Genomic DNA, 144,179 nt, shown 5'->3' with positions numbered 1-144,179 from the left:
CCAATCACACAGCGGTCGAAACCCAAACACACCGTTTAAATTTGCAGAGCAAGAGTGATGAGCAGAATGCTGTGCCAGACATCAGGAGTGTCACAGGAGATTTACTTTATATGACGACCAACGTATTTAACACAGGCACTGCCATCAGTATATTGTTCTGTCATTTGTAAGATCCATGTTTAGATTGCCAGTTTGTCTGGCAAACATGCTTTTGAATGGCATGCTTCTGAAATGGCAATTGCTTGAAAGAGCACTTTGAATCTTAATGTCATAAACTGCAAGACTGGGAATCCCACTGACATGAAAAAAATGACTAGCTTTCAAACAAACAAGAGACAGAACAAAGGTTTGGTTTTCTCATCTCTTTTAGTGAGCATCCAGAGCTTTACTCTCTCGGGAGAGTGACTCACAGCTTCTGCACGTATCAGTTCATCCAAGGATTCAAACCGTAGTGGTTCCAATTACAAACCTTTTTATGCTACCTTTAAAGTACAGCTGCCCTTTAAGTTGGTCAGGAGCTAAGTGACTATTCCTGTAGAAATCCCTGGTGAGATTCTCAAAGACAGTGTCAATCAAGACTTGATAAAGTAGACCAAAATAAAAGAGTAGCCTTAATCATCATGCTGAAACAAGAATCCAAACTCAAACCCGCCACAGAACCCTGGGACCATAACATCATTATTTTAATCATCATGATCATAAAAAGTTATGTTTATGCACAGTTCTTTCAACAAAGGCAGTGAGAAGTGAGCGCTGTTGGTTTAGTTGGTGAATGACCGTGGCACGTGCTTCATTTGTATGCACGAGCAATAGGGGGAGTGGTGCAGCCAAACTAATTGCGTAAAGCTGTTAATTCCAGTTTAGGGAGAAAAAAAAACTATTCGAGACGAATGTTGCACCAGTATGATTGGCTCTGTTTAAATTAGTTGCAGTCCTGTAAGGCTGAACTTGTGAAGTTGGAGGAGGAGGAGCATTTAAGCACATGCATCAGGGCTGTAATTATGTTTCTACAAGCCACCGGCACACCACATATTGCCTTGGGAAGTAGATGTGAGAAACTGATAAACACGGTCCCTCCCCAGTCACTTGTTCACTGTATAAATTTGCATATGGAGCTTCTCCTACTCATTGTAACAGCTGAGTGTTTAGCCTCGCAGTTTCATCTTTGAAACTGCAGAAATTCACAAATGTAGCAGCAAATCATTCATTTGCCCTTAGGTTTGAAAACATATTTATATATTCTATGAATAATAAAAAATATTCAATGAATCACTTCAACATGTAATTAAAGTTTGAAAGGAAAGCATACCTCTTTCTTTTTACTTTGTTTTTTGTTGGTGGTTCAGCATTAGGCAAATATAAAAACATCTCCAGGAAAAAATAAATAAATAAAATTGGATCAAAATTGATTTTCAAGATTCTTGTTGTGCGGTGAAATAAATGTTTCTGTAAATTTTAGCAGGTTGAATCTTCCATTCCAAAAATGAGAATTTTTTCTTTTTCCTTTTTGAGTTGCTCTTGTTTCTGTCTTATTTTCACAGGCCAGTGGTAATAGATCCTCCAATGTTTCTATTGTATTCTAAATACATTTGGAGTACAACACAATCTATAATTAGAGAATGCTTTGAGATTTGTAAAAGCTTTTAATGGGCGTGTGAGAGGTGGAACCTAGACTCCCTTTGCTTGAAGCTGGGGCATTAAGTGAGAGCCTTTAGTGCAGACTGGTGGTGTGACTGACTGTCTTGATTTTCCAAAAGCAGACTAAGTTGGATATTGTAGACCCCTGCCGACAGATTAGGCCATAGAAATTGATGTCTTTTATTGTGTCAATGTGGCTCTTAGTGTTAAGGGTTATGCTTAATCTTTAGGAGAAGACCCTGTTTTTGATTCCAGTCAGAAGCTCACAGCAGACCTAACCACCTGTGAAAACTTAATCTTGGGTCTGGGAGCTTAAAGCAGATGAAAATAGGACCGATATCCCCTCTGAGGTACCTTTTTATTTGTTCCTTAACTATACTCATGCCCTACTCCGACTCAGATTTCCAGGATCGACTGCTGTTTTGCCTACATGAATCCCAGACGACATGACTGTGGCTACTGCAGACATGCTGTTAAATGTATACCGTCTTAATTTCTTTTATTTTGGGAGAGGTTCTTAATTCATTGTTTGCTTTTAGTAATTATGCACAGCATTGTATGTCATGGATATGACGCACTATAGGAACTAACTGGCTGCCTTGGAGTGACTTAACCTTGTTTTTTCAGGCAGTGGGAATAAAACTACAATATTTGGTTACACTACACTGTTGTCTGGCACCAGTATAACATAAAGTTTCAGTTTTACGGACTGTGTCTATGGCTCTTGTCCAGGCTCTGCTGACTGTTAAATTTAGTAAAGTAAAAACAAAACTACAAAGACAACAATACAGGACATGACCCTCGGTCTCCAGTTAACCTAGTAAAACTTATTAATTTGCATTTAAGACACTCTTTACTTAAGTCTAATTACCAATTCATCTAAGAATTGCTGATGGCTTTAACAAGTCATTCACTCAGGCTGAGCCTCCTACAGCCCCTGCTTGGCCCCTGCTTGGTGAAAATAACTTCTGGGGCAGAGAGCAAGATAAATAAAAGCTAATTTCCATCACTGGGTGTAATTTCTGCTTCACTCCTCCTGACAGCTGGACGAGAATTGAGAAGCAGAGGCCCATAAATCAATTCACTAGGGTGTTTGCCCCAAGACAATGCTTTCACAGCACACAGTAGTAACAATGCTAAATTGGTTGGATAAGGACAAAGGCATGAGGAAAATTCAATAGTTTTCATGTAGCCTGGAGTCTGGAGCAAAGAAAATGACAGAAGCTCTCACAGAATAAAATATTTTAGAGTCAATATTCAAGAAGGGAGTAAGCTTCCACATCCAGATGAAGACATTTTGGAAGTTTAACTACATTACAGCAGCACCAGTGCTTCATCTCCAAGAGAATCAGGTGCTGTTTTTAAAGCAGCTCATTCATCAGTCATCTGTGATTGCACTGACCCAGTACAGAGAGGCGCTTCATTCACCAAACATGGGAAAATCATCAAAACTTGCAATCATGACACACATTTGTTGTTATGAGACACAGATCACAAAAGGGACAACAGCAAGATACAACTAGGACTAACTACAATGAAATATTTTTACATTCCTTATAGCTGTAGGTGACTCTTGTCATGTCCTTCTCCCAAAAACAGAAAGAACATGCTGAGCTATCCACTGCAATAAAACAACCAAATATCCCTTCAGGAGCCTGTGGATGGTGTTTTTTCTTCAGGCTGTGATTACACTAAATAAGCATATAGATGTAAAACAGGATACAAATTTAATGCACTGGAAGCAAGAAAAATGTGTTCCAAGGCATCCCTAGTCAAGAAAAGTATACTTTTCTTATCTTTGTATCTAAGGCCTCAGGGCAACAGACTACAAATCCCATGTGAGTCCCATGCTGGAAAGGTTAGGTAGCCTTTGCCTCCAGGGCCAAGCATGCAGGCAAAGGTACAAAAAAAGCTGCTGACCTGAAGCAGTGGAGCACATATCTCAGATGTTTAGTGCAGTTTTCCCTGGACAGATAAACTGTGTTAGTATGTAACATTACCTTCTCCCAGATGTTCCTGGGTTAATGCTAAATTTACCTGAAAAAGGTCAACTTTAAAAAAAAAAAAGATTTATAGACACAAGGGGAAAATTAGCAATTTGTGAGTCTTTTCTTATGTTTCTACACATCTCATATGTTTGATTTGTCACCTTCCTGTCTACTGAAGAGTTTGTAGTATAAACAGAAAAATCCAATTAACCAGCTCGTGCGATAAAGTTTCATCCACAGGAAGTGAATAATCTTGTACTGTGGTTACCTTCTGTAACTACGTGCTATGTTTCTTCATCTTCTTTTCCCACAGCAGCCAGCAGATACAAACACAACCACAAGCACATCTGTCAGAGAGCAATAAAACAGACAGCAATTCCAGCAGCCTCATTGATACAAACAAAGACGCAAGCTGCAACTGAAGAGAACCAATACATCAACTCACTATGAGCCTATCACACAAGGATACGAGCCAGCTTGCCGTCTTAAGGAGATATGATTATTCCTCCACAAGCTGTAGCTGACAGCAGAACATTTGAAGAAATGAGACCTGACAAATTGGATGCCTTTAGATTTCATGTGTAGCAGGCCCTGACCTGGTAAACGATATCTAGTCAAATCCGTATTTTCCCCATTTAAATCTTCATGAGTCATTTTAAATTAAAAAACCAAATTTCTTCACATTCTGAAAGTTTTTTCCCCATTTTTTTTTACAACACAGAGCCTCTGGGATTTTTAAGAGCTTTTCCAAACTGTTTGAAAATAAAAATCAAGGATCTTTAATGTTTACATTTTTTTTTTTTTTTAAATTTTGACCCTGGTAGTTTCTGGTTTTTGTGAAAAAACGTGTTCTGTGTGCATAAATATTAGCTCCCCTGATAGTAATAGTGTCATGTACATCTCCTTAGAAATTGCAGCCTACTTTTCTTTTGGGAATGTCTCAGGCTCCTCAGGCCTTATGCCCTGTCCTTATCTTCAACGTCATGCTGTTGTAACTTAATTGCCCCTTGGGGATAAATAAAGTCTTTCTGATTCTGATTCTGAGATGTGATGGTCTTCTAATATGGACCTTGGTCTTTAGTTCAGCCCACAGATTTTCAGAGGATTCAATTCAGGGCTTTGTGCGTGGCAGTCAGTAATGTTCACTTTGGACCTTTGGAGGTAGTTCTTCATAGGAGCAACATATTTTGGCATCATTGTTGTTTTGGAAGACAACATAGTCACCTAGACCCAGTTTTGCTGCTCACTGCTTGAAGTTTTCTTTCAAAATCTTCACGTCTTTTCTTCATGATTCTTTCCATCTTGACGAGATTTCCAGTTCCAGACTTACTGAAGTCCCCACAGCATAATACTCCCACCACCACCGTTACTGTGGGGGATGCTGTTCTTTGGTTTGTTAAAGTTAAAGAACATCATTGTTGTTTGTGCTATGGCTCAATAAAAATGTCAGCTTTTCAGGGGGCTGATAATATTGGTAATTATTGGAAATATTGGAAAATGGAACAAAACTACTTTGGTTAGAAATGCTATACTGAAAATCACCTGCTCTGTTAAAAACAAAAGCATTTGGGGAGATTGACAAAAACTGTTATTTTTGTTAGCAGTGGTCTATGCATTTTATTGTAATTTCTGGCCATTTGATTAAGAAATTCTATTTTATGTTTGATTAAATATCTCACTGCTTTTAAAAATATATAATCCTAACATCAGGGAGTTACCAGAAGTATTATTTTGGGTTTTGGTTCTGTTAGTTTAGATTTACTAAGTCTGAAACTGTTGGCCATTGAATGGTTGGTCCAAGTTCTTCCTCACCCGTTTCATTTTTATTTATTTTTATTTTTTTGTTAGGGCTCCCATCTCCCTTCTTTATGTTGTTCTTTAGTAGTAATTATATTTCTACTATTAAAAGTTTGTTTAACTGCAACAGCATTGTGGCATCTTATGTTATGTTTCTTTGAGTCGGGGATTTAGGATGAGTAATATATTTGGGGGAGCTGGGAGCGGGATTTGAACACAGGACCTCTCACACAGGACCTCTCACACTATGGGATAGAATGCCAGAGAGCAGAAATTGATGTGAATTAAAAAACTGGCCACATTCATTTGCTGTGATTCCATCAAATGCATAATGCAAAATAATAGCTAATGTGTTGGGCATTAGTTTTAGTTAACATCATAATTAAATATTTTAAAGAAAAAAAATGTTTTTTGTTGGCTAGGAGACATTGTTCTTCACCTTTTGTGGCATTTCAATGATAGTTTTGTGTCTTTATTGTGCATCTTCCAGCACACTGTCTCCATTGCCTCCATCAGCATCGATATTATTCCTCAGTTGTTTTTGTTGTTGTTGTTTTTTTAATTATTATGTTCAGAGCTCAAACAGAACAGGTAGTCTTGCTTTCAGCTTAGTTTGCAAATATTAGTTTAGGGTAGTAGTGAGCAATTCTGCAAATTTTGGTTTCAATCCTGTACTAAGTAAATAGTGTTGTTGATACCTTTAACCTTTAAAGGCAGTTTATGCAATGTGTCATGATTTATGACATGAATCATCATCATTGTTATGTAAACTGGTTAATGGACTGGATCTTACGAAGCACTTTTCTACTCCGAACAGTCAAAGCACTTTTTTCAACATATCTGATTCACAAGCATACAAGCACTTTTTTCTATGTTAAAATGCTTTTTAACATTCACAGGCATCACACTCCTATGGATGCATCGGAGAGAAACTTGGGGTTATTATCTTGGCCGAGGATATTTGGCATACAGACTGGAGCAGCCAGGGACAGAACCACCAACCTTCTGATTAGTGGCTGATCTGCTCTACCTCCGGAGCTACAACCTGAACACATTTTAATGAGCACTACATCACTGTTATTTATACTTTCCACAATAATTAGTTAATACAGGAAAAAAACAACAACTCCACACATTACAGCTGACATTTTGAAACAGTTTTTTGGAGACTTTTAATGTAAATCTTTCTGTCTCTAAAGCATGTTGCATCAACTTCTGTACTTTAAATATGCTATAATGTCTATAATGCAGAACTGAAATATAAAAGATTGAGAAGCCAGGTGTCTAATGCAGCCACACTTTGTGAGTACCAGTAATAAACATGCCAGTGTGCCTTGCAGCTGTAAATTAAGGCTCGAAACACTCAGCTCTTCTTACTCCAGTATTGCCCTTCCCCCGGGCTTTGTGATGGCTGTTGACAGGCACTGTGACTACTGATGTGCGGTAACTCCCGGTTCAAATCCACTTCTGAGCATTATTTGGAGGACAGCAGTGTTTGACTAGTCTTCCAGAAAAACTTATGCCCTTTGAAAGCCCATGAGTTCATGCATTACTTTGGGAAAGTTTGAGGCAGGCTGATCAGATTCATCCTTTTTTAAGGGAGAACCCAGGAGAGCTAATTTTGATTTATCTGTTTTCACACCTCATTACATTTTTATACTTCTGTGCCCTGAGGCAGAGATGCCTCCTTTCCTTCTTTTGTATCATAGTTTGATGGGAAGACCAAACTGTCCAAAAGAATAGAGAAAAAAACCAAAACGTCCAGCTTATCTTTGAGGCGATGACAAGTGGGGATTCAGGAAACAGTGAAGGCACAAAGAAGAGTTTCTAAAATGTCTTGGTGAGTGAAGACCACCTAACTCAGCAGCTTTCCAGCTCCAGCTTTCCTGGAGCCATACACTCACATTACCCATGAAGCTCAGGGCTCAAGCTGACAGCAGCATGTACCATGCCAGGCACAGTTAGTGTTGAATTTAAGGTGGAATAGAAATGTCGGAATTTTGATTTGTTGTCTGTCTCCCTCACCAGAGACACTAACTCTAATTAAGAAAAAAAAAAACCCTAAAATAAAGCTGATGTATGAGTATATTTGCAATTACAAAAAATTCATGAGAAAAATCTCTGAGATGTAAAATGAAATTCTGGCCTCAGTTTGAGACCCCCATTAAGTTTTCCGCTGGCACCAGAGTATTGATCCAAAGTCCAGTGTCCCAGCGCCATCATTGCATCTTTATATTAGACTATTAAAACTTGCGAAGCATTAAATTAAATACAGAAACATGTGATTGCCCAAATATTCATCATTTGCTATGAAAGCTTAATTAAAAGGAGAGAAGTTAAAATCATATTTTTAAAAATCTTTTTTCTTTATTTGGTCATTTAGCATTGATATAACTAGGAGAAAAACATGCCTGTATTTGCTAAATGTAGATCCTCCTAAATAGCCATTATAACGGCTTTATTCATGATTATTTTACACCACTGGTGGGTAAAAATATACACTGTATATAACTATTTGAGATGAATGATGGTCCAGATCTTCAAAGTTCAAGAAACAATTTTATTGATGAGCAAACAAGACGCCACGGCTAGGGAGCCATGCTTTAATGACACCATAAGAACTATGAATAGAAACAAAAACAGAAAGCTGCCATGCTTGAAGATCCTGACTATAACGGCTCAGCTTAACTTACCTTTTACTAATTTAAGTAAAGTTTACATTAATATTAACATTTAGCTTTCAACACAGCACTACAGTTTAACTGTTAACTGCTAATTATGTCACAATGCATTTTAGGTCATGCTAGGTGAGTAATGCAAAGGTAATAAAACAAGTAGTGTAATAACTGTACTTTATCCTGTGAGTAATTATGTACTGCACAAATTAATGTTATGCAATACTTTGAGTAACTCCATCATTAATGGAGGAAATATGGCTGTTTGGATTTATAAACAGTAGAGACACACAACTTCCTGTACAGTGCTGAAGCATGGCATTAGAACAATCTGCAGATTTCAGATAATGGCTTACCACTTAATACAGGAGCACAACACGGCAGCTGTGAAGTTTTACAAACTGACTTTAAAGAACCTAGATGTAAAACAAAGTGCAACTTGAAGAGTAAGGGGGGATAGAAATGCAGTGCAGGGCGTCAGTGCACAAAACTGTGACGCTTCCCTGTTTGTGCTTCAGTGCTCGCAGCTCTGGTGCTGAATGTTAGTGAAGCCAGGATGCTGTCAGAACCTCCCTCGCTGTTCTCATGAGAGGTTTACTCTTCAGTTAACAGTGCTTTCTGCAGCCCAGCAAGAGAGATGCTCAGTGATGGACTGGAATTTTTTCAATGGCATACTCGTTAATATTGTGTGTGGAAATCTGATATTTTCACATCACAGGTAATGAAAAAAAAATATATAATAAAATGAGACTCTTACTTGTCTGGGCTGTGTTACAGAATTATTAGGGGACTGCTGATATTAACTTGCGCCATAATGTGCAGTTACTGTAATGGACACTAAAATTTCTCAAGAAAAAAAACAAAACAGTTTAACAGTAATTACAACCTCAAGTCTTTTTGAATACAGTGGGATGCAAACGTTTGGGCAACCTTGTTAATAGTCATTATTTTCCTGTATAAATCGTTGGTTGTTACAATAAAAAATGTCAGTTAAATATATCATATAGAAGACACACACAGTGATATTTGAGAAGTGAATGAAGTTTATTGGATTTACAGAAAGTGTGCAATAATTGTTTAAACAAAATCAGGCAGGTGCATAAATTTGGGCACCACAAAAAAATAAATGAAAAATAAAAAATAAATGAAATATATAATATCAATATTTCGTCTAAATTCTCTAGTCTGAAGAAAAGAAACAGAAATGGTTGTCCTTCTGGGAGGTTCATCTCTTCGTAGAGCAATCCTGAAGCTCTGACAGAATGATCATCGAGTTTTTGGTCACCACCCTGACTAAGGCCCCCCCTAATGCAATTGCTGAGATTGTCTGGGCGCCCAGATGTCGGAACAGTCCTGGTGGTTCCAAACTTTAGGGCACTGTGCCCATTGGGACCTTAAATTTTCTGTATCCTTCCCCAGAGCTGTGCCTTCATACAATCCTGTGTTACGACCCGGCTCAAGGCCGCAACATAAAAGAAGATGAATACCAGATCGTGGGATGAGAAAAGGCTTTATCTTAAAATGGACAACCAGGTTGGCTAAAAATGGCTGGTGCCACCAAGGCAAACACAACAAAAGAGATGGACAAAATGGTGAACGGAGAACTAAACTATACTGGGAAAACTAAACTACTAACCCTGAACAGAAAACACAAACCTGAACACGAATAACAGCGAGCAGAAACAGATGACGGATGGGCAGCAGGGAAAACACACGGATGAGACATGGTGGATACACAGACGGACCAGCCACTCTACAAAGACAGAGGACGCGACTTAAATACACACAGGGAAACACAGGGAGATTACACACAGGTGGGGAACACAGCTGGGAATAATCAACAAGACGAGACAGAGGTAAAACTGAACACACTCACATGAGAAGCAGACCTTCACAATAAAACAGGAAACAAGAACACTACACCAAGACGCAGACCTGACAATGAGAGAAAGAATGACACATGGACCCTGAACTAAACTAAACGTGAGATACAACCGAGAACAAAATCCTTAAACATGACATAAAACAAAACACTGACAACATTAAATCATAACACCTGTCGTTGAACAAGTGAAACAGTGAATACTTTCCAGATGCACTTTATTTGTAGAGTCAATTTTACAACAGCTTAGGCAGATGCAAATCTTTTTTGATACAGCTTCACTGGCCAATTCATCAATTACAGGTTGATAGTCCTGGGTTGGAAGAACCCATGTGAAATGCATCTTCATAGAATCAATTCAAAAAGGTGAAACAACAAAAACGCTCCTGAGAGATTTTGGTTCACATTGAAACAATAGCATCAAACCGTTGCTGCAGATTTTTTGGTTGCACATCCATGAGAATCCATTGGATTGAGATCTGGTGACTATGAAGGCCATTAGACTACACTGAACTCATTTTTATGTTCATGACTCATCCCTATGTGACCCATCTCTTTAAGGGATGGAAATGGATGACTTGACAATCAAGATTCAAAGTCATAAAGAGTCGTTGCAATACTGCTGCCCTTTTTGTCAGCACGCAGCAGTCTGGGCATTCTTCTCTAACCTCTGACATCAACAATGCATTTCCACAAAGAGAATTAAGCTCAATGTGTATTTTGTGCAGAAAATCACAGTAGGTCACCAGTTTCTGAAACACTCACACCTGCCTGTCTTGTACAAACAACCATGCCTTTCTTCCCCATTTTGATGCTCTGTTAGTTCATGACCATGTCTACATGCCAAAATGGGTTGCTGCAATGTGATTGGTTCATTATGTGTTAACAAACAGTTGAACAAACCCAATGAAGTTGCCAGTGAGTGAAAGAAAGATACACTGACTCTGGTCCGGTCTGAAATGCAGTGTCATTTTTACCGCGCATGCTCTTTTCCTGACTGTCACATCCAAATATTCAATTAACTGGAGTTGTCATCCATGACCAGTAATGTCAGCTGATAGAGCAAATCTGTCGCACATAAATTAGTCTTCGAGATACCTCCGTGCTCCCTACATCAAACATGGCACAACTAATTGGTAGTTTGAAAGTGAAAACACAAAGTTGAATGTCATTCCAAAGAAAGTTAAAGTGCCTTAATGGAATACAAAACAGAAGCCCCAAGAGAGCCAGCTCGACCTGAATGCCTTCGTAGTAGCACATTTTTATTTTTTATTTTTTTATTAACCTTTATCACATCAACAGATGATGAACATGAACTTCTTGGGTGACCTTTCAGGGTTATCTGTTAGGAAGTGGCGGGGGAAGAGAGAACACCGGCAAGCTTTGAGAATGCTGATGAGGAGGTCAAGAGTTGGAAGCGAGAAAGTTTGAAACTTTTCAGCCATCTGGGCCTCAGGTGTGGATAATAGCATGATGCTAATCATCACAGCTTTGGCGGTATGTGACTGAAGTTAATGAGCCTCTGTGCTCCTTTTGCTGTGCACATCAAAGGAGGGTAAGACTGAGGCTTTGCTGTCCTTCATGTATCACTGACTCACACACCTGAGTAATAATCTTGCCAATCAAACTCCGAGCTGGACCACAGAGCACCTGCACACAGCTTTTAAATATTCACTATTCACGAGTCTTTGAGGCCTGAACAGTTTCTTTGTCCCTCTGATGACAAACATGTCAGACGTAGCTCACTGCATTAATGTTCAGGTAACTGACTAATTTAGGGCACACATATGCTTTTCCATACAGCGTTTTTTGATATAGTTTCTCTTTTCCTTTTTTTTTTTTTGAGCAACAGCCTTGAGATTTTAGGCTCTTGTAACAAAATTCTAGTGACATTTTGAAATTAAAAGAGAATCTTTCAGTGAATAGCTACCATCAGGGTGCCCTTCGACAAAGAATTTAATTGTTAATTGAATGCTATTTTTGAAATGATCTTTCTCTCTATGCGTGAAATGAATGGGGGATTAAGCACTGGTTGAATGGATTTCACATGAAAAAAAAAGTTATGTAGTCTACTGTGTCCAAAGAAAGTTCTCAATTAAAAAAAAAAAAAAAATACAAAAACAAGATGATGAAAGGACATTTAATTTATGAAAAGACAGACTGCTTCATTATTGAAGTCAAGATGTTACACGTTATGCTATGAACCATCTTACATGCTCTTTAGGTCTGACCACATGAGCTTAACTGATGCAGTCAGCTGGCATGTTTTCTTCCTGTTACTTTCCTGGCTCCTCCACCTGTTCACTCTGTCTTGTTGTATGTCTCCCTTTAAATCAGATCTTGTGTACATATTCATTTTTAAAGAAAATGTCGTTCCCTTTACCATGTGACATTAATGAAACTGGACAAAAAGAATCTAAAGAAACATCAGTGATTTTATGACAAGGACAAAATAAATCTCCAAAATCTTCTCCCTTTAGGTAGGACATCATCAAAAGTCCTCAGTATTTAAATATGTTTTTATTTTATGCTGAGAGAACCCACTAGAAGTAGTAGTAGCAGTAGTAGTTGCTTGTTATTAGGGTAGCTGGCATAATTATTATTCCTCAACATTTAGAACAGAACATGTTTAATACTGCAGGCAGTATGAGAAACCTTTATGACGCAGTAAATTACTCCAAATAATCATTTTCAAAGAATCAAGGAATTTTTGTGTATAACTATATAATGATGACAAAAGTATTTTTATTTAATTTTTAACCAGCATCTAGGCTGGTTTCATAAGGTAAAAACAAAAATTGGCAAATGAAATTGCCTAGACATTAAAAGATTGCTAGGTGGGCACAGACACACAAAATGTCTTAATTTGAAGGAAAAATTTAAATATGAAAATATCTGACTATATCTGACTGAAGTTTGTCCAGTTATCCTATAGCAAAATCCTGTTTGACACAGTCAAATACACATCTGCAACTAAAAAACAAAACAAAAACATAACAAAAAACCCAGCTGTGAACTGTGACCTCACTGAATAGTTCCTTCAATTAAATAAATTCTCTCCAGTCTTAGCATATATGACTCATCACTCACAAAGTCAATGACTTTCTCCCATTTCTGCCATTTCATCGGCAAGCGGCGACTTTCATTAAAGACGACAAAATATTACACAGCGCCACTGGGGACCCTTCTGCCCAAATGACAACATGCATTTTCAGAGTCTTGCTACATTCATTTCCCATTTTCCCTTCAATCATATCTTCGTGCCTGTGTATAGAGTGAGCATGCTCTATAGGGAATTGATTTAATTATGCATGCAAGCAAATTGATACTCTGAGCTAAAGGTGGTCCTTATCATTAATTTTCCTCCTCTTCATTATCCTGTTATAATTCAAATAAATAATTGAAAATTCAATATCGTCAGTGTAATCAAAAGATGTCTCTAAGTGAAGAGTCAGCTCTTCATTTTTAGGTATTATCGGAAAAGAATGAGACTTAGATCTGAACTTTCCCTCTTATCTGCATCATTACTAATTCTTATAAATTGCCACTGCTGTTCCAAATGATACAAGGATGGTGAGCCGAGTGAATCTTGATCAAAAGAAACCCTACTAATATTTAAGGGTTTTCAGCCTCATAAGTACGCATTCATTTTTCGGATTTTGGCCCACTGCAGTGAGTGGACAGATGCGTTTATCTAAAACAAACTGCCGTAACATACCGTACAAGTGCAAGGTTTGGACCCAAATGCAGAAGCCTGGAGGCAGACTTGGCATTTGTTAGAGTGGAAGAACAGAGTCCACAACAAAACTACAAAATGTGAAAAAGATGAATTTCATTCATGAGACTAAAGAAAGATTGGATATTACAGAGGACCACAAATGGGGAAACCAACAAAAGACAACCATAACAGGCTCTGTGACAAAGGATGAGGGGAAGACAGGACAATTTATAAACACATGGCTGATCAGGGAAGTGAAAACATCTGGGAAATGAGACACAGGTGTAAACAATCAATAACATCGCAGGGTGACAGTAAAACTCAAGACAGACTCACAGTATACTTGGAATGAGGAAATTGAGACAAGAACCAAAACATCAGTCAACAAACGAGTCCAAACTCCAGACCAAATTAGTGATGCGTTGTTCATGAACAAGCTAGCTCTAAGTGCCAATTCGTTGTAGCAAACAGCTATTTTCTGCCCTGCTGGAAAACCATGTAAGCCAGGGTGGGACTTCATTTTCATAAGCACACCATGTAGCCAGTGAGATGCAAAGACAGACTAGGAACATACCATGATGTGCAAGAAGGAAGGGGGGGCAGACACTGTAGCTAGTGTAGTGGTGCAGGCCAGGTAAACAGATCGGTTCTCCCTAGTAATAAATACAATGAAATAAGGCTTTTAAGAAAACCCTAGAAAATTGCTTCCCAACACACAAACCATTCACAATTGCTAAATTATTCACAAGTAATATATCCAAACAAAGTTTTACAAAAAAAAATTTAAATAAATAAATAAAACATTAAAAAAAAATTTTGCAGGTTCCTGTCTGCTTTATCTGTGATTTAACAACAACCAACAAACAAGGTAACTTACCTAAACTACAGTGACAAACCAAAAGCACTTAAGGCAGCACTCCTACAACCTAAATGTGTCTAATTAGACAAACCTTCAGGATCCATGGTATGGTGGAAGGTGTAATCTAGGCTTGAGGCTTGGCTAGAGAGGCTCTTCACAGGTACAAGAAAGAACCTTTCAGTCTGTAAAGCAAACCAGGACATAAAAGGTGGGAGTCAAGGATTTCAGTCCACACCTACAAGTGTGCTTCGTTAATGACTCACAAAAAAAGAATACCACTGCAGCAAATGTAAAACAAGGTACAGACCTCTAATTAAAAATAGAGAGCAGCAACAAGGTGCTAAAATAAAATCACAGCCATCATAGCTAACAGCTTAGCTGCTTCTTTAGGTAGGTGAGATAGTGAGCTGGGGCACCCTGATTGGACCGTGTGGCTGGCGTGGCAACTCAGTAAGGCACAGCGTGAAGGGAAAGCAGAACTGGAACACGGTACATGCCTACAGGAAGAAAAATTAAACAGGAGCAGAAATACTGAGGGATACAACACAGTTTAATACAATATAAAGCAGTTAAAGTGCAATGTATCTGGCAAGACAATGCTACGTTCTTTCATAACCTTTATGAACTGTTGTTTTCATTTGTATTATCCCCTACCTCTCAGTGCTGCTGCCACACGAACCCACCTGTCCATCTTGATTTCATCTTGCAGTACTCTTATCAGTGACCTTGAGGAAAACATACTTGCGACCATGCAGCCTTTTGTATGAGCAAAATCTTCACTGTAATGCAAAAACAATGTCACACACTTAAGGTGGTAAAAGCACAGTAAACAGCATTAAAATCTATCATAGGCTATACAAAGGCTGTTGAAAGGGGCCGATCAATAATAGAGGGCCAGTGGGCGTTGGTCAGTGAGGGACTCACAAGCTGCACTGCACCAATCCATCATTTTTAATTTTCTAATCTTTTCCACACCTACTGCATATTGACATAGTGGATAATACAGGGTCATGAGGTGCTTGGATTTTATAATACAGTGTATAGATTTTTTTTGTTGACAGACAGCAACATACATGTCCTTTCAACCACTTCAGTGACTTTGTGAATAATTTATTCGCCATCTCTTGGGTGGTAGCTCAAGTGTATGTAGGTCAACATGTCTGACGGCATTGTGAAACCCCTCTTCTGCTTCCCCATGGTAATTCTGTGCAGTTTGATAGCACTGGATATTAACCAGCTTCCTTTCAGCTCTACAATTGTGGCTTTGATGCCAAGTCCAGTCTGTGTTTTGATCTCAGATCACAAAAGCCAGCAAAAATCTGGTCTGGCAGTAATTTTCAGTTCAGATGGCAGATCAGGGGTGGAAAAAATCCAGATCAAGTAAAAACCAACAATGATCACAAACTGGAAGGTAGTCATCTCCAAGGAAACTCCCCCCAGTCTGTGACTGTTGTAGTGTAAGACAGAAAAATGCTTTAATTATAATTTCCTTGCTCTTGTAATTTAAAAAAAGAAGATGATTATTGTGGTTTTTTTTTTTAACTTTTCTCGCATAATGTGTTTTTTTTTTTATATTTAAAAAGAATAATACAGGGTTATCCTAATTATCCTAACCTGTTCTGCAGCCGCAGCCGGCTGTTCTGCCCTTATAATATCATTCAAAACACATAGAGAATGGTGTGTAACAGATTTATAATGCCACTAATCAATTTGTAATGTAAAGTTACAAAAATACAAAATTAATATGGTGTACTATCAGTGTCAGCTATGATATTAGGACGTCTTTTTAAAATGTTTTTAAATGAATGAAGTGCAAGGGGTTATGAACTGTTGATGGGTGGGCAGTTGTTATACAAAGTAATTAACTCTCCTACTTGAGATCTGGTTTCAAGTCAGAGAGTCCAGCCTGTGGCTTAGGCAACAAAGGCACAAGAGAATTCAAATCACAAATCTGGATATTAAAAATATGCCCTTTCACTCATACATATCATTAATACACACAGTGGTATGAAAAAGCGTTTGCCCCCTTCCTGATTTCCAAATGTTTTGTATGTTTTTCACCCTTCAATGTTTCAGATCATCAAACGCATGTAAATATTGGATATAGATAACACAAGTGAACGCAACATGCAATTTCTAAATGAAAGTGTTATTTAATAAGGGGAAGTAAAACCCAAAGCTACATGGCCCTGAGTGAAAAACTGGACCCGGAAGACCTGCTGTGGTAAATGGAACCATGGATTCTGCTGTCTACCAAAACATCCTGAAGGAGAACGTCCGGCCATCTGTTCATGACCTCAAGCTGAAGCATACTTGGGTCTGTAGCAGGCCAATGATCCAAAACGCACCAGCAAGTCCACCTCTGAATGGCTTAAGAAAAAACAAAATGAATACTTGAGAGTGAATTACAACAAGTCTGCAAAGTTGAGTGGGCCAAAATTTCTCCACAACAAACACGTTTTAAGACCAGAGGTGATAGATCTTTTAGAGCGGTGGCCCCCAGGTTGTAGAATGCTCTCCCTCCATCATTACGTTGCCTTGATTGTATTTATTCTTTTAAAAAGCAGCTTAAGACTCATTTATTTAGATTGGCTTTTAATTAGATTTGTGCTGTTTGTTTATTAATGTATTTTATGTATTTCTGTTTTATATTACTGTGAAGCACTTTGTGGTTTTTATCCTGTGAAAAGTGTTATATAAATAACTGGATTTGATTTGATTTAAAAGACTCTTTGCCAGTTATCACAAATATCTGTTTGCAATTGTTGCTGCCAAGGGTGGCCCAACCAGTTATTAGGTTTAGGAAGGTTAGGGCCCATAGAGGTTTGGATTTTTTAATCCCCTTAATAATAAATGTGGCCACCCTCCCTGAGCCTATGGTTCATTTGTAGATTTTTTCCTGTTAAAAAGGACTTTCTTTCTCCCCACTCTTGAATCATGAACTTTAATGTAGTATATCTTATAATTTAACAAACTAACTTTAAATTTGCTTAAGGTTAGTATTTCTATATTTGAATTCAAACTAGATGCTTGCTGTTGCTGCTTGTTGTGTTGAGCAGATTGCAAACATTGCTGTAGGTAACACAAAAATAACCAAAAGTCAAATATTCAAAATCTTGGAGTTATATTTGATTCTTCTCTGGGCCTTGACTCACATGTAAAGTCTTTGTCTCGTCCCTGTTTCTTTCATTTAAGGAACATCTCTAAACTCCAACATATGGTTTCCTCAGCTGAATTAGAAAAAATTGTTCATGCATTTGTGTCATCACGTTTAGATTATTGTAATGCCCTGTTTACCAGCTTGGGCAAATCATCTCTTTCTCGCCACCAAGCGATACAAAATGCAGGCTACTAACACGTTCTAGTAAGCGTGCTCACATTGCTCCCATTTTATACTTTACATTGGCTCCCAATAGATTTTAGAATTCATTTTAAAATTCTTGTTTTAACATATAGAGCACTAAATGGCCAGGCCCCAGATTATTTATCCAAGCTTCTTATAAAATACACTGCTGCTTGTTGTCTTCGCTCACAGGCTCAGAGTTTGTTGGTTGTTCCCAAACACGACTGAAGACGAAAGAGGAGAGAGCCTTTCAGTCTTTGGCACCACGGCTGTGGAGCAGTCTACCACCACAACTACGTTTGGTTGACTCTGGAATCCTTTAAAAAGCAGTTAAAAATCTTTTTTGTTTAAACAAGCCTTCTTTTAATCAACGTTTTTGAATTGTTTTGAATTTGCATTGTTTATATAGTCTATTTTATTTTACTTAACATTTTCTTTATTTTAACATTTGTGTATAGCGCTTTGTGACTGCCTGTCTAATAAATAAACCTTACTTACTTACTTCCAAAGTTCAACAATGGTGAGGTTATAAGAGCCGACTTTGTTCTGCAAGATTCATATCTAAGAACCAATGCCCTTGTGTAGCTGCATCGTGAGGGGATCTGGTGTAAAAATTAAAAACTGCCAAACTCTGCCAAACATGCAGAGCTACCTGCTGTCATGACTTCCTGTGACAAAGGAGCGTCCACAAGTAGCTTTTATATCAGTAACAATTTAACTTAAACTGACATGTAACACAGACTCGTCGTCACTTGGATGAACATGTGAGTTTTCTCCCTCTTAGAGAATAAAAATTCTCCACTCTTCATCTGCAAGTTAAAAGCGAAAATATTTGTCAGATGTCACACATCATCAGGGTTCTGTGAGAGAAAATTAATACGATTTTCCCAATATACCATCGCAGTGTTGTCACAGCTGGACTTGGAGTGGTTCAGTGCCCTCACTGGGGCTCCTTGGTGATAAATCTTGTTATTCCTGAATTAATGGCTAACTATAGCACACCACAGGATGACAGTTTGTCATTAGTTTCTGAAATATCAAGCAAAACTGCTTTGCTAAATGAGCTGCTGCTCTAATTTTATTCCCTAACATATGTCTTCCCTTTTTACTATAACAGGACAGTGAAGAAAGTGGTTTGAGTTATTTAGATGATTCTACTATGTAAGTGTTTCCTGGAGGTGACTGGGACTCTGTGTAGTGCCAGGGGACGAGTACATGTGTGCCTTCCACATCAATGTTTCAGGGTCTGTTCACTCCACTGGTCCCCACAGAAACGAGAGCACTGCTCTTTTTGCTGTAGGCCACCAACAAACACAGCGTATGGATCCAAAGCAGGGGTGAAACAAGGCCTGTGTTTTCTGCTGAACTGTTTACACACAGAAACATTTATTTAATCAAACATGACCTCTCACAGTTCAGCAGCTAGAGTAAGACTTTTATTAAACAGATCCTCATGAGCCTTATTAAAAAACTAATTAAAAAATACAAACTATCACCTGTTAATTCAACTCATCAACGGATTATTTTTTTAGAGATTGTAAAATATTGATATTTTTGCCAACCACTATTTCTAGTATCAACAATCAAATTTCACCACAATATTTAGAACAACATTAATAAAAAGTCCTTAAGATTGTCTTGAAAATGGAAATATAAATCCTCCATTGCGAAGATCAGTAGCTCCCATTGTCATTAACAGCTACAGGAATATTTTTATCAGTACAATTTTCTGTACATTTTACATTGTAACTCTCCCTTCTTGAGTCTGATAGGATACAGTAATATGAATAAGAGAGAGGATTTTGCAACCCTTCCTGCATTTAATTACACATAATTGTTAAACACTTGGTTATAATCAAGATCACTATGAATGAACTGAATATTTATAAGGCCTAAGAATAGGTCATGTGAAGATAATGGTGTTAAGCAAGTACCAAATGAAATTTAAATGACTGGTCTAATTAAATATCTAAGAGGGCACATGATTCTTTGAAAAGTGCCACACTTTTCTTTATTTCCAATTGAAGCTGCAAAGTCTGCTGGACCTGGATGAGTTTGGAAAATTCTTTGCAAATAATCACCAGATTTTATTCAGTGATGTGACTCTTTGTAAAACACAACTGCATATCTTCATTCATGTTTTACAGCATTGTTTTGAATCATAAATTGTAATTTTTGCATGAATATCTATTGCAGGAAGAGATAAATTATCCTAGGACAAATCCCCTGGGACCCCTCAGCAGATCTTGTTTACAAAAACACTGAGAATCAATCAAAAGCAAGTCCTGACATGATAAATGGAAGCCCTTACCAACACAAAGTGAATTAAACAGCCTCACAGCGAGGGAGGGGGAAACTGGGTGTCAGGCTACAATCAGAGGCAGAGGCCCCTTGAGGTTAATCTGATCTCTCAAAGAAATCCAATTAAAAGACCACAACTAAAGAGTCATACATTACTGGGCATCTTTTATTTTACATAGCTTCTGTACAAGAGAGACAAATCACCATGACACCTGGGGAAATAAAGCCTGGTTGCTGTGGCTATTATAAAAGTCAGCATTTCCTTTTGTTCAGGGGAAATGTGGAGTCTGTCTGATATGAAGACTCTTTGTTTCTCTGCTCTGATTGTTTTCCTGGGGTCACTTTGCCATCTTTCTTTGAGGTGACAGAAGGGAAATGTTAAGACCGCAGTAGTAGCCACAATTAAAGTAAACAACAGGAGAAGCTTTGCACCAAGAACATTTCTGCTTTTACTGGCTCATGTTGTGAAAAGAGGAAATTAAACCTTGAAACCATGCTATGCTGCAGCCAGCCACAAATTATTCAGCATCCATCATGCCCATCGAAACACACAGTCTAAAACGGCCTAGTCGGTGTTTTTCTCCTTTTCACTATTTATCCTTTCTTAGATCTGTATAGGTATTAATGTGATCGTAAAATGTGTACCTTTCCTCTAATGTTTTTTTAAAAAAGGATTAAAATAAGTATCTCCCTGGTCACTAATAAATACAAGCAGTATGAGAGCTATGTCTCAAAAACTCTATTGACTGTACATGTTATTTGATCTTTATTATAAATTAGGGCTGGGCGATATGGCCTAAAATCCATATCACGGTATAATTTGAAGCATGTGCGGTAACGATATATATTGCAATATATTCTTTTCTTCTGTATAACGTATTTTACACACTATAAGGCACACTTAAAATCCTTTAATTTTCTCAAAAATTGACAGTGTGCCTTATGTATGAATTCTGGTTGTGCTTACTGATCTCGAACCGATTTTATGTAGTACACAGGGGCGGATGTAGAGAAATTTTCTTAGGGTGGCATGAGGGTGGCAAAGAAATCAAATGGGGTGGCAAAATCAAAGCCTTTTTTCCCCCCAAACACATATGCAGGTTGTTACATATGGTTAAAATGATTCAAATGCAGTAAGTACACAAGTTTTTCATATAAATATAGTCTATAACTTAATTATTGTCTGTAGCCCACATAATTACACACTACATAAAACATGTGAGTTTTGATCTTATGTACTGTATAGCCTGTATGATAAAAAAATATGTAGCCCAATAAGTATAAAATCCAGAAAGCTACACAACATGGGGCGGTTCATTTACAAACACAAGTCTAACTTAAGTTTCACTGTTTTTTGTTAGAAAACAATCACATTGTTACATGTTAAATTACACAAAATGTCAGAAATCTGCACTGTCATGAACAAAAATGTAAACCTAATTTTTCATGACTTGTTGGATTAACCCACTGAGGTCTGAAATACAACCGACTATTTTTGATTCCTTTTGAGTTTACGTTTGTATTTCACCCTCAAATTGTTTCATTTTATTTTTTCCCCCTTGCCTTGTTTGGTATCATTCTTTTCAGCTCTACTGAGTTTAGTTGTTTTTTCACTGACATACTGCATTAGTATTACTGATCTGAAATCACACAAAGAACTTAAACTCCTAGTAGTATTTTTTAGTATACTAATAGTATTTTACTGTAAAAAAAAAACCACAGACATGTTGAGTAAATTTTTATAACTTGAAATGCAAATATAAATTGTACATTTTGTAAACATATACAACTATTTATCTAAAAATGCAGCCAATACACCTGCTGTTTTTTTTTTCATTTTGTACAACCATTTAAAAATATTACTAAAACTAAAGTGAGAGAACAATCAGGTTTCGCAATAAGATGCCCCACAAATGGTGTGTGCCAGTAAAAAAACATGTTTTTCCACCAAAAGACAGATGAGAACAGCACAGGGATAAACCTGCAGGCCTGACAACAGGTGTATCACTCCGCTGGTTTTCTACTTAGTGACAGTGTTTACATTGCAAATGTGCCTTTGTGACATAAATTAGTGCCCTCACTAACACACAAAACAAAACGACTACACAACAGAACAGTTACACAAGACATCACAACACACTAAGTATACACTCCACACTAAACGTCACAAATCTCCCACATCTAAACTCTCTCTCTCTCTCTCTCTCTCTCACTCGCTCGCTGTCTCGCTGTCTTTACCGTCACTCCCAAAACTTTCCCCTCTTCCTAAACAACTAAATCCCACTTGTTGACTTTTTTTAAATTGGTCGACATGGTACATTTTTCCACCGATAGGAAAGAGGTGGCTTTTTTTCCTTTCTTTACTGTTTTCGCGCCTTCCTTAGAAAACGTTAAAAACACACATACACAAAAACGTGAAGACAGTATTTAGAAAAAAGCGTGGCTTATATATATTATCATAACTCTGGATTTACTGGCCTGTAATTAAAATTTAAAAACTTTGAAGTCCGAACTTTCAATGTGGCCTGAAATAGAGACTCAGCGTGGCTGCAGCTTGTTGCTACGTCAGCTTACATCAGTCATGTGATTTGGAGGTGCAGCGTGTTCGTAGACCACGGAGGGTTAATAACACTCACCTTCCTTCCATTTACAGAGTGTAACATCCAACCACCTGTGTAAAATCCGAAATTCCCATGGTGTTGTTCAAAATGTGCTCTGGCACAATCACAAACATCACTTGCTACTGAAACAGGAAAAAAGCCGGTCCTGCTATGGGCTGAACCATTTGGTAATGGTGGTGGTGGTGGGGGGGGGGGGACGACACTATGCAATATATTCAGTTTTAGCATTTATATTCACTGTTGACTGTAACTACGCTCAAACTGTTAATGCTATCTTATTTTAATAAACAACACTGTCATATGCAAAACTAGGGTGGCACTTGGGGTGGCAAGGGATTATTTTAGGGTGGCACTTGCCACCCCATGCCACCCTTCTAGATCCGCCCCTGGTGGTACACAGTGCGCAGAAATCTGTCAAAAAATGTTTTAGTACAACTTTGGTAAGCTATGAAGCCGTCGGGAGCATTACGGCTACCGTAGTCAGGAGCCTTGCGGAGTAATCTGGGTCCAAAACTCCGTCATCTTCAGGCCCCAAAGTCAAACGAACACTGCAGCATCACTGAGAGTTAAAAACTGTCTAAATTCTTTCATCTTTAATAAAATGATCAGTGTTGCTGCTTTACTAGGTGTAACAATTAAGTTTAACATCCAGACATCCATGAAAAAAGAATTTATTAAATTCAACGGAGTTAGAAGTCAGCTCGCTAGTTTCTACCTTAACATGATATAGCATGTTCTGACTGAGAGATTTCTGAAAAAATTTAAACGTACAGCTCTGCTATCACTTCCAACATAAATGAAGACTAAACAGCAGTGACTTTTGTAGGGTTACTGAAGTTATATTGCTGCTATATAATGATGTCCTACATGATCGCTAGCAAAACAGCTACGTTAGCATAACATTAGCACAGTGAAGCTGAAGGATGAACGCTAACTTTTTTTCCAGTCAATAAAAGTTAACATGAGGGTTTCTGGTGGTTAGGGACAAATGCAATTGCATGGTAGGATGCTATAAACGGACCAAACTTCAGTCAGGAGAACAACTGAGATAATCCATCCATGACACGAGGTTAGTCATTAATATACTGCAACAACATGGGAATAGAGCAGCTGCGAGAGAATTCAGCATTAATGAATCAATGGTAGGGAAGTGGAGGAAGCGCAGTTTTTGGCTTTCCCCATATTCCAAAAGTGCTTCGACTCTTTGCTATAACTGTCGCCCAGCATAATTTGCAGATGATGATGTTTGCAGCCGCTGCAATGCTTTCGACCAAAACAGGCGCAGCTTGATGACGCCATCAACATGCGCTATTGCGATAGAGCGGTATAGTCAAAATCTCTACCGTTGGCCAAATTTATATCGTTTCTACCGTATACTGTTTCTACCGCCCACCCCTATTATAAATCCAGTATTTCTTTAAAACAAAATCATGTGCAAGTCTTCACCATAGAAATATCATGTTAGTTCAGTCCTTTAAAAGTTTAAGTATCCACTGCAGATATCGAGTACAAACTACTTTTTCTTCTGCTCCAAATGTTAACATTAGCAGAGAAAGCCTTGCTCAGTAACACAGGCCTGTGGTGCTGTTATCTGATTTACCTTAAATAAAAAGAACATGAGGTCATAATCACAGATGAATCCTAAATCCTGTCTTAATCCACCGCAGCAGCAACGAATAAGAAAGCTGAGTGAATTAGCTCCTGTAGTTACCCATCTAGCTGATCGCTCCTGAGCACCCACAGTTGATGGTACACCTACATGTGCTGCCATTTTCTACAGATCAGAGAGAAGTGATGCAAGGAAATTCTAAATAATGCAAGAAAACATAAAACCTGAAGTGAGGGAAGCTCCTAAAACCTGTGAAGAAAGGCAAAACTTATTCAAAATGATTGTAGAAGTAGATGAAATTCCCAATTTGACCCTTTGGTGCTCTAAAAATCTGACCATTTCTTGTTGAAATATTGCAGGTATTAAAAGAACTAGCCATTCACATTATTGGATAGGGAATGGTTAAAAACACTATTTATTACCTGGAGTTGAAGTATGTGATGAGTCATGACTTCTGTGGGCTAGTTGATGCTCCCAAATGATTGTGGGGACCGAAGTGTTCGAGTGACCCATGCTCTTCTTTTTTCCAATTATAATGACATGCAAGTAGATCATGTTTGTTCTTAGTCCTACGTCATACTATAGACATGGAGGTTCACTAAATAATTTGGTACTGTGCTCACCTGGTGTCCTTCAAGGTCTCAGTTTCTATTTTTAGTTCCAATTAAAGCTGCGAGAATCTCTACTGTTGAATTCTCCGCAGAGAAAATTGCATGTGTTTTAGGTGCACTCAAGCAATCTCATGCTGTGCCTGGCTTAATGAGCAGTCTTATCTGGAGCTTCTAATATTACTGGATGCAAGTCGAATGTGTTTAATGAAAAGGCATGTCGCTTTTCTAACTTATTTTGATTGAAGAAAATCATTCTTCAATTGGATTTATTTGTTCCCAGCAATCATAAACATTAGTATGACTTTAGATGCTATGTGTTGTAGATTTGTTAACAGACTATTTTAGACTCACATTGTCACCATTTTATCAGCTCTGTGATTTCTAGGTCAGAAAATCCACCTATCCCTAATATCAACACAACCATCTTGTCTACATTTTTCAGTTTATTCTTGCTGAAGCTGAACATCCATATGGAATCAGAGATAAGGAACGTGCCACAATAAAAAACAAAAATATGGGTGATCTATTTTCATCTCTAAATGGGAAATTTTAAGTGATTGCAAGATGACTGTCCTAGTTTATAATCCGACATCTGATTTTAAAGACTTCAAAAGAGGAGCCCATGAGAAAAATCAGGTCAGAAATCTTACAGGCATCGGCATGGAAGATTACCTAGACAGGGAACTGGACCTGGGAACCAACAACACTCAGATTTCTGATCCAGTCGATGTATGATGTTCTGCCAAACCCTTCTAACTTGCATTGTTGGGTTCTTGCACCTAGCACACCCAGTGTGCCAGGCAGGATGTTTCCTTGAGCATGTTTTGAGCTGCTACCTCAAAGCCTTGGTAAAGTAAATAGATGTATGGCGCCACAATCAGTATTTGAAGGCAGTAGCTGACGCCATCTGCACCTGGATCCAACAGGCCTAAACTAGCCGTCAGCAAGGTGAAATATTGTCTTCACTGAGGCAGCGTTTCTTTAAACAAAGGTAACTTCCAGTCACAGAGCATTAAAATGAAATGTTGTATTTCAGTGTTAAATTTTGGATTAACAGTATAAAGCAGAGCTCTGCTGCTTTAAGTAATTGGGAATCTGCATTTTAAGCACATAAATCTCCTAAAACACACTGCACTGACAGGGATCTCAAATTAAACGACCTGCTCTTTAAGTCACTGGCTTCAGATTGAAGATCATAAGCTGCCCACTGGTTCCTCTTATACAAAAGCCAGCATTTCAATTTCAAAGCTGCCCATTTGTTCAAAGCAACACAGCATCTCTTCTGCATAAATCTCAGCCCATCTCTTGACAGTGGAACAAATGAACGACTTAAATTAAATTTGAGTCAATTAGGCCGTCTGCTATATGTAATTGGTTTTCTGGATGGATCACAGTGCCAGCTGAGGCTTGGATAAGAGGAGATGTGGGTGGATTCAAATATGCAACAAGGGGGAACTTGGACTGAGAAGTTCCAGATGGTTCAACAAATAAAATACTAATAAGATATTACAGTTTTTGACTGGGGACCTGTGCAATCTTTACCTCATAGTCTGATTTCCTCTTTTTGTTTTCTCCACCTTTACCACATTGCCAACCCACTGATAGCCATATAGAGGGTGATTTACCTTACAGCGCTCTCTGCCACAGCTACTTCAGAGTGAGAATTCAGACATCAGGCTCAGAGCATTACCCTCTGTTATCAAATTTCCATAGACGACTGGCAGTTCAATTTTGCAGCTCAGCAGAGCTTATTCCAAAAGAGCACTTTCTGGGAAGTAAGGCTTCAGATTGAGCTCAGCTAAATGTACTGTTATAGTTCATGCATCACGTTTGAAAGTAAGTAAGAGTACACTGAGGAAGCTAGACCAAGACTCTGATGTTGCGAGATACAAGGAGGCCTTTTTATGACCATAACATGTAATGTACTGTGTGGGATCAATAACCAAGAAATAATTTTGGTGACAAAGTGTGTCACATATTTTTTAACAGACACCAAGAGAACAATGCATGAAATCTTTTTAAGTTTAAAAGGGAAAATTTATGATCTCCCTTGTCCCCTAGAAACAGCATAAAAATGTAAATGGAGAAGGCAAGTGAAGATGCCTAAAATGAAGTTAATGCAATCAATGAATGAAATCCGCACAGATGAGTTTTCCTAATGTGTTTAAAAAAGCAGCGTCAGTCAGTCTCTAAAGACTGTTGATGTCTCTGAGGCAATGGGCCATAATTTCCATGCTCAATCAGTGTAACATACTTCCAGTTTTAATTAGAAACAGCAGTCCTCCCAGTCTGCTCATCAGAAACCATCTCCAGATCACATAAACCGAACTCTTTCAGTTCCGACTTTTAGCTGTAATAACGGAGTAAAATGTGAAGGACGTGAGACACACATGACAAAACCGGTTACATGTATTAGTGTCTAAAGACATCTTAACCTTAGAAAAATAAAAACAGGTTGGAAAAAGTTGACAACTCACCTGCTTACATTTTTTCATCGGGGTGGAAAAATAATCAAATGGTAAATGGCCTGTATTTGTATAACGCTTTACTTAGTCCCTAAGGACCCCAAAGCGCTTTAGACATTCAGTCATCCACCCATTCACACACTGGTGATGGCAAGCTACATTGTAGCCACAGCCGCCCTGGGGCGCACTGACAGAGGCGAGGCTGCCGGACACTGGCGCCACCGGGCCCTCTGACCACCACCAGTAGGCAACGAGTGAAGTGTCTTGCCCAAGGACACAATGATCGAGACTGTCCGAGCCGGGGCTCGAACCGGCAACCTTCCGATTACAGGACGAACTGCCAACTCTTCAGCCACGATCGTCAAGGTAAAAAAAAAAAAAATTCTCAAGCATTTCTAATGCCTTTTGACTTTTGCTGCCATGATGCCAGGTCTCTCTTGGAAATGAGATTTTTACCTGGATAAATAAAGGATTAATAATTTAAAAAATAAATAACTTGATGTGTGCTTTTGTACAGATCATTGAGGAAGTCTGTACTCTGGGTTTAGTGAGAAAAGTCTAGGAATCAATTTGGATGTTACTGAGCATATGCACATGTTCACTTATAGATCCACAAAAATCATCATGGAGGTGGCCAAAATGCAAAAAAACAAAAACAAGAGAGGCTTCATAATAGTACTTCTCAAACCAATGATTGACGTCATGCTGGCTGCAGTATGTCCATCTTTTATATTCAGCCAAGTCAAGGTCAAAGCCTGCAGGACTGTCATCACAGTGTCTCTATTGTAGAAAGAAAGGGCAGGGCGAAACACTCACACACTCTAGACAACTGACGGAAAGAATTACAGGTTAAGAAAGAAGAGAATAATCTTACCTGGATACATGAAGGGCAGTGACACTAATAAAAAACTATGTCAGGTAGTACCACATTTATTTAGCTCTAAAAACAGAATAACAGAAAAGTTTGAGAATCCTGAGCCACATCAGCTGAATCTATAGCACAGCTGCTATCCCAGTGTGAATGCTGGTTGATTTATTTTATTTTTCTTTTAGGAGACAGAAGAAGCAGCACTTCCGACTGACAGATTCCCGGAAGGAGACATTACTGAAGCGCTGTGGTATTTATAGAAGGAGGAAAACATCCTGTTTACCTCCTTCAAATCCTGATTGGGGGGTTCATGCAGTATTCATATTCCCAGTCTCCATCTTCTGTTTTTAGATGGAGGAAGTTTTATATATAATGCAGGTCAACTCGCATAAGGTTTCGAGGAACAGTGACAAAGACTGCGCATCATCGCATGTCAGCTATGTAGCGCTTCATACTCGGAGGAGAAATGCTCGTTAATTGAGGTCAGCAGTGCTCTTTAACTGAACTTTTTAAATCCTTTTCTGCCCATTTGTCTGCTCCTTTTAACACAGTGAAATGGAAGATTGTTCCCTGGGAGTCCTCTGCTTAAATTAAACGCCTTATAATACGCCCAACCTCTTGTCACCAAGGTGGATAAAAAAACGCAGCTCCCTTGTCTGTTGCTGATATGTGTGGGGAAGGTCTCTGAGCTACTTTTTCATTAAATGGACCTATTATAGCTTCACCTGAGCTTTGCCGGCTGCTGCAATCTTATGTCAGTGGACTTGTCAATCACAGGGTCCCCAGGATGCTGCTGATACCTATCTGAGTCCAGTGGATACAGGGCTGAAAATGGAGAGTGAGGTGTTTTCACAGACTTGAATCAGATTTACTTCCCAAGAGTTAATTTGCATATACATAATCACCATATGCTAATCAGAGGAGTCAGCAGGCTTATCTGTTTGGAGCAGTGTGTCCATTTTGGATTTAGTTGAATGAGAAAACACACAAACCTTTTTCAGAGTGATTGCCTGTTTCTGTGTTTTGGTTTTGCTCTGTAGAAATATGACCACACTGAACGCACACTGTTGGTCTTACTGTATGTTTCACTGTAAAGCTACACAAGCACACACATGTGTACTGTTGTTGTTCGCTAGAATAAACTTAAACTTACAGGAGATAGAGCTTCTTTGAAAGTAAGGTGTCAGTGTATGGAACGGGTTAACCAACTTGCTGTTAATCAAATGATTGTGGACTTGAAATTATGCAATGAGCCAGAGAATTAAGAACAGTGAACATTCTGCTGGTATTTTGGTTGCTGCCAAAAGCATCGACTACAGGATCTCTGAGCTGATGGCCTTTGGGATATCATACAAGGACTTCAGCTGCTGATCCTTTAAGCTTGTAAGTTGCAATTTAGGATAGCTCTTCATGTATTCCCAGCATGATTTGTTCCAAGATGCTTATTACAACTGACTGTACCTGTACAGATTATGTAATTATGCAATAAAAACCTATTCATTTCATCTGTCAGATGCGTTTTGGCATCTGATTCAGAAAACGATTCCCTCCAGCATCCCCGTACATATATATCATGCCATCCTTTCTGATAATTGATAAATACAATGTCACACAGAATAGCAGGTGTCTTGCAGTCATGTCAGTAAGAGCACATAAAATATGCACTGATATTGTCAGTGTCACATGTTGCCTCACCTTGTTATTAAAAAGCTTCTTCTCTGCTAAATATAACCAAACTTAGATCTTTTCAGAAGAAACCTGAAGTAGTTCTGTTGCTGTAAACTAACCAAACAATAACTTAAAGCAAAACCTCACAAACTAAAGTCTAAAAACACTCTTCTGACATTACAAGGCACAAGTCTCTTGGTAAACAGTCCAGGAAATGACCTGTCCATTCACAATAGCCAGTAGAGATTTTCAGCAAACATGCACATACTGTATGTATAACGCTCCTTCCATTCAGTGAAGACCTGAGGATCCATCTTGAAGAGTTATTATTCTCACATGTATGATCGGCAAGAGCTGTAACAACTGTTGATGACTTTTTAATGATAAATGAAAAATGACAACAAATCCACTTTAATGTTGGAGCTGTGATTTATGTCCACAGAGATTGGAGAGTCACACTCCATGAAATCATTTCAGCTGAATCAAACTGAATTCAGTTCAACTTAATTCAATTTTATTTTTAAAGCGCCAAATCACCACAGCAGGTGCCTTAAGATACTTTAATTGTAAAGACCCTACAATAATACTGAGAAAACCCCAGAAACCGGGCACCGCCTGTCAGCATGCACTTGGCGACAGTGTGAAGGAAAAACTCCCTTTTACCAGAAGAAACATCCGACAGAACCAGATTCAGGGAGGGGCGGCCATCAGCCGTGACCAGCTGGTGGTGAGGGGAGGGAGAATTTGGTTTAGCATCTATACGGTAAATAAATTATGTAAAGAACTAAATGCAGAATGGCTGAGTATTTTTCATTTGCTTCATTCAGTATTGTGGGATTATGAAAAAAGCTATCAAACCTGGATTGTTAGATCATGAATTAACTGTGGTTAACCACAAAAAGCATCAAGTCATGCTAGCTTTAGTTGGACATTTACTTTTTCACATATAGACAAGTAGGTTTGGATAGCCTCAGGTTATCACTCAGGTTATCTGTCTATTATTGTCATTTAGATTTATTGTTAATAGAGTTTTATATTATATCACAACAGTGCGACAGCAGTTCTGTCCATGTTCCCATTAAGCTTTTTATAAAAGAGAAAAAAACACTGATTCCAGTTTCAGTGTGAATGGTTTAAAGCCAGGAGTCAGTGCCCAGTAGAGAGCAGTTAATTGACATCGACTGTTGCATGTCTATAGGACACCAATAGAGCCGTGGCTCTCCTGCTGCCTAAGTGCTGCTCAGAGAGCACAAAGGCTGCTTGGTTTGAAAAAGCTGCCTCAGTGCATGAATGCTAATGGAATTGATTTATACCTCCATTTCCTGCAGGGAGACCTGTGGACTTTTATTGCAGAGGGGGAACCAAGACCCTTCTGTGTGCTCAAAAGTGTGAGGAGGTTGAAATCGTAGGAGGCAACTACAATCATGATTTAAACAGAGTCCAGAGCTGTTATGAAAATCCACTGGGGAAATGACTGTGAGAATATAGTGGCACACACAGAGACAGATGTTGGTGGTTTAGGGTGTGTTTTAATTTATTTTTAAAACTTTTTAAAACTTATGCAAAATGAAAGAGAAAATCTGTCCCGTCTTTTCTTTAACAGTGATCTCAGTTAGCGTAGTAGTAATTTCGCAGCCTCGACTCTGGTGAAAATAGAAGAATATATGGGCTTATGTACAAACACAACTGACATAAGCCTTGTTTCTCTGAGTTAAGCTTGAGGAAATGCTTTGAATACATCTTTGGTTCATTTGGTGTGGTGAATGACTCCAGGTAACTTTAGAAAAGACATTTAGTCAATTTTTTTATTCAAAAATATGAAGGTTGTATTTAGTTGTTAATCTTAATATATTGCTGTTAATGCCATTTTAAATACTAATAATAACAACCTGTCAAGTGATGGGAGTATCTATGCGTGAAGAGCCGGCAGAGCATAAATTGCTCAGCATCTGTTGGAACAGACAGTAAGAAAGATTTTTCCCCATGTGCACTGGAAACCACATGTGGTTTCTGAAGTGCAACAGAATGCATCCAAATTGCCTGATTTACCAGACAAGTGAAAATACTATTATTTATGGATACATTAACGTGTTTGTTATTCTTGAAAAAAAGGCCGTGCATTTCTGAAAACGCACAGCAGCACTGCAGAGAAGAATGAAGAATGTCAGCATACCTTTATCAAGTGGAACTTGCTGATGCATGAGTGGGAGGTACATAAATGACAAGCCTTGAACAGTAAATGCTAAAATGTGATGCTTGCAACCTTGTGGGCAAGCAACATTAGTAATCCAAAATAGTGAGATAAGCAATAAACTCAGAAATGTCAAAACACATTAATTGAATAATTTGGTTTTACTTTCAGCCTCCTTTCTGTTCCCAAATTAAAACCAGTGCAAAGTCGGGCGCCATCCCTAATCCCTCCTCGGCATTCCTCCACTATCTTTTCAGTGGATTTGTTTGATGTTAAAGGTCTGCCGTTACCCGTAAACCCATTATCACAGACGCACTTATGGCAACCAGTTTGCTATGAGAGATATGCCATTTGCATCTCTTTGATGTCTATGTACTCACTGTGACACGATCACAAGTCAGGTCTGCCTCCAATCACGATTTGAACGACAAACTGCATTCTGTTTACAGCCCTTTTCGCTTTTATTGAATAGATGTTGAAATTCCTTCTGAGAAAAAAAAAAGTAAAAAATGCACAACAGTCATGTTGAGATGAAAAACAGGTTTGACTGACACAAACAGTAACATGTGAAATACATTAAAGGTCTTTGCACATACTTCCTCAACGAATGCCATGCAATGGGATATGATCCATGACTGCAGGCCACGTCTCAGAGTCACAAAGCGGGGATGATCCCGCCTCCCAGAAACACACTACATGACTCTACCACTCCTTCCATATATTGTTTTCTTTTTTTCTCTTGTACACACAGGTAGCCAAAGACTTGCTGCTGTACTGTTTGAATGCAGAAACACAAGACGATGAAAAATCATATGAAATCACTTTATTCTCAGTGTGCGGTGATTCCATTTTTGCAGGAAAGTTACAGACCGAAATATTAGTCTAAAATGGCATGCAGTGAGGCTAACAGGTGGAGCTTTGAAACACAGAGAGGACACGGAACGATTATATCAACAACCTTGCCTACATCGCACACCATAAGCATGCATACATGTTGGTCAACAAATAGGGAGCTACAGAGAAAGAGAGAGAGAGAGAGAGAGAGAGAGAGAGAGGAGGAGGAGGAGGAGGAGGAGGAGGGTGAGAAGATTTTGCAGTACAAAAGAATACACTAAATGAACATGTTTTTTTTTTTTCTCTCAAAATATCAACCACCAGAGGACAGGACCGGCTACAGACAAGAAAGAAAAACATACTGCACCAGACTAAATATCTTCTCAACAAGTACAGAAAAGAGAGAGACAGATGCAAGAAGAGAGAAACGTCAGACAGTTACATTCAAGTCACATCAAAAGAATTTTTTTTTCCCTTTTTTGTGCCATGTTTTTCAGGCAGCTTTTTAAATTCTATCAATGGCTGTATGAGCGGCACAAATGACTGACTGGGTGTCTGACACAGTCTACTGGACAACAGGATATTGATTACGCATGACTTGGGCAGTTTGTTTAGGCAGTGATCAAAAAGCCATTTGGAGCGCAATCAACCGACATTTACAAGATGATGATGATGATGATGATGAATGAGTCCATGATGATGTCAGTGGATGAGAAGCAAAGCTTGATCTGATTTCAGAGCACACTCACTCATAGCCTGAAGGAATGCACGCGCTAACGACGTTTGCTAAGGTGTTGTCGTCCTTTGCAGGGGCAGTAATTGTAGCTTTCTAGATTATTATCTGGGCCAAAAAAAGAGATATTTCACTCATAAAGAAAGACCGTAGCTATAGACTTGCTAATCCGCTAGCAATGAAAATATAAAATTCTTTAGCCGAGAACCCAATGAGACTCTAAGTGAAGGCTAATTATGTTTAACGTCTATGAAAAACATTACTAGAATACCTGAGAATTTTAAAATAAATCAGATATGCAGGAACTAAATGGGAATGACACCCCTTGACTAGGTCTAATACTACCAGCACTATTCTTTGGTTTGACTGAATAACTGCTGTGATGATGGATTTGAGTGCATGAAACATCTACTGGCTTCTAGCTAGCTGCTAACACACTGTAGGAACAGAGGCTGGCAAAGGCAGTTTACAGGTACAATAAAATCACAGGAAGTTCAATAAATGTGCTCTACAGATGATCTTACCACACTGTGCCATTTGATTTTGTTTTAACATATTCAGGGTATATATGTATATATTCACCATGATTACAGAGCTCACAAAACACAGAGAGAAGCTAAATTTCCCTTTCTCTACGCCACAGAAATACACAAGATCAGAATTAGTGTCATTTCATGGTTAGCTAGCTTAATAAAAACAGTCATAATGTGGCAAAACAGCTGGTTTTGAAAACCCTAATTTAACACCTACCTATGGCTACTGTGCACAAGTGGATCACAAAAGTATTTTCCAACAAAATTTGTCACAAAATTTAACTGATCACTGCAAAAAGCACATTTATGATTTCCCCTAGACTTCATGCGGGACTTTTCCTAAATGGCAGCTAATATAACCTCTCCGCAGCAACATTTTAGTGCCATTAATCAGATTCAGTCTAGATAAATTTTGCGGTTACAGCATCAAATTTAAGTTATTCATTGTGATGTACTTGTAGGCTGAAAAGGCATTTACTGAGGTGTAGTGTAAATCTAAGTTTGCGTGTTACCAGCTCGAGTCTGGTGGAATGTCTGAAATATCTGGAATGTTTAACAAGACACTGGGAATGATGGAGAAATTTAAAGAAAAGGCATGAGGAGAATAAGTTTATTCCGTCCTCATTTTTTTTTTAAATTTGTGCCATTACAGTTACCTGCAAGGCAGAGTAAACTGTAAACTACAAAGAGCAGGTAAATGTTATTTTTTCAAGATGCCAAGGATGACTTTGATTTGTTAATGTCTGCTTGTAAAAACCTGCAGTTTGTAACTTTGAACACAAACCCTGGATGCCGTATGTCACGTGGATGAACACTTCTCACAACATTAAACGAATCATCCCACTTTCTCTCTTCCTTGTTTTAAGTAAATACCTCTGACCAATGAAGGCTTAAGTCTCGCTACAGTAAGTAGCCACCTTCGCGTCTTTAACATCGACTAACATTAAGGATTAACTTCAAACACACAACAATGAAGATTGTCTGTTATTGCTGATTTGGGACTCGACTCCCATCAGTTAAACCAACGGACACGAGACAACTTCATTTTGAACAATATATTGCACTATTGTCACTGTCTGTTCACATATAGTGTATTCACAACATAGTTGTGTTTGGGAAGTGTCTTTTTAAAAAGTAAAATGATGAAAGTGTTTGCACGATTCAAAATTAACGAGCCTGGCTGAGCGTTTACATTTCCTATTACAAAAAGCTGAGTGCACAACACCACAGAAGGAAAAGAACTTTGTTTTTTTAAGCCTCAAACATGTATAGCCAGCGACTTTATAGAATTTAAGGATTTCATCTTACTCTTTTTAAGACAAACTTTATGGAGAACATTTATAATTTCCTCCATGGAAGAACATTTTAGACACAAAGTCAATTATCGCTTACTGTACACGGTGGTGGATGAGACGTTAACTAAATAAAAATGGAAAACCAGTTATTGCCTCAAATTTTCAGTGTATTTTGCTTCATCATAACAAAGGAAATGGTATCCATATATGTACTTCACAACTTTACTGCATGCTTAAAAAAGTAAACAAAACAAAGCAAAAAAAAAAAAGAAGTTTCATTTCAACTGAATTCCTTCACTTTTGAGTTTACAGGTGTATTGGCTTTGCCAGTGTTTGTACTACACGTTTACATTAAAACAGTGAGAACATATGGGACAGTTTGTGGGACTGATCCTAACCAAGGAGAACCAATAAAAATGCAAGTATATATACACTGTATGTATCAAATATTAGCAAGAACATAACAGGACGATTCAATTAAATTTGATATGATTTGGATCATTTCTTACAAGTTAAAAATATGGCTTATACTCTTAGTTATCTTGTTATACGTCATATTTCACTCATATATAGTACTCTTTTTATATAACCGAGGCTATTTACAAACAAAAAGGGTGGATGATGGGTGATATCTGGTCGTATTCTAAGTGCTGGGCATTTTGAAAACATGGCATCAGTTTGCCTTAAGTAAAGACATTCGATCTGTGTAGGCGTTGCATACTTTTTAAAACACGATAATAATCACAGGTTATCAAGAAAGATCTCTGTCAGAGATATTAAAAAGTATGAATCACCGTGAGATCAGAAAGTTTAACTTAAGGGCAAAATCACAGCATGTTGTGTAATTCCAGGACACTTAGAAGTTGAGTTGACTGGGTGGGAGGGAGGTGAAGAAAGGTGTGGCTGCAGCTGGAGGTGGGGCAGGGTGGTACAGCATTGATTAGATGGACGTTGTAAGAAGTTAACCATTTTTCAGCCAGAACGCTGTTACTTTTTATTGAACATATCCATGAGTGGTGCAGGGATGAATTTCATGACCGTATCCACGATGCTCTCTTCTTCCTCCTCATCGCCGCAGCCAGCAGGAACTGCTTTTTTCGGGCGGGTGAGGCTGCCCTCGGAGGCCTGCTCCATAGCAGCTGCTGCCTCGGCTTCCTTCTCCTCCTTCTTCTTGATGCCATACTGCACGGTAAAAGGGAAAACGGGTAAAAACAAAAAATAGTTAGCTGATATCACTCAGCATCTGATATTAGTATGGAGGGTTCAAAAGACACCTTGTATGTATCGCTGCTATGACAGCAAGATCTGACAGCAAAGCTGTATCTGATGCCAAGGGATTAGAATATGCAGTTTTATTAAATTTGTATTAAATATTCACCAACCAACCTGCATAGTTAAGGCCAAAATTCTTCACCAAATTTTCTTGTTACATTTCATTAAGCAGTATATTTGCCTCTTTTTAAACTCAACCCTTTATAAAGTCTATTCATTCTGATAATTAGTGTCTGTCCAAAAACTTATTATATTTGTAGACACAGGGCCTTAAGCTAGTTAATTGTTGTTTTTTTTTTGTTGTTTTTTTTGCTTTAATGCTGGTGACAAGGCTTGCAGAGAAAACTAGGATTCACTTTAAAATATCAATTTCTTTTAAATATAGGAACACATAGACATGACTATTTCAAGCAATTCCAGGAAGTTGCAACTGGTTAATTGGAAAGCAATAAGTATTCTTACAAAGTAACAGATTTCTTAATTTGCATGGTTTAGCTTGAGGCTACACGCAAATTAGGCTAAACACAATGTATACAGCAACCTTTAGGTCCTGTTGCAACTGATTTCTGCAATTAGATGCAGAAAGAAGTTCAGGTTCTTGTTTTATTTTTGGTTATGTTTCTGTGGGTGTATATGGAGGCTTGAACTGCTGCTAGCTCTAATTTAACCTTCCTGGATATTTTATGTACCAATTACAGAGGCAGAGGCACTTGGCAGGTGTCCTGGACAAGGTTTGCTTTTAAAAAGCCCATTTTTAAGACTACTACTAAATCAAGAGTATGTTTGGAGAACAACAAGCTTGTTAAAACATTAAAGACATCAGCTGGGAAATGCATTCCACTAGTAAGTCCACTGACACAGCCATACTGTAATGTCTGTGAAGAACTGCATGGAAGATAGTATGGAAGTGATTTTGTATTTTATGAGTGATATGCCCATAACTAACCAAACACTGTGACAATATGACATGAAACATGAAACAAACAAGTCCAGACAGGCTGAAATAATTCATCGTTATTTCAACACGTTAGTTCAAGCACCACAATTGAACCTGAAGCTTTTATGAATTCAGAATAGATGGATAGATTGAATTTGTTGCCATACGGAAACTAGGATCCTGACCTCAATTTCTGCATTAAACCTGAGAATCTGTGTCCAGTTTGGTGTATTTTGTGCATTTGTGGTCATAGATTGAGAAAAATCAATACAGGAGGACTGCAAGGAAAAGGTTGCAGTGCACGGGGAGGTCAGCGGGCCGAGTGATAGCTGATCTTGAGGCAGGGAAGGGGAAAATGAGCTGCACTGCTCCATGACCTCTTGACTGCTTTGCCAGGCACACACTAATGTGATTCTGTGGCAATAAATATCTTAAAGGAGGAGTCGCAGTGTCCATTTCCACTGCAGAGTGGAACACAGGGCATATGTGGGTATGTCTGTGGAGTGAAGCTGTATGACTGTTTGAGGGAACAACAGCTGAAAAAAAAAACTGTTGCTTTAAATATTTTTTGGTTTTTGCCTTCATGACTAAACCACTCTTTTGTCAAGATCTTATGTTTTTTCTCTTTGAGGTTTGAGCCTCAAAGACTTGATCACAGTTTAAAAAATGAAAAGACAAACTTGGAAATAAATATGTATCAAAGAGCTGAATCAACAGAGTTGGACACACTGACAAAGCACTTGTTATTTCTGGTTTCTCATTATTTTACTTGAAGCAGTTATTCTGGAGCCAGTCATGGCAGAGATTATATCTAACATGATCTGGTCTCTGTCCTTAGAATGTCTTTGTCTAAAAATACTGGCTACCTACAACAGGTTCCAGGGCTTTATTACATTTTGACAATTTTAGGCCTAAATCAGGCATCATAGGGAAAGAGTGGGAGTAGACCCTGGACAGGTCAACAGTCTATCACAGCACTAACGCAGCGACAGACTATAAGTCACATTTATGGCTGATTTGGATTAGCCAACAATGATTTTAGACATTATTTTTCAATTATACCGCATACTAAATTGTGTTTTATTACAATATATTATTTTAGGCTAGACTGGCTCAGATCAGGCCAACAGAAGAATCCTTCAGAACTGTTGAATTGTAGGTTTTTATTTCCTCCTCGGTTCAGTTAAATCCACTGATTTTCAGAAACAGCATCAAATACTGATGTTTTGTCACATCTCAGCCTTAACCATCAAATGGTGAGGAACGACATCGATGCTAAAGGACAATGTTTGTGTATCTTTAGGTGGGTCTAACTCACAGCTCATCAGGTGTATTTGCTTGTAAACATACATACACTGGGTAATATGCAATGCTAATGTTAAGTTAACATCTTTTCCAAAACCTAACCAAATGCTTTTGGTGTCTTAAACTAAGAGGTGTCTGAAAAAGAAAACCCAAGTGAAAATAAAGCAAAACAAAAACATGAAACTTCCATATAGGACACAAACTGCAGTCCCTAGCAAACATTTGACTCACTCAGCCCCTCCAGGCTGCAAACGGACTGTTAGAGGTTGAGTGGTTGGTGGATGTTGTTGCCATTTTAAAGAATAACGTAATCTCTCAGCAGTGATGCTTTCCTGTCCTTAGTAGTACACATGAGCATAGATATCTCTTACGGTGTCGACTGCTTTGCTGACAACATTTTATATAATAATTCATAAACTGTCACAAATCTTTCAATACAAAAAGTATATTAACAACACTCCAGCTGCTGCAGCTGGAAAATGTGGGAATCCTCATATACATACCTTCAACAATGACTATTTTAAAGATGTGACTATGAAGAAAAGTTTAACTTGAGCAAGATCCAGAAACAAAATATTTTTTGATTGGGATGAGGGGTGTATCTTACTTCAGTACCTAAGAAATATTTCTTCTGAATTTCCGACAGAAATAAAACAAACATTGGTGTAATTGGTTGATGTAGCTCTCTTCTATAACTCCCTCTGTTTCCACTCGGTCTCGCTCTCTTTTTTAGACTTGTTCCACAGTAACAAAGACTTGCATCAGTTGAAACGAACAGCCATGCTTAGTCAGCCCCTCTCCCCTTGCTATAATCAAACGCTTCCCAAAGATATGCTGTCATATTGTTCTTTTTTGCCTCTTTGCTACCATTGTTTCAAAAAAAAAAAAAGAGAGAGAGAGCGAGAAGGAAAAGTGCTGGGGCTCAGCAGAGTTTAGAGTTGATCCCCAAACTCCAAACATAGTTTTATAAGAGCTACACATGGAAAAGTTTCAGTCTCTCTCAGGGCATTCAAGTCAAATATCTAATGCATTATTAGCAGTGTCAAGGGTAACCCTTCCCGGCAAGCTGCAGACACTTTGATCATCTTATATCTTATTACAGCTTAATCAAATATTAATTTAGACATTATCAAAGCCAGAATTATCTTGGTGACATAAAAAGGGCCACTAAGTCAAGAATTTCCATTGAACTTTGAAAATGAACTCCAGAAGGGAATATGTTTAAGGACCTATATCCAGTAATTTAAAAAAAAAATAAGAGTGCAGAGTTTTAAATCAAAACAGAAGGACTAATATATAGTCCAGTTTTTTAAACCTCCATTCTCCATTAGCTAATTCATTTGAAAGTGCAATTTGCAGTATAAAGCTTGATTTATAGTACTTGTTGAATCCTTATAGAGCCATGCCAGAGAGGCTGATGCTGTTGATTATATTTGTGCAATGGTCTTGCTGCACTGTTTTGTGACCATGAGTGAAGCTGAGCTGTTTATGACGGGCCTGAAGCTAATCGGTCTCGAACAACAGTCACCAAAATGCAAGAGATGGTTTTTTTTTTAGAGCCAATTGAATTTATTGCAGTCAGTGTATAAAAGATGGATGTAACCACCATGACTTCACCCTCTGGTTTTGACCCTGCAGTTTGAAGCCTCAGTATGTTTATCACTATGTTTTTTTCTTTGTATTTTGAGTCAGATGTTGCAGTTTTTGGATCAGAAAGGGTAACTGTTGAGTTATTAGCCAATACCACCTAGACTGGTTTGCAGCCTGGATTCATGGCCCTGTGTGGGCTGAACACAGACACATATATCACTGACGAATTTAGTTAACAAACTAGTAAAACCAAAACTGAAGCACCAACTTCTGGACAGTCTGTACCTCACCACAAAAACAAATATTTCTCAAATAATTTCATTACAAAAGCTCAAGCAGCATAAAATGAGCAGAAAGGCCCAGATCAGTGACTCCAACTGTCATCAAACACTTGCAAAAAGTGCAAGTTTTTGAGGAAGCCTGAGGAAATGCAGTTTTTGGGATGTTGAGGTTGCTGCTTGGTTTATAGACATGTTAGCAGAACTATACGAGAAGCAGAAGCAGCATCTCTCTACGACTAAAGCCAATCCCACTTTGTTTTACAGAAGTTATATTTGTTTATTTACACCGTTTCTATTCTCTCCTTGTCCAATTTAGGGTCAAGGGGAGGCTGGAGCCTATTCTGTCTAGGGCAAGAGGCGGGGTATGCCCTAGACAGGCCAGTCTGTCACAGGGCTAATACAGACAAACGGGCAAGCGTTCACACTCACATTCACAGCCAACGCCAATTTAGAATCACCAATTAACCTAACCCTACTACTTGCATCTGTTTGGACTGGGGGAGAAAGCTGGGGGAGTACCCGGAGAAATGACACAAGCAATCTCCACACAGAAAGGCCCCGGACAGGTGGCGAAGCCGAACTCACAACCTCACGACCTCACGACCTTCTTGCTGTGAGGCTGTAACCATGTTGCCCAAGTTTACATTGCATATTTCTACCAAACAGACCTGTTTGTAAGCATGTATAACAGCTGAACAGCGGTTTGTTTAGTCTGTGGACTGAACAGTTTAAGAACAATGAGAGCTCTTCGACCATGATTAACTCGTGAGGCTCTACTAGTATTGAAGTTTACCTTATCCCTGATGCCCTGTCGGATGTTTTCTCTCTCTGCCTCCATTCTTGCATATTTGGCCTTCCTCTCCTCTTCCTGTTGCCTCAGCGCTTCTTGCCTTTCCTCTTCTTTTTTCTGAGCATCAGGATCCTTCTCCTCCTCTCCACCAAGCATCTTTCCCATGTCTTTGGTGGCCCCTGTTGTTGGTAATAGACAGAAAAAAATTGTGGAATAAAAGAAATTCAATCAATCATTTCTTTTATGGAGTGACACTGGCAGTTCATAGTGATTGCACATAATAGATCACAGCTATTGGGCTGGTTTTCAACATTTGATGTGCACAGCAGTACATCTGAAATCTGGATAATTCAATAGATACTGCTTTGTATTTAAATCCTCTCTCAGGCCAGTGAAAGAGCAGCACTCGACTGAACCAAAGACAAAAGGGTCTGACAATAGAGAGAACAAGAGGTGAGCAGCACGAAGAGAGCTGAGATAAAAGACACTGTAATAAATTATTAGCAATTCTCTTGATTGCCTTTGTGCTGCTCATTTTGGCCCTTTACTATCTCCAAGAGGAATTTAGATACAAGCGCCCACTTGGACCATGGGTTAAGACCAGAGAACAAAGGGCATGGGGAGCTGTTGAAGGGACAATAACAATCAGACACAGGGGCTCATTCTGCTACTGACGTCTGAACTTATTAAATATGTAAAAAATGAGGATGGAGAATGTGGTAAAAAGATCATATCTTCTGTGCTTCACAGCTGGCTGCTGAAGGTTTAACCAATGTGTGTCTTATCTGTTCAATTTAAATGCCGCTTATCTTGGAAATTAAACATTCTATCACTGATCTGTATCTTAAATGTGAATGTTGAGCTTTTTGTCAGTGATGTTTACGTGGCATTAATGAAACACCTGATTCTGAATTTCGGGAAGTGTAAAAGAGAATAGAGAGAGAGAGATGCCAGAAAGTCTTTTTAATGAGGTGCTCTCTTGATGAAGGCTGGATTATCGAAAGTCCTGCTGGTGCTAGCAAAGCTGCAGCAGGCACTGACATACTGCTCTATCTGGACCACTTCTTTCGTGTATGTGTGTGTGTGTGTTAGTGGAGCATCTGGTGTGTGTGCTGCAGGCGTCAATTGACATTCCTCATACGTCACTATATGGCCAGTGTGTTTATTTCCACCCCAGCGCCTCTTGGAATCATTCTGTAATTTACATCAAGCTTCAGCCAAGGAACACGCCTGCCTTTGTAGAAATACACGGGATGTAAGGGTCTGAACATTAATCACATGCGGCAACCGTGAACTTTTTATAGGAAGAAAGAATATTAAAACATTGGCTTTGGAAAAAAAAATGCATTAAACATGCCGGCTCCACACTGTCAAAGCTGTCAGAGCTCAAAGTAAGCCAAATACTGCGCTGTAAAATTAATCAAATAAAAATATATTCCACACAGATCATTGCCCCTGAGAGGAAATATTTTGTTTGTTTTCCATTTTATTGTGTTTTAAAAGGTATGATTACTGGCCTAAGATACAAATCCATCCAGGAAAACATAACACTCACAGGTATTGATGCTTTATGCTTGAAATGGTGCCCGGGGTCATTTCAATATTAAGCAATTCAGCTAACCAGTTCACGACCCTTTTAGTGTCCTTCAGGATGAGTGTCCCACAGTCTTATTCAATTCACTCAGAGCAACAAGAATGTTGGTTTAAGTGAAAACCCTCCGCTATCATCCTTAAAGTGACAGTCACTTGAAAAGCCAAAGATCAAATCAGGAAGTTACCCAGGCTAATCCTGACTGTCAGTCTGCATGTTGAGCTGCTCCTGAGGTGCTTTTGCACACTGGCTTAACACGGAGCCCAGCCTGTATGTGCGGACTCCAGAGGCATTAGCTTTTCTTTCCGGCTCGCTGGCTGGAAGCAAGCCAGCACTCTAACAGTGGTCTGATGGTTCTTCCAGCTTGAAAGAAGGGAATTGATTTTAATGAGAATTGGACCTTTGGACATGGGTAAATTTGAAATACACTCGGTTCTCCCTCTGCCCTTGGCCCAGTGTACTTGCTTTCATTGTTGGGGCTTTTGCTTCTTCCACCGCTCTGGGCTTGACTGTAAAGCTGAGCTTCACTGGTTCTCTGGAGGAAACACTCAAAGACTGAGCCATCTGTTTAGGCGGTGAAATTGATGAGACAGTGATGACCTTAAGGTTCTTGGCTGTAGTTTGAGCTTGCCATGTTGACATACCAGTACAAGCCCTAGTCGTTACTCATAAAGCGCAGGGTGATTGCTAATTAATGTTTCTTCACAGTAACTCTTTAATGTCTCTCACACGTGGCATGCTGTCATATTGAGAAGGTAGTGCATCATCATTGATATCTGCGAGATTTTATGATATATATGTCAAACATCTGCTTGCACAGTGAGCAAACATGAGCCCTTCAAAGGCAGTCTATGTAAAGTCTTATTTTGATAGTTTTATCACTGCTAACCAGGTGGCACGTTGCTTTTGATAGTCCTCAGTGTCATTCAGCTGCCTCTTCAGTAAGTCTCCTCGTCTCTCAGTGACCGCAGACAGACTCTCTATGCCATCTTGGGCAGCTTGTTCTTGTTCTGCTCTCCAGCCTTGGGGAGCTTGGCATAATAGCCTTTCTACAAGTGCAGTTTCTAGTGGGAGTATCCCTACAACTTGCAACAAAAGACTGCTGCTGCTAACTGAAATCATGAAATCATAGAAAGAAGAGAATCTCTGGAGATGCCATGACAACAGTGGCCCTGCTAACCTGCAGGTAGGAAAACTAAAGATGGGACGAGGTGGAGGAGGATGGTTGGTTACTTACAACTACAAGTTTTACAATAAAGATTGTATTTGTTGCCAGTTTTTATTGTCTCTGTGGGTAGAAAGAAATAGCTGCTAGCTGTCATTATAGTTTAGTCTCTCTATGAGGCTGTTATCTGTTCATATTTGCTATAGATGCTATAGTCTATTTCCATTTCTTAATATTAGTTAATTGATCAGGATTACAATGCTGTTTTCACCTGCTGTTATGATCCTCTTGCTTTCTGTGCAATCACATGATTTCCTTGCAGGCACCAACAAGCTCTGGGGTTTAATTATTTAAAACATTTTCTATGCATTTCTAAAGAATTCAGGTATTTTTTTTTTTTAGGTTACTTTTTGTCTGTGCCTTGCCTCAGGATGAAGTGCTGAATTCGACTGTAAACTTTCTTTTCCTGTGACTTTGTTGGTAGCTTGAGGAGATTTTCCAAATCTTGTATGAGCAGCAATCACCACAGAAGCTGAGTAGATGCTACAAAGAAGGTACCCTTAACCACTTAGGGCTAATACAGCCTTCTTTGGCCAAGCTGAACAGAGAAACTTTTAAAACTCAAAGTAGTTATTATACGTTAGAGTCTGCAGATCCAAATTAAAATGCAGCACGACAGATACTGTTACCTTGTCTGGGTTTATACTTTATTAGATATATATTCCTACATTCCTGTCATCATAAGCTATTCTCACCATCTCATTTGCACTTCCACTGATACTGAAATGTAAATTTATGCTAGCAAAATTGGATCACACTGTGCAGAAAATGTATTTCTACCCCAAATTAAAGTCATATATAAAGGAAGTTTTGAAGGGTGTTTGATTTTTGGTTGATTTGTTTAAATTGTACTCATCAGTATTGTCTCATATGAATAGGTTTATTCTGCTTTTCCAGTTAACTGACATATTTCTAATTGTCCAGATGAATTAGCTGTGTTATATTTAGGCATTTTTCAATAGAAAGAAGCTGTAACATCAGACTGATATATCTTCTGTGACTGATATAACTTTTTCTTCCTGATTTTTTGTCAGTTCCCATGTTGCTGTTATTCTACGCTCGCTTCTCCCAAACCTCTGCATGACTAATCTCAATGCTCAAGCCTAATTAGCTCATCTGATTGTGACAAAGTTGTTGTGTAAAACTACGAGACATTTATTGTTCCCCAAAGCCTTGGTATCATCAAAAGATGCCAGCTATGAAGTCTTGAAGTAGTACAGTGAGAAAGCCCTAGAGGAAGAGCTAAGAGCCTCAGTTATGGTTAGAAAAACATCATAAGATGGTTTAGAGTACTCCATTAGAAGACACAATGCACCACAAAATCAGTCTTTTACAGATTTATAAGATCACTTGTTGTTGTTGTTTTTTTTTATGTTAAGACCATGAAAGGTTTTTAGTGGGTTGCTACATTACCTGCCCTTAGAGATTATTTAACCAAGCCAATCAAGATCATGCACAAGGAGATATGATCTGTAATTTTCAAGATCAAAGACACATCATCTAAGTCAACCCGGTTAATGTATCCAAAAAACCATTATATTATAAACCTTTCATCATACCCATGGCTTTTTTTTAATGCAAAGAGAAAGAGAGCGGTTCTTCATGGTATCTTATAATGTCTGTTAAGTAAGAAAACACTGTTGAAATAACTAATAACAAGTATATATCAAAGCAATGTACTGTATGAGGATACCAGATCCAAACTGCAACATGGTCAGCAATCAGCCAGGAAACAATGAATAATAACAATAATAATCTTAAACATGGGATAGAAAAAGCCTCCAAAGTCTCAAGACTATTTGTTGTACTATTGAAAAACAAAAATATCAATATTTTAGCTCAGACTGTGAATAAATCCACACATAATATGCATTTCATTCCACACATATTAAAAAAAGTTGACTTCTTTATCTTAAACTCAGAATGTATTTTCATTAATACTTTAAAAACGAATGCAGCTCATTAAATCTAAGCGCTACGGTGCAACGACTTGAAACATGACATGAAACAAGACAATTATGTCTGTCTGCATGCTAACACATATAAAACGTATACTGAAGAAAAACAAACTTTTAATTTCAGTATATAATGAAATTTTTGGACTGATTAAACACTTGAGATTTGAACACGGGGGAAAAAGACCCTAAATTTGACAATGCAATTGATCCACAAATATAAAACTGCTGATATTGCTGGAGGAAAATATAACAACAGACCACTGAGTTCTGTAGCAAAGTTCATGGCAATCCATTCAATACTTGTTGAGACATCTAATTATAAAAAATGTCAACCTTAGGGTTGGTGAGCAAAAATCTCTTTCAGGGTACCATGAAAGGCAGAACCAAATTTCAGTGCAATTGACTGAGTGGCTGAACTCATTCAATACCTGACAGACAGGCGTTGCCATTTCATGAATTATAATGCTTGAGTGCCTAAAACCATTTTTTTCAGTCACTGCAATACACCAGAAGCACACTATCAATGCTAATAATCACATCACTTCTATAAATACAGTAAGCTGTATTTATGCGTGTCGTCTCATTACGGCTTTTAGGGGCCTTTTTTTTTTTTAGTTCAGCTGAGACATAGGGGCTGATTTTAAAGGAAGAAAAGACTTGGTGAGAATAAGGGCGAAAATTTAAAAGGGGATAAGGAAGAAGTTGGAAAGTTATGGATGGTTGAGTCTAGGGACGGATTAAACTGTGCAGAGTTACATAAAAGCTGGCATTAGATCAGGAAAAATGTGGAAGCATCAGTGGTACTCTGCATGTGTGCGTGGATGAAACACTGGAAAATGAAAACAAAATGTACAGGTCTCCATTGTGCTATTAAAGTAAGATTGAGTGCATGTCCTCCAGGTGCATTTGAGCTCCAAGAGCATTTCCTCTGAGTAAGTGCGTGAGCTACAGTAGCATGTTTCATCCTGATAGACTCGGTGAGATCACGAGATGTGTCCCCTGTGGAGCACAACACATCTGAAGGACAGAAAGGGAAATGGGAGCAAAGTCAAAAGAAGGGAAAAGGGAAAGAAAACGAAAACAAATAAACAAGGTAACATGTAAAGTGTGAGCAAGCAAATTAGAGAGGTTGAAATAAAAACTGGCAATGCAGAAGATTTAGAAGAAAACAGTATATCCGAGATAAGTTAAAGAGCTAAAAAAAAACCCAACAATTAAAAAGAAATCAAGAGAAGAAAAGAAACTTTTGTGTATTCAGGTAGGAGAAAAGACATAAGCAGAAGGACAGGGCAGTGACTGGTAACAAAGGAAAAGCACAGAGAATGATAACTGAATGATAAATGAAGTTAGGTGGGAGAACAAAAGAATAATGAACATATTCCTAAATGTGAAACAAGAAAGACAAAAGATTTCTCAAAAATGATTTAGGGCACTGTGAGAATAAGAGTGCTGCTGCAGAAAAAAAGTGATAGCATAAGAGAGGAAAACAGCGGGACCAGCTCAAGGACTCTGTGTTCCTGCTCTCCCATCTGTCACTACTCCTCAGCAGTCCCATAGCTGCCTACTGTCAGGTCCCCCCGTCTTGACTCCAGTGGGTCGAACCATCTTCATCAGCCTCCCATCCCAACCTGGATGGGCCATAATCCCAGTGGGAAAACTACTAAAGACACCATGCATGGCTGCATTCTCTTTCAGTGCCTTCCACAAGTGGGATCCCACATCTTTTAGAAGCTATGACTCGTTCCCTCAAATTGCAAGACAAAATAATATATAAAATATATTTTTAAAACCTCAGAATGGTGTAATGTTACAGAGGAGGAAATTCACAATATTGCTGATAAGAGGTGACATGTGGTTTTAATTTATGATGGGCAAAAAGAAAGGTGGGACACATTCTGGAAAGGTCAGCAGCCCATCACAGGGCGAGCACAGAGAGAAACAATCACATCCACGCCAGTTAAGTTAACAAGCATGTCTTGGAAATCTAAATCGAGTTATTTAGATCAATGAATGGGCATGACGAACATCAGAGGAGGTATTATGTACCATGACTCATCAAAAACCAAAGTAAAGTAAGTACAAAGCTTTTACATTTACTGATAGATTAAAAAGGATGCTCCAGTTTTTCCAGATTTTAGATTAAAATAGTCTAAATACGATTTTAGATTTAAATAATATAAAATGACTATGTGACAAAATTGCTGACCATTTTTAATTGGATTCAATAATTACCTCACATGCATTTTTTCCTTGACTGGATTAAAACAGTCATGCTGATGTCAAGGAACCAATCGGGCGTCAGCGTAGGTGTTTATAAAGTGTCAAAATTTCTTGCCAACTTTTTAGAGGTGCCATAGAAGTTGTGGTTGCATCGAGATGCTTTAGATCTGTGGCTGTGTTTCAACTCCTACACAAAGTTTTATCAGTGTCAGACCTTGAAAAGATCTTTTGTTGAAGCAGCACTGAGTCACTTTTCACACTGAGCTGTCTGTTCCCATCCTAACTATTGACTCCTTCTCGGAGACTGGTCTGGTTTTTGGAACACAGCTGTCCTTGGAGAGCTCTAGCCACACTTAGTGTTGGAGAAAAGGAGAAAGCCCCGTTCAGTACAGAAGATTACTTCTCTATTGCTATGAGTGACAGGCTGACCAGGGAAAGATTATTTTATAGTGCAACTGCGCCAAGTTAAATCTTCTCTGTCCTTGAGCGAGAGACAGAACCATTTCCTTTTCATTCCTTGTACATTCTTATGGATAAGAGAGTGTCCTTTAAGTGGCCTTATGTATAACACTGTTCTTCTACCAAGGTAATTGAAAGCATTAACTCACTAAAATGAAAGCATTACCCTACGACAATAATAAGGAAAGACGGATGGCATATTGGTGGATAGAAAACAGATTCACTGTACAAGTTTGTATGGGGATCCCATTGTTTCTTCATTAACACTTTGCATTATAGCATATTATTACAACAAGCCAATAAGGATCAGTTTTATTTAAAAGAATAACATGAAAGACACCATGTAGCCTTCATGGGGGACATGGCTAGCAGAAATAAAAATACTATGTAAATGAGGCATAAAAGAAACACCGAGCATTCTGACTTCCGAGTAATCACATCTATGAAACCATAAAGCTCCAGATTTTTTTGAGTGTACACAGTAGTCCAATACAGATGCTATGACACTGAGAGAAAAGACTGGTGTAATACCAACCTAATGCCTAATTATGGTAACCAAGGAAAAGCCATGCAATGTGTTTGTCATTAAGTATGCGTTTAAAGCCATTAAAGCCATTATTCTCTGTAAATGTAACCAAAGTGACAGAAAAGTTAAAGTCAAAACCAAAGTAACATGAAGCCAACCCCGCCCCATTGTGTTAAATTATTTTTGGAAGAGTGAAACAATGCGATGAGGTGTTGGGAATTGAGTCTGTCCTTGCTGTTATAGGTTAAAAGGCAGTACGACAAAGGTAAGCTCAGCAGTCTTTTTCAGGGCCAGTACTGACAGACAGAAAGACATTCACAGCTGTGACCAATTTATAATCAGGACACCTGCACAGCCGCAGGGAGAACATGCAAACTCCACACACACGGATGCTAAAGTAAAATTTGGATTACTTTTTTGATCTGAACAGGACACATTAGACTGCTCTCCTTCCCTGTCAGCCACACACAGCCAAGCAGTTCCAATGATGTTAAAGTGACACTAGAGAGTGTTGTTTTTAACTTCCTCTGGTATTTTTAGTGATTGCTTGAGAGGATCGGGAGTATGACAGCCCTCTAAAGTGGAGTGCGACTGGCCCTGATTTGTATCCATCTCAGGAAATCCCAGATGGATGAGTTCAGATTTACTGAAGAGATGCAATACAGACAAAGATACATGAAATAAAGAAGTGTGAATGAGGCCATATTGTCACCATCTGCAAATTCAGAGGAAAAACGATGTTTACTGCCCTATTTGTTTACAACATTTGATTTATGATGATTTGACAATCAATCTAGAGGATTTTGGTTGAGTATTTTTCTTTAATTTTACTTCAGGAATGAATGTTATTTAAAACCAATTTGAAGAACTAGATTAGAAAAGTATTTATTGAATGACGTGGACATCCCAGTGTTCCAACAAGTAAAAACTGATAATGCACGATGGGGGTGCCCCCTTTTTTCCAGATTCACTGAATACCTCAGTAAATCTCTGGGGCACAAGGGAAACGGAGGCTTGAGCTACATCATTCCTGTGCTTTATCACCCATTTGCAACCATTATCATTGGAAGACAGCTTCGCAGAGGTTGGCCTTGGAGATGTGCAAGCAGCGACAGAGCACATTCATCACCTCTGAGGATGGCACCAAACATGAGGCAATCCATCCATCCTCTTAAACACACACCACACGCAGAGTTGTGTATCAGTAACTTGAGGAGACATGAACTTAAATCAATTTCCTAAAGACTCTAACTCAATCTCTACCCAAACCAAACATTACTAATACAGGGAACACATACCTACACAGTTACACAAACAAAAACAAATCAAAGTGTTCAATTGAAAATCAAAACAGCTGTATTATCGCATCATATTAAGCAAGACGAACATTTTATAAGAACTTTATCTATCTGGGGGGAAAAAAGGCAAATCCAAGTAAGCCTTGAACAACAATCTCAAGTCAGGGATCATTTCCTTCTAAGATTACATTTTAAAAAAAAGCCCAAATAACCCTAAATGTAATAATTTCTACCACAGTTATCTCCAGGGTAATACCACTCTAGGAGCCACTTTCATCATGACATCCAGGCCTCATTATGATAACTGGCTTTTATATGGAATCTAGGTCTGATTTCCTTTTCTGCCTCTTCCAATAAGGACTATCAGCGTTAGAGCGTGTTCACCCAACCCCCCACAGCTCAGGGTGTCACGTTTGGTCGCGTGCCACAGATCACTGAGAGCAATAGCAGAACTTCATAAGCAATTACTCTGGAGTCACTGCAGTAATGAGTCATAGGAGGGGACACTGCAGCAGGCTGAAACTCCACCAGCAGCACCAAAGACGCTGCCCCCATTGGAAGAAGAGGAGCAAGAAAACAGCGAGAAAATAAAGATCAAATATCAAAGTTTTAAATGGGAAATTTCCCAAAAAACAGTGAAAGTCTTTCATGAAGTTGAAAGAAACACACACACACAAACACACACACACACACACACACACACACACACACACACACACACAAAGTGCATCTGATGAAGATGTATGAATGTTGCCAGCTCAGTGCGTGGTGCTGGTGTTCTCAGCCACGCCCTGCACAGTAACCTTTAAGTAAAAGTCACATAACTGAACTTGAAAAGAAGGTAGGAGTACTTTAGGATGATGGACAGCAAACATTTTGGCATTAGAATATCCTCGATAGATAAATAGATTCTAGTTTCATTGATCAGATATTTGGTTCCTGCATTGTTTCAGCTGTTGTTTTACTGTCCAATGAGACAAAGAAGGGACCAAAAGGCAGTTTACCGGTTTAAAAAAGAACTTTACTGCAGGACTCTTTTTTTATTTAGCAACCTTTACTATACGATTTAATGATAGTATTCGAGTACTTCAGTTAACTGACAACAGCAAGTCTAGTTTTACAGAATGAATAGCTGATGAACATGTGATGTAGATTTCATGTATAGAAATTTCTCATCCTAATTCAACAACTTCCTTCTCTCACCCCAACTGGTCGCAGCAGATGGCCCCGCCCCTCCCAGAACCTGGTTCTGCCAGAGGCTTCTTCCTGTTAAAAGGGAGTTTTTCCTTCCCACTGTCGCCAAAGTGGTGCTCATAGGGGGGTCATGTGATTGTTGGGTTTTTCTCTGTATGTATTATTGTTGGGTCTAACTTACAATATAAAGCATCTTGAGGCGACTTTTGTTGTGATTTGGTGCTATATAAATAAAATTGAATTGAACTGAATACATGAAATTAATTCATTATATGACACTAAGCTTTTGGTGACTGGATGGCCTTGCACTGTAAAATCTAATTAGTTCCCAGAACTCAAAAAAATTATGGAAACTCGTTGCCTCAAAAAAATTGAGTAAAGCTTAGCTAAAAATGACTAAGTTAGGACAACTTACTTATTTTGAGTACTCTGTACAAGCTCATTTGTTCCCAGAACTCAAAAAAATTGGATCAAGTTTACGTAAGATGACCAAGTTAGGGCAACTTACTCATTTTGAGTACACTGTACAGCCTTGTTAGTTCCCAGAACTCAAAAAAATTATGGAAACTCGTTGCCTCAAAAAAACTAAGTAAAGCTTACTTAAGATGACTGTTAGGACAACTTATACATTGCAAGTCTGCAGTATTAAGAATAACTTGATATTTCTGACTTTCTGACAATACTAATTGTTTACCTACTGACAAACATTTCAAGTTCAACTAAATGAAAAAACAATTTGTGGTAACCTGAATATGATTAAAAATAATTAACAACAATTTTTGTAATGATGTTAAAATGAGCCCAACTTTTATTTTCAAACACAACAAAGTATAACAGCCAACATACTGGACACTGTTCTGCTGAACAACAAACAATTATATTGCCATCACTGTTATAATCTTACAATGAAACAAAGTCTCAGATGTAATTATTCTGAAAATAAGTTTAGGCCTACCACAAGTTTGTTTTGTACTTACATTACTTATATAATCAAAATAAAATATTTGTTGTTCTGTCACAAGTGCAGTCTCTAATTTAAACAACACATTTGTTTTTCATTCCAACACATGAGCTGGAATGTTGTAATATTTTAAGGATGGCTTGTTTCCAGTCCAGGCATTACTGCCTGAATGACTGTCATGGATCGAGGTGATCCAAATGTAGGTGCAGAAGAAAGTCTTTAACTTCCCTTAAGTACAGTGGCAGTGGATGTGGGTTGGAGATGCAATGAGCTTGAACCTGCAGGCGACCATCTTCACTGACCATCTGTGACGGAGGACTCATCTCTCCTGGTGTCCTGCAAGCAAACAATCATATTTTTGGAACATGAACTTAATTGCTTTCTTAAAACATTTTTTTCTGCATTTGGTATAAAACAGACTCCAATTTAGACAATCTCAGGCTCCCTCCCCACCGGAGAGGTGACATTCAATGTCCCAATTGTCAGTCTGGATAGCCGTGACCACCACGCAACACACAATAATGTCATGAAAGCATCATTTTAAAAAGGGCTATGCAAACATGGCCAATAACTTCCATTCTAATGATGTGCAAAATGATTTGGGCACAAAACAAATTTTGCTGTTCGAAAACTTGCAGACTTCACTATATACAGTGTAGACCCTCTAAACTAAGTTTGAAGAAATGCAGACCAAACTGTTGTTGTTTGCTTACTTACACAGCATGTCTTGTAGAATTAACTGGAGTCATATCTCAAGTCTAATAACAGAAGACAGGAAAAGATCAGTAAAGAAACAACTTCCCCAAACCAAAGCACAAACAAAACAATAAGTAAAACAGGCTGATCTAAAGTATGATTAAAGTTCAGCCTGATTAATATAAATGTCACTGACAGTTGCTAATATATTGGAAAACCAAAAATACTTACCACTGAGTTGATGTCTTTCTGTCCAACAACAGGAGTGCTGGTCCCGAGCCTCAAAGACAGAAAGAAGCAAGCAGAGGGAGAAAAAACAGAACATTTTTCAGAAACTGATTTGATCCTTAATGGCTGTGCAATCACTGTAACATAGAGTTTGCTTATTTTGTTAAATAAAGGCTAGATTTGGCATTAATAGATGCCACAGATGTTCTAAAGCTGCCACAAAGCATGAACAACAAATGGACGTCTCCGAGCATTTTTGCAAATATGTGATGTCTTGATAAATCGAGCAGATATTTGAAATTTACACAGCTACATTCTCGCCTGAAAATATCTTAAAAGTTTATTTTGTGACCCAGAAAAAGTAATAAGTTTCTTAGCCGCGCTCCTCCGCCATTGCCGCGCTTACAAGTATGCACAGGCTCCGACAACCGTGGCCGACAAATGCGATCCTCCTTTTCCCCAGACTACCCTTTCTGGATCACAAAATAACCTTTTAAGATATTTTCAGGCGAGAATGTAGCTGTGTAATGCTCAAATATCTACTTAATTTATCAAAATATCACATATTTGCAAAAGTGCTTCCACGTTTTCGGAGAGCTCTGTTATCCACCCCCCACACCCTATCCCACCCCTAACGGCTGCACCTCCCAAAGAATTTTGTCTGGGCTCTTATCTCACTTATTTATTTCAAACGATCAACAGAAAATTTCACCGACATAGTTTTATGTAAGGTTTTTAAGGCTGTGGTGTTAATTTTTAAGTAACATGAGCCCAGCGGCAGCAGCAATGCTAGGCTAACACTAACTAGCTAGCAAGATTTTAAACCTGGTGCTAAACTAAGAGAAGCCACAAAATCAGTTTGAATAAGAGTAAACATTTACTCACCAAGTCAGTGTATCAGGTAAAGATCCACAGCAATGACAACAATAGTCTCTTGAGCTGACCCTTCTCCAGGTTTGCTCAACATATTCTATAACAAATGCACCGTGAACATGCGGACTGATCCGCGAGGGAGGAGGACGGTAGTCACGTGGCATTTTCAAAACACATCTTTCATCCTTCCGCACAGAGAAGCAAAACGTCCAGCTTACTTAGTTTTTCTAAGTTAGGACAACTCAAATTAATCGAGTTTATCAGCGTTTTTGCATAAAAAGTACTGGTAAGTTATTTAAATTGAGTTCTAATAACAAATTGATAAAAATTGAGTTCAGCCTATTTAATATTTTTAATTAAACACAATATTACATTTTACAGTGTGGTAATAAAGATTTCAACATTCTGTCATAGTAAATTTTCCAATTAGTTGAGGAAATTAAAAAGTGTGGTATCATCAAAACCTCATTGTCTCCCATGCCATCTGTTGTTTAAGCATTAAAAATTTGGCTTCTTCTAAAAGTTATTCATTGACTGTCCCCAAACTTGCACAGTCAACATATACGACCATGAAAGCGTCCATGAAAACACATATAGGAGCTTTTTACAAACACATCTGCTTCAATTGGGAGACAAATTAACTTTCAGCTGGGACCAATTTTTAGGTCTTGATTTCACTTCCTGTTCACTTGTGTTTGGTATCTGCCCTTACTATTATTGGAAACCCCCACTGTGTAGGTTTCCAACTCCATCTGAAAAACAATCTAAAAATGTGATAAAACAAGCAGGTGTTTAAGCGCCTGTTTAAAATATAGCTACAGTGCAGGTTATAATAACAGCTTACACAAATGACCTATCGGATCATTTACTGGGGGAGGGCAGTCTCCACAATTTATGAAACTGCATGACTGTGTGGAGGTTAAGTCATCAATTCAAGGTTTCAACCTCTATCACAGCACTGCTGAAGAGTTCTTCAGCAAATTACTGCATATTTGACTGCTTCAAGGGCCCTGCTCTAAAAACCACAGATCTGTTATGGCAGACTCTGACCTGTCGACAGGGGATGAGAGATCAATAAGGTATCAGACAGTGCTTTGAAGGCATAATCTTACACCACGGCTCTTTTATTGCTATGTCTGAGTTTCTGAACGTTGCATGTGCTCACATTAAAGAAAATATCCAAACACAGCCAGCAAGACAGCTCATTAAAGCAGCGAGAGATGAAGTATAAAAGTTGGCTTTCTAAATAAAATAAAGAGCCTTTGTGCACTGAAGGCCAAATTTACAGTCATCTTCAGGTCAGATTTTAAGTTTTAGTTACAAAAAGTAGATGAAAAGTAGGAGCTACCTCTACTGACCTGTCATTTCCCCTTCCAGTTCAAATCTTCTTAGCCCATTGAACTGTCTAAAGAGTTCAATGGGCTGCATCAAGCTAGTGATCCCAGAAGGTGAATAACCCCAGAAGTAACTCCTTTTGCATCAGTCTGAAGAAACACTGTGGAGAAGTATCCTCTACAAATCTGTTTCATTTTGGTGCACTTATGTTCAGAAACATTTGACTGCATAAATGTGTAGAGTGTTACTGAGTGTTTCTTATCCTTGGTGCTTTTCAAGTCTTCGATTGTTCACTGTATATGTTCAGTCATTTACTGATGAAAATTAAAAGCACCTGTTTTTTAATTTTTAAAAGCACCTGTTTCATCTGCACCACACGCAAAACAAACAGCAGCTGTCAGCTGAAGACCACCTGGAAGAGAATGAAGCAAGGCTTTACATCCATTTTTGATCCTTACCGTCAAGATAACATGCACTCTGCTGTATCCTCCTGACTACCAGCAATGCAAATTTGTCCTCTGTAGAGGACCTTTCTAAACATGAATATCTTCCATCCACTGCATACTACAGAATTACCTCCTTTTGGTATCTACAGAGGACATTTAGGGCTTTCCAGTGATACCAAATGTGAAGGGGTGGGGCTTTGGGAACTTTAGTTTTTTCATTAAGGAAGATGGCGGCCATCGCTGCAAGCACATTTTATGGGAAGAAGAAAAGTGCATAAAACTTTTTATTGAGCAATTTGTGGCTATAAATGTTGTTAACATATTTTAAATAAGTCTCTTAATAACACATTAAAACATAGTATGCTTAATTCTAACTTTATTTTAGTATAGTATTGAAGTGTTTAAAAAATGTCCTCCGTAGTGGACATTTGTAGTCATTTCCTCCATTTTGTTCTGTTATTTTAAATGACCAGAAAATTAGTCCTTTTTAGAAGCAGAAAGAAATTTTTTGCAGTTTGATGAGGGGAAACCCAGATCTTCAGTTGTCTGATGAAGAAGATCATAGGGAATAAGCCCTTCAAGAAGAAAGAAAGAGGACCATCAGAGATGGTACTCAGACCTGAACTTGCTGTCATTAAGTGGTTGGACAACAAGCCAGTTGTCATGGCATCCTCTGCCTGTGGCAATCAACCTCAGGACAGACGCACAAGAGGGTCTAAGAAAAACAAAAGGTTTGCCCATGTGCGAAGGCCACTGGCAATTGCTGAGTACAATACCAACATAGGTGACATGGACCTTGTTGACCGAATGTTGAGTTTCTACAGGATGGTCTCTCGCACTCGGAAACTGACCGTACGTGCAGTTCTCTACTTTTTTGATCTGGCAATCACCAACTCATGGCTTCAGTATAGCAGTGACTTGCAGTTTTGGGGGAAGAAACCACTCATGTTCCTTGACTTCAAACTGCTCCTTGGTGAAGAGTTGAAGCAAATGTTTGCCATGAAAGTTCAGTTTTACATGTTTGGCCTTCCAATGTCCTCTGCAGTGGACATGTGATATCTAAAAAATAAAAACTTTTTTTCCCCAAAAAATTATTTCAGTCTTCTGATTACCTTACAAACATTGGGGGATTTAAATTTTTTTTTTGATTGGACAACATTTTTTTTTCCTGGTAGTCAGGAGGATAGGACTATCTGAGGTGGCGTTTTAGTTACATAAAGCCACAGTGACGTGTGAGAGCTCACCTGGAGGACGTGTTCTGAAAAATTCAGACATTCCTCTGGTTTACTGTCCTCATTTGAAGGAATTATTAAACAAAGCACTGCAGCTTTAAGCCTAAAAAGTTATTTTAGCATTAGTTACTGCTCTACTACTTATCCACACATTCACTCCATTCATATTTCACTTCAGCTCTCCAGTGCAGTTCAGACACAAATGTTGACTAGCAAGCTAATTAGCTCTGTGAAGACGCTGTTATGTGCTTTGTAGCTCTCTTATTGACAAGAATATTATCAAGGACGTGCTACAATACAGCAATGAAAGACAAGTTAACCCAAGGAGCCATGCAAGAGATTTGCTTTGAGATAATAAACGGAGAAATTTGTTTTTTGTAGACAAATATTTTATTAACATGACGACCTGTGGCTGTGGGTCCATATAAACTAAAATCAGCATTGCACAATTTTAATATCCTATAGAGTCTACGATTTGATTTTTACATATTTCAGCCACTTTAATGTTAAAAACATGGTTTTACAGCAGTTGCTACATTTAAAATTTCCTCATGTCTTAAACTGTAAAAGTGTAAACTACCAATGTGTCACTTTCAGGGCTGATTCATTAAAAGTGTTTTAAAAACAAGCTGTACAAACCTGTAGCTGTAAATTATTCCTTCCTCACATATTCCTGAATACATTCGCTTTATTTTCGTGTCCTATTTATACATCTTTTTTTTTCTACATATTTGAGATGTGACTTCTAACACATCAGAATTCATACCAGAGCTAATTAACAGGTTGATTAACAAATTCCTTCATTTTCCCTTATTACAGCTCAGATGAACAAACTTTTGTGCTTTATAATATTCATCAGCGATAACCAGGCAGCCAGGGCCTATGTTTAGGAGAATCCATCATTCCTACATTTACATTTAGAAATAATATTTCCCACATGGTTAAAGATGCTAATGCAACTCCCTCGTCAGCTCTGCGATAAAATTCCCCATCAGCTATTCAGCAGACAGACTCTTTGATGTTATGGACAACAGCCTTTTCCAACATGACTTTCACTTTAACCCATTTCTGCATCTGTCATCTAAAAACCAATGATCCAATCACTGCCATAATGACATCCCGATCTGCCTGAACAGCCTATCACATCTAAAGGCTAACATTAAAGTAAAAGATCTTTGTGATCATTTAAAATACAGGAATAAATACAACTAGACGTTTAAACCAACCAGTGAGATTAAGAATCTAAGCCTGAAGCGTTCAAATCCCAGCAAGATGATTAAAGAGAGAAAAAGCTAGATGTTTACAGTTTAACAGACTTCTTCAAGTGGGTCAAACTTTTTTTTATAAGCCAGCTTGTTTACTTTATTAGTAAGGAATTGGGGCATCACAAAGAGTCAGTTCTCTGCTGCATTGACATTAATGAAAAGCTGACTTTATAAATTGATATTCAAAAATTCAATCTGAAATACATAAGCCAAGGTAAACAGAGTCTAAATCCCAAATTGTGGAATGACCTTTTTGGAAAGTCATCTTTTCAAATCCTGCAGCTCCTTAGAGAGCACCGTGACGCTGCTGTTGCCTCCTGAAACAGGAATTATGAAAAAGCCAATGGAACCGAGCTCACTGAGATCCTCCTCGGGTATGTGTTGTCAGTATTATGCACATGCATATTGATCCCTAAGACCCTAGGCTTTGCTTGCCTTTCACCCTCCCCTAATATGCTTTTAGCTTTTTAGCTCCAGTTTTGCCTCCTGCCTCTAATATCAGGGGCTGTGATTCAATCCTCTGTGCCTCCTGACAGCTTTGGAGAGCTTCGGTTTGGGAATTAGCTAGATGGATTCATGGTATCCTGCTATGCGTTATCACTCTAGTCTCATCTTCCCCTGCCACTCCCTGAGTATACTCATCGATCACGTGAGGGAAATCTGATTTCAATGATAACCTAACACCATTACTCAAACATGAGATCGCGCCGACCTCCACGCCGTCACCCGTGGTTTGGATTTGTGCAGCTTTGGAGCAGTTTGAGTGTGTGAAATATGAAAATGCAATTCATACCAATCCCTCGCACAGCATGAGTGGTCATGCAGGAGCGAAGACAGTGCGTGCATACAAAGCTGGACTGTGGAGCTCTGCATGACTCAGATGAGGTTGCAATTTATAAATCTGCAGCTACAAGTGTGAAAAACAACAACTGCCACTTTATTTTATTTAATCTGCTGAACTATACTTGTCTGCAGTCCAATGTTCAACTCATGTCATTTTGAGGTACTTGTACTTTAAATATTTCTATTATAGACTAATTAATGGGGGAAGGCACACTGCACTTTGCTGACAGAACAATTTTGCTGCTGCTCCTTTATGTGCCGCCATAACAGCCATAACCCACTGAGGCTTGGAGTGCACACGATTTCCCTGTTGTCCCTAACACCAGTATGTTAATTGCCACTAATTTAAACTAAGACCGGGAGCCAGCATTGATCAGTCTCATTACAGCACATTTTCCATCACATAGAAGCTTTAACCTGATTAACAATAGTTCTCCTCATTAAGTATTTTGACTTGAGAACCAGCTTTCTGACTTACTGTCAAATACTAAAATATAGCTGACAATCATTAAAATCTTAGATAACAGAGAAATTTTATAAACATGTTTTTTAGGTTGATACAAGCACCAAAAAAATAGGTCCACGTAAACCACCTAAAACCTGGGTGTCGAAAATAAGACCAGGGACTCAATCCGGATCACTTTGGAAAATGTGAAGGAGAGCATAAATTTTTGGACTTTTAAATTTTTTTTAATACCTTTTACATCTTTTTCTGGTGATAAAGAACTCCCATATGGCCATTCATACTACACCACACTAATTAAGTAACAGATAAACAATTAAATGACTAAAGAAATCCACCTTCACAAAGAGGCCTTTTTTTAAATTAACATAAACTTTCTATTCCATAATTACAGGACAGTCTGGTCAGTGTGATGCCAGATTTGTTTCTGTAATTGTACACATTTATTTCTTAAAACTTAAGCTGAAACAACCATATTCAAAAATGTATTTTATTTATTACAGCAGCGTTTCTATATCGTGAAAATTTGGGACTGTTGAAACTGCACTTCTTTGTCTTATATTAAGCTATCTCAGGGATTACATGCGCTGTCAATTTACATATTCCTACTCTCACCTTTGGTCATGAGCTGTGAGCAGTGATGGAAAGAATAAGAACATGGGTAGAGCGAGCAGAAATGAGCTTGGGTTGAAGAGGTTCAGGCATCTGACCAGGATGCCTCTGGGGCACCTCTTAGGGTGAGGTGTGGAAGGAGGTCTTGGGGCAGAACCCGGACACGATGGAACGATTGCACCTCAGTGATCCCCCAGAAAACCTGGAGGAGGGCACCAGGGAGAGGAAGGTCTGGGCAACTCGTTTTAAACTGCTACAATCTGGACCCGGATAAGAAGAACAAACGTTTTATGAAGGAGCAAAAAATTTTAAAACTACATTTAAAAGTGTAAAGGAAAAATACCTCTAAATATTTGCAGTAACATTAGCATCAAGATTCCTGAACAATCTGCATCCTTATACACAAATTACTGCTTCTGTTTCAAAGATTAAAAAGTCTCTCTGTCTCTCATTAGTGAAGGTTCAAAGAGTGAATTCTAAATTTTAAAATCAAAATGGGGTGATATCGTTCCCTTGAATTTATTTCCTATGATTACACTTCTACAGAGAGACCAGGTGCTCTTCATATTTTATACATTCAGACTTGGGAACTGGGTGAGCGCAAAACAACGTAAAAAACATGTGACACTTCGAAGTCAACCTGGCCTCAATGAACAAGTCTGACTAGCAGAGAAAGAGATGAATACAAATGCTAAAATATATTTTAACTCTTGGCACCGAGAGTAATAGAAACTCTGACTTTCCACTCCTGAATTATTCTGACTTATCATCCCGTCTGGAAGTAAAGCGACAGTTGGTAATGGGATACAGCCGAGCTGATTCATACTGTGAATCAGAGCCTGTTGAATAATTATGTCCTCTCTCTTTGTCTTCAGCTCCATAGAATCTTCCACTGGAATGATATGTAATGTGAAATTAAGCAATAAAATGTTTCCTGTACCCCATCATAAAGGGTGGCCTTATTAATTATCAGACTCATGAATTTGCAGAAGATGCATTTGGATTTATACCATTGCTTTACACTTCATGAAACGCATTAGTAGCTTCATCACGAGCCTCAGTTCAGCTTTTGCTCTGTAGCTGCTCGCCATTTTGATTTCTCGCTTTGCATTTCTATCTTACCTGCAAAATACTCTTGTCATTATACTTGATTAGACAGTGTGCATAAATTACTGTCTTTAAGTATACTAATTCATGTTATGAGAGTGGAAAGATTAGATAAAAGCATCAATCAAGGTATTTTGTGAGGGTGACCAGGCAGTCCATTAAACAAATTACATCAAAACTTCTTATTTAGTGGGCTTTACATGTGCTGGTAGGCAGGCGCTCATCTCCCAATAGAGCTGTTTTTAGCATTTATGCTTAACCTATAACACTAGCCCACCTGTCACGTTCACCTCCCGCCCCGTGTTCCCAATCGAAGTTGACCGGTATGTTTTAACAGCTCTTAAATTAGCGCAACAAACATTTTTCGCCACCAAATTCAGTTCGGTGGGGGTCGTTCAGTGAGTAAGTGAGTGGATTCCCATTAATTTCCTCTCACTTTTGACCGGGAACACCATAGATGTCACGGTCCTGGGCCTGTGACCCAGTGTTTTGATTTGTTTATTGTTTATTTGCGGGGTTATTACTGTCTGTGTTTTGGTTTTGTATTTCTAGATCTTTGGTTTTGGTCCCATTTGTTCCGTCTGTTTTCAAGTCAGTCATGTCCCTGTGTGAAGCCCATGTCCTTGAGTCTGTGTACTTCCTGTTTTACTTTGGTAGTCTTCAGTCTGTGTGCGTCAGGTTCTGTTTTGCTGTCCTCCGTCTCGTCATTGTAGTTCATGTCAGCTGCGTCTCCAAGGTGTTTGCTCTTTGCCCTGTTTCCCTTTTGTATTTAGTGTCTGCTCGTTGTCACGTCGTACCCTCAACCAGCTGTGTGTTCTGTCTGTCTATCTGCCTGCCTGCATACTTAGTTTGTATTCTCAGTTAAGTTCAGTTTGTGTACAGCAATAAAGCTGTTTTTCAGTTCACTTTCCACCTCCGTGAGTCTGCATATTGGGTCCTTTTTCTGCCTGCCTGCACACAGTCATGACAATAGGTGTAACAAGGTCGATCAAAACACTCAAAATTCAGTGAAAGAGGTGATCGTCACTTTTATATGTTCAAGTGCTTAGTGTGGAGGATATCATAAGGTCTTCAGATGTAAAACACAATATTTATGAGTGTTTTAAGTTGTAAATCGGTCAGATTTGACCCGAACACAACAGGAAGGCTAGGTCAAGTCTTAAAATTTCTTATGGTCCACATATATTTAATGGTTTTCTAGTTTCTGTGTTTTCCTATTTATGGCTTCATGTTTCCCAGATATGCAGTCTTTGAAGGTTATTTTCCCCCATGAGTGTTACTGTCTTTGTTCTCGATGTTCTGCACTGGCTTGATTGTTTCCACCTGTGTCTTGTTTCTCAATCAGCCCTCTGCCCGTCAGTCGGTCCTGTTTGCATCACCTTCTCCCTTCTTCGTGCTCCTTTCTGTATTTTGGGTTTCTTTGATTTCTATTTTGTTTATCTGTGGGTTTTGTGTAGTTGGTCGTGCATTTTTTAAAGCTCATTTTTTGTTGTTATTCATCCTCATGTGTCCTCTATTTAGATTTTTATCCCATGGATCTTAAAAAAAAAACACCTTTCAAAAAAAAGATGAGGTGATGATGTGAAAATGAAAAGTTTTATTATTTGTATGCTACAGAGGACAACGATAACTTAAAAAGCTCATACATATGTAAACAATGTTTTTGGCTCGCACCTTTCTCCAAATAGACGACTCCTACTTGTCACCCACTGTGAGAGCGGTACGATAAGTAGGTGTAGCTGACAGCGATCCAACTAAAAACAAGCCGAAAGGTTATCTCTGCACAGCACACATTTACTTTATTTCACTTTCACTATTAATCCTAAGAAAGTCATGTGGCTGCAAATGGCTTTTCATAAATGAAAAGAACTTCCATTAAATGACGTTTTTTCCCCTCTTAAAGCCTGGCTTGACCCTCAGTTTGACAACCTCTGCTGTGACACGTCCACTAAGTTAGGTGTGAAAAGTGGAACTGTCTGCAGCATAAAAATCCTATCATGCCTTTCGTCTTGACTGAATCTTAATCGTGCTGCATGCTCTGGCACGCTTTCAGGCTTGCTTGGTGCTTGAGTATTTCTAGAGGTCCTCTGATGTTCACCGGGTGACTGGTCCCCTGCCTAACCCACAGCTCTTTGAAGTTCTTCTCAGGCAAAAAGAGGACAAGAAAATTGTAAGAATCAAACTCAGAATTCGGGTCAGCACATTTTCGGAGGCCTGATATACCCTCGCTTTTTCTGTCTGCGTTTCAAGAAATATAATACCTACGTCATAGAAAATGGAGTAATGGGAGAGGGTGAAGGTGAAAGAAGGAGAGAATCAAAGAGAGATTGGAGCAGCAGACAAAAGGAAACCAGGGAACCAAAAAAAATCAAGAGAAAAAGAAAGAGGTCGAGAAACATCCTTTTTCTCCTGGGGAGAAAAAGGAAGTAGAGTGTGACAGCAGGGCTTGCGATGCTGACTCATCCATATCGGTGACCTTGGCTGGCAGAGGAAGAGGAGCAGCACAGAATATCAATGTTTTCCCCTTGGATATAGAGTAGAATGAAATGGGTCATACTTTACATGTTAAAACCTGACAAATCTGACATTTGAGGAGTTTTCTAACAATGTTTTTGGTTACATTCAAACATAACCACAGTTGGCTTTATTTTAGAAGGTCTGCTGATGAACTAGCTGCACTAATGAGTTAATTTATTGGGTGGTACAACTGGGAATCCACTGACAGCATAGAGACACTTGCTCAGTAATAAGAAAAATAAGAAAATCATTTCACTGCCTGCTTTCTTTCTTAATGCTGTGATGTGTTCATGGTGCAAATGTTTTGTTTGGTTTTTTTTTTTTGTCATGGTACCAAATGGAGTGATCTTTTTTGTTAGTGGTAACTTAAATGCAAGTTCTTAAACATCTCAACAAATAAAAGAAATATGAACATTTAGCTAGCAGACACATTTGTCAGCCAATGTGTCTGCTAGCTAAATGTACAACTACTGTGTGATAAATAAATATGTGACACAGAGATGGAGGAGAGAGAACGAGAGATGAGATTATTTTCAAAGATAAGGACTGCTCGGCTCACGAGATTAGATAAACTAGAGTTTTAAATCATATAAATAATGTCCTCAGTCATTTTAGAGTTTTGAAATCAGATATTGTGTTATTTAAAGGTTGCATGAAAGTACTGTACTACGCCATTTAGTGCGGACAGACTCGGTTAGCTTGCAGTATTGTGGTGAAATTTAGTCTCTGTGTTGCACTGGTGCCGGGCATGCTGTGCTGATTATGGTCAATGTACATCAAGGGTAGCAGATATTAGTTTATATTCCAGCTGATGATGTTGATTAGATCCACTCACTGAATCCTTTTATACTAGCTTTATCATGTCAAGAAGGTAAAAACCTTGTGATACATTTGCATCTATCTTGTTGAATTTAGTTAGCTAAACAAAGGGCAGCAGTGCAGGTCAGCTGGTCCCATCCTGTAACATTTTATTAGGCAACTTATTTCAAAGTGATTCTTCTCGCCTTGCTACAGCGCTACACACTTTAACTCCACTTTAACCCCTGACTGTAGTACAGAGGCGGTTGTCCCCTCTATTAAACAAATGCAGTATACTCCTGCTTTGACATGCTAAAATCTTGTTTGCTAGCTAAATAAACAGCAAGTTAAACATAAGGGATGTTTAGTGAAAAACAGGCTGATGGTGATATTTTTCATGTCTGATGGCTTGGTTTCAACCAACAATATATTTAGTTCAATTATTTGAGCAGTGGGTGGACTCAGCCCTTTAAAAAGACCACACTTCAGGTACATTATATGTGTGAAGGGAGTGGTGTTGGTGAGTGTCACTCCTGATAAAAGTGCCCCTCTGTGAGATACACAATCACCTCCAGCTGCAGACCTGCTGCTGTTTCTCTGATGTGTGACCTCAGAACGGAGGAAGGGCAGAAAAACCAGCATTTAGTAATAAATATATTTTTGTTTCTTACTTCTATTGCTTTGGATTCATCATGTCAAACAAATTCAATTAAATCTGATGAAGTCAGGGAGTCTATTGAGAATTTTCTGACCTCTAAGAACAGAGCTGTATCAAAACACATTTCAAAGCTGCTTGACTATAAATGATCTGCCGGTGTGCTGATGTATCATGGGACGCCGTGGAGGTAAGGTCAGCGAGGACAGGCAGAACAGAGATGGATGTTCTATACTGGAACTCTGAGGGAAAATCATTAGTGCTAGTTTATGGTGTCTTTATTACGAACATTGATAAAATTACATAAAAGGATTTCCCACATGAAAAGGTAATTATGTTCTTCAGTGAACCCACCTAGTCCCAGTGGGAGAGTGCATATGGAGGGCATGCATTTGACTGTCTTTGGATAATTACAATGTCTTCGAATGAGCATGGAATACCACACAACACAGGAACGCACACAAACCATAAAAAGACAGTATTCTCCCAAAGTTGGAGGAATTAGGGGTGCTGAGGGTGCTGCATCACCCCCTGGTGAATGACGGAGGACTTGCATGTTCACGACGACAAAATAAATCAACAAATGAGTTTTCATTTGACTTTTTCCCTTATATTACAGAGCCCTATGATATTTTAATTATAATATTAATCATTTTAGCCTAAGTGTTTAACAGTTGATCTTTGGCGTGGTCACCACAAATCTTCCAAACAGGAGCAACAACAAAGACAAAATTTTGTATTTCCTCATGGATCCATCAAAGAGAGCAAAACTAGATTATCAGCAGCTCACAGCAGCAACTACAGTTCACAGGTAACTTACCTGCACCTTGCTAACTCTTTGAATGCAAGAAAGCAGAAGGTAATATTTATGAAGCTAGTAAATGGATACAACCATTTTTTTAATTCTCTGCCACCATACAGTCGGCGTATATGCACATTAGCACATTATTAACTGTCGCTTAATGATCCAATGCAGCTTGCTTTGCCTGCAAACTCTGTGTCGTATCATTAATAGATTAGATCATTGTAGGCTTTGCTGGTAAATAACGGAGTAGCTGCTTGCCATTTCTTTGAACATTATTGCCAGATACTGTGTCTGATGTATAATATATTTTGTGCATGTTTTTTGTTCTCACATTATTATATATATAAATGTATTTAACATACAATCCAAAGAGAAAGCATGAATAAAAAATGTATTTTAAAGCAACATCACTGATGCACATCTTTCTTGTATCTGTGTTCAGGCTGTCACGCGTCAGCTCATACAGCTTTTCCTCCCTGAAACTTCCCTCAGGTGTGCATTATATCAAGTACTCAAAGCAGAAGCGAAAGCATTTCCAAGAACTCTTACAGTACTCTGTTTCCATGTGTGCTGATCCTTTGAGTGGCACAGAGGATTATCACTGTAGCAGGGTGTTGGTTTGCTTTAAACGGCAGAACATGGAACATGAGCAGTTATCCAAACACCTTTTGTCTCATAATTTAAACACGTACAATAAAACAGATCACCCAAAGTGCCACAAAATTCTTCAAGCAGCAACAGATTATTTGGCAGAGGCAAACAGGAAGTTGAAGGAAATATTCATGAATCTTTGTTTGCAGGGAATCTTCATTAGCATCAGTAGTCCCCGTTACTTTCTTTCACTACATTTGTATATAATCTTATGAACTGCACATTAAGCCATGCCCTTTACCCTTTTACAGTGGCTTGCAAAAGTATTCGGCCCCCTTGAACTTTTCCACATTTTGTCACATTACAGCCACAAACATGAATCAATTTTATTGGAATTCCACGTGAAAGACCAAAACAAAGTGGTGTACACGTGAGAAGTGGAACGAAAATCAGACATGATTCCAAACATTTTTTACAAATAAATAACTGCAAAGTGGGGTGTGCGTAATTATTCAGCCCCCTGAGTCAATACTTTGTAGAACCACCTTTTGCTGCAATTACAGCTGCCGGTCTTTTAGGGTATGTCTCTACCAGCTTTGCACATCTAGAGACTGAAATCCTTGCCCATTCTTCTTTGCAAAACAGCTCCAGCTCAGTCAGATTAGATGGACAGCGTTTGTGAACAGCAGTTTTCAGATCTTGCCACAGATTCTCGATTGGATTTAGACACCAGACAGGTCAGGGATAAAGTTATTGAGAAATTTAAAGCAGGCTTAGGCTACAAAAAGATTTTCCAAGCCTTGAACATCCCACGAAGCACTGTTCAAGCGATCATTCAGAAATGGAAGGAGTATGGCACAACTGTAAACCTACCAAGACAAGGCCGTCCACCTAAACTCACAGGCCGAACAAGGAGAGCGCTGATCAGAAATGCAGCCAAGAGGCCCATGGTGACTCTGGACAAGCTGCAGAGATCTACAGCTCAGGTGGGGGAATCTGTCCATAGGACAACTATTAGTCGTGCACTGCACAAAGTTGGCCTTTATGGAAGAGTGGCAAGAAGAAAGCCATTGTTAACAGAAAACCATAAGAAGTCCCGTTTGCAGTTTGCCACAAGCCATGTGGGGGACACAGCAAACATGTGGAAGAAGGTGCTCTGGTCAGATGAGACCAAAATGGAACTTTTTGGCCAAAATGCAAAACGCTATGTGTGGTGGAAACTAACACTGCACATCACTCTGAACACACCATCCCCACTGTCAAATATGGTGGTGGCAGCATCATGCTCTGGGGGTGCTTCTCTTCAGCAGGGACAGGGAAGCTGGTCAGAGTTGATGGGAAGATGGATGGAGCCAAATACAGGGCAATCTTGGAAGAAAACCTCTTGGAGTCTGCAAAAGACTTGAGACTGGGGCGGAGGTTCACCTTCCAGCAGGACAACGACCCTAAACATAAAGCCAGGGCAACAATGGAATGGTTTAAAACAAAACATATCCATGTGTTCGAATGGCCCAGTCAAAGTCCAGATCTAAATCCAATCGAGAATCTGTGGCAAGATCTGAAAACTGCTGTTCACAAACGCTGTCCATCTAATCTGACTGAGCTGGAGCTGTTTTGCAAAGAAGAATGGGCAAGGATTTCAGTCTGTAGATGTGCAAAGCTGGTAGAGACATACCCTAAAAGACTGGCAGCTGTAATTGCAGAAAAAGGTGGCTCTACAAAGTATTGACTCAGGGGGCTGAATAATTACGCACACCCCACTTTGCAGTTATTTATTTGTAAAAAATGTTTGGAATCATGTCTGATTTTCGTTCCACTTCTCACGTGTACACCACTGTGTATTGGTCTTTCACGTGGAATTCCAATAAAATTGATTCATGTTTGTGGCTGTAATGTGACAAAATGTGGAAAAGTTCAAGGGGGCCGAATACTTTTGCAAGCCACTGTATATAAATCTGAAAAAAGTATAACAACATTCACTTGCATAACCACAAAGCACAGCAATTTTTGAGGTGGTCGTTTGTTTTTTTAACCACAAAGTGAAACTGAATTTTAGTATCCTTGTATTGGTAATCCTAGGTGTAATCTGAAATCAGATTTTGAAACAGAAGGACAAGTATAACCCAATTCTTCCACCTCCTACAGCAAAGAGACATTTAGGCATCTTTTAAATCACCGTTTTTGTGTTGCAGCCCACAACTTGACTAATTTTGGTTCAGCCTCAGCTCTTAGACTAACTCTTGCTTCCCGTCCCAGCAAACAAGCTGTTTTCAGTGATAATACCACCACTACCCACCAGTAAATGGCAAGCAAATTTAGGAAATAGACATGAAACAGTGCGATTTTAGCTGCTAAAGAGGCTTTAGGAGATGTTGGAGAGCCAAAAAGAGCTGAAAGGAGAAAGAATACAGGAGCAGCTGCTTGATCGCTGCTTGATGTTTGTAACCATATATAAGATTATAGGACAAAATAATGTGTCGTGTATAGATATACAGTGGATCATCTGCCTTCACCTCATCCTATTTCCAGCATCCTCCTTTGTCACATCAACCCTCTGCATGTCCTTCATTACGTCCATGAATCTCCTCTGAGGTTTTCCTCTTTTCCTCCTGCCTGGCAGCCCCATATTCAACATCACTAGTTCAATAAATTCTTCCAATCCAATCTTCCAATTCCAAAATTTTCCGCTCAACTTGCTGTCTTTTTGTCAGCACCACCACCTCATAGCAGGTTTATCATCTTGTAAACCTTCCCTTTAACTCCCGCTGCTATCCTTCTGTCACAAATCATCCCTGACGCTTGTCTACACCCTTGGAGACCTCGGTGGATGTAAGCAAGATTTTAATGAATCGTTAACATGACCGCGCTCTGCACCCCTAAAAAGTTTTTATCAGAATTTATTTTAAACTTCTCAAGCTGCCATATTTACAGATAGAATAACAAACACGATGCAAACGCTACTGTGGCAGCAAGTGGTTTGCGACGCCACTGCAGGTGAGATGGACGCACCAGCGTGGCATCTACAGTCATGCCTCACCAGCTTAAAAGCTGTACCGGGTCCTGTATTGAGAGTTGTTGTGTGCGTGTGTAAATAAAGCATGCTGAAACCAAGAGAACCGTGGTCCTGTCGTGCCTCTTACCTGTCACAGCTACCAAAAAACAAACTCCTTAGGGGAGGTAAATATATTGTAGATACTCATACACAAAGTATTGAATATATCAAGTTACTAAAAAATGTTAAAATGTGTAAGTTCCAGTACCTAAATAGCAGATTTGATGTTTCCAGGTAATGAAGGTATTAAGCATCAAGCATCAGTTATGATGAGTACCGGGTTTCAGTGAGTAATTTTATCCAGATATAGCAGAAATCTGTCTTTGTGGGACTGATCCAAAGTGTCACACACACACAATATGAAAACACTCACCACTCATATTCAGCTTTTTTTTGTTCTTCCTGTGTCTGAGCTGGACAGCAGTACCAGTCATGCCAGAGCTCACTGAAACCTTCTGACAGTCTCGATGTCCAAGAGTCACAATGAGTCACACAAGGACACGAGTCAGGGCGAGATACACTCTCTGCCTGGAGTTGTATACATACCAACACAGAGCCACTACACAGTTTGTGAATTAGCATGTTAATGCATGTGACAGGAGCAGCTCAGTCGGAAAATTAACCTTTTTTCCTCAGGGTTGAATGGCGGTGGCTGGCCATGTTCAACCCGGGAGGAGAAGCTTGTGTTTATCAGGTTTTAGGAGGCTAAATGGACCTGGAAGATGTCAGATGTGGAGTAAACTAATGTCAGACCAACTTAGATCACTCAGCTGCCTGAAGCTTGGCAGGAACACCACACTGTCAAAATAAGAGCGTGAGTACTTACATCATAAAATCGGAGACTGAAATCTCTCAATTTATAATATATGTACAGTATCTCACAAAAGTGAGTACGACCCTCACATTTTTGTAAATGTTAAACAGAACCCATCAGGACAACATTGAAGATATGACACTTTGATACAATGTAAAGTAGTCAGTGTACAGCTTGTATAACAGTGTAAATTTGATGTCACCTCAAAATAACTCAACATACAGCCATCATTTGTCTAAACCACTGGAAACAAAAAGTGAGTATACCCTAACAGAAAATGTCCAAATTGTGCCTATTTAGACATTTTCCCTTCCTGGTGTTGTGTGATTCGTTAGGTCTCAGGTGCAAATGAGGCAAAGGTGTGTTGAATTTGGTGCTATTTCTCTCACACTCTCTCATACTGGTCACTGGAAGTTTAACATAGCACATCATAGTAAAGAATTCTCTTAAGATCTGTAAAAAAGAATTTTTACTCTACATAAAGGTGGCCTAGGCTATAAGAATATTGCCAATACCCTGAAACTGAGCTGCAGCATGGCCAAGACCACAGAGCAGTTTAACAGGACAGGTTTCCACTCAGAAAAACAAACCTCGCCACGGTCAACAAAAGAAATTGAGTGCACATGCTTAGCATCATAATCAGAGGTTGTCTTTTGAAAATAGACATATGAGTGCTGCCAGCATTGCTGCAGAGTTTGAAGGCATGGAGGGTCACCCTGTCAGTGTTCAGACCATACCTGCATACTGCATTCTTCCCAGAAAGAATCTTCCTCTAAAGATAATGCACAAGAAAGCCTGCAAACAGTTTACTGAAGACAAGCAGACTCAGGACATGGATTACCTGTAGCCTGATGAGACCAAGATGAACTTATTTGTTTCAGATAGTGTCGAGAATGTTTGGCGGCAACCAGGTGAGGAGTACAAAGACAAGTGTGTCTTGCAAACAGTCAAGCATGGTGATGAGAGTGTCACGGTTTGGGGCTGCTGGCACTGGGGAACTACAGTTAATTGAGGGAACCATAAATGTCAACATGCACTGTGATATACTGAAGCAGAGCATGATCCCCTCCTTTCAGACAATGGGCCATGGGGCAGTATTCCAATATGATAATGACCCTAAACACACCTCCAAAAACACCAGTGCCTTGCTTAATAAACTGAGGGTAAAGGTACTTGACTGGCCAATCATGTCTCCAGGCTTAAAGCCTGTTGAGCATCTTTGGGGGGAATCCTCAAATGGAAGGTTGAGGAATGCAAGGTGTCTAACATCCACCTGCTCCATGATGTCATCATGGAGGAGTGGAAGATGATTCAACCTGTGAACCTCTAGTGAACTCCATGCCCAACAGAGTTGGTGGAAAATAATGGTTGTCACACAAAATATTGAAATTTTAGACACAATTCAGACATTTTCACTTAGGGGTGTACTAGCTCACTTTTGTTGCCAGTGGTTTAGACAAATGATGGCTGTATGTTGAGTTATTTTGAGGTGACATCAAATTTACACTGTTATACAAGCTGTACACTGACTACTTTACATTGTATCAAAGTGTCATATCTTCAATGTTGTCCCATGAAAAGATATAATAGAATATTTCCAAAAATGTAAGGGGTGCACTCACTTTTGTGAGTAAGTGTATATAGCTTACAGTAACCTGAGTGCAAAAGGACCTTCAAAGTACAGCTTTTTTTTTCTAGCACTGCTCAAATCAAAGTGCTTTTGTTAAGAATCTTGTGAGAAAATGATTATTTCTTCTCTTACAAGCCAATGAAAATCAACAAGATGACTTATGATATCAACACTACAAAATGGCGGAGGGAAAAATGACCCTTGGTGTTTTGCAACAGCAGAGATTTGCCCCTTTGGTGTGGCTTTTCAGTTAACTTGATGCTGACAGTATTGTTTTTAATCTGCCGACTCAAACGTAAGGCCTCTTTGACGTATTGCCACTTTGGCGTTTCTCTCGTTATTCAAGTGTTGCCCCCTGACAGCGAAAACAAAAGAAAACTAATTCATCAAAACTTCTTATGTCACGTGACTCAGTATCATCTCATTTTTCACACCAGCTAGAACCCTCATTAATTAGCAGCTTTACATTAGCATGCCATCAGTGTTGCTTTGCAAATCACTCTCTCCTTCTCTCATTTGCATGCTCTTCATCACGTCTTCTGACTCTCATTATGTTTTTCTCAGCTTTGAGCTGAGCTTGACAAGCACAGGAACACACAACAGCCTTCAAGTGTAACCTCCTGTTAGGATTTCTTCTGTTTCCTTTTTGTAAATGTTGCCTAATGTGAGTCCTTGATGCCCCTAGAAATGTTAACGATATCTGCATTGAAGATAAATGAAGTAAAAGTTTAGTAAAGATATAAACTAATGTGATTGATGCAGAGTGAGCCTATATGGGGAGTGAGCGCACATACATTTTTCAGCCTAATGGACTGTGGTTGCTGGCATGTATGCATTAGCTGGTAAATGAATAGCTCTAATGAAACCTTTATTGTACTCCCCAGTGCTTTGTTTTCTGCCGGTGTATCTTAAATCTTAACGCGGTTACCTCTTGTAGTGTTGGAAATAAACTCAAAGGTCTGAAATCTCAAACCTGTTTTTCCTTCTGTAACTCTGGAGGTAAAATGGCAGTTTGCTGCATTTACAGGCTGCCCAGCAAACTGTTAAGAGGTACAAATATCAGAGATTGTCATTCATTAGTGACATAGTTGTGAGACAGCGAAAATATATGTGAATCGGAAACAACGTAACTGATGCAATATAGATTTGAAGTTGTGACATAAATTCATTATTGGTAAAACATTTTAAAGCATTTCTTCTTGTTTAATTTTAAAGACCAGCTAAAAACGTACATTTTAAAAACACAAAAATCACTTTCCACCACCGGCATTTCACACAGTTTTTTTTTTTTTACAAATAGCTGGTAATCAACATGCAGTGTTTAAGTTTTCATGAGTACATACAATAAAAGTTTCTTGTCAAGTAACTATAAGATTTCAGTTTAAAAGGTTGAATCAACCTCATCACAGCGCAGACACCAAGCTTACTGTTATGCCTGCAGTAGACGACACAATCAAATTAAAGCCTACTACTCAGAAGCCAGGAAGGCAGAAATTCCCCTGAGGAGACGTTCGTGTGTATTGGATCTTTCGCAGGACAAAAGAACAAACTTGTTTGGATGCTCTGATGGGTTCTGTTTAACAACACCTACAAGGCAATGGGCAGATGCAAAGATGCTGCTAGTTACATAACCCACACAGATGCACCTCCACACTGAAGTGACTGTGTGGCATTTCACGTCTGTGGTGTGATAAATGTGCCACGTAAAGCCAGTTAATGCGTTTCTGATGAATGTGTAGCTTCAGTTCAGGAGAATTTCTGAGCCTTTCTTATATATTTATAACTATTTTTTCTGGCAAATGTATGACTTTATACTTTTTTTAATACTTTTATACTTTTTTATGCACCCATTTTGACTTTAATGACTTTAATCTCAGCAGTTGTAAATATTTTCTCAAAATAACAGCCCTATCCTCGTGCACTACTTTAAAGAAGACACACTTTATTGCCTAAAATTGTTACCTCTGAAGCATACGAGTGCATAAACTCTTTTTTCCTCCTGAACAGCTGCTGTCCTGTTCCTTATCTGCTCTGACAGGTCGAGGTTTTTATGCTGCTTGTTTGGCATGTGGGACAAGTCTCTTTGTAGCTCTATAGATATGGATTTAGAAGATATCTTCTCTATTGTCTTGGAGGACAAAAGCCAGCATTGCCGTGCAAACTGTGCACTACCCTGATAACAAAGCTGTCAATTCTCTGTCACGATCACAGTGGCAATAGAAAGAGCAGCATGGCCCTCGGGCTGTTATCGATTACTTGTTTTTTCAGTCAGTAGGCAGGAAGGTGACACGATTACACTAAAAATATATGCAGCTTTGAGTCAGTGATAGTCTGAATGCCTATAGAGAGAGGGACCTTTACAGCAAAGGTGCATCTCTACTTCTCTTTTAGAGACTTATGAAATCTATTCATGTCTGCATCCTTGGGCAGCGTGCTCATAAATGTCTGACAGGAGCTAATTTTTTATTCACCTCATTTCTGACCCTTAAATCTGAGAGGCAGGCTCACCTAGGACTATTTGCATCAAGGTATGCACAAATAAATCATGTAAACAACAAACTGCCTTTCAACTTGCTTATTATTTCCCCCATCTAAACACATCATTATATTTCTTAAATGTTCACCACACATACCCAGAATCTGATAGTTTAGTGCATCTGTTGTTGTGGCTTGAGGTCCTAGTATTGTTGGGAGGTATTTGTTAATGTGACGCTTATATTCAAATCGCACCTTAATACTTTCCGGATGTCCTCAGTGATTCATTATTCAGCTGGGAGGGATATAAGCGAGGCACACTAATTTGATGCCTCTCTCTTTTCCTGCCAGTGACACATTTAACTGTCCCCAAAATTGAGGCACTTGCCATCCAATTCACATCTGCAACCTAATTAGCGCTCCATTGTGGCAGTTGGCTTCATTTTTATGCCTGTTTTTTTTTTTCCTAGAGTTTCTCTCTTCTCGGTGGCTTGGCATCTTACAGAGGATGTATTTGCTCAGTTCTGTAAACTGGCCTTCAGTTAAACACTGCACAGAACGTGGACACCGTTTAGCTGAGAAAATGCTACTATCGCAAAGACCAAATATGTCAGATTATGCAGATAGGGCTTTTTCTGGATAGAAATAGTAAAGGAGAAAAGCCACCTGAAGCACTAGAGTGATAGTCAGTTGAATACAGAGTGTAATTCCTATAAGTTTTACTCCGGTTCCTGCTGAGATTTGTTCTTTTTATTCATCCCCATGGCACAGACACGTGACTCAAAAGCTGCTTCCCTTGTGGGCAATGGTCAGTGAGAGTCAGTGAGGCATACATAGTGTGCTTCAAGTGCACTGGCTGGAAGCTTAAAGGTCCTGAACATATATGTCTACACCCAGAGCCAACAGTTATGCCTGCAGCGAACTAGCAAGAGTTCAATGAGACAGCCCAGAGCTGAAGGAGGGACCTAGTTTATGAGGGGGACTCTCACCCTCTTGGTCATGACTGGATGAGAGACCAGTGTCAGGTGACTTATGGTCTCAATCTTGCTGCTAAACACAATTTTCCATTACTAGTTAAAACAGCTAATCTCAGGTCCCTTCTGCCAACAATGATGGTTTGATCCAGTTTCTTGAATCCCACCTACTGCTCTTTAGGTGGAACAATCCAGGTAGCTTCACAAAACCTTTTAGCAGTCAGTAGAAGTTAACGCCCCCACTCACAGCAACCCAACTGCTTTTTCTCCACACTCATACTGCATGTAGCTTCACAAATGTTCACAATATGAAGGTAACCCAAGCAAAATCTGCAGCACTTTGCCTTTAGTACTGTGGGGGGAAGAACTGATGTTTCAAAAACAAGGTCAAAATGGCTAAAAATCTATTATGAAGTTTCTTTTTGAAATCTGTTGTTGCGCAGTGTTTCTGTTGTCACACAGGTCTCCCTTTAAACAATACACTGCTTCATGAAGACAAATTCAGCACTGAAACAGTGCAGTATCCAGATTTACTGGTTTATTTTATGAAGACAAGTATTTTTTAACCAATATCTGTAAAATATTGAACTTTAGCAAAATTGAAATATAAATCATGTTATCTTTTAATTTGGCAGAACAACTTAGATTTGTGTCATTTCACAGAATTTTTGTTTTAATGAAGAAACTGTTCAAAAAGTAAATCAAGGAAGCAAATTGCTTCTACAAAGCAGTAGTTGTTATTGGAAGACTTGTATAGGGAACACTGACAAAAGTTCACATAGCAAATGTTGTACACTCTGCAGAAGGTAAATGCTGAAGGCAAACTCTAGGTGTGTGGGGGTGTCCACAAAGCAGAGCTGTATGAAAACCAGAAAATCCTTAATCAGTTTCAGGATTGGTGAGTTTATTCCCCACAATCATCACCTGAGGTCAGGAGTTTGCTGGAGGATACATGAATCATGTTATGACTCAGTGCATGAGGGATATGCACTAGAGAACACAAAAAAAAAAGGAAAAAAAGAAAAAGTAGGAATAAATAAAAAAGGGATTCCACCCTCTGAAGGATTTCAGGTCAGTAAGAGACAAACCATGATACTCAATCAGCTGTGGTATTTTTACAGCATTTCCTTCTTTAAATCAATATAAAAATAAATAAAAGGACATTCGGGAATGAATACTTGCCTGACTTTCTGGATGAACTTACCTTAAAATCAGAACAGGACAAACAAAAATGAGTTAAACATCTTATCTACTGTTTTAAACAACAGTAGAGCATGTGGAAAAAATATAATTCTACTGTAACGTGCTTCTACCTCCCTGTACTTCACTTCTGTCTGTACAAACTTCCCTAAAATATGCGGAGGCTAACGTGGTCCTGAGCTTGGCAGCATAGTCAGGGCAGCATTGGGCGCTCGCCATCATCCTGTTCTCATTTTCATGTCCCGTTCTCCAGCAAGTTCACTGCTACCAGGCCAAATACCACAAGCTATTAATCCCCAGTACCATACAATATCGTGAGTGTATACATTTTCCGCTTGGCTTGTCCCAGCAGGATTCGAACCACAGAAACCTTGGCAGTGCTTGAGACCAAGTACTGTTGAGGACACTCGGTATACGACAACCAGCAGGCTATAAAGCTTGTCCTGTACAGACTGCAAAAAGATAATGTTCATAGTTATGCTTCTAGAAAAAATCTAGATGCATGGGATAAGCTGGAAGAGTGACATAAATAGCAGAATTTGAATTTTTATTAATGCATGACTTCCTGATTCAGTTCTGTTTGAACTGGACTTCAGAGTGTTGTCGATGAAAACAAAAGTTCCTGCTCGCAGTCCTTTGGATCCAAAGTCCTGTTGGCTTTTATTCCTGCCAGCTAATCAGGGACTAATCTACACCTGGGAAGCCATGTGAATTCTGTTAACACCAATTAACTAAGAAGAAAAACCAGCAGTAGTCATATCTGTAAAATACAGAGGAAAGAACTACCCATGATTAAACAGAGGAAAAGAATTGGCTTAAGGTATTTAGACCTAAACTAGTGCATATGATCATGGCTGCTTTATATGCCAGGTGGGCCTATTCAGAGTTAGATGTATTAAGATAAACTAATGAGTTAATTTGTTTTTAGTTTATTTTGGATAGCTAGAATCTAACATCCCATTTAACTTCACTTAAAAACGTCTGAAGAATTGTCATGACCAAGAAAAAGTATCAATACAGACGGAATTTTTCTCCACCTGTTTGTATCCTGTGAACACGGTTCAATGTTTTTTACATTTTCAGACAAATTTTTAAAAAGCTCCAAAACCTAAACTGAAGGTAGTGGCATATGCAGCAGTGTCTGTATCAGTGTTGGGACTAACGCGTTATTAAGTAACGCGTTACAGTAACTACGTTATTATTGTGGTAACGAGCACGGTAACTAGTTATTATGCCAAAATCAGGAACGCGTTAATCGTTTAAGCTTGATCAGCTGTTGTTAGAATTTATTTAATATTAATTTCTAGTATCAGCTGATGTTTGCTGGAGCCACAGCCGTAAAAGCTGCTGGTCATGATATCGGTTTGGTTATCTGGTGAGAGGGAAACATGAAGATGAAACCAGGAGATGTCCTTACTGAATCATCAGAGCTGAACAGGTGATGGAGAAACAGGTTTACCTTTTAGGTGACATGAATGAGTTGAAGGGAAGTTATGAACTGTTTCTGAGAGACAAATAACACCAGGATCCTTTTCTAAGTAGCTGACAGCTGGTAACTGTGCAGGGGCGGGTCTAGCAAAGTTTTGCCAGGGGGCCAGGTAGGGCATTAACAGGGAAAGGGGGGCACAAAGAAGTACTTCTCTTTCTTATTCTCATTTAAAATATCTAGCTTTTAAAAAATAATTATCTGAATCTTACAACAAACGATTGATAGATTGATACATATATACCATCAGAACAGTGTACATCACTATCACAACAGTGTTTTCATTCAAAGGCTTTATGATTTTTCCTATAATAGTGGGCCGGTCAGTCAAAATGCCCGGGCCGATTTTTTGTCCCAGTCCAGCCCTGTATGCAGCTCATCTGCAGTCTGGAGTTACCTACATCTTCCTATTCGGAAGGCAGAATTTCCGAGTTCTGAGTACAATCGAAAGCACCACAACTGCAGTTTTTGTGTTGGATGTAAAAAGCGCACATGACGCTGTGACGTAGGCTAGAATCATGGCGGCGGTCAACGACGGTCCAGGCGTGGGATTTCTCTCGTGGAAATATGCACATTTTTTTTTCCTTTCTACTGGTAGGTGGCACAGTGCACTTGTGGCAAGTAAGCAAGCTAGAAGACTGGTAATCTTGCTGGGTACCCAGCTACGGAGCAACACATTAACAAGAGAATTCTGAGTAAAACCAAAGTTACTTTCCCTAGTAACTAGTTACTTTGAAAGTAACGAGTAACTTGAAGTAACTGAGTTACTTTTGATAGAAGTAACTAGTAATGTAACTAAGTTACTAATTTAAAGTAACTTACCCAACACTGGTCTGTATACAAGGGAAAGATTGCATGTCCTAAATCAGTGAAATTTAATGCTGGCTCCAGAATAAATGCCTCATCATCCAATAAACAGCTGTATGAATTATCTGGAAATAAGAAGGTGACATGCTAGAAGTGTGGTGTGCTCGAATCTGACACTAGTCTGACTGACAGACTTATGTTACTCTACCTTTACCAAAAATGTCTGAAGCATGTACGCATTTGCGCGTCTGTGTCCAGTTTTAGTATTTATAAAATAAATATTTGCCAAAGAAATCTGTTTATCTAAAAAAAAGTAAAAGTAAAAAGATTCCTCATGAATCATGTTGAACTCAAAGATGTACAGATGCAGTTACATTTAATTAGAGCTGACTATCCATCATATCAAACCACACGTATCCTCTCGTGGTCTTCTTGTGAATATATCCATATTGGACATAGCAGCATGTCTCTGGATCTGTGCTTCTGTCTGTATGGATATAATATTGATGAGGGAGATGCTGGAGGAGGCCAAAAGTCCACTATACCTTACAAAGCTCTCTTCAGTGATCTAAAGGATTAAATTACTTCCCTCCTTTAAGTACACCCCGCCTTCTCTTTTCATTTGAGTCAGAAAATAAAACCCAAGTGATGGAAGCTAAAGATGGTGTAACTGCTGTTCACTGACTTTAAAAGAAAGAACACATATTTTAGATAATGGCTGTCCTCTAGGTATTGACCATTTGTTCCACCGGTAGAGTTGAGATGAGCAGAATCATAATTGTTCTGCTTCCTGGCTGAAAATCTCCTTGTAACCTTCACTGAAGTCTCAGTGGGCGTTCTGCTGTGTCTCTTTGATCTGCTGGCTTTCAGCTCCACCTTTCATTGCATCTCAGACAAAATCACCAGTGTGAATCCTTCGGGCTCACAACAACAGCACTAAACATGTCTGGATGAATGCCTGTGTGCAGGGTTAAGAAACGCACACTTGCAATGTTTGCAGCAGGCGTTAGAAGTGTTGTGATTAATGATATAGCAGAACAAATGCAGCAGAACAGTTTAATGGACCCACAGCAGCTCAGCCTGCAGTAGATATAACTGACGGTCCTGTTTGTTTTCCATGAGAAATGTGTGTGTGCCCAGAGCGTGCATCCATATGTTTGTGGATACGCCGTGCAACGTAAAGGGGAAACACCCAAAATCCCATGTTCCTCAGCAATGGAGAGGAGAGCAATGCCATGCCAAGATGACATATTGAAGGGGGCGGCCATTTTGGATGCTGGTCAGGAAGGTGTAGAGAAGGTCAGCTGTTGCTTTTTGCCTTCGCCAGAGAATTACACATTGTTCTCATTGGAAAGAGCTGCACAGTGTGCTGCAGCAGAGAGCCAAGTGGAAAATTAGTGATTATCTAAGTAGGGAAACGTCACAATAGATATTTTAGGCAACAGTGTTTCCTTTACATAATCAGTCACAAATTTTGCATTAAATTCAAAGAGTCTTCTTATCACAAGCTTTTTTTAAACACTGTAATCCATTAAAACAAAATTTAAAAAAAGATACTGTGTTCTTGCCCTCATAGTCTGCAGCTTTAAGCAGCCTGTAGCTATCAACACTTTAAAGATTCTCATTAAAACAGAAAACAATATTTATACATAATTATCATATATTACCATAAAAACACAATATTTTTATATATCCCTGTTGTTTTATGTATAGCTCTTTTTATTCCTATTTTTTTTTATTTCTTTTTATTGTTATTATTTTGCCATTTACAATTAGTTGATAAAGAGTCACTGAAGGAAATTTTATCTTTCCAGAATGACAAAGTATCTTAATCTTATTCTTATCTTACAAAACTTGATCCTCAATCACAAAACAGGAGTTTTTCCAGAAGTAAAACTGGCAGTTTGTGCACTTCCAAGCATTGGGATGCCACAAAATCCTTAAGCAACAGCCTTAAAAAGTATCTGCTTTGTTACAGATGTAGTACCTATTAGCTTGGGTAAATAGTTAATAATAGTACACTTTAATTTTATACTTCAGACTAGTTCTGGATGACTCGGCTGTCTTTGTGCTGTACTTTACAATAACAAGGTGTCCTTTATTCAAACATCTGATGGTCTTCCTCTCCACGGCTCCGATATTGTGTTTAAAGCCATTTGACCAACATCACACGACACGAAGCAGCCATTTTGACATGCTGTTGCAAGGATTAACACAGGTGCAGGTAATTAAAATAAATATGACCATTACATTTAGTTGAGCGTAGAGCTGCTGGTTTGGGAACTCGTGGTATCTTTCAGATAAAGATACGGGACAGGAAAGCCTGCTCATGTCTACTGGATAAACAGTATAAAATAAATGGACAAATAAACCGATACGCTTCCAGGGCCAGGGTATCTACTGACTTACTGGAACACACAGTAAACAGAATGGAACTATAATTAATGTTATAAATTACACCTGTGTTTACCCTGCTAAGACAGGTCAGAATGGCTGCTGTGAATGGGGCCTATTCACTGAAGAGTTTCCTGCTATGAATAAGAGCCTTTTAGCGGCAGAACTGATTAACTACACTGTGTACATTTTTTTTCCTCTCTTTATATTCAAAATTTTCCCCAAAGTTATTGCAGAGGCGCTTCTTTATCTCCCCGAGTCCCCTGACTCAAACTAAAGCAGTGTTGCTTGATGTTAAATCGCCATTAAGTGGACGGTGGAGGTCGGCACAGTGTTCCATGCATAATGTAGGTGCAAATATCCAGGACAAACAGATGACTCGTGTCCTCACAATTCAACCACTGCCGAGGTAGCGAGCGAGCCCATCTGTGGTGTGCATATGAGCGGCTAATGTGCTGCGATGTATGTTTCTGCACACTGTTACATGCGAGTGTTAGCGTATGTGTTTATTTCTGCATCTAGTGCCTTCATGCATGCCAATATGCACACATGAATTGGTCCCAGTTTGGCATGTTTGTGTTTGTAAGTGTTGTATATTTGTACTGTGTGTGTGGAAGTAACATGACTCCCATTTATGGGCAAATTTATTCATGAGCATATTTATTTTTTTGTGTATATGTTACTCTTGGTGGACATTCATATGTTTCTGAGTGTATGTTTTAATGCCGTTGCCACTTGATGGATTGAACTGGCTTCAGTGCATCTGCAGGGGTTTTTTTTTAAGGTTACAGAATGACTCAGCCACTTCTTGGCCACGTGCATGAAAATTCACATCACAACCCAACTTGTGCAAAGGAAAACAAACTGCAATATCTAACACTCCTGCAGCAGCCATTGATAACTTCTCACCCCTTGGTGAGTGCATGTGTCACAGTGGCAGGCGGTGTCTCTTTGCATCAGGATCCTACGGGTGGCACAGCGGGCCACAACACATCACTGATTCCTTCTGCCCTTGGTTCAGACAGCCCTGCCACTGCCAGTGTGTGTGTGTGTTTGCCAAATGTACAGCTGCTGACCCCTGCAGAAAGTTCTGGATGCTGCTGGGCTTCTGACAGGATGTCCTGGCCAATTCTTCTCTCTGTGCACTGTGCAAAGCCTGAGATGCAAACTACATGCTAATTTAAGAGCAGCCTTTTCCGATTTCCAGGGCATCAAGTATTGCACTGTGATTTTGTCAAAACCCCTGGTGTCTCACACTTAATGAACAAAGTGTCTGAGCCATGTTGAGCACTAGGTTATGGCAACAATGATACAGGTCCATCATTTAGCTGTAAAGGAACTCTGGTGTCTTATTTAAAGACCGTAGTTCTGCCATTTTTGGACAATCAAGCTTAATGTTGTAATTCTGTGCATTATAACCTAATTAATTACATTTTGGTTGCTAAAACTGAGTAAATGTAAAATGCAAAGGAAAATTAAAGAGTGAGTGAGGGCAAAGTGGAAAAACAAAGCTCCCATTAACCGTGGTCTCCGCGGCCTCTTCCTGCTGTGCGATACTGCAGAATTTGGTATTGATCCAATACCAAATACAGGACCACTACTGTATTTGTGGACCTTCAGTCACCTTCGTGGCTGAAGGTGACGATTGTGGCTCAAGAGTTGGCAGTTCGTCTTGTAATCGGAAGGTTGCCGGTTCAAGCCCAGGCTCCAACAGTCTCGGCCGTTGTGTCCTTGGGCAAGATACTTCACCTGTTGCCTACTGGTGGTGGTCAGAGGGCCTGGTGGCGCCAATGTCCGGCAGCCTCGCCTCTGTCAGGGTGCCCCAGGGCAGCTGTGGCTACAATACAGCTTGCCATCACCAGTGTGGAAAAACAAAGCTCCCATTAACCGTGGTCTCCGCGGCCTCTTCCTGCTGTGCGATACTGCAGAATTTGGTATTGATCCAATACCAAATACAGGACCACTACTGACAATACGTGGCGATCGTGGCTGCAGGTGACTGAATGTAGTGCAAAGCGCTTTGGGGTCCATAGGGACTAAGTAAAGCGCTAAAGAAAGAATCTAAATTAACCCAACTAACCTTACCAGACTTAAAATGGCAAATTTTAAGGCTTTGGATAACTTGAACCTCTAAAATTGTATTAATAAACACATTTCCTTACATTGCACTTTTACTTTCATTTTTACAGCCAGTCAGTATGTAACACTGGGTATTTTATGGTCTTTATCCTACAATACTCTCTATAGATTGGAATTAACTAAATTGGAACTGCGACATAATTCATTTCCTTTGGTGCTTGCCATCATAACATTACATTTAAGTCTATCCTCGATATACAGCAAGCCTTTTACAGCCTTCTATAGCTGCATGGACAAAGCATTATAGTATATAAGATGCCTTCCATTATGTGTGTCTGGGGTGAGAGCAGCAGCCCCAGCAGGAAGCCCTTTAGCTTCACTTTTACATTCGTGCACTGTACCACTGTGCAGAGCTGGGAAAAGTCATCCTACTGCCAGGAAATCATACACGATTAGTTTTCGTCTGATTAAATGTCAGATTTTGGAGGAACGCTGACTGGTGATGCATAAAACCAATGAGCAGATTATGTTAAAGAAATTATAATTGACTTAGAATATATTTCTTAAGTTTTATTGAATACATTTGAAGGAACAAAAAGATAGGAGGCAAAGCTGAAGGTGGAAAAATCAAAGATTTTTGATGGGAGTGACCAGGACGGATGAATTTAAAATGAGTGCATGGGGAAAAGGAAGGCTGAGATGGTTTAGATAAAGGATGATGAACCTCGAGCAAAAAGAAAAAAGGATTTTGCAGATGGGGTAAAAAGTTTTCTATCTTATTTATGTTTTGCAGTTTTGCAGTTACCGAGCATGTTTACTGTAGTTTTCAAACTTTTGCCACAAAACCACGTGTTAAAATTAAAGATGTTTGGTGTAAAATGGCACCATACCAACTGATCTTATAACTGACATTTCAGCTACACTTATCTTTGTTCACCATTTTAATTTCTGAGATATAAGAACAACAGGAGCAGTTTTTGGAACAGATGGAATTTTATATCCAAAATTATGAAAATACGATAATGTTTTCAAGTACAGGACTACTTCTCTATCAAATCCAGCCTGCCATGCTGGTGTTACACTAAATATTTGACAACAATATCAAAAAGTGCATGAAATGTCAGAGATCAGCCAACAAAAACAATATCATATTCTACATTAAGCAGTGAAGCCGTTATGTACATGTACAGAAGCTGTCAAAAGTACAACGTTAATATTTCTATACAGTTATATTTTACATTACATTTGAAAGCACTCGAGAGCCACAAACCTGTCCATAAAAAATAAGAGGTGAGTCAACTGCAGATGTTGGCACCGTTCCTACCAGATAATGCTGATATACTGTATAACACTACATGCACAAACTCAATCAAGTAGGTGCTCCATAACATTAATGCGTGCTATCCAGTCATTCCTCTCACTAGCGTATAGTTAAGTGCCATGCCGGCTCGGCATACACTATTAACTGCTTTCTAGGTCAAAGCGTGAATCAGTAATAAGCATCAGTGGCTCTCACACAGAACAGTGTCTCTCAGCTCTCTGCCGAGGCAGGTAGGAGTGTTTTGATTCCCTGAACTCCTCGCCAAGATCACACACACACACACACACACGCACAAAAAAAATATCCATTTGGAGTTGTAATTAGCACCGAGAAGCAAGAGAACTGTGGTGTTTGTATGTTTAGGTTCAGAAAGGCTCATTTGTCTGCACGGCTCACTGAGCGGAACTGCCACGTGGTAGAACTGTGCGTGTTTTTGCTTATTTGTCATGCCGATGGCAGTCCTAGTAATGCCATTTGCATTATTTAGTAAATATGGATTCACTCAGTTAATTGGCGAGAGACATGGATTTGCTCACCTCTTCAAACAAGAAGGCGAAGGGCAATAATCAAACCAAGGATAAATGTATATTCAGCTGAGCACAAAGACTAAATGGATGCATCTATCAGTGAACTTTGTTTCTGAGGCTGATGAGACATGTTAGAAAGAGAGCAGAAAGATTTTCACTAATTACGTGTGTGATAACATCACTGATCTACATGCAGATACACACAGTAAGTTGCTTATACACTGCTACAGTATTAATGTGGGGGAAATGAGTCTAAAAATCTAAAGAAAACCAGCACAAAAAACACTTTTCTTATGTGATGCTTATTGATATTCCTGATCTGTAGCTCCCTTTCCCTCTACAGGTTACTCAGAGACTAGCTTAAGAATCATTTTCACCTCATTTAACCACATTTAAACAAGAATGTTTGTCTTTGTGTCCAGAATAGGTGTGCGTTCATGCCTGTATTCTGCTTATTTCTTTCATGTCTTCACTCACAATAGAAGCCTAAGGGAATTTCCCTGCTGAAAGTGAAAAGTTTAGATTGACAGACGTGTTGGTCACATGGGGACTCCCTTTGCAGTTGATGGGCTGCCCACTCACGGCAAGTTGTTGCAGGGCAGAAAACCCCCACAGACTTCTGAATGTCAGTCTATTGTTGTTACTATATAAGGAATATAACTATATAACACTTTGCAAAGAGCATCTGGTAGGTTGTAGCTCCCGTAACCTGAGAAACTTGTGCTTTGATTCACACTAAAACCTTGTTTTTGTCTTTGCATCACTGAAAGCCTCTGATGTCAGATTTTTACAGGCTTGTATTGACTTAAACACCAAGTCAACTGCTGCTTTTCTCTTTTAACACTTTTTGCCAATAAGTGGAGATTTTATTATGTATCACGAGTCACTAAGCTGCTTCGGCTCAGATGTTTGTTTTTTGTTCACTTAAAGATGGTAATACAGTGCAAGAATATGGCATTTTCTCTGATTCGCAACTATTTGTGTGCCCCAGTTAGACTCAGAATTATTCAAGGTTAAGAGAAGATAATTTTCCTTTTTAAATGATAACAGTATCCTTGTGTCTATATACCTCAATTTGCTTCAAAACCTATGATAGATGATTTGTTAAAAAGAATGGCTAGTGCCCAAATCAGAATTTAATTCAGTTCAATTCAATTCAAGGACTTTATATTGTAAGGTAGACCCTACAATAATAAAAAGAAAACAGAGAAAACGCCAACAATCATACCATATGAGTAAGTGCTTTGGCCAACTTCCCCTGACAGATGACAGGAAAGGGCTGCTTACATTTAGTCCAGCTGCAGCTGTAACACTGGCTGGTAGCCTTTGTGATGTTTTTTTAAGTGGTCATCTGAATTGTTAGTTAGTTGTGGTTTTGCCTACAGAAGAATGCGATTATTGTTCTTCTTCACTCACATAACTTGTGAGATAGTGACTCATCACAACAGACAGAAGGGGACATAAGTGAACACAAAGCTGACACAATAAATTCACTTTTTGTGTATCTGTTGTCATTAAATCCCATGCCACACCTGGACTTGTATCACGGCACACCAGTGTCGCTCTGCACACCATTTTGAAACCACTGGGCTGTAACTTGAGTTTCAGAAAATTCCCCCAGGTTAGTCCCTGTCACTTGCTCTGTGATCATCGCCCAGACAAAAACACAGTGTGACATGAAGGCCTTCAGGGTGACTTGCTGGACCACGATGACAAGTAAAACATCCATACATCAATCATCTTCAGGCAGACATTTTTTTAAATTGGCCCTTTCAGTTCAGCCAGGTGGAGGAAAAAAATCATCTTTTGTGTGGACATTCTTCCTTTTTCATGGTGGTTTTGAAAGTGTTTCTTAAGTATAACTTTAGAGCCGAGTACACAAATATGCAGTTAGCATCTAGCGTTTGTCTAACATCTGTCAGCTCCTGATAGAAATATATTACATTTTATTTGAAGGTGATAATGTATCCTTTTCGCCTTCTAGTATATTACATTTAAATCCCATTGCACAATAATGTAGTTCAGAACCACGTTACTGTTGATGTTTTTAAGTTAGCTAATTTTGATGGAATCTGATTAAGATATATCAGAATTACTCAGTTTAAAATGTTTCCAGACACAATGAGCAATTTGGGATTTATTTTTCTCATGTAAAGATTGATCCATTGATCCATGCATTTTCTTCCAGTTATTCAATTCAGCTTCAAGGGGATATGTAAAAAAAATAAATAAATAAAACATGCATTTATAAAGCCTGCCAGAATACAGCAGTTGGTCACATTGTGGTTCAAAGGAGCTGAATTCTGTATTCAGAGATGTGCACTCTTAAAAAAAAACGTCTCTGCACCACGCATGATAAAAACCGCTGCAGCGGAGGTGTCTAAAAATGGCAGATATCATTACCGCAGCTCAATTTATCAGCATTACATTGCCTTCCTTCTTGCCTCATTTCTTTGAATTCACTTAAAATTGGTTAATATCCACCATAAAACATTATTCTTTATATGCCAAGTCAGCTGAAAGCCATTTAAGTGTGAAGAAACTCATCTGAATTGTTCACGGAGACTGCACACTCGGGCACGGAGGTTTTACATGAAATCCAGCAGGAAGTGTGTCATGTTGAAATTACATGTTATGTTATCTAAGCTTGTGGTTTAATAGTCAACTCTTCTAAATAAAAGAAGTTATGTTTTAAAACGGATGATTTTTTTTTTCATTACAGGCCTGAGGGGCCAAAATAGCTTGTTGCAATAACACAAGCATGCCGGCAGGACTTCAGCTGCTTTACGATCATACTTCAGTTTCCTGCGCTGTTTTTCAATAGTATAAATGAAAGAATAACTAAAAAAAGAAAAGTGTGCCTTTACAGTTTTAAAACTGACTCTCTATTATCAGTGCAAAGGCTGCTCTGTTTAAGGACAGTAAGAGGATGGAGGTCATGCCTGTAGCTCTAAGGCTCATTAGTGAGAGTGGACAGAGCGTGAGGATGAGTGGGGTGGAAGATGAAAGGCAGAACTCTATGAGGACAAGCAAAGAGTAAAAGCATGGAGTAGAGGGCACTGAAAAGCCATTAATTTACAAATGTAGGTTTGTTTAAGGATTCTTTGAGGGAAAGGAAATCCACATTAGTGCTAAGAAAAGTGTGATTTGAAAGCACAAAAGTAATTATGTGCAATACAGAAACTCATGGCGCTGTCTGAACGAGTAAACAGCAGTGCATCCATCAGCGGGTGAGTAAGGTCATGTGGGAGTTATATATCTTCATACAGACATATATGCTCCAGGGTTCTCCAGCTAATCCTAATTAATCCTTTAGGATAATTATGTTTTATCACCTATGTAATCGCACAGCCACAGTAACACTGTCACTATTAGTCATGACACTTCAAATTAATGCTTTTTTTTTTTTTTTGCACAACTCTATGTGGACTGTATTTTCACACAAACATGGCACCCACGTTAGCTTAACATACGCACTTTATGTGAGTATTTGTGCGACTAAATGTAGCGATGCTGTTATTTTCAGCAGTGGTTCAAAGCTTTTTATGTGTGACGACTACAGATGAGCTTATGACGGAACCGTCAGATTGGCTTATGTGTCCCTCCACTCGTCAGATGTTTAGTGCTTATACTGACTGTAATATTGCACATAGTCATAAAAGTTTAGCTTGGTCATAAAATAATTTGCACATTTTTCTCTTTTCCTCAGTAGGCCTGGTGAAGTCGCAGCAGAAGTAGTCAGTACAAATATACAGATGTGTTTATGAGTACCAAACATTATTTTTAGGTAAACCGCTGAGAATCAGAGGGATGCAATGAGATATGACATAACTATGATCAGTCGGAAATTCTGATAAACACTGAGACTCAGATCTTAAAAGCAGATAAAAAATTTGGATAGGTCTGTTTGTCTTCCAGTTTTTATGGAAACCCATTTGGAAATCACTGGATGCCTGAAAGTTAGAATATTCTTCCTGTCCGTACCTGATACTGTGCGCTCTTGGTTCACGTCTCTGACCTTCGTTACCACAGCTGAACTACCCTTGAGGACTACCTTCAGTCCATATGCACTTGTACTCTGGACACTGAAAGCACAAGTCATTGTCAGAGGTAGTCGCTACGTTTGACAGCAATTGTACACAAAATGTGCACGTAAAATTCATTTTCTCTTTTAACCCTGGAGAACCCATGGGGTCAAATTTGACCCCATGGTTTCCCTAGAAAACCAATGGGGTCGGCTCTGACCCCATGGGTTCTCCAGGGTTAAATCACATACTGCTGGTAAATCACAAGTAACCTATGAGATAAGAAACGTGTCACAGAGAAGAGCTGGAGCTGAAAACTGACAGTATTGTGGGCGTTCTTTTACGTCCCTCGAATGTGTATATCGGTATTGGCATTCCCCCCAAATGCATGGCATAATAGCATTATATGCAACAGTGTTATCTAGTGTTATTATCTGTTGACACAGAAGTTTGTCTAGAGAATGTTTACATGTTTGCCAAATGGATATGTGAAGCTCCAGGCTGCTGTATCTGCACTGTTGTGGTGCTGTTTGCCCTCCTGTGGTTTATAGCTGGGGGCACGAGGCCTGTCGCATCCCACTGATTATGACTCCCAGAGTGCGTGCGTGCATGTGTGTGGGCGTGCATGCATGTGCGTGTGTGTGTGTGTGTGTGTGTGTGTGTTTGTGTGTGTGTGTGTGTGTGTGTGTGTGTGTGTGTGTGTATGATCCTCGGTTTGTTTATCATGTCACTAACTTTGAATGTGATGTTTTTCTCTTGGTTGTGTGTGTCCGTGTTCATGCATCTGTGTGTTGTTTGCCAGTTTCATGTTGTTGGTGTGTGTTTGTGTGTTTGTCATTTCTGTTGCAATCTTACTTGGAAAGCCAATAAAAAACACCCGAGAAACACACAAACACACACACACACACACACACACACACACACACACACCTACCTTATCATCTAATGCCAGCTAAAGCCAACTACTAAGGTCCACCCTAGTCTCTCTGTTTGTCACAGACTTTGTCACTCTCTCCCTCTAGCTCACTCACTCTCTATGCCTTTGTCGCCACGCACAAAAAACACACTAAGAAACACACACATGCACACACACCTACACACATGTTCAGACAAACATATCCTTCTTTCCCCTGTGGCTGCCTGATTGAGGTTTCTTTGCCTCGCCCTTTAGATTTACTGTAATCGGTGAACGAGGATGGCAGGAAAGAAATAGATGGAAAGTTAAATTGAAGGATGGGAGAGCAAAGAAGGGATAAAATGAGTGATGCAGTAAAATAAGAGAGGCTTAGGGAGCTGATCTGGGAGGGTGGGTGGAGGGGGTGATGTGGAAGTGAGAGAGGTAGTGACACGAGGTGGAGTAAAGGTTTGGTCTCAAAGAGGGATACAGTGATGCAACCAAAACGTTGGTTGGTTGCTAGCAGTGCTGAAATTGAGTACAGAGTACAGAAAAGAGTGACACAAACTGAAAACAGAGACTGTTTACCTTCAAAGTAAAAGTTGCACATTTTGAAGCATGTTGGTTGGAGACATAAGCCACAACCTTTACTTTGGAGGTGAACGTTCTGTTCCAGTTTGTGCCAGTGATGGCGTAATACCACCCTGCACCACAAGATGGTACACTGAGTTAGTGTAACTTTAATTTAACCAGGCACATGAATACCTTTCAGTGGCAGCCGGGCAAAAACAAAAAATATGGAGTGAAACGTGAAACAGCACCACACATCAAACAACATCAACACACTTAGAGGTAAAGCGCTGCCCCCTGGTGGTGAAAGGGTAATTACAAAATGTACCTTTAAGTATGATTTGAAACTTACAATAAATACAAATTTTAAAAATCATAAAATTGTATAAATCATTTTTCTATGACCTTTTACCACAACTTCAGCTAATCAGATGGTGCCATGGCAAAGAAGGAAAAAAACAGAAATCGGAGAATGATGAGCTTTGAAAGCTAGCAAGCCGCTAGTGAATGAAAAACTGAAAAAAGTCACTTTCAATAAAAAAGGATTGGGGGAACCATCCATCTCATCACATTTGAACAGCATCCATAGCTGCAAACTCAGTGGCTTATAGTTTCTCATATGAGGCTGACTGGTCCAAACTTCCTGCTGCAATGAGTTTCACCACCACTTCCCTCGCCTTTCTACAAAGGTCAGACATTTTACATGCACTTATGTACACATGCATGTGCACCAGTCATTTTAACTTCCTTCATAAAAAAAGAAATCAGCTGCTATTGTCATTTCTGTGTTGAGGTCAGGCTGGAAGGCGAGAGAGAGAGAGACTCAGAGGCTGCTGAGGACAGAAAACAACTCCAATTAAAGAGAGATTACAGCTTCTGCCGGTCCACAGTGCAGCGTGACTTTACAACATCTGCCGTCAGCGGCTGATGATAAAACACCAAGTTTTAAAGATCAATTTGTCACTTTTCATCTCCTCCTACACCTCATTTACTTCCAAGGCTGAGGGCAGGAGGAGGCCAGAAGAGAAGGGGGGAGGAGGAAGGAGATGGAACTGCAGCCTTATTGCGAGAAAGAGGTGAGAGTGAGAGAGCTGACTTCTCTTTACGAGCACTTCTGATGATGTCATTTGGAATAAATCCTTCCCTCTGCCCCCTGGCATGGATTCCCGTTTTTGAGATAAGAGCTCTTCATGCACACACAAACATGCACACATTGCTTTAACGGCAATGGAGATCAAATCAATTCCTCATTTGTCCTGATTTTTTTCTCCCTATGTGACACTAATGAGCTGTATCAAGCAGTTCTAAAACACAGATCCAGGAAGTTCAGGGTGGGATTTATCCCAATAAAATGTTTAGTCTGCATACAAAATGTACATTGTAATATGTGTATAAGAAACCTTTTATTTTGTGTCATATTTCCACCACACATAACTGTTTGAAGCAGGAACCATTTTGAAATATGTCTTTGCAGAAGTGAAGGTTAGAGAGCTAAACCTGATGTAAACAAAGCCAAACACACAGAAGGATTGCATGTTTAGGAAGAAGGTCTCACTTTCATAACCTTCTTTCTCTTTTTCACTTCTTTCTCACACTGTTTTTATTCTGGCTCGATAAAAGTTTGAATCTGGGTTCAGCTTTGTTCGGGATTACATGTTTTAATAATAATAATGATGAATTTGCTTCACCCACACTGGTACATGACAGCTAATGATAGGGTGATGTGATGTCAATCAAGCACAGACTGTACACACTCACACAGTCAAACTCTTCGTCACGCTCATTGTGTCCTCACCCTTTTTACTGTTTCTCTGTAATTAGCATGACGCTGGACCTTCACTGTGAAAATACAAATCCATATGTTTAGTGTGTTTGTCACAAATCACGTGAGTTGCCAGATTGTCTGTGAAGCACAAATTAAGAATCTATTTTAGCAGATTTAATTTGGTTACTGCAAACACTGTTTGTTCTGCTATACACATCTGACTGTGGTTACTCTCGGCATTAGTTTAAAATATTTTTAACAAACATAAAATCCCTCATATAAACACTTAAAACAACACTTAAAACAAATCCTGCAAAATTAAGAAAAGCAATTATTTTTGACACTTAAAAACTGATATGCACAATCTTGAAATTAGCCTAAGGAGGCCAAATGAAAGAAAGCACATGAATGACTATTAATCATTTCATAGCTGGATTAGCTGTATTAGGTGAGTTTAAATTTATATATTTGTGAAAAGTGACTAGAAACAGCAGAAGGCAGTTAATTATGCTACCTTGATCTGTTTAATATAGACCACGCCAGAAAGAGCCACTGCAGCACTATGGTGCACTTAGGTGGCATATTGACTAGTCAGAGGAATGAACTGTTACGCTACCACAGAAAGCTAACACCCAGCCACTGGGCATGGCAGGATTATTTAGCCATGTTCTCCGAGCTAGCTGACATACTAAGTTTCACCATCCAGTTAATAATCAAGAAATAAATGAATAATAAATGATTAAATTCACATTTGGGAAACTGATCTGAATAGTTTAGGGTGTTGTGGAGCACCTCCCTCACTCTCTGACCTCAGTAAATATTTTCCTGATGACTTTAAGGACTCTGATGTTAGTTTCAGGTTATTTTGATTAAAGTGTGAAGTTCATTTTGTAAGTTTTAGTCAGTCTAACAGTCAGAGTGGAGGATTATCCAGGGTAGTCGACAACTTCTGAATCACGAGTCTTTAACCGATCAGGGTGCAGTGTTCTTAAATTCACAGTCAGATTGTTACAGTCCTGGGTCGTATGACCCAGCACCTTGTGTTTTCTTGTATCTTGATATTCATTGTTTATAGTTAGTCCTTTTGGCATTAGGTCCTAGGTTCCTTAGCTGTAGTTATTATTCATTGTTTAGTAGGTCTCCTTTGGGTCGTCTTCCCATGTGTTAAAGTTCCCGTTGTTGTTTATTGTGTCATTTGTGTCATGTTTCTGGTCTGCCTAGTTAATGCTGTCATGCCTGTGTCTTGTCATGTTTTCCTGTTTATTTTGAAAGTCCAGTTTTCATGTCGTTGTGTTTTAGTTTACATTTCCTGTGCATCATTATGTTCATCCTAGTCAGCTGTTTCCTCATGTGTCTCCACTTCCCCTGATCACCTCATGTGTGTATTTAAGTCCTTTGTCTCTTACTGTACATTGTCAGGGCGTCTGATCATGATAACCTTTTGTTATCGTGGTCAGTCATAGGTTCGTCATAGTTTTTCATAGTTATGCTTGGTGTTTCATAGTTTCATGTTTTCAGCCGAAATAAAGGCTCGCCTTCTGATTGCAAACCAGCTCCTTGCCTCCAGTGTCTGCTTTTGGGTCCGCTTCAACAAACACACCGGCGCTCCCCGCCGTGACACAGATCCACCACTCCCTTGCTGTGTCCAGTTTCAAGCAACCAAGATGGTGAAGGTGAAAAAACACAGCTCAAGGCTTCATAACAGGACTTTACTCACCAGTGAGTGACATCACATCTTTTATACTCTCTATGCTAGCAGGGGACTTGGGTAGAAGTGGATATAGGTGCAACAGTGAGGATGTTTTGTGATAACTTCTACTGTTTTTGCCTCTCTGGGTGTCTCCTGCCTCACAGCTTAGTGTTGTACAGAGTTATATGTCAAAATACACCAAAACGGAGGATGAGAGGTTGAGGATGGAGTATGTAGTTACCACTGGTTAGCATCATTACTCTATCAGTACACACAAACTTTGATGGACAGAGCAAACACACAAACGCAAACCAGCGTATTTGTTCTCTCATCTTTTTCAGTCTTCTCTGCATGGATCTTTGACATGAAAACATTTTTGAGACCTCCTGATCTATGACTTGCATTTCAAAGGATGAAAGGGTTGCGGATGGCAGATGAGTACACCTTGCAAGGCGACCTTTCTCTTCAGCGTATGAAACAGACAGAGCACAGATCGGTGCCTAGATGGGAGCAGATGGAGTGTGAGTTTCTCCTAAGAGCGCGCAGAGAGAACGAGAAGTGAGATAATAGCTCACAGCTAATCCACTGCACACTAAAAACTCATTACTTCTTAAGAAGGAAACAAAAAACTTGCTCCCCGAGATGGAAAGAAATACTCTGCTCAAGGTGAAGACCTTGGCACAGCCTGCCTGATTTTCCTCATGTGTGCAATTTCTTTTATGTGCGGTTCAGCAGATTTGAGTCATTTTTATTGACGCGGAGCTTTGTACCAGCCTGGCAGTGGGCACCTGCAGCTCCCAGGACACCCACTAACTTAACAGCCAAATGTTTGAACACATGATGAACGCATTGCTACGGAACCTGTCAAAAACACAAAACGGGAAGCTTCGTAAGTACAAATAATAAATATTTTACATGTGTAGACTTTTTATGTCATATTAATCATCAGTGCCAATGAATTATAAGTATTCTATGGGTTTTTCTTTGCCTAAATCATAACAATTTCTTAACGAATTTGTCTAGGATTATATAGACTGGAACAAAAGTAGCTGTGTGTTTTACATCAGTGATGGTTGCTTTTACATTGCTGAAGAGAGGAGCAACAGCAACTAGGAAGAGCCCAAGAAAAGTTTCAGGTATTTGAGATTAAAAGAAATTTGCTGTTCAGAGGAGCGATTAAAGTATATTTTTTAAAAAGTCCTTGTCATCTGCACTTGTCAGTGTTCCTCTGATGATGATCATTGCCAGAAGTGGGAGACAAAAGCTGTGCACTCAAGGTTTAAAAGGAGATTACGCACCCATTTCACCTTGCATTTCACTTCATTATTCAGTAAATGCTTCCAGATTGCTTTGATGCTACCCTGACTAGTAATAGGGAGCATTATGCTGCTTTTATCTTCACCCCATAGCTTGAGAACCAGTTTTTGCATGATGTAACTTGGGATGATTGGTTACAACAGCCTTTAGGGCACTACGTCAAACTGCAACCCAACTGTGATCTTCAGCTACCTCTAAGAAGATGTTAGCTAAGGATCTGGAGATCATGGCGGAAGAAGAATCGGGGAAAAGGTGGCCAAGCAGGAGGTCCACTAACAGTAATTTTCAGACTGGCTTTTAGTTTGGTTTTTTGAGAGCTTCATGAAACAAAAGTCTGCGAGACAGACAATGAGCTGATCTTTTTGCTGTGGGAAAAGTAATATTAGCATGCTTGCTTTGTCTTACTGTAATACACTAGCATTGCATTTCACAGTTTCACTGCGTTTGACCAGCGACTAGCTCTCCAAATCTTTTAACTTGTTAAAAACATGCATGTGTAGCTGTCCATATGGTGGGCAGTGGAGGGTTGCCAGGGTGGGATTTCTGAGTCTTACAGTGGTGTAAAAATGAATCACAATTCAAACATGTGGGGGTATCCAGCTGTAAAACTGTATGGCCTTAAAAAGACATTTTGCAAGAAATGAAATTCAATCCCCAAATTTAACATTTTAATAACAAATACCTGCTCGTCAAAGAATTGTGATGTTTAAAATAAATAACTAAAGCTAGATTTGTGCATTTCACTTGATTACTCTGTAAATGATTAATTAGTAGTTTCCATCCAAATGTTTTTAATGTTCTATATAATTAATGCACTTATTTGGAGAGACCTTCTTGTAGAAAAGTGGAGTAGGCAGGTTTGTGTCTCCTATAAGAATGTAAAGGCTAAAGAGTGCATGGAAGAAGAAGAAGAAGAAGAACCCATTGTAGCATAGTCATCATATTAATGAACCACTGACAAAAAATAAAATAAAATAAAATAAATGTCCAACTGGCAAAATGACAAGTTCACAAAATGACACCAGATACCAGAAGCGTCATTTTAAATCCAGCATCTTTGCTCAAGCGAAAATGTCGCCATTCTGTTATATATTCATGAATAAAGACAATCAGAAAATACATTCCCCGCCATACATTATGTACTACATTACGTTTCAAAGAAATTTACTGTGATTCATATTAAAATATGTTGGGTCCTCCCTCGATAAAATAATTCACATCGTCATCGAGTTTTATGATTTTTTTTTTTTTTTTTTTTTTTTGCGTAACGTCGAAAACAGACACGCAGTTGGAGAGATTAACTGCTCTGATCACAAAGCGACCTCCGCAAACGCAGCTTACATGTGCTTGAAAAGTCAAACAGCCTTTCGGTACCTTTGCTGTTCAGGGGGAAGGTGGGCCACTTTCATTCTTTGAACTGTCCGACGTCTGTCCGAATCATCACGAACCATCCGCTGCTTTGTGAAACCCATCTCCGTCATTTCACCTTCCACTGCACCGTCTGCACATTCATAACAAGTTCATACTCCAAAATTCATTACTCTGTTTTGGTATTCACATGTTCAGGGAGTCACTGCAGCACAACCCATTAGAAAATCACCCCCGTGCCTGCACGCGGGAATGAAATTATTTAAGATTAGATTGTGCCTTGATTATCTTTTCTCCCTCGGGTGGAAAATGTGCATTCAGCATCTCGTGATAAGGAGTCGCTGCAGAGTCCCGGTCAAAAGGCATCTCTGTGTTTTTGATGGGTAAGACTGAAAAACGATAAAAACGTTTTTAACTCGTCTTGGTGAACAGTTTGAACTTCTTCGAACATAAAATGCCCCTTTGGCCGCACTGGTTTAATCAGCGTTAGAAATCACGAGCACACTGAAGTATGCGCCACAGGGGCCAACTGCGCCATGCGCGCAAAGAGCCACCAGCAGATGTGGAAGAAACGCGCAAAAAAGCACCAAAGTGCAAAACAGGAAAGAAAAAGAGAGAAATTCTTGAGATGTGACAATCCAATAATGTTTGCGTGGAAAAGGAGGGTGTTGGATACAGAAGTAATCACTTTGGAGAGTAATTAAACCTCTACAAGAAGCAGAAACATCGGCGGACTCACACTCATCACATCCGTCGTTACAGCGGATAAAAAGGGAAGAACTTACCTCCCAGCGCTTGTTTCATAACGAAATTCATGATGATGGCTTTTAATTCCCTGCCTTCCTTATCCGAGCGATGTTACATTCAATAGTTGCGGAAGATGAGAAGTCCTTTGTTGCCAGATCTGCAAATTAAAACGACAAGCACGTTAAGCACGGAGACGTGTATTCAGTTTAGACTACAGTCGACGCTCTTTATACTACATTTGTTAAGCTGAAATATGAAACGGTGATTTCTGAAATGTTTGCAGGAGGTGCTTTTGCGTGTAAAGCACATTTCTTCGATGCGCCAACTGAAGGGCACCGAGGTCAATGGTTCGAACACAAAAGCGCCAAACATGTCACAACTACTGACCAGCTCAGAAACTACTGCTCGCGGTTTATCTGCGAACGTTTTGCTTTAAAAAATTTTCCAGGACAGCTGACGGTCGTTCAAACCGTGTGCGGCTGAGCTTTGCCTGCAGTCAGAGCACTTCTGAGAAAGTGCACCGTGAAAGACCCTCAGTCTGGCAGGACGGTCTGCTGTCACGCATGTGAATCCCGGACTAAACCACTCCTGTGTATTTTTCCTGATCATGTGGTAAAACTTTCCATCCTCCATTGGAGGGACGTGGACTCAGCCATCCCGCTTCAGCATTAGAAAAAAGAAAAAGCTACTCACACGTTAATGAAGCCGAAATATCGAGCTATGCATGCGTGTCTACAGCTGAAATTGCAGTTGGAACATATGTTCAAAATGACCACCCTTTTATGCATGCATGTGCTGGGATTGTGTAAAAGGAGAGGCACACATGCACTTCCTAGTAGCTACGAGCCTGGTTTCAGCACCACGGCGAGTGGATAGCTCCCTAAACCGTTGGCTTGTGTTGAAGCAGCCGCATCAAGCGTCGATTTACCTCCGTCCGGCGCTTGAATGAAATTCTCCTGGCACACTCACACACCGAGCACGGATCGAGGAGCAGAGCTTCAGCTGCAGTACCCTCCGGAACGAACTTATCCTGCAGCAGGCAACAGCAGCACGGGCTAATCTAACTGCTCGTTCCTTGCATCTCCGTCTCCCGGGGCTGGAAAAAGGACGTCCTTGGTGCTTCCTCCTGCTTGCCGCTTCGTCTTCCTGCACACACTCACTCACTCACTCACTCACTCACACTCACACGTAGAGAGAAGGAGGAGGAGTGGAGGGGGTGGCGGTTTGCGGAGGGTGAAGCAGCTGCCGTTAACACTGTGATGGGAAGCAGCGAATGAATCACATGGAGGGATGGAGAGAGAAACGTCCCACTAACGTCCCCCTGACCGATAGAGAGAGATCAATTATTCAGCCCTGACGCTGGCTGGCTGCTCGGTCCTACAGCCCGCCCTCCCATCTCTGAAACGAGAAGGGGGACTCGGTATGTGCTTAAAACGGTGGTGCAGAATATCAGCTATAGGCTGGGGGTGTTAAGAGACACAACATTTCTCGCTTCTTGGTTTGGAGGTGTCGTTTTGTTTGAGGTGACCCACATTTGGTTTGCATTCAGGTGTCCCCATGTGTGTAGAGGGGGGGGGGATGTCACATCATGTTCCAGATTTCTCGCTACCACTATGTCGGAATTCTCTGTATCCAACTGTTCGTCCCTTCCTTTTAAATTATATCCACTTCTCTCTTTAAACAGCGTCAGTGTCGTGCACAGACTCTGTAAGGGACACGGACCTAAGGGGGAAGAAGGCACCTCTGCTGTTTTACATTCATTCATGCTCTGGATCGCGGTGGGTAGGGGGTGGGTGCTCCAGTATTTAAGGATATGCAAAACAACAAAAAACAAAACAGAAACAGTTCCTTTATGTCCAAGAGAGTGGTGTGTGTCACTGTAATACTACCCTGCACACAAAGAGATTTTCTACTCTTACCTTTAATTTGACTTTGATTACATAAACACTAGCTTTGTGTTAGTGTGGGATGTACTTGGCAGGAAAATAAATCGCAGACATGCATGAAAAAGGAAGGTGTCGGTTGCACAGCGTCAATAAAATTGATAACAAAAAGAGTAAAAACTGACCTGAAAGAGACTCAGAGAGGACAAACAAACTAAATGAATATAAACAACAAAGGGGCAATAAGGCATAAGTGTGCAGGCGGGAAAGAAAGGGAGTACCTCACAAAGGATTAGACTTTGAAGTAAAGCGGGAAGTAAAATGAAAGAAAGACCAAGTCATGCAAAGAGCAGAGACATACAGACACGGGGGACACAACACGAAAAAGGAAAACACTCAGCAAAGAATGAGGAAAGCAAAAATTACCAGGGATAATTACAAAGACCATGACAGTGTTGTAGAGTTTGTTTTATATTGAATTTCTCATTCAGGAAAACGTTCACCAACATCTGGTCTACTAAATAGAAAGATTTATGCTTTTTTGCTTTTTTTCATCTGCATGGAAACAAAAGTTTATATTTCATCTTTATTGGAAATCAAATGCTGATTGAAACTTTAATCATATAGGATTAGTTTAAAGATTTATGGATGTATGGGGTGATCATGGCTCAAGAGTTGGCAGTTCGTCTTGTAATCAGAAGGTTGCCGGTTCGAGCCCCGGCTCGGATAGTCTCGGTCGTTGTGTCCTTGGGCAAGACACTTCACCTGGTGGTGGTCAAAGGGCCTGGTGGCGCCAATGTCCAGCAGCCTCGCCTCTGTCAGTGCGCCCCAGGGCAGCTATGGCTACAATGTAGCTTGCCTTCACCAGTGTGTGAATGGGTGGATGACTGAATGTAGTGTAAAGCGCTTTGGGGTCCTTAGGGACTAAGTAAAGCGCTATACAAGTACAGGCCATTTTACCATTTACCATGTAGTGATGAAGGGTTGGTGCAGCAGAGGAGGATGGCACGACCAGGGTGACGTTGAGACTGATTATCTGCTGTGGTCACCGCTACACGGAGGAGAAGGAAGAGGAAGAAGAAGAAGACTATGCTGATTTGATGATGTGTTTACTTTTCACAGCAAGTGAAAAGTAAACGCATGTCTTCTGGAGGTCTGGGGGACCTTTCAGAATGTGTGGAGGAATAGTTTACAGATTTCATAATGCTGTAAGGAATTTAAGGACTTTGATAGCAGTTCCATCCATCCTTTCTCTTCTTCTTATCCAGGTCACAGGGGTGTGGAGCCTATTCTAGCTTGAGAGCAATTCATCTTCTGAAAAATAATCTAAGTTCTATTAGAATTTGACACATAGAAATGATAGACAAGCTCTCTGGGCCTCAGGAGCCTTGATTTTGACATTTTTTTTGTAAAGTTGTCTCTTGCTATTTACCAATGGTTTGAATTGCAGGAGCACCCAGGAAAGTAATCAGACAATTTTTATTTTCTACTCTGAGAGTGCTGTTTTATTGGCTAGGTGCACTGATTTTAGGTATTTTCATAGCTTTTATGTCACAATCTGCAGGTGCAGATCATGTATTCGAAGCGGGGACCCAAATGCAGATGCTTGGACTCAAGTTAGCAGAAGCTAGCCGTTTATTAAGGCTGCACAAAAATGCAAAACGAAGGCAAGACTAAGACCCTTACTAACAGAAAACTAACACTAAGAACATGGATCGTGGAAGGGAAACATGGAGGGAGAACTGACGATCTGACAAAAAGCAAGGGGAGAGTGGGACACACAATACAGGTGTTTAGGAGAGTGGAGACAGCAGGGAAACACAGCTGGAACAAATTAGACACAAACAGGGAGAGCAAAACTGAATATAACACACATGAGATGAGGTACTGTCAAAATAAAACAGGAAGTGACACATATACGTGAGCTGACACTAGGATGGGGACAGCAAACAGTGGAACATATGACAGGCTGAGGAGACAAGGAGGAAACACAAGGGGAGGAAACACAAGGGAGCAGGTCAGGAGACGAAACACAAAGGCATGACTTAGACACAGGAAGGGTGAGCGAGATACACAGCGAGAGAGAGGGGGCAAACAGAGACATGACTTGGAAAGACACATAAAAACAGAGGACATGACAGACTCTCACTGGAGACACAGGGACGAGACAAAGATACAAAAGGAACCTAATATGAACCAAAAAACCCCAAACTCAGGGATAGTAGAAGAACTGAACTAAAGAACTAAACTGAAGACTAAGCTGTATAGAGCTTAAATAATCATTATAATACAAAGAAAGAATCAAAAATACAAAACAAACTCAAAATGCTGGGTATTTCTCTTTTTATTTTTTTAAATCACCTGTCTTGTGTTCATTAGTGTTTACTTTTTCCCTGTGTCAATTCCCATGAAGTGCTCTGCATATTTTATTTCTGATTTATATCCAGAAACTTTATTTTGTGTCTTGAATGTTTGTGTTTCTCTTGTGTGTTTTCAGGTCAGCATTTTACTCTCTCTCTCATTTGAAACCTCCTTGTTTTCCAATATGTTTGGTGCCTTGCTTGAACTTTACTTGGACTTATCTTGTTTTCTCCTTTAGCTGTTTTTCAGCATCCATCAGTTGATTAGTAATTTGGGTATTTTACAGCCTGTTTCTTTGTGCATTTCAGGAAGATTTTGGAAAGAACCCTGCAACATAAAACCAGGGGTTCAAAAAAGGATCATGTTAATGTGAAGAAAGTCACAACCACACCGCTCTGACCTCTCAAAGCTTTTTTAAAAAATAGATGCAACTAAAATGTTTGAGGTGTCTCAGATCTTCACCGGATTTAAGGTCTACTCTAGTGTGAAGGCAAACATACACCAGTTAATAAAGCCTGGTGTATTTGTCTTGCGAATAAAGATGATTAAATGATCATTGTTGTATTGTTTTTGTTGCTTTGATTTTATAACTATGTATCCACCTGTGTAGTGAATGGGACTCTTTCATTCAGCTTCATTCTACTGAATTATATTCAGCTTTTCTTATTGCTCTGTTTGATGGGAAAATAATGAGCCTCCACTGATTTGCACATCATTTTGTTCACAATATGAATGTCAGTCACTGATGACACAAGCATATATTTTCTCTCTCTTAAAATCAATTTTAAAAGTTTTTTTCCCCTTTCTTCTCTTAACTCATCTCAGACACTACATTTCACCCATAAAATTAGTTTAAGCTCTGTTTAAAGAGAGAAATCTACCTTCAGCTATTTTTTTTTTTATTGATGGCTGTCTCTTTAGCATTTGACATGCTGACCGAGGCCTGTAGAACTGAGATGTAGCTCTTGTTTTTTTTGCAGTTTCTCTGAGCATTGCACGGTCTGACCTTAGGATAGATTCGCTGGGACATCTATTCCTTAGAAGACTGGCAGCCGTCTTGAATGTTTCTCACTTGTCAGTGATCCTTCATGCTGAAGAATGAACTACAGATTATTTGGAAATGGCCTTACAACACTTCTCATACTGACAGGCGGCAGCAGTTGCTTCTTTAAGCCCATTGCAGATGTCTTTCCTCCCTGTCATCATGTTAACACACCTGAATGCTCCAGATAAGAAAACTGCAAAAACGTCTGCTTTCATAGCGGTGCTCACACTCACTGATGATCAGTTAATCAAGTGTATTTGATTAACAGCACCTGGCTGCTATTTATGCTTTTCGTTTTGAAGCAGTAAGGATGTATTTGATTTTTTCAAACAATGTTTCTGCATTTTGTCTTATTTTTTACAAAAACATAATGACATGGTGCATATGATGTATTTTGTAGTTCATCTGAGGTTTTGTTTGCACATTATTCTTTATTATGTCCTGATTATGTTCTTGTACTTTATTTGTTACCACGATTCTGCACCTTCACACTCATCAAACCATTCAGTGAACTTTTTTGTCCTGTGGATGGAGCTTGATTACTCCCATCACACATCAGGATGATCTCTCAGAGAAATGTAATGGCAGTGACTGCACCAAAACTGTGGCAACATGCCCCCATATCAATACAAAAACCCAACAGATTCTCTCACTGAAGGTCTTAGGCATGTGTGCAATTCGCTTTAATTCGTCGCCCATCTGTATCCACCTGTTTCCCCAACTTGTAATAAGAGGTCACATGTATCATTTTATACATTTAGAACATTTGTATATGAAATTTTAACATTGTGTTCAGTACACGTTAGATGTAACCCTACCTCTGTCTACCGAGCGAGCTTGAAGCCTGGAAGACGTTATATGATTTTTATTGAGCTTGCTTCAGTCCATAATGCCACTTGAGCCCTTTTTGTTCCCAGTTCATAACATTTTTTCTTATCAGGATCTTGCTTTCAGGGAGGTTTAACCTGCTAGGCGTATCTCCCAACATAATACAGTATTAAATTTTATCCTGATAGATGGTGTGCTCTGCAAATTTATGCAAAGCTGTGACACTAAAACTTCCACGTCTTACATGCTTTCAGCTGTTCCTCATTTAGCATCCCATTCAGCATTCAAACTTGCTCTTTGGTTTGCATGATTTGTATGTAAAATCATGCCAATATGAGGCCCTTCACCATTCAGCTGTATTGCAGGGACTTGACATGTTTCCTGGAATTAGGCTTCATGTAGAGAATTTTAATCCCCGCTTTCGTTTTATCTTACTTGCTCACCTATTTGAGGATTCTCAGTAACAAAAGGTTGAGCAGTCTGCCAAACTCAGGTAATTAGGCTTCCTCAGTTTTCACGAATACTGTACTCAGATGGGTGAAAATTCTACCAGTTTTCTAGGTTATATGTTTAACTGCATATACATGAAGCTTGACTTTCACAGAGGTCACTGCCAGTGAAAAGATATAACAGCAAACTGGAAGGAATATTGTGTCCAAAGCTTTTCCTTGGGTTAAAGCATCACATAGAATGCATTTGGCTGTCCTTGGAGAGGCTTCAGCATAAAGGAGAGAGTATGTAAACCTTGTCTTTTAGTTTTATAATAGGTGTTGTATATATACAGAGAAATTATGAATACATTTTTGTAGTTTTTAACTCATTTGGTCAGGAGGTGAACTTAAACTTAAATGTGAGGTGTAGAGTTTCTAAAAAATGATTCCTTGCAGGAAGAGCAGAATTCGCCACTGCTGAACCTTTCCTAATCCCTTTGGCTCCTTTTTGACATACGCCATCAAAGAGCCACTGGGAAGAATAGCAAGGCTAGATTCTGCATGTCTTGCTAACGTCACCTTACAGGATTTCTGGAAGTCCTTAAACTTCAAAGTGACCTCTCCTTTTCATTTTGCACTGAGTGCTATTTTCATGCAGACTCACTATTTTCTATTTACTGTTTTTTTTTCTTTTTTATCCAGTTTCTCTGTATATGTTTTTAGAGAACATGTCTTTCCACCACTGCACAGCAAGACTAAAGCTTGGATTGATATTTATAGTGAGAGAGCATATGTAAAAATGAGCTTGTAAGGCATAAAATGGCATACAGATCTTAGGAAATAGTAAATATGTTGCACAAATAAAGTGGATAAGAGATACAAATAAAATAAATACACCCAGACACTAAAAATATACAGTAACTATCAAATTTGAGTTCTGCACTTGACACAGGCTGCCCTCCAGGATGCCTTCGAGTCAAAGCATGGGTCATTTGAGTCCACCTATAAACCTCCATCTGTGCCTTCCATCCAGTGCAGTCGTAATTCACGTGAATTGATTTGTTAACACAGAGCTGATGGGGATTTGTTTGATCATTATTCAGCCACTTGATCAACTGTACTGATCAATTATAGAGCTGTAAATATTCATAGCACTTGTTGTATCTGGGCACTAAACACGACCCTGAATCCTTGAAGCAATCTATTAAACAAAAATTAAGATCAAATCAAAAGGCATGTGAAGTTTTATATTTTTAATGTGAAACTTAATATTTAATATTTTTACATTTTTAAAGGCATTCCGATATTTGTTTTTACGTCTGGGGCTCTAACCTGGTAGTAATGTATCCGGTGAGAGTGAATAATGTGTTTGGTTGGCTATAATAAATGGATAAATGGATGTAGCCTCCGGGCCAAAATCCTGCATTCTTTCTATGGATCAGCAGGGGGCGACTCCTCTCGTTGCAAAAAGAAGTCAGATTATATATAAGTGCACAAAAACAATGCCCTCATAGCTGATTGGATTTATGACCCCAGGGAATGCTGTTTTGGGGCTGAGTCACAATTTTTAAGTCCTTTTTATTAAAACATTATTTATTATGACATTATGTCCATTTTGCAAATAATTATTATCCTGTTTACAGTAAGATAACTGAAAAAGCATAATGTGTGTTTTAGAAAACAGCTACTTTAATAAATCGTTGAAATGGTCACTGCTAGAATGCTGTTTTTTGCAGCATATGTATTTTAACTTTTTTTTTTTACTTGAAGTAATTAATCAGATTATTAGGGCGTATGTACCTTTTGGTTTATTATTTTTCAAAGCCCAAGTATTTGGAAGTTTTACACCCTGACTAAAACCCTTTTCATTTGATGATACCAGTGTTCTTATATTTGGAGCCACTGGTGCTGCCAAAAAGACAGGAGGGCGAGCTGAGGAATTTAAGATTTTCATTGGGAGTGACCAGAATGGACAGAATAAGAAACAAGTACCTCAGAGGGATAGCTCAGGCTGAGCAGTTTGGAGACAAAGAGAGGCAAGGCTGAGGGGATTTGGACAGAGGAGGGATAGTGGATATATTTGACAAAAGATGTGGAATATGAGCTGCCGGGTATAGCTCAGTGAGAAGATTCATGGATGTAGTGAAGGAGGACATGCAGAGGGTTGGTGTGAAAGAGGGGAATGCTAGGGATAGGGTGTGCTGGAGGCGGATGATGCAGTGTGGCAATCCTTAAAAGGATCAGCCAAAAAAAAAAGATGATGGAGGGGAGGAAAACAAAGATAAGTAATGAGTACCTTTAAAAATTGCAGAGTTAAATAGACTGTTCACATCTGTCCACACAGAACACAGCTAGAAACTGTAGAAACTCAAGGACATGAAGACACAAAAAGAGCAGATCCTGAGATTAAACCTTTCTCAACTTCAAAGTGAGAGACTGAAACAAGGGATTGCTTTGACGGACACGTGACAGGGTGGAAAATGCATTAAAGGGTTACCTAGACAACCAGAGCCTTGAATGTCCACTAGCAGCCAGCCATCACCAGTGATGAGCAACTTCCTGTGTGGACATCCCTTCAATGTCAGAGGTATTGTGCAGTATATACTAAATATTCTGTCTTCATCCATGGAGAAGAAGAGTTTTACCACTGATACCTTCCAAATCTGCAGAGCGTTTGATTACATTAAAGTGACGGATAGTCCAAATCTAGCTGTTATTCCAGACCCAAGTTCTACTCTGTGCTTTAAACCTAACCTGATGTAATAACCTTGGGAACTCTGTCAAAGGAGCAACAACATGATAAGTTCACTTTTCCTCGGTGCACAAGGACGGAGTACAAAAAGGCACAACACACACTCACATGTACACTCTCCTCTCTTGCACACATACTGTACTCCCCTGACGTCTTGTTAATGCAGCTCAGGCCCACTCTTAGACACTAGATCCTCCTTTCTTTTTCCCTCTCACTGTATATCTACTAGTGACACACTCACACATACATGCACACACACATGCACACACACAGAAAGTGTGGCTGAAATCAGAGGATACCCACTGACCTGCCAAACTTCATTTATGCGTTTAAGCAGGAAGGTGGCCTGCAGATCAACATGGGAAGCCAGCAAGACACCACTGACGCATTGTATTATTTCCCCTGTGTGGCTGCTGATATGTGCTCAGCTCACAAATTTCCCCAGAGGACGAGTTGTGTGACCTGTAGACTGGAGTATGAGGGCAAACGCTTGTTACTTGTAATGTCGGCTTGCTTCTTGTGTGTTTGTCCCCACTAAATGTACTCACAAGCAGAGAAATCTGCTTTGAAATGAGGATTATTAGTTGTTTTATGTAATCTTGCATATATGGTATTATCCTTCATAAAGATAACATACTGTAGACCATGTTTGATTTGAAAACGGCTTTATAATGTGTAAATAATCTTAGGTCGACATGTCGTTCTATTCATCATGGCTTGTTATGGAAATTATGATGAAACCAGGTTTGCCTTGTTCAGGAGATGCCGGTGAGTAATATAAACTTTTATAACTTTTATAATGGAAGGTGCTTGATATCAAGGACGAGAGAGATGAACATGTTCCAAGTGCTAATCTCACACAGAGTTTCATTTACTCCCTTCTACAGCTACTTTCAACATAAGTATGTCTCTGCTGAGAGGCAAATGAAACACTGGTCACCATTATCCAACAGACTCCACTGGGCGTGACCTTTCAAGTCTCCCCAGAACAGAGAAGCCTCATCAAATACAGTGATTGGCACCAAAAATATATATTACACAAACCTTCTATGTCTATATCATATCATATCAAACAACAAAATACTCTGTAAATAATACAGTTTATTGGAAAACAACATCATTTATCTGTTCCTTCATAAAATGCTTTCAAATTACTGTTGAAAAATAAACCTGCTTTATAAGTTATTTAATTAAAAATTTGTTACATTAAGGGAAAGATCACTGCCTGAGTTAAAATAACTGCGTTTGTTACAGTTAGTTCAGTTCAATTTGATTCTGTTTGATTTTATTTATATGGCACTAAATCACAACAACAGGTGCCTCAAGACATTTTATGCTGTAAGGTAAAAATCCTACTATAATACAAAGAAAACCCAAACAATCAAACGACTCCGTCTGAGCAAGCTCTTGGTGACAGTGGCAAAAAAAACTCCCTTTTAGCAGGAAGAACCCTCAGAAGAAGGCTCACTGAGGGGCAGCCATTGGTTGGGGTTGAGAGGAGAAAGAAGGACAAAAAACATGCTGTGGAAGAGAGACAGAGATGAATAATAACTATGATCAAACGCAAAGAGGTGTATAAACACTCAGAAATACTCAGTACAGCCTAAACCATTTGCATCAAAGCTAAGGGAGGATTCAGGCTCACCTGATCCATAACTATATGCTTTATCAAAAAGAAAAGTTTTAATCCTAATCTTAAAAGTAGAGATAGAGATAGTACATCTCCTGAATCCAAACTGGAAGCTGGTTCCACAGAAGAGGGGCCTGAAAGCTGAAGGCTCTCCCTCCCATTCTACTTTTAAATACACTAGGAGCAATGAGTAAGCCTGCACTCTGAGAGCAAAGAGCTCTAATAGGGTCATTCTGTGCTATAAGATAAGATGGCGCCTGATTGCTCATTAGCGAAACATCAGATTTGGGTTAAAATGTTTACTTTGCTAAGGTTAGAGGAACCTTTGACGCTGAGATTGTAACTGACACTAAAGGAAGAATCTTTACATCTTTAAAGGAGTGATGAAGCAGTTATATATTATTGTAGTAAGAGTTGCACAGTGTGACTGCGCTTTTTCGAATAATCAAAATGTTACAAAATTCCCAAATACAGCTGATCAGTGTGTTTCATGGTAAATTGCACACACTTGATTATTTGTGAGTTGTTTCAGGTATCAGTTGGAGTGATGAGTAAGGGATCACATTATCAGTCTGTCAGAATTAACAAATCAGTGTTGTACAGTATAATTAGCTAGTTTATGAATTACCAGCTTACTTTTGAGTGGGTGTTACACAAAGTTATGATTTCTTAATTTTCAGCAATGATTTAAAATTAGTTGTTTTTCCAGTTATGATGGCAGAAATCCAGCCAGTATTTACTGTTAGTGTTTTACAGCTTGTGACATTAAAAATAAATACAATAAAATGTATTCACAGTGAGAACAGTCTATTTGTTATTGTACATAATCCCACAATGGCATCCAGTCTTACTCACAGTAGAGTGGTTATGCAGAAATTATATCTTCTACAGGGACTGTAGTTAACTTAAGGTGGTTATTTTATAGTATTTTCGGGATGGAGGGATGGATGGATGGATGGGATCATCAGGGCATTGCATCAAAGTTCCATTAGCCCTGAAATTAATAAAGAACACTAATTTCCCTCAAGGCCTCCCCACAATGCAACTGTGGGAAGAGATTTCAGTCAAATAGTTTGAATAATTTTCAGTTTTTTAAAAAAAAATTCAATTTCTCTACTTCTAAATATCAAAGTCAAAACTCTTAAATTACATATATCTGCAAGTTGGAATCTTTCAGCTAAGCCAATATTCAGTTTACAGACTCCCTGCTCTGTCTTTCCCCTTTGGTGTTGTTTCTTTTTATTGTTGATAGACCTGGAGAAATTAATGTTTTATTAATATGCATTCACAGTGGCTGCACTTGCATGATTAAATTGCTCACAATTAAGTACTACTGTGGAGTTTTGCACTTTACTCATACTAAAATGAATGCTTGAGCTGTGCCTCTGAATACCACCCAAAGGCCTTATTCTAGTGGACTAATCCAGGACGATGTTATTAATGCTGCTCTTTACTTGAGCAGCATGAAAGTCTGATATTGACTGGGGAGGAAAAAGCAGATGAAGGTTTAAACCTTGTAAATCAAAAAGTGTCAAAAAATGGATTTACGGTCTAGGCGACCGAGTGGTCCTTTGATATCCTGATCGAATGTAAATGAAGGAGACGGGGATGGAAAACTTTATAACTATTGTTGCTCTGACAGCATTATTTGGTTTTCTTTACCACCGAGTACGTTTTTGTTGCTCATGCACAAGAGGACTGCAGCAGTAAACCAGCCTGACACGGGAGTGTATAAGTCAACTGCAGCAAGTACAGCAACTGAAATCTGAGTTAGAATCTACGCTGTAGAAGTTTGTACTCCATCACCTTTCCTCTGACAGCTCACTACAGCCAGAGGGAGGTACACAGACACAGAAACAAATACACTCACAGCTCTTTTGCAGTGAGTTGATACATACCCAGTCATTTCACTGGGATCAAATGACTTTTTTGTGGGATTGTTTTGAGAACAATTGTGGCAACAGAGTGGAAACTCCATCATGAGATCTTAAAAACTGAAAATTGCAAATATAAATAAATATGACTTCCAGTTTCATGCATAGTGATTCATATTTTGTGTGGTGCTTTCCGAAGTCTCATACAGGTTATAGCACTCAAATGTTCGCTTAAAAAAATCAGAAACTGGTTACCTAATGATCCTGCTTCCTATATTCAACACATTTTCATTCCTGTAACACATTCATGCTTGCAGATGTCAATCAAAACAAAGTGCTTATCTTCAAATGTTGCAAATGCAAATGCAAATGCTCGACTTGCTGTGTGAACTATATGTCTCAATATCAAAGGAAGTCCTTAATGTGTATTTTGAGGGTAATTTTTGGTCCCCATTGCACTGCTACATCAGATCTTAGGGTTCCTCCACTGTCCAAATCCTCCTTGAGCCCCTGGACTGAGGTATGACTTCCTGAGTTTTTATTAGATCCAGTAGACTGAAAAGTTTTATAGCAGATGCCTGCAACACTGAGCATGTATTGCATCCATGTGTCATACAGAACATTAGTCAAAATGTTGTTGTGCAAGAAGAAACATAGATTTTGGATAATTGTGCAGAGCGGTAATTGCACATAAAAGGATTGTCTTTCCAGTGGTTTCAATCAAGATTTCTTGGCATTTTGTCATGGACTGTTAAATTCCTGATTTTTCTGCTTCAGCCCGTTGATGAAGGAAGCTCTCTGAAGAAGGAAGAGTTTCTGCAGTCACTTGTAATTTTTCTTCTTCTTTCTTTTGTAGTTGAGTGTCTGTAAAAGCTGTAAAAAAAAATGTACCACATTCATATAGGTACATATGCTATCCACCCACAAGTCTTTTCAGTTTTTATGACTAACTAAACTATACACTCATATTTACGTTATTATTTTTTTGCCTTCATAATTGTCTCTGGTTTTTGTAACATGGATTCAGCAAGTTGCTGGAAACATTCCTCATGGATTTTGGTCCATATTGATATGATAGAGTCACACAGTTGCCTCAGCTCTCCAAATCCCAAAGGGATCGGGATCTGATTACTGTGGAGGCCATCTGAGTGCAGTAAACTTACTGTCATGTTCAACAAACAGGGCAATCCACCCCAGACGATGGGTACACTGTGGTTATAAAGGAATGGGCATGGTTAGCAACGATGCTCAGGTAGGCTGTGGCATGGAAATGATGGTTGGTTGGTGTTAAAGGACTGAAAGCGTGTCAGAAAAAATATCTGCCACCATTACACCACCAACAGCAGCCTGAATCATTGGTACAAGGCAGGATGGATACATGCTTTCATGCTGTTTATGCCCAATTGTGACCCTACCTTCTGAACGTTACAGCAGAAATCGAGGCTTGTCAGACCTGAAAACATTTTTCCAGTCTTCTCTTGTCCAATTTTCAGTCAGCCCATGCAGATTGTAGCCTGTTGTTAGTTGGCAGTAGTGGCACCTGGTGTGCTGCTTCAAGGTTCAATGTGTCCAGTGTTGGAAGGTATAATCATAATTACAATATAAAGTGACTTGAGGCAACTGTTGTTTTGATGTGTTGTTTTGCCATGTCAATAAAATTGAATTGAATTGAATTCTTTGGCACTTGTTACCTTTGTTGTAACAAGTGATTATTTGAGTTACCTTTGATTTCCAATTAACTCAGAGCAGTTGGGCCATTCTCCTTTGATGTCCAGCATAAACAGGGCATTTTCAACTGCCGATCACTGGATATTTTCTCTTTCTCTGAATATTCTTTGTAAAGCCTAGAGTTGGTTGTGTTGGAAAATCCCAGGAGGTTCTGAACTTGTAAGACCAGCCCATCTGGTACCAACAACCATCCATCCCCATTCTGCTGCTCTGCTTGAGCTTGAGAACGCTGTCTTTACTATCTCTAAATGCCTACATGCATTGAACTGCTAACATGGGATTGGCTAATTATACTTTTGAATTAAGAAGCAGTTGAAGACATGTAATAACGTAGTATACAAGTATACAATTTGATATGCTTCAAACCCCAAACTCTGTTTTGGCAAAAGAAGCTATGTTTGAAATTTCATTAGATTTCAAAGTCCATGTACCAGCTACAGACTCACTTTCTGACAAAAAGTGAAAAGCTGAATATTTTAACAGCTACCACAGACTGCAGATGATTAATCAGTAAGTCTCTCTCTCTCTCTCTCTCTCTCCCTCTCTCTCTCTCGCTCTCTCTCTCTCTCTCTCCTCTCAGCTCTGGTGTCAAGCAGGAAATCCTCAGCATTTATTCCTATGGAGATGCCACATGCACTGATAAGGACATAATTGAAAACACCCAGAGGGCTGGATTGTGTGTCACTCATGTTTCAGTCAGAACCGCAGCAACCCCCAGACTATTATATATCTTGGAATATATTCCTGCAGTGTTTTCCAGGGTTTTGCTTTAGTCTTTTGGTGCAAATTGGCATATTTTTTGTACTTTATTAACAAATTCATCTTCCTCTGAACCTTGTTAGAGGAGGTCATCATCTTGAGCAAAGGAGCACAGTGATACTGAAATTTTCTATTACTCAACATCATCTGCTACATTCTTTTTTCACCCAGATCCATCTCTCCTCATGTCTACTTTATTATTTTTACATCAATTAAATTCTTTAAGCTCGCATATATATTTTTTATTATATATCTATATTATATTTTTAGACTGATTCATATTTTACGGGGGATATTAAAGTATCAGACAATCATTTGCAGACAGATGCGTGCCTACTTATGTGTTTACTCATTTTTTCCAATCGTTATCTTTTTTTTCCTGTTTGGTCCCAGCATTTCAGCTCTTGATGATTAGGAAATGGATCACGGGTAATAATGTTCTGTGAAAGAAAATGAGCTGCTGAAATGAATTGTGGTTATGCTCCTGAATTGGTTCAGGGACTGGATGGTGTCTATAATTCACATGTGAAAGGACAGCAGATGTGATGTATCTCTAAAGAGAGGAAAACTGACAGCTAAAATCAGAGGGTACAGCCTCAGAATGCACTTATGTACGAGTCCAGGCTTTCAGAGTTCTGCTAGTAAAATTTGCTCCATTTTGAGCAGTGACTATGGAAGATTAACTATTTTCCCACCTATAAATCACTTATGGCCATAATAAATAACTGTTTCAGAGATTTAGCAGTACTTCCCAAACTCTAATTAATCTTATTTTGGTAAGAGGATGTAGCAATGAAGTTAATTAAGTACTCTAATACTGTCTTGGTAAGGGCTGTTCCCATAGTTTTCCTTTTGTTTATCTCCTGTGTTTCTAAGTGCTGTCCTTTTCCCTGTCATCTACGCTTTCCTACCTCTCTCTCTCTCTCTCTCTCTCTCTCTCTCTCTCTTTTTACTTCTTTTCCTCACTAGCTACTTACCTATTTATATGTTTGGTGACCTTTCAGATTTTGCTCGCACCTGATTATTCAGTTAGTTCTCAGTGTATTCTCGGTGTCTGTAACCAGATTTGGCAACTGGGGATCAGTCAGCCAGGTTCTCCACAGCACTACAGCTACAGCCTGAGCCTGTTTGGGCAGAGGGCTGGCTACCAGGTGTGTGTTACTCCTCCACACTGAAGAGAGCAAGTTGAGGTGGTTTGGGAATCAGCCTCCCCTCCTAAGTGGGGTGTTCTGGACATGTCCTAACTAAGAAAAGACGCTGGGTGATACTCAGGATAAGCTTGAGAGATTATATCTCTTGGCTGCCTTGGGAACACCTTCCTGTTCCACCCAAAGAACTACAAGTGTCACAGTCAGCACTGGTTTGTTTTGATTTTCGGTCTTCTAAGTCTGAACTTTAGCCCTTTGGAGTGGAGTTCTGAATTTTCCCACTTGACAGCCAGACCATCTGTTCATCATCATCCTCATCCGCCACAGTATGTAAGGACCAGCTTCTGCATCTAGTCTCCGCCAGATTGTCTGCCTCCTAAATGGGTAGCCCTCATTTGCTGAAGAACCCAGGCCTCATCTCCATTACCTACTCTTTCCTGTAAATTGACTGTTTTCTCAAGACCACCTGTGGATACTCTCCTCTCACCTGACTGCTCACCCTCCACCGACAGCCATCCTCCCAAGAACAAACCAGTGCACTCATCCCCTTCTCTCAATTTATCTCATAAATACCTTTTTTGGAAAAATCTGGACCATGTGGATTAACCTCTGTCTCCTCTCTCTTCCAGTGAATCTCCTCAGACCTGGAAAATGACAACTCTGTTCTGATCCATGCTCCCACTGCTGCCACTTCATTTCCCTGTTCAGAATAAAGACTGAAAACTTGTATTTGGGCTTTTTGTTTGGTCCTGTTCTTGAGCCATTGTATGATTTAATAGACACACAATGGATCTATGAAACTTTTAAAAAGGAATATGAAGTTTGGTTTATGTTCATTAGTCCTGTGGTCACATTAGGGGTCAGTTCATTTTTTTTTAATGGACTTCAGTTAAAACTTGACAGAATAGTTAGTAATTTTTCCTCCTTTGTTAAAGAAAGAAAAATAATCTTCTTACACAGTTGTAACAGTATATTTAACATGAGAATATTAAATGTCTAGACTCAATATGCTATTTTTTCCAAGTTGCAGTGAAAAACTATTTTCCACTTTCTTTTGAAAAGTTTTGGGCTTCTGCTGATTTTAAACAATTTTGGCTGCACAGCATGCCTTTAGAGTGATGGAAACTCCACTGGTCCGTTTGTGTGGTTTCAGAGGTTAGAAAAGGGCACTTGGAGACCCAGTGGGAGAAGCATCATGGGTAGTCCACCCCCACCAAAACTCTGTGCACACCGCTGTGATCTTGTTCCTCAGCTATTAGAGAGAAATATGTTTTCTACAGCTCTGGTTTTTCAAACTACTCTGGTTCTCCTTCTCCAACTTCTTTATTAGAAGTAAACAAGTATTTCTTTCACTTCTGTTGAGCATATTTCACAAATGATTTTGATACCAGGTCTGCAAGAAGAAAAGTGTGGTAACACAATCATAGTTACATGATTATATTGATCTTTCTCTGGACCACTGGGAAAAATACACTTACTCCCCTCTTCTTCCTCATTTCCCTCTATATCCTTTTCCTTTTACCTGCAAACATCTACAGATATGAGAGCAATGTGATAGCCATTTATTTTACCTTGAAGTGTGGCAAGAGGGGAATGTTTTTTCTAAGTGTATGAAGCATGCATAATTGGCTTTTTGTCTTGAAGTGCAACAGTTTGGTTAAAATCTAATACTCTTGTGGGAGTCTGTGAATAGGTTCTTTTGTTAGAACAATGACTAGTCATCGTGGGCCGCAAAAGATTCATTTCTGCAGGGAGTTTCCGCACCCTGTTTGCTTAAAGGCTGAAGAGGAGGGGTAAACTGAGTCTCTTTAGTATCACTTCTCAGTGTTAATAATGCACCCCACCATGCAGCTCTGAGTCATGATGGAAGCAAGTTTAGCCAGAAAGTGCAAATATTATTCAGCTTAACCATGCCCTGCACATTCTGAGGTGGATCCAGAGTCATTACCAGGCCTAATGAGATGTGCATTGCCTCTTTTGTATTTTCAGTCTGCAATCTTTCTCTCAAGGTAGATCGGTCCCATGTAAGGGTGCCGGCTCAGATTCAATAAAGGTCTTCAGGGCAAATAATCTTACGTATATATATATATATATATATATATATGGTGATGTTGGAAACATTTCTATCTGAACCACCCTCTGGCTAGGAGCTGTGTTTGTATCATGACAGAAAATGGCACGAGCTGACTAAAATAGAAAATAAATCTCATTCTGTTAGTTTGCCAAAGGGGGCCTGGGCCCAAAGTCTGCTCCTCTGGAACTGTTAGACTTTATAGAGCAAAGAAGCATTAAGTTAATTTCTCATTTTCACACATGTATACAAGAAGGCAAAGCTATATATAAAATTAAAAAGGCCATAAGTTTTATTTAAATACCATACCAAAGTATTAGAGACTATTAGAGTATATAGACTAAGCATGTAAGCAAGGTTTGAATAGCAGTAATGAACAAAATACCAAATCAAAGTTAATTTCTCCAACATGATTTGTGGTTAAATGTTACTTTCTTACTTTTTTTCCCCTCAGGAAAATACAACAGAAGCAAATAAATGGGGAGGGTTGCATCAAAAAATGCATTGAGCATAAAATCTTTGCTAAATCAAACAGGCATATCATTAATAAGATTCCCATACCTGATCAGTGAGTCCCAGATTAACAATATTTACTTCCAGCGCAGCTGGCCAAAAGGGCAACAGTGTAAACTATGCTACTGTTGGACAAAGACAAAGGAAGAGGAGAGAGGAAGGTGTGTTCAGAGACAGTGAGAGAGAACGAAGGCAAGACTGTGGAGGTGTGTTGGGGTAATCTTGAAGGAAGAGGATGTGAATAGTGTTGTGGATGTTTACAGAGTGACAGACAGGATCATGAGATGTGATGTTGAATGTTGTCAGTCTGCACACCCCACAGGTTGGATGTCAGAAGAGAAAGACCAGCTCTGCAGTGAGCTGGTTGAAATAATGGAGAGCGTTCCCAGAGGGGAGAGAGTGGTGATTGGAGCAGACTTCAGTGGCTCTATGGAGAGGATGTGGCTTAGGTGTTAGAGCAGGTTGTCTACCAATCAGAAGGCTGGTCGATTCCTGGCTCCTCCAGTCCATGTGTCAGAATATCTTTGGGCCAGATACTGAACTCCAGTGTTGTCCCTGAAGCGTGTGTGTGTGTGTGTGTGTCTGTGTGTATCTGTGTTAGATAAAAAAAGCACTTAAGCATACATAAAAGCACTGTCTGAATGTGCGTGACTTAGTAGAAAGGGCTTTAAGTGCTCAAATTAACTAATTATGAAAGGCGCTATATGAGTATCGGTCCATTCCAGAGATGATGATGAGGTGTTGGGTAGGCAAAGAAACAGAACACTGCAAGGTGGTGTCAGGGGAGACTGTAGCTAGCAAGCATCAGATGATATTCTGTAGGATGACTTTGAAAATCAAGAAGAGAAAGTAATGACCAAGCCAAAGATTAAGTTGTGGAAGTTAAAGAAAGAAGAATGTCACACAGAGTTCAGCAAGGAGGCTGAAACAGGCTCTGGATGGTAGGATACAGTCACCAGATCATTGAGAAACGACAGAGTAACCGCTGGACAGAGGTAAGAAGACAAGGAGTCTTAGTGGTAAAATGAGGAAGTACAGGAAAGTATTCAAGATGGTGATGAAAAATGATGAATGTATACAGGAGTACTGGGTGACTAACAGCATACAGAAGGAGAGAGGAAGCAAAGGAAAAGGCTTATAGTGAGTTGAGAGGCTGAACAAGAAAGAAGGACTAGCTAACAGTTAGCTAAATAGTGAAATGTATGTAAAGAAACGTAAGGATCGGAGCTATTGCACTTTTGTATTTTCTAATTGGTTTTTATTTTAATTTTATTTTGACTTTTTAGTTTTAATTCAGTTACTAAAACTAAACTGTTCATTTCAGTTTTTAGTTTTTTGAAAATGTTTGTTTTCATTTATTTTTTGTTAGTTTTGGTCTTAGTTTTAGTCTTTAGTAATTATTATTGCATGGGCGGCATATATCAGAGGCAAGATTTAGAAAAAATCAGTACAGGTATTACAACAAAAACACAGCGCGTTTAAAAAGCAGTTGACTCAGCAGTTGTCTTGTAGACATCCAATGTTTCAATTAATTCATGTATCAAAGGATCACAAGGCATGTTTTGATAAAATTATTTACCAGACTAACCAACACTAAAACTAATTATATTTCCTCTAGATTTTCATTTTATTTTATTTTTCCCAGTTGACTTTGAATGCAGAAAATGAGATAGAGACAAGAGGAAAGATGGAGGAAAGTTAATGAATCAGTCAAGAGTGGAAAAAGAGACCCTGGAAAGGTGCAGAAATCGATTGGAGAGAAGAGGAATTAAGGTCAGTAGAAGCAAGACAGAATAATCTGTGTGAATGAGAGAAAAACAGGCAGGAAGGTAAACATGCAAGAAGTAGAGAAGGTGAAGTTTGAGATGAGTTTAAATACCTGAGGTTAACCATCCAAAGCAATGGACAGTGCACAAAAGAGGCGAAGAAAAGAGTGCAGGCAGGGTAGAGACAAGGGTCAGGGGTGATTTGTGACAGAAGGAGAGCAGCAATGGTTTGGTTTGGACATGTGCAGAGGAGGCATAGTGGATATACTGGACAGGGATATTGAAGATGTAACTATCAGGCAGGAGGAAAAGAGGAAGACCTCAGAGAAGATTCATGCATGTAGTGAAGAAGGACATATAGAGGGTTGGTGTGACAGAAGACGATGTTAGGGATAGGGTGTGATGGGAGCAGGTGACCCACTGTGGTGACCTCTAAAGAGAGCAGCTAAAGAAGAAGATAAACATCTCTAGCTTTCATCTTGAACTCCAAGGAGCTTGGAAAGAAAGCAACTGGACTTCTGTAAGTTTTTTGAAGACCTGAATGGCTGATAACTATAAAGACACCGTGAACTTGTTTAATCACTACATTGCAATCACTTTGATTTTTTCTAGAAATGAAAGGTTGAAAATCAATAAATGTACATTAAAAACGTATTTTTAACTGCATTTAACCTGTTTCATACGTCTTACATTTACCAAAGAGGACACCAAGCCATACTATAACTAAAATGGATGTGGCATAATTTGTGTAGCATTACATTTGTTGTAACTGCAGTTGAAGATTTAGAAGGAAGTGTTTCATTAAAAATAATGTGTGATGGCTTATGATCGAAATCTGTTATTATTTATTCCCTAAAATAAGCTTTGATCAAAGTCTAGATTAAGCTGACGTAAAACTTTTTCAAGTTAAAAGAATGAGCATCAGTATTTAAGTGTCTCATATCCAAAGAGATCAAGATTCTTCATGTTGTTTTTTTTTACATTTTTGCAAATGTTTTTGGGTTGAAATCTTTTGTCTGCCTGCCAGAAGGAAGGAGTATTTTCCATTGCCATTGCACAAAAAGGCCAATAAACTGGCACTTCAGCTTTGGCACTTGCACTCTTTATTACTGGTTGATTGTAATATAAATCTTTACTAGAGCAGTTATATAACCTTAATGACCCACAGTTTACTTTGGCCTGTCTCTGACCTCTGAAATCTGCTTGCTTTTCAGATTTTAACTTGATTATATCTCTGCTATTGCAGACAAAAGAACATTTTTCAACTTTCTTTCCAGCTACTGAATTTTTCCTTTTCATATCTGAGATGCTGCTGAAGATTTCCAGCTACAGGTTCAGACTAAGTTCACAAAGACACTGCTGCTGCATCATGATAGATCAGATACCTCGTCTTCTGCAGGGCAAGAACTACAGTGACAGTGACACTCAGACAAAAGAGAAGAAAATAAAGAGTCTCATTTCTCAGACTAGCTTGAAATGAAATGTTTGCTTTACCAAGTTTTATTAAAGGTTCTGCAAATAGTTGTTTCAGTTTAAGATTTTTTAAAGAAGAAACTTTATTCATGGCAGTAACAGTTATATGTAGCTACCTCCATAAGTATAATACAATAAAGGGAGGAATCAACATGAAGTGTTGTATTCAGGGTTGCTATCGCTGGCTGCTAGAGCACCTTTACTGTGCCTTTAGTTTTTAAAAAGATGTCTTGATAATCGTGGTGAGAGTGCTCCGTAATGGGAACTGTTCTGCTTTCTGAAACTTTGTGTACTGCAGTTTGTTACTATACGGGCACGCTAATGATTCAGCCACACCAGAGTAAAAATGAGACGGCAACATACTTATGACCACTTTTGATTCTAAGGCAGTGCACAGGTTGGCTGGTAGGAGGCCATCAACCGCCAAATAATCTCAGTCTGACTGAGACTGACTGCAGTCACTCTCAGACTCGCTGTCTAATTTATAATTGCAGACAAGTTGCCAAAACACTGCAGTCAGTCTGCACTAATGAGAACAACTATCTTTACAATAGGGGATTTTATTCAGCAGGTCGCCGACTAGTGTATTGGTTATGTCCATTATTAAAGGCAAGGTCGCTGAGCACCTATATAATTTTCAATTTCAATTGCCATCCAGCAGCAATCACGTCACTATTTGTAGAGGAATTTCTCTGAGGTTCTGGTCAGACTCTGACACAGACTCTGTGTGTGTAAATGGCAACAGATATGTGATTTTCAAAGATTTATGTCAATTAATCGCTAGCGTTAGTGTTAATTGTATAAATACAAAGAGTATGCAGGTAATTACCAACTTCAGCCGATTCAATCACATACTGAGACTGACTCTCTCTTCTTGCTGTTGTAATGTATCAAAGTCACTTCGAAGATAGCATCTCACTATGAGCGGTCACAGAACTGGTACACATCGTTGAAGCAATCATTTCAAAGGAATTACATTGCAAGTTCATTGCACGTAGTCTTCTTCAAACCACTGTTTTCCCTGCTGACTGTAGCATAAGCAAACTCCACACTAGAAAATAATATAATAAGAACTGTGTATCCCTGGTTGCCACAGCTGTTTTTGCGTGTGTGCTAAAGGGAACATAATATCTTCTTACGACCTACCTTACTTCAGTGTTTTATTTCCATCATCCATTCACTGTGATTTGTCTGTGGAAGAGTTATGGTCCCATTACTATACAAATGTTTCATCACAGATGAAAATAAAAATGTAGCTCTTGGTGGATTCTTTCAGTTCAAGGCAGCTTAAGTTTAAAATTTACCTTCTAACATTTAACTTACCTTAACTTAACTTACCATTTAACATTTTTCTTTCTTACTATATCTGTTAAACTAGTTGCTAGGCAACTGACAGCACTGTTAGTGCTTACTGTTGCATGAGTTAGAATAATTAATGTACTGGAATAACAGGAATCACAGGCACCTGTGATGAAAGCAGTCCGGAGGTGCACAAGAAGATGACCTTGTAGGGAAGATTTCCAAATTTAAACGTATGTGCATGAACACACTCTATACATCTATACATGCATCTTTAACTTTTTTTATTCCCAGACTATCTAGAACTAATAAACAATACTTACAGCACAGACTGGATATAACGAAAGGATGGCATCACAGTTTCAGACGCAATACTGTGCAATCATGAATCCACATTATCTTCCACAGCTCCTGTGCTGGTTTGTACATGTCTGAGAAGCTGAAGAAGAAAATGAGTTACCAACTGAGTCCTAATAGCAGACTGTAGATTTTAGCAGCTGAATAAAAGTGCTCAAATGTAATCCAGACCCTTGATCAGAGCTCCGAGGAGGCTACAGTTTCTGTTTCTTTCTTTTTTTTAACTTCTTGATTATAGGAAACCTTCCACAACTCCCCTCGCATGCCAGTGTGAAAGCAAAGAGGCTGTTGCTGCACTGCAGTCCGTCTCAGTGGGATAGGGGGCCAACGGTGGTAAAAAATAAAATGTTTGACCAGAGCTGACTCATTCTGGCTGATTCCCAGAAGAAGACAGAAATAGACCTGGTGCACAAGAAAAAGGGCTAAATGAGAAAATAACATGGCAGAATTTTAAGCATTTAACGTATTTTCAGAGGACTTAAAATTTAAAAATGTATAACTTATTTATTATTTAATTTTAAATATATAGTTTTAGTTACCAGTGTGTGGTATAAAGTAGTAAAAGCCTTGTGATAAAAGCTTAAGATCAACACAGCGAGTAGCCAAGACTGTTTACCACAGAGTTACACCATGATGACTTTTTCCCCCCAAGCAAAAATAAAAGTGATCAATGTGGAACACAGTGCAGGTTTGCCTTTCCCTGCTATGCTCTCATTTGGCATTAATAGAAATGATCAATATTTAATGAAGGTCTGTGTGGGTTTTCAGGGAACTTGTGCGAGGCACAGGTGTGCAAGAGAAAGTTATAAGTGCTGTATTTATTATTTCAATACATCACAAAGGAGGGAAAAGTTCTCAAAGATCATCAAATGCTGTTGAAAATGTTGTTTGTTGTGTTTAAACGACAGCCTTAAGCTGCTGTTTTAGGACACAGTCCAATTTACCACTTGATTAATGGGAAAATGTCCAAAACAGTTACATGAGAATCTTAATTCGATCAAACGTTAAATACTGAAGTCAGAAGAATCTGAGGCCAAAATGCACAACATCATTTTTTCGGGCCCAAAATATAAAATATGCAATAATTACTGACTAGAAGCGAACACTGCATCATGTTCCAAAGGTGTTCAAATGCATTAACACCTGTAAGCTTGACATTTTAAAGTGCAGACATCTGATGAAGAGTGCAGCGCTCGCAGCATCACCTTGCGGATGGTGATAATTTCGTACACTTTGACTTTCAATTCTTCTTTATTGCACTTGTCAGATCCACCTCACCGAGCAAAACATCCAGGCGGACAAAATGGAAGACTGTCACAGAAACACAATGTGCAGACAGTAAATGGGCACATCATTTTATCTCAAGGCTGAAAGTAAGCAGGGATATGAAAAATACTGGACAAGGATCAGCAAAGAGCATTTCCTTGGAAATACTTTCTTAGAAATGGCTTTCACCAAGACAAATTTCACATCTTTCATTATTGGGGTATTTTTTAAGGTGGTTGTTAGATTTGTATTGTTTATTGTCATTTATGCTTAGAAATATCTACTTATATATGCTTAGAGTTTTATAATTAGTTGTAGATTGGTAGAGGTTTGATCCTAAAGCCTAAAGCAGATAACTCGTAAGCTGGAGAGGAAATGGCGTGTCACAAATTTAGAGGATCATCATTTAGCCTGGAGAAATAGTTTGCTGCTTTATAAGAAAGCCCTCCGCAAAGCCAGAACATCTTACTATTCGTCACTGATTGAAGAAAATAAGAACAACCCCAGGTTTCTCTTCAGCACTGTAGCCAGGCTGACAAAAAGTCAGAGCTCTACTGAGCCAACAATCCCTTTAACGTTAACTAGTAATGACTTCATGAACTTCTTCAGAAATAAAATTTTTATCATTAGAGAAAAAATTACCAATAATCATCCCACAGATGTAATATCGTCTACAGCTACTTTTAGTACCATTGATGTTAAGTTAGACTCTTTTTCTCCAATCGATCTTTCTGAGTTAACTTCAATAATTAATTCCTCCAAACCATCAACGTGTCTTTTAGACCCCATTCCTACAAAACTGCTCAAAGAAGTCCTGCCATTAATTAATTCTTCAATCTTAAATATGATCAATCTATCTCTAATAATTGGCTATGTACCACAGGCCTTCAAGGTGGCTGTAGTTAAACCCTTACTTAAAAAGCAATCTCTAGACCCAGCTGTCTTAGCTAATTATAGGCCAATCTCCAACCTTCCTTTCATATCAAAAATCCTTGAAAGAGTAGTTGTCAAACAGCTAACAGATCATCTGCAGAGGAATGGCTTATTTGAAGAGTTTCAGTCAGGTTTCAGAGCTCATCACAGCACAGAAACAGCTTTAGTGAAGGTTACAAATGATCTTCTTATGGCCTCTGACAGTGGACTCATCTCTGTGCTTGTCCTGCTAGACCTTAGTGCAGCGTTTGATACTGTCGACCATAATATCCTATTAGAGCGATTAGAACATGCTGTAGGTATTACAGGTACTGCACTGCAGTGGTTTGTATCATATCTATCTAATAGACTCCAATTTGTTCAAGTAAATGGAGAGTCTTCTTCACATGCTGAGGTTAATTATGGAGTTCCACAGGGTTCAGTGCTAGGACCAATTCTATTTACATTATACATGCTTCCCCTAGGTAGCATCATTAGAAGACATAGCATAAATTTTCACTGCTATGCAGATGATACGCAGCTCTATCTATCCATGAAGCCAGGTAACACACACCAATTAGTTAAACTGCAGGAATGTCTTAAAGACATAAAGACCTGGATGGCCGCTAACTTCCTGCTTCTTAATTCAGATAAAACTGAGGTTATTGTACTCGGCCCTGAAAATCTTAGAAATATGGTATCTAAGCAGATCCTTACTCTGGATGGCATTACCTTGGCCTCCAGTAATGCTGTGAGGAACCTTGGAGTCATTTTTGACCAGGACATGTCCTTCAAGGCACATATTAAACAAATATGTAAGACTGCTTTCTTCCATTTGCGCAACATCTCTAAAATTAGAAATATCCTGTCTCAGAGTGATGCTGAAAAACTAGTTCATGCCTTCATTACTTCCAGGCTGGACTACTGTAACTCATTATTATCAGGATGTCCTAAAAACTCCCTGAAAAGTCTTCAGTTAATCCAAAATGCTGCAGCAAGAGTACTGACAGGGACTAGGAAGAGAGAGCATATTTCTCCTGTTTTGGCTTCCCTTCATTGGCTTCCTGTTAAATCCAGAATTGAATTCAAAATCCTGCTCCTCACATACAAGGTCTTAAATAATCAGGCCCCATCTTATCTTAATGACCTTGTAGTACCATATCACCCTATTAGAGCACTTCGCTCTCGCTCTGCAGGCTTACTTGTTGTCCCTAGAGTATTTAAAAGTAGAATGGGAGGCAGAGCCTTCAGTTTTCAGGCCCCTCTTCTGTGGAACCAGCTTCCAGTTTGGATTCAGGAGACAGACACTATCTCTACTTTCAAGGTTAGGCTTAAAACTTTCCTTTTTGCTAAAGCATATAGTTAGGGCTGGACCAGGTGACCCTGAATCCTCCCTTAGTTATGCTGCAATAGACGTAGGCTGCCGGGGATTCCCATGATGCATTGAGTTTTTCCTTTCCAGTCACCTTCTCACTCACTATGTGTTAATAGACCTCTCTGCATCGAATCATATCTGTTATTAATCTCTGTCTCTCTTCCACAGCATGTCTTTCATCCTGTTTTCCTTCTTTCACCCCAACCGGTCGCAGCAGATGGCCGCCCCTCCCTGAGCCTGGTTCTGCCGGAGGTTTCTTCCTGTTAAAAGGGAGTTTTTCCTTCCCACTGTCGCCAAAGTGCTTGCTCATAGGGGGTCATATGATATGATTGTTGGGTTTTTCTCTGTATTTATTATTGTGCTATCTACTGTACAATATAAAGCGCCTTGAGGCGACTTTTGTTGTGATTTGGCGCTATATAAATAAAATTGAATTGAATTGAATTGAATCCTTAATAGTCTGCAAACTTTGTGTGCATTCCAGAGTGTTCTGGCTTTCACACCCACACTCTGGGAGCATGGGAGAGGTCGTACCTTCTCTTATTGTTTTATGGTAGGATAAACGTATCTATGTCTGTTTTAGGCTAAGTGCATTTTGTTTAGATGAACTGCTGGACTTCCAGGCCAGCAGGTTTAGGAAGTCATTTATGGGGTCACACACACACACACACACACACACATACACACAGGGTATTCTTTGTTCACATGCATACCTATGTAAGATGTTATATGTTAATGAACCTATGCATATTCATGTAACCACAATAAAAGAGCAGTGTTACGGGGGAGCGGACGAGAGCAACTGGGGTCAAGCGAAGGAACGGCGCCTGTCCAGTTCTCTCCCGTGCACGTGAAACATAAAAAATGTTGCCTACTCGTGTCTTGCTTGCTGTGTAATTACATTGCCTTCAACGTTCCAGCGAATAGGGTTAAGCTACAAACCTATCAGTGGTTTTGTATACTTGACAAAAATGTAATGTTACATTTGATATTAACTATCAGTTATTTGACTGTTAAATAAATTAAAATGTGATTAAATTAAACAGCTTAACTCAAACATGAGTGAAAGCAAATCCATCTATATGAAAGAAAAATGTTCTCTAAGCCCTTAACACTGGTTACCACTTCCAGTTCACAGATTAATTATAATTTATTAATTTTTCTATAACCAAATAATTAATTAAAATGAAAAAAGCCAAAAGCTAAATGAGCAAATTATCATTTTTGGGTGGCAGCTTTCTGAGGAGTATAATATGGAGGAGGTTCAACATAGCCAGGCTTTCTTTGTTTAGCTGGTTTGACGAAACCTAAAGCTCAAGTCAGAGATAAAAAGAGTCACGATGGTTGTTATCAACTTTCAAACATTCCAAACATTAGATAAAGCCAAAGACTACCCGGTGAAGACAATGAAATGGAACAAGTGTCAGTTAAACAGCTGTATTGATGTCTCTGTTCGAAAATGCTAAAAACAGAGGTAGGAGGACAGTTTGTACTGGATCCAGACTGATCCACAAACATGTACTAAAATGTCCGACAAACATGACTAAGCACCTTTGTCAGAAACACTTCTTAATTATTTCGCTTGCTGACTTGTTACTGTAATAGTTCAGTTAAAAGATGACCTAAGAAGACGCCTGGAGCCAGAGTAAAATTCAAAATCCTAATCTTAAATTGTCAGGCAGTGTAAGCACACTTATCAGGTGAGGAGCAGGCAAAAGGTTAGAAAACAGTCCACAAGGAAGAAATGCAAACTAGGAAAATAAAAAATGAAAATAAAACACAAAGAATACAATCATGGAAGCTAGACGGCAATAAAAACATGGAAAGATACCTCTAGGTCACTTCACAAGTAGTCCTAGTCTGTCTGTGATTCTGATAACTGATATCAGTTAACTGAAGAGTTGGAGGTGTGATGCTGCCACCTCACAGCAAGAAGCTTCTTTACTTGAATCTCCTGGTTGGCCTTTGCTCGAGTTTTCTACCACAGTCCAAATTGTTAGTTTGGCTGCTGATTTGAACTGGCTTTAAGTATAGACGTGCGAGTGTGTGATGGTCTTTTCCTGTGTGTTAGCCTGCACCCTTCTGTACTATGATGTTAGGTAGGCTCCAGCTGACTGTGAACCTATATTTAACAAGCAGTAAAAAACTTTAACTGTGTCCCAGCTCACTGTTTTGCATGATTTGCAGTTGTCTTTCATGAGCCTGTAGTCTGAATCATTGGTACTTTAAGATCCCAAGTACACAGTATTTTTCAATGTTTCTCTATTCTGAGACAATACAAATAGTGTCTGACGCACACACTGCAACGGGCGGAGGCAAATATTCTTCCTCATTAAATTCATTAGGAGTCTAAAGGTCACAGAGGCCATCATCACGCAGGCTTTAGGTGATTTGGGCAGAAGGGTGAAATCTTGTTATATCTCCTAATGAGCAGAGAATAGCACCAACAGCACCACAACACATGACGATGTTGAGGCCCAGTCTGGCACCTTGTTTTGGTGACATTCTTGTCCCTGCTCAAGCTTCAGAAGTAAGGACAAGGTTGGGGACAGCGAAAGTGTACAGGGACGCTCTCACCCGAGCCACCTCCTTCCTCTGCTTGTTTTTCCCCAGTGAGTCAGCCAACTGACAGCGAGTACAGGCTGCTAATGAGGGCAAAGCTCACTCACCGTGACTCCCGACTCATTGCGAAGGTCGCTGTCATTACCAGAGCGTACACTGAAATAAGTGAGAGAGATGCGGGTTAAGGAAAAGTGATTAATTGTCACACCACTTTCAAGCACAGATACGAAAATCTGCTTTTGCTTCGCCATGACTAATACAGAATCGGTGTTAGGAGCTGTCCAGGCTCTTTAATTTTTAAGTTATTTACAGTGTATTGGTTGAAGTGTTTTTCATATATTATTTTTTAGCAGATAAAAGGTAATCGTACCTGTGCTGAGTGGTGACAGGGCATTCTGTGGAGCATTTTAATGTTCTTTACAGTATGAAAGAACTGAAAAGCTTGCTTTGTCAAACCGACTAATGTATGCCATTAGCAGTGAAATGAAAAGCAGGAGACCAGATGAAATAAAGCAACAAACCCGAAAGCACACAAAGCCACATAAAAAGGCTGCAAATATGGAAGCTTTTTAAGACACTGTGCATTGGATGTGTCATTTGATACAGGGGATTAATTAGTTAACTCGCTGAATTATAATGAGCTTAGCTTTCACACAGTTGCTTTTTAACTTCACCTTCTCATCTAACCAAATATATCCAAATTGCATTGTTTAAAAAAAAAGAAGTGATCCTGTGATCCTGCTCATGTTATGTTTTTGATACCTTAAAGTCATAAACAAGGTAAAAAAATAATGCTGGTAAGTCCATTCATTGTCAATGAATCAAATGAAAACCAGAAAAAACTTGATCCTCCTAAGAAGTCTTCTAATGTGTGTCCAAAGCCTAATCGATTTGATTCCTCTGCACTACAGAACTCCTTAATTAATTAATTCTAATTGTACTAAATAATAAATAAATTGCACAATATATTTTTAGCATTACATTCCAAAAAAAATGCCTGGTGTAGCAAATATGGTATGATACAAATTTAAACTCATATGCAAATTTACACTTATTTTTTAAAATAGTCAGAAGCTTTTTTTTTAAAGGGTAAATTAAACAAACAAAAAATTCCAAAAAATTTAACATTTTCTGAAAATTATTTCAGGGTTTAGGCTTAAAACGGTTCAAGAAACAGATGCAGCTAAACAAAAGTGCATATCTTTAATTTTAAGATTTAGAAGGAAGAGATAAGGAGGTCATGTTTTTACATTTCCTTCTGACTGTCACAATGCAGTCCTGTTTTTCTTTTTTCATGTATCTTTCTTTCCTGATTCAGTGTTGAGTTTAACTTATGATTTAATAATAACCTGATGATAAAGTTTACTTTTGTTGCTCATTGTGATTGGAAGATGAGTGAAGTTGTAATGGTTACTTTTTGTTTCTAAAGTCTCATCTCTTAAAGTCAAGTTTAATAAGTTTGTAAGTGGTTTTTCTTTGCATTACACTTTTGATAACACAAACTCTTCACCAGCTGATTACACTGACAGCTCTGCTGCCTGGGCAGAAGCCTGTAATCCCAGAGGATCTGAGGAGGTAACAACTTGTTTTCAGAGCTTTGTGCTGTTCCAGGAATCATCATGCGGAATGTGAGGTGTTGGACAATGGTAGAGATGGACTGAACGAGTTTTTGTAGCCTGAATATTGAGCCACTGGATGTTGGAATGCATCCATGTTACTTCCTCGGGGAATTCATCATTGCTGTTGCTGTTTGAATCCAACATTCAGTTTGGCTTCCTCCATCAGAGGTCATCCGAATGACGGTGGCTGTGGTGAATGGCTATGAATAATTAATTGATCCTGACTAACCTCTGTGTTTCTTACTGGACAACCAGCTGAACACTTTCACAAACATCTGTATCAGATTCACTAAAGAAAGCTCAGATATAAAAAAAAAATAAATAAAAAAAAAAACATTTACCAATCCATACCAGAATACAAGCATTCATTTTTGTATTATTTTATTATTTTTAGGTTTTGATTTATGAAATGACCTCGCTCACTTTTTATATTTTTTTTCTTTAAGTGCATTCCTTAGTTTACTTCTCTATTTTATCTGTCTGAGCTATTTTGTTCAATAGTGTGTTTATTTCAGTAAATTAAGTTGTTCAGGTTCCAGTAAGTTCCCAAGTTTTTCTTTATAATAATAAAATTCCACTTTATCAAGTCTGTAAGGCTGTTTTTTGCATTTGTTATTAACCTCCTAAGACCCGAACTCTTCCACAGCATGCATTTTTAATTTCTCTTTGATATTTGGGCAGATTTTTTTTTTTTACCTTATTTTTGTTTTTAAGAAAAATGAGAGCCGCATATGAGGATATTCGTTTAAAATTTTGATAGAACAGTAGCAGTATAATGTCCTCGTAAGTGGATATCAGGCCCATGTAGAGCAAAATTGAGTATTTTAGTCTAAATAACCCAAAATGTGATGTCCACATATGTGGACGCCAGGTCCTAGGAGGTCAAACTATCTAAATATCTTCTTTACTACCTGGTTTGTCTGGAATCATTTTCCCTGCTTTCCCAACACATAACAACCGCATACCTGATATAACCTCAGAAAATGTAATAAAAAGCTTTGTATGCCTGCTTAAAACATTGCACATCCTGTGGGAGCGACATTCACAATCCAGACTGAGATGCAGCTTTACTTTACAAAGTTTTGATGCCAGTATATTTTGTGCAATGTTTGTAGGTATATATACACTTGCACATAATAACATACATCCTTCTGTTCCTGCCATCTTTTAGCCTGTTGGATCCTCGAGACTGATTTGCAAACTTGTTATTCTGAGTTACCATTTGGGTGGGTATCATCTCGTAAACTTCTGAGTGATGAATTGGTTATTTTCTATAGAGAGAATAAACGTAATATTTCTCAGACTGAAAATGTTAAATTATGGTTGTGCAGACACTACTCAGCGATCTCTCTGAGAGCGGCAGAGTTATAAATGAGATAGGCATCCTAACAAGATGGAAATTCAGCTGTGCTACCAATTCGGATTTCACCACTTCTTTCATTTCCACATCAAAAGCAGATTTTTCTTCAGTGAAAAGAAATTTCAGAAGTGTAAACAAAAAGACTGAGTGCGCACACATTCAGCTTCTACTGCAAAATCCCCTTTGCTTATATGGAAACACTGTTTTTCAAGATGTGCATGCACTGAAAAGCTCTTTTTATGTGTTTCTTGTCTTCTCCTGTGTGGAGGATACATGCCAAAAGAATAAGAGTAGCCCACATTATCAAATGCTTGACATATTTTTGACACTGACCTCAGGTGACAGCAGGCAACATATAAATATGAAATGCAAATCTGCGTAGCACCTATGGACTACCCACGCACCATACCTGAACTTTAACAGAATATAATTTGAATGTAAGTTACTTCTGTGTTATCAGAGCAGTACAGGCTTGTTAAACAACGATCTTAACACCCACCCACACACCCCTTGTCCTTCAACATCCTCACACTTTTTTCCAGTCACTAGACCCTTCTCTTCCATGCAGACCGGTCCCTCATTATCCAGCTCTGCAGGTTTACCACCTGGTTACTCCAGTCTCATGTCAGTTTGTGTTTGTTGCCTTGTCTCAAGTGACCCAGCCTTTTTTTTCCCCTCTGCATGCTTAACAACCTGGCTGTCTATTTTTTTGACCTTGGCTTGTTCCTAGACCTCAGCATATCCCCATAGAAAAGGTTTACATGTTTTGGGCAGACAGCCAGTGACCGGGTAGAAATCTGCCAGTTGGCTTTGACCTGAAATTCTCTACTTTAGAGTTCACCCTTCTCAGTTCGTGTTAACATGCTCCTGTTATACTCTTTTCCTTTTAACTAAACTTCTCTGGAAAGTTATTTATTCTGGTTTTTGATTGGTAAATGACAATCGTTAGGGTTTAAATCATCTAGGTAAGAGCATTTATTTTCTTTATGCAGGGTATCTGCAGGTACTACGTGACTGTGTGGATGATTACACAAACATTTAAACATTTTTGGAGTGGGTAGATTTTAAATAGAATCTGTATGTTTGCATATTTATATCCCTGCTGATGTTCCTGTGAGATAAACCAAAGACAAATATCCAGCTTTCGTTGGATTAAAATGTTTTCCACAGTATTTTATTTTCCTACCACTGGAAACACAACTCAAAATTTGCACAACAAAACTGCTTTTGCTAATGTGTTAAACCTGAAACATTTAGTTGTCAGAGCAAGTCAAAAAAAGTGAATATTGTTATTATGCAAATGCTAATTCACTCTCCCTGTCTGAGGCAAGAGCAGCAGTGGTGCCTCTTTCAGGCTAATGTAATATTACATAGACGTCTGCAGGCTTTGTGGTTATATCTGAGCCCCTAAAAGCCTCGAATGGACTCAATTATGCTTCCATCAGAAAAAATGAATCAGAATGTATTCCCCTTATCTCCTTTGGCCCCCAAGCTTCTTTCTCCTCCCCAAAAAATAGACACTGAAGTCGCAGAATGCAGCCCTCAAAGAGATTAGATCCACTCAGGTCAGCCGCAGTAATACAGGCAGAGATGGGAAATTAATACAAGCCAGCAACCAAGTGATGAAAAAAGAAAAGTTAATAGTGGTCAGTTTTAATTTCATGCTAATGTAATGATATTTAGATGGCGTTTAACTTCATTAAATGTTATAAACTTGGTAGGCGCTTTATTAGGAGCACCATATAAAACTTTGAATGGTCAGCCTTTGCTCTCCAATTAGCTGAAAATGGTGTTTGGATTCATTGAGATAATGAAAACATTCATTTGCAATTCTGAACCCTGGCAACATGATTGCATCTCATGATTTCTGCAGATTAGTCAGTCTCCTGTTTTACCACATCTTATAGTTTTTCTCTTGGATAGAATTAATGTCAATAAAGTGCTCACCTCGCTAAGGTTCATTATGTGGATAGAAATGCAAAATTACCATTGGATTTATGAAACAGGAGCACCTGACCATATGTTAGTGAGTCAGAATCATTCCAAATCTATAAAATATGGAAACACTTTTTACCTCGAGGCAATGTTGTGAGAAAGAAAGAAACTCGAACAACAGGGTAAGAGGAGGGATTCAAAAAAGTGGAACCTTTCCAAACTGTTTCCACGGGAGACTGAATTAACGGAGGTTTGGGAAATCATTTTAAATAGACTACAAACTTTAAAAGAAGCACACAGAGCTTGATCTGTGCTCATCTCGGTCTAAAGCCCAAGTTCAGTTCACTCACTGCGATAAAAAACATCAAGATTCTCCCACATCTAATAGAAAGCCAGGAAATTAGACGGTTAGTGATGACGTGATATGATGTGAAAATATTTAAAACAGAAGATTAAAGCTTACAAATTTTCATGCAGTTCTTTGTTATTTCTTTTAACTCAGCATTTGTCTTTGTATACTTTAAATACTCAACTAAAGGAAATAATATTAAAAATAGCAATAATGGTATAACAAGCAGTAGTAGTCATATTACCTAGCTTTAGTAATAGTAGCAGTACATAAAGTATGAACAAATTCAGGTGTGAAAAGATTTATGTATCACAGATTTGTGCATTGTCATTTTAAACCACTGTGATGTCATCATTATTGAAAACGACTGTCTGAGTGATCAATAACGTCACGGTACTGGGTCTGTGACCCAGTGTTTTGTGTTTGTTGTGTTTGTTGATTATTAGTGTTATTCATGGGTTTGGTTCTTCTTATTGTTCTTCTTATTGTTCCCAGTATGTTAGGATTCTTTAGGGTTCTGTTATTATGGCTTCCCGTGTTGCACATTTCATGTCATGTCTCCAGGTCTCAGTGTCAAGTCTATGTCTTTGTGAATGTCTCTTCTTTCCTGTTTTACTTTGACAGTCTCGCGTCCTAGGTTAGTGTTTGCAGTTTTGCTTCCTCCTGGTCTCGTTGTGTGTGATTACAAGGGAATGTGTGTCATTCCCTCGTTATCCCTCTGTGTATTTAAGCCCTTTGTCCTCCTCTGTTTGTTGCTGGTCATCTGTGGATCACCCACTGCATTTCCCATGTTCCACATCTCAGGTTCTCAGGTCTTTTGTTTCTTTGTACTTATTTTTAGGTTTTTCCCAGTTTAGGTTTTGCTACTTTAGTGATGGTCGCCTTTTGCACCAAAAAGTTGATTCTGTTCATTTGGACGTAGCATTTTCAGAATCAATCTTTTGGGATTTACTTACCTGGATGATGGTGCATGCATCAAGACGGCCGCGATTTGCTTTTGTTTGCATTTTGCTCTGCCGAAATAAAGGATCACTTTTGCTTTAAGTCCGTCATCGTCTGTCTTCATTCGGGTCCACAGTCTCTCTCCAGTCCACAAGTCTGCTATGGCAGATGTGACAGATAACACCAAACAGCAGAATATGAATGCCATTCCATTTACCCCTTTTTTAAAGAACATTAAAATACAGATACACCTTTAATATTTTGGAATCCTTGGACTGAAATACTCAGATTCTTGTGTATTTATGCAAAATTATACTTTATTTATGCAACTAAGAATAGAAAATAGCCTTTGCAAAGACATAACACAAAGTCAGAATATATTTTTGGTTGACTGAATGTGCTCTGAATGAAACAAGGAACAGGAAGGACTGGAGTATTGTGACTACTGCAGGTTGAATCATGTTTGCACATGAGCAACGTCTCCATCAGCCCTGTGCCCCATGTGGCACCAGCCACACTCGGATGATTACATATCATATTACCTCACCTAAAGAGATAAGAAAATCCATTTTAAAAGGTTCACGTTATGACATCGGAGATACTGCAAAGACAGAGGAATGAGTAACACCCATCTCTCTTCCTCATGAAGTTGTTTTTCTTTGCGTATGAGATAGTTTGCATATGAGATGAAACACGAGTAGCTGTGGACATATTTATTGATGGGCATTTCTTTGTCCAGTACCACTTCCTTTTCTGGAGCGCTGAGCTGGTTTATATTACAACAAATCATTTTGAGGAATATTACCCCAGCGCAATGAATCTCAACAATAAAAAGTGTCATTACCCTGCTATCGTACAGCAATTTTGAAAGTCGTGCTTTTTTATGTGCTCCAATCTGTTAGGAATTTCTGAAACATTGGTGTTTGGTATTGGTGTAATATCAAATGATTCACTGTAACCAGCTCGAAAGATGTCAAATTCAATTTTGCTGGAAAGAAAAATGCCCAGAGTCATTACAGTATTGACAGCTTTTTAGTGTCTGCCATCATTCTGTTGCACACACACCAGTGTCTCCTCTGATCTGAATATTTGGGCAACCATGAGTTTTAAACCTCATGAAGATTTGAAGTCATCATTTATTTTGCACTGTTTGTAGCTGAGCAGACACTGAAGTCCGACATTACTGGTTTCAATAAATAATCTAATCTTTGAGTTTGGTCCTTATTTTTGTTTCTGAATTTCTGGATTCCTGTTTTAATTTATTACTTTAGTAAATAATTGTGAGTTTTATTTCTGGCAATATTAAGTCGTTTTAAACTGTTTTCACTTTGGTTCTGTTTTCGCTGTGCTTTGTTCATGTCTTTTCTCTTGTTTTAATAGCAGTAGTTGTAGTTCCCTCAGTGTTCCCCTCTAGGTCCCTCCCTTTGTCTTTCTGAATCAGACTGTGAGTCTTCTTGTTTCTGTGCATGTCTTTTGGTTATTATTTTAAAGACTGGCTCTCTGTTGTTTAAACTTTTGCTTTTTAATAATCGGTGCATGTGTGCTTGTATGCATATGTGACCACAGGCCTGTAATATGAAGCAGGATTTAATTTTATCTTGGTAATTCAGGGTGCTTCAGAAGTGCTTTACTTCTTCCTGGGGTATAAGGCTGTGGTAACTTTAATATAGCCTGGTTAGAGATCAGTGGGTATGAAATCACCACCTACTGACCAATCAATTCTCTGGAAAATGGCATCACCATTCCTGGAAGAATCCTCAGATGTCTGTGCACAAATAGCAGGAGGGTCCCATTGTCAGTGTTGGGAAGGTTACTTTTAAAATGTATTCCACTACAGATTACAGAATACATGCCCCAAAATGTATTTTGTAACGTATTCCATTACGTTACTCAATGAGAGTAACGTATTCTGAATACTTTGGATTACTTAATATATTATCATGCTTTTTACAACTACGTGAATGTACTATTGCTGTGTGATTTATTACTATTACTGAAGGTCCGCGGCTCCGAACCGTAGTAAAGGGACCTCTGGCTAACACGTCGGGTTCGTGTCGGGCTGGTAGCCGAAAACTAGCTTTACTTTGTTGTCTGGGTCAACTTTGCTTGCCAGAGACAGAGAGAGGCGTTGAAAGGCTGCTCCAACGGAACTTATTGTTTCGGAGGAAAACACGAACACGGTGTACAGTCGAGTCTTAATAGCGTACTTACAACTGGGCTCGTCAGGCACTCTTCTTGGCTGCAGTGGTTATTATTATATTTACATGCTTCCAGCTCCCGTTTTTGCTCAATGACAGCTCGTACTTTTCCACTCTCCTTTTTCTCCCTCCTCTTGCTCACAGACACATAACGGGTATGGCAGTCCATTCTCCCTGCAGCACGGACTACACTGCCCATGAGGCTACATTCTTTAGGGCTATGTCTGTAGCATTCTGCCTATTAGCTTAGCACAACAACAACAACAACAAAAAGGCGCTCTCTCACCCAGGAAACACACAGTCACAGAGAGAGCGCGCGTCACCCTGTAACCATGGCAACCATAACGCTGCCGCCTGGAACAACAGAACATAGCTGTCAAACAAAACCCAAACAGTCCTGACCCGCAACAATATGAAACAGGAAAGTACCGCTGTGTAATCCATTTATTTCAACAAAGTAACTGTATTCTAAATACCACCTTTTTAAACGGTAACTGTAACGGAATACAGTTACTCATATTTTGTATTTTAAATACGTAACGGCGGTACATGTATTCCGTTACTCCCCAACACTGCCCATTGTATAGATTTGTCGTGTTTCATATAATCAGTCACTCTGCTGCCTGGACACCTTGGCAGGCATTCCCGAATCATCAAGTTACAGATAACAGAAAGATTCTTATAGTATTAAAAAAATAAAAATTTAAAAAATACTATTTCCCTAAAAGACAGTGAGCTCTCACAGTGTTTATTGATACCTCTTGTTATTATTATCTCAGTCACTTGCCCTTTGTCAAGTCACCTCACATTGCTGTGCTTTCCCTGTTCTCCCCAATATTGTAGTTATTCTTCATGATTCCTGGTTTTCAGCTTTTCTTTTTGGACTGTTTCCCTCTCGTCACTCCTTCATTAAATCCTCACTTTACATTAACCTTGATCTCCTGCGTACTTCTGTGGGGACTGCAAACACAACCACTTTCCACACAGAAGATCTTGACAGCTAAAGCACCATCTAACTCAGGAAAGGAAGAAGGGTGAAGGACGTTTATGCTCTCATTAGTGTGGCTGTTTTCATTAGGAACACTGCCTTATTTTATTGTGTGTATGTTACCTCAACCTTGACTAGGAGGGGGCTGGCCCAGTGGGTGTGAGCTTTTTTAAAACTGTTCCCAGACCATGAGCAGGGAGCTAGACCGATTTAGTTGGCTTCATTAAGGGCTGAGTCATCATTAAACTGTTTGTCCGCCCCACTGCCTGCAAGCAAAGTTTATATCAGAGTGCTTTTGCTACCCTTTACCCTCCACATTTCACAACAAGCTACCCTATATTATGGTCATTTGTATGGAAAATATACTTTGCATTAAGCAGTTTGCATTAACACTACAACATGGGTATTTAGTCCCATACAAGATTTCTAACCCATTTTATGGAGTCACTTGTTCTAAATGTTGCCACTCGGCAGCGGTCTTGCCAAGTCCTGTTACAAGTCTATTTAAATTTATGAAAGAAAGCAAATACATTAATTTTCATCACATTTTTTACTGCTAAAAACTTTTGTGTGTGCTCATCTGTTGTTGTCTTCTTCCTCTGTCATTCTCTCTCTGTCTGTTGTCCTGGTGATCCCCTCTTCCTTTCCATCCTTTCAGTGCCTTTAGCCAGCAGCACAGTATCACTGCTGGATGAGTGTTAAAACCATAATGAAGTATAGCTCTGTGAGTTTTTAACGGCAAAAGCACCTTTGAGAGGTGACCATTTAGAAATGGAATCAACAGTTTTTTCTTTGATGAAAAAATGTAATAAAAAAAAAATAAATAAATAAATAATAATGCAAGTAAAACTGAACTATTACATGGATATTGGTTCTTCGGTTGTGAGGTGCAGAAGGCCCTCCACTGGTGAAGGCACCCTGGCTCCTTCATTTGGATCCATCCAAAGTTTCAGGTCATTAATCCACTCCAACTGTGAGCTACTGCTAAAGCTAACTTCTGGATTAGCTTGCATGTCATCTCGCTGAACATCTCAATAAAATAATGGGAATGATTTCATCCTAAATTGACTGTTAAAAAGAAAAACAAAGAAAAGAAAGAAAGAAAGAAAAGGTACTAGGACATCCCTAGTTTTTCCAGTTTCCTCTGCCATGCCTGTTTCATTCATTTTGGAAGTAACATATTCACTAACTAGCTGACTCTGGGAGAGACTACTAACATCAGCAATGGATAGGAGAAAGGAGCAGGTCAAATACAGACTACTAAATTATACCTATTATATAATTTTTCCATTAAACACCGGACATTGGATAGACGTGCAGATGTCCAGAATTGGGTCTGTCAGTCCATGACCAATTTTGGACATCTATACAACGTCCAAACTAGGTCCACACTTTGCACCTCCAATTATGACCCAACTTGGATCTCACTTTGATGTTCAGCATTTGAACTTTGGACTGGTTAAATTTTGGGGATGTCATGCAGGAAATTTACATCATTGATAAATGTAGTATTTTTTTTTTAATTTACAAATATCAGCATTGTTATCAACATAAAACATATGAATATGGATTATTTATAAGCGAACATGATTTCTTATGTGTTGGCATAGCCTAGCCTTCATTTGTACAAGTATCCTGTTTTACTGTAAAGAGCTCATGAATGTAAGGGGAAGTGAATGTGTGTGGTGGGGGGTCATCTGTGGTGCCGCTGCAGGGGAGGCGGACGCACCTGCACAGCATCTGCAATCACGCCTCGCCGGCTTTAAAAATCTGTACTGGGTCCTGAAATTGTGTTTTTGTTGGTGTGTATGTGTAGCTGCAAGCTGCAAAGCTGCAGCCATTGTTGGAACAGCAATCGTGCAAATAAAAGTATATGCTGAAAAGCATGGAAACATGGTCAGGTCTGTCGTGCATCGTTCACAATGTGGTTGTGATCTGTAGCCTGCTCTGAGAGAAGTTGCGACGGAAGGTACGAGAAGGGCAAATGTGTATGTATGAACCGGACTATATGCTCAATAGTCTTTGTTGACTGTAAATAGCCCGTACACAGAGATCCTACAGACGTCAACGCTAGACATTCAGTAAACATCAAAAAAACGATGTCACCTGCAAAAACCTACAACACAACTCCTTCAGTGGATCAAAATCTGATTCACCCTATGGATGGAACCAATCCACATGGGCCTGTGTACACATGGGTAATCTGACCAGCCTGCAGTGCATATTGCACATGTGCGAACTTCGAGAACATTACTGCTTCATGCAGCTCACAAAACATGTCGACACAGTCAACATCTCAGACTTACTTCACCAACACTCTTAAATAAAGTCATGTGAATGAATAAAATGAAGTACACCCACTTCCACCTTCCCTACACTAACAAGCACATATGCTTGTGACCACACAGTCGAGACTATTCCTAACCCTAACTGTGCATTTGCATCAGTGCTGCAGCACTTTTCACTTATGTTTCCCCGTTTGCCTTGTTGGTGGGAGGAACACAACATCTTTGTTCCAGAATTCCCTCAAGGATTTCTGTTCTAAGGATTTATTTTTATTCTGTAGGATTTGAGGTGGATTCAAATCTAGCACAATAAAATGCAAGTATGAGAGATGTTAAAGATACATATGTAGACTTATTTATACCAGAGCAGAGTGCAATCATACACTATGTTAATTTGTGGATTTTGTAGGATTGAAGTCACAAAAATGACAGCGTTTCCCATAACTGTACTGTTTTTGGTGATTTCACATCCATTCTGTTGAGAGTAGGAAACCAGTATTCCTGTAACGGCAGCAGGCAGCAAACTCTTGTCACTTGCTGTGCACTGTCAGTTCAAGAATTCAGAGATTTTTGAGTCGAGCATGCTGAACTCTGTGCCATGGGCAGGTCCGACACTGCTCAAACATGTCGCTCTTTTGCTTTCAGAGTTGGCGATGACATTTCATCGCAGAAGTGAAAGACATGTCAAAAAGAACTATGTGAAGACATTTCGGATTTTTTCTGTCACTCAGTTAAATTTCATGTTAACTTGTTCATAACAGAGTTGATGTGTTTTTTTTTTTTTCTTTTAAAGAAAGCTGCCCAGACATCTTGTGACAAAGCATAGCAGTCACCTGTCATGGTCCTGGGTTTTTTGTATGATGTTGAGTTTTAGTTTGTAGAACCTTTGGTTCCTGTTTGATTTTATTATTCTAGTCTCCCCAGTGTTTCCCTGTCAGGTTTTCTGTTCTGTCTTAGTGTCTGTTGCCCTGTTTCTGTCTTGTTTGTTGTTTGTTTAGTGTCCCTTCTTGTCTCTGTCTTTAGGGTTTGTCTTTTAATGCTGTTCAGTGCTCGCTCTTAGGGGATTTTTCTTAACATTGTTGTCATAGCCAAATCAGGCAGTTCTAATGTCAGGAGTCTAAATCGGACCTCTACACCGACAGCTTTGAAGTTTTAAAAGGTTTATTTTCTCAAAGGAAAACAGCTGGGATTTGCAGCCAGAGAAACACTGGAGGTCTTCACAATTCAGGAGCAGTGTTGGGTAAGTTACTTTAAAAAAGTAATTAATTACTAATTACTAATTACTTAGTCAATATTGTATTTAAAATACTTATCTAATTACTGTGTCAGAAAAGTAACTTAATTACTAAATAAGTAATTAAACTAAATACTTCTTAAAATCCCTATAAATCTTGAGTTGACAAACAATAGAAATTAAACTCTTTAAATAATAAATAATTTTTTTTAAAGACGGAGACTCTACAGTACGCAGCGGTAGCATCTCTTCCACAATGTAGCCTGCAATCATTTTTTAAGCTCACCTTCAGACGCTTTCTGTGCTGCTGAAGTAAAATCCAGTTTTGCCTGCTTAGCAGGAGTTGCCGTGGTGTTATCCATGGATGATGAACAAGGATCACTCAGAAGTGTTCGTCTATGCTCTCGTGTCAGGCACTTCAGTAGATTACTCGTGCTATTAACAGCAGCCGATAGTTTTTTCTTCCCAGGACATAGCTTACATATTACTGTAATATTCTTGTCTGCGTGTTTCAGAAAAGTGAAGAGACGGGAATATGTCCATTTCATAAAACAGCCACACGCTTCAGCTGAGTCCGACAGCTTCCGCTTTAGAATACAATTACGCAGCAAACTGGCACGAAATGACGTACACCTGCACTACAGCGATGTTAAGGCGGCAGAGTTTACTTTTACCTTTAGAAGATAAATTAATGAAATTAAATAATGATATTCAGCGAGTTTAATTATTTTACAATGTAACGCAAGTACATTGTAAGTAACTGTAATTAAAATACCTAAAAATGAACAGTAATTAGTTACTCTACTTTTTCAGTGGAAAAGTAATTTAATTACAGCAACGCGTTACTTAGTAACGCATTACACCCAACACTGCTCAGGAGGTCTGGTCTGCCGGAGAGGAGAGGGAGATTAGCCAGGACAGTTTAGGAGAGTGACAACTTGGATCAGAATAGGATTTGGTGCTTATTTGGGAGGTTCAAGGCAAGAGCTGTGGGGGAAGCAACTGGTCAAGGTTCCTCTGGTGGAGATTATTGAGCTGAAAAAGGTGGATCATCTGGGAGTAAACAGGTACATTTTCCACAAAGTTGCTTGGTTTGGTTTCTAAGGACCACATAAAAACACATCTGTAGCCTAAGGAACACAAGCAACAGCAACTGTCCACCAGAATAGTCAACAAAAGGTGTTCAGGCTGAAGCATGGAAAACCAGGAAGCATCAAGTGAGTAGAAAACAGTAAAACAGAGAAAGACCAGCCATAACAATCATAACAATAACAATCACCTGTGTTGATGAGATGAACCTGTCTCCCTCCTCTCCTGTTTCTAATCCTCAGTTAGTCTGCAGGGGTTTTTTTTCTTTGTAGGTTCGTCTGTGTTATCTTTTTATTGTGCTGCCTCTTGTGTTCAGAAATCTACTGGTTTATTTTTATTTTTGTTTTTGTTTTTGTTTTTGTTTTGTGCTTTTTTTAACTCATCATCCCTGCTTTGGATTCTGCTTTGACTTCCACATTTCTGAAAAGGATTTTGGTTTCATGTTGGGCAGTTCCTGAACCTTCCATGATGCTAACATCCAAAAACACACTTAGCATATCGGCATATTGGATTCACTGTGCTGGCTTACAGTATGTTACATAATTTAATCAGAAATGTAGCAATATGCATCATAGTGCTTTTTTCATTAATGTGCTGAGTATTTCTAAGTGAACAGAATAAAACTAAAGGCATTTCATTTAAAGATGCCAGTATTTATGGTATACACTTGTTCAGAATAGGCACAGTCACTAGAATGCAGCACTACAAGAGTGTTAGTCTATTTTGCTGCCTGCATTTGACCTCATGTTGCCCTCACACCTTATATCCTTCTCTGGGTAGAATGTTTTTATCCGTCCGATAAATCCTGGCAACCTTTTTGCAGACATGTCTACAATTCAAGCACTCACTGTATCCATGAGGGACACCTCATCACACTGCTGATGGTCATGAGCTTTTCACCTCTGAGAGCAAAATATCTCCTCTATGGGGTGGTGATGGAAAGAAGATAGTGGCGCCACTCTATGAAGGTCTGGTCTCAGATTTGATTGAAGTTAATCAAACTAGTTTAGATACGCTGCTAACTCTGGGTATTTGTCATCTGTTTTTAATCACTGGTTGCGTGGTAACTGCAGTTTATTCCCTTTTTTTCTTTTGTTTGTGCCACATCTACAACCTGAATTCATACTCTCATGGTTCTTACTGTTACATTAAAATCCGTATCCTCCCGGTATTGGAGGTAATCTTAGTCTAATCTTTTGCTGACAGATGGCTTTGGTGTAATCAAGGTTCCTGGGGTCCCAAAAGTTCAAGCTAAACCTCAGTATGACTCTAACCAGAGGCCCATACTATATGGCAGGTTAGGCTCTGA

General features: G+C 39.1%; 1 protein-coding gene and 1 long non-coding RNA gene across 3 annotated transcripts; both read right to left on the bottom strand.

The window, feature by feature from the left end:
• Positions 1 to 33,042: 33,042 nt before the first annotated feature.
• On the bottom strand, positions 33,043 to 100,124 carry LOC134641091 (complexin-2-like). 2 transcript variants are annotated; one of them, XM_063493300.1, is made up of 4 exons: positions 99,767 to 100,124; positions 98,877 to 98,995; positions 41,808 to 41,983; positions 33,043 to 36,811 (listed from the first exon to the last, which is right to left on the bottom strand). In XM_063493300.1, exons 2-4 carry the CDS (start codon positions 98,905 to 98,907, stop codon positions 36,617 to 36,619), a joined length of 402 nt encoding a protein of 133 aa, XP_063349370.1. In that variant the 5' UTR covers positions 98,908 to 98,995; positions 99,767 to 100,124; the 3' UTR covers positions 33,043 to 36,616. The 2 variants fall into 2 exon arrangements, with proteins under 2 accessions (XP_063349370.1, XP_063349379.1); XM_063493309.1 differs by lacking the exon at positions 99,767 to 100,124 and adding an exon at positions 99,226 to 99,402.
• Positions 53,980 to 55,104, bottom strand: LOC134635656 (uncharacterized). The gene is made up of 3 exons (XR_010094970.1): positions 55,046 to 55,104; positions 54,164 to 54,212; positions 53,980 to 53,994 (listed from the first exon to the last, which is right to left on the bottom strand). It is a non-coding gene; the product is annotated as an uncharacterized LOC134635656 (long non-coding RNA).
• Positions 100,125 to 144,179: the final 44,055 nt, after the last annotated feature.

Source organism: Pelmatolapia mariae, linkage group LG2, assembly GCF_036321145.2.
Source record: "Pelmatolapia mariae isolate MD_Pm_ZW linkage group LG2, Pm_UMD_F_2, whole genome shotgun sequence".
Taxonomy (NCBI): domain Eukaryota; kingdom Metazoa; phylum Chordata; class Actinopteri; order Cichliformes; family Cichlidae; genus Pelmatolapia; species Pelmatolapia mariae.
Note: the sequence above shows the minus strand (reverse complement) of the source record. Positions and strands in the feature narration are given on the sequence as shown.

What these genes read in the sequence shown, in the direction of transcription:
- LOC134641091 (XM_063493300.1), bottom strand. Translation starts at nt 98,907, where the DNA reads ATGAATTTCGTTATGAAACAAGCGCTGGGAG. An exon ending in TATGAAACAAGCGCTGGGAG is followed by an intron (nt 41,984 to 98,876) that starts GTAAGTTCTTCC and finishes TACCAACAACAG; the next exon opens with GGGCCACCAAAGACATGGGA. An exon ending in GACAGGGCATCAGGGATAAG is followed by an intron (nt 36,812 to 41,807) that starts GTAAACTTCAAT and finishes TTTACCGTGCAG; the next exon opens with TATGGCATCAAGAAGAAGGA.